The sequence below is a fragment of the Xiphophorus maculatus genome, chromosome 13, assembly GCF_002775205.1.
Source record: "Xiphophorus maculatus strain JP 163 A chromosome 13, X_maculatus-5.0-male, whole genome shotgun sequence".
NCBI classification, from domain to species: Eukaryota; Metazoa; Chordata; class Actinopteri; order Cyprinodontiformes; family Poeciliidae; genus Xiphophorus; species Xiphophorus maculatus.
Genome location: NC_036455.1, coordinates 162,501 through 277,078, shown reverse-complemented (window position 1 = coordinate 277,078; position 114,578 = coordinate 162,501). Strand labels below are relative to the sequence as shown.

General features: G+C 37.5%; 11 protein-coding genes across 14 annotated transcripts in view; 6 read left to right on the top strand and 5 right to left on the bottom strand.

Moving 5' to 3' along the window:
* Nucleotides 1-6,535, bottom strand: part of tmem64 (transmembrane protein 64) — a 15,690-nt gene extending 9,155 nt beyond the window's left edge. The window contains exon 1 of the mRNA XM_014476105.2: nucleotides 5,153-6,535. Within this exon, the coding sequence (XP_014331591.1) occupies nucleotides 5,153-5,860 (708 nt within the window). The 5' untranslated portion in view covers nucleotides 5,861-6,535. The remainder of the gene's footprint in view (nucleotides 1-5,152) is intronic.
* A 2,416-nt stretch (nucleotides 6,536-8,951) lies between these two features.
* necab1 (N-terminal EF-hand calcium binding protein 1) lies at nucleotides 8,952-42,007 on the top strand. The gene is made up of 13 exons (XM_005797365.2): nucleotides 8,952-9,124; nucleotides 11,829-11,853; nucleotides 15,671-15,779; nucleotides 18,789-18,814; nucleotides 18,958-19,055; nucleotides 24,980-25,116; nucleotides 30,817-30,938; nucleotides 32,243-32,319; nucleotides 33,384-33,431; nucleotides 35,510-35,622; nucleotides 38,143-38,220; nucleotides 39,887-39,978; nucleotides 41,397-42,007. The coding sequence occupies exons 1-13, from the start codon at nucleotides 9,038-9,040 to the stop codon at nucleotides 41,423-41,425; spliced, it is 1,041 nt and encodes a 346-aa protein (XP_005797422.1). The 5' UTR covers nucleotides 8,952-9,037; the 3' UTR covers nucleotides 41,426-42,007.
* A 1,087-nt stretch (nucleotides 42,008-43,094) lies between these two features.
* Nucleotides 43,095-59,387, bottom strand: pip4p2 (phosphatidylinositol-4,5-bisphosphate 4-phosphatase 2). 2 transcript variants are annotated; one of them, XM_023344907.1, is made up of 8 exons: nucleotides 59,116-59,387; nucleotides 53,137-53,285; nucleotides 51,388-51,494; nucleotides 50,622-50,745; nucleotides 48,718-48,792; nucleotides 48,062-48,114; nucleotides 45,523-45,613; nucleotides 43,095-44,376 (listed from the first exon to the last, which is right to left on the bottom strand). In XM_023344907.1, the coding sequence occupies exons 1-8, from the start codon at nucleotides 59,219-59,221 to the stop codon at nucleotides 44,233-44,235; spliced, it is 849 nt and encodes a 282-aa protein (XP_023200675.1). In that variant the 5' UTR covers nucleotides 59,222-59,387; the 3' UTR covers nucleotides 43,095-44,232. The 2 variants fall into 2 exon arrangements, with proteins under 2 accessions (XP_023200675.1, XP_005797421.1); XM_005797364.3 differs by lacking the exon at nucleotides 48,718-48,792 and having other exon boundaries at nucleotides 59,116-59,384.
* A 3,286-nt stretch (nucleotides 59,388-62,673) lies between these two features.
* On the top strand, nucleotides 62,674-67,064 carry LOC102226988. Its single transcript, XM_005797363.2, has 4 exons — nucleotides 62,674-62,730; nucleotides 62,847-62,903; nucleotides 64,167-64,706; nucleotides 66,897-67,064. The coding sequence occupies exons 3-4, from the start codon at nucleotides 64,174-64,176 to the stop codon at nucleotides 67,036-67,038; spliced, it is 675 nt and encodes a 224-aa protein (XP_005797420.1). The 5' UTR covers nucleotides 62,674-62,730; nucleotides 62,847-62,903; nucleotides 64,167-64,173; the 3' UTR covers nucleotides 67,039-67,064.
* A 242-nt stretch (nucleotides 67,065-67,306) lies between these two features.
* chrac1 (chromatin accessibility complex 1) lies at nucleotides 67,307-70,334 on the bottom strand. Its single transcript, XM_005797362.3, has 3 exons — nucleotides 70,090-70,334; nucleotides 69,803-69,929; nucleotides 67,307-69,448 (listed from the first exon to the last, which is right to left on the bottom strand). Exons 1-3 carry the CDS (start codon nucleotides 70,240-70,242, stop codon nucleotides 69,369-69,371), a joined length of 360 nt encoding a protein of 119 aa, XP_005797419.1. The 5' UTR covers nucleotides 70,243-70,334; the 3' UTR covers nucleotides 67,307-69,368.
* A 1,260-nt stretch (nucleotides 70,335-71,594) lies between these two features.
* Nucleotides 71,595-73,718, top strand: gatad1 (GATA zinc finger domain containing 1). The gene is made up of 5 exons (XM_005797361.3): nucleotides 71,595-72,012; nucleotides 72,707-72,829; nucleotides 72,916-72,975; nucleotides 73,061-73,244; nucleotides 73,315-73,718. Exons 1-5 carry the CDS (start codon nucleotides 71,830-71,832, stop codon nucleotides 73,503-73,505), a joined length of 741 nt encoding a protein of 246 aa, XP_005797418.1. The 5' UTR covers nucleotides 71,595-71,829; the 3' UTR covers nucleotides 73,506-73,718.
* Nucleotides 73,719-74,801: 1,083 nt separating this feature from the next.
* lrrc14b (leucine rich repeat containing 14B) lies at nucleotides 74,802-77,994 on the top strand. The gene is made up of 3 exons (XM_005797444.2): nucleotides 74,802-75,191; nucleotides 75,271-75,899; nucleotides 76,821-77,994. The coding sequence occupies exons 1-3, from the start codon at nucleotides 74,916-74,918 to the stop codon at nucleotides 77,509-77,511; spliced, it is 1,596 nt and encodes a 531-aa protein (XP_005797501.1). The 5' UTR covers nucleotides 74,802-74,915; the 3' UTR covers nucleotides 77,512-77,994.
* An 873-nt stretch (nucleotides 77,995-78,867) lies between these two features.
* LOC102226217 (cytochrome b-c1 complex subunit 7) lies at nucleotides 78,868-80,960 on the bottom strand. The gene is made up of 4 exons (XM_005797360.2): nucleotides 80,898-80,960; nucleotides 80,074-80,142; nucleotides 79,247-79,413; nucleotides 78,868-79,075 (listed from the first exon to the last, which is right to left on the bottom strand). The coding sequence occupies exons 1-4, from the start codon at nucleotides 80,914-80,916 to the stop codon at nucleotides 78,998-79,000; spliced, it is 333 nt and encodes a 110-aa protein (XP_005797417.1). The 5' UTR covers nucleotides 80,917-80,960; the 3' UTR covers nucleotides 78,868-78,997.
* A 925-nt stretch (nucleotides 80,961-81,885) lies between these two features.
* Nucleotides 81,886-86,028, bottom strand: mterf3 (mitochondrial transcription termination factor 3). The gene is made up of 8 exons (XM_014476102.2): nucleotides 85,912-86,028; nucleotides 84,363-84,718; nucleotides 84,102-84,257; nucleotides 83,816-84,005; nucleotides 83,004-83,151; nucleotides 82,819-82,890; nucleotides 82,567-82,728; nucleotides 81,886-82,463 (listed from the first exon to the last, which is right to left on the bottom strand). The coding sequence occupies exons 2-8, from the start codon at nucleotides 84,715-84,717 to the stop codon at nucleotides 82,269-82,271; spliced, it is 1,278 nt and encodes a 425-aa protein (XP_014331588.1). The 5' UTR covers nucleotide 84,718; nucleotides 85,912-86,028; the 3' UTR covers nucleotides 81,886-82,268.
* Nucleotides 86,029-86,266: 238 nt separating this feature from the next.
* Nucleotides 86,267-95,078, top strand: LOC102225171 (phosphatidylserine synthase 1). Of its 2 annotated transcripts, XM_023344901.1 has the most exons (13): nucleotides 86,267-86,549; nucleotides 86,627-86,718; nucleotides 87,739-87,783; nucleotides 87,860-87,984; nucleotides 88,476-88,634; nucleotides 89,195-89,346; nucleotides 90,521-90,662; nucleotides 90,807-90,919; nucleotides 91,179-91,244; nucleotides 92,346-92,445; nucleotides 92,896-92,955; nucleotides 93,324-93,393; nucleotides 94,070-95,078. In XM_023344901.1, the coding sequence occupies exons 1-13, from the start codon at nucleotides 86,377-86,379 to the stop codon at nucleotides 94,165-94,167; spliced, it is 1,395 nt and encodes a 464-aa protein (XP_023200669.1). In that variant the 5' UTR covers nucleotides 86,267-86,376; the 3' UTR covers nucleotides 94,168-95,078. The 2 variants fall into 2 exon arrangements, 1 of the variants encoding a protein (XP_023200669.1); XR_002753679.1 differs by lacking the exon at nucleotides 94,070-95,078 and having other exon boundaries at nucleotides 91,973-92,445; nucleotides 93,324-93,386.
* Nucleotides 95,079-96,913: 1,835 nt separating this feature from the next.
* Nucleotides 96,914-114,578, top strand: part of nup153 (nucleoporin 153) — a 20,240-nt gene continuing 2,575 nt past the window's right edge. The window contains exons 1-21 of one of the 2 annotated variants that reach the window (XM_023344890.1): nucleotides 96,914-97,029; nucleotides 101,636-101,858; nucleotides 101,964-102,239; nucleotides 102,322-102,461; nucleotides 103,180-103,308; nucleotides 103,478-103,594; nucleotides 103,724-103,774; nucleotides 103,849-103,902; nucleotides 106,019-106,162; nucleotides 107,185-107,237; nucleotides 107,385-107,520; nucleotides 107,613-107,771; nucleotides 107,859-107,957; nucleotides 108,054-108,138; nucleotides 108,258-108,359; nucleotides 108,836-109,486; nucleotides 109,588-109,767; nucleotides 112,277-112,441; nucleotides 112,517-113,206; nucleotides 113,802-114,215; nucleotides 114,317-114,529. In XM_023344890.1, coding sequence (XP_023200658.1) covers nucleotides 96,952-97,029; nucleotides 101,636-101,858; nucleotides 101,964-102,239; nucleotides 102,322-102,461; nucleotides 103,180-103,308; nucleotides 103,478-103,594; nucleotides 103,724-103,774; nucleotides 103,849-103,902; nucleotides 106,019-106,162; nucleotides 107,185-107,237; nucleotides 107,385-107,520; nucleotides 107,613-107,771; nucleotides 107,859-107,957; nucleotides 108,054-108,138; nucleotides 108,258-108,359; nucleotides 108,836-109,486; nucleotides 109,588-109,767; nucleotides 112,277-112,441; nucleotides 112,517-113,206; nucleotides 113,802-114,215; nucleotides 114,317-114,529 — 4,159 coding nt within the window. In that variant the 5' untranslated portion in view covers nucleotides 96,914-96,951. Of the gene's footprint in view, nucleotides 97,030-101,635; nucleotides 101,859-101,963; nucleotides 102,240-102,321; nucleotides 102,462-103,179; nucleotides 103,309-103,477; nucleotides 103,595-103,723; nucleotides 103,775-103,848; nucleotides 103,903-106,018; nucleotides 106,163-107,184; nucleotides 107,238-107,384; nucleotides 107,521-107,612; nucleotides 107,772-107,858; nucleotides 107,958-108,053; nucleotides 108,139-108,257; nucleotides 108,360-108,835; nucleotides 109,487-109,587; nucleotides 109,768-112,276; nucleotides 113,207-113,801; nucleotides 114,216-114,316; nucleotides 114,530-114,578 lie in introns of both variants that reach the window. The other variant, XM_023344889.1, reaches the window with a different exon arrangement.

The following is a 114,578-nucleotide window of genomic DNA, read 5'->3' as shown; positions in this document are numbered from 1 at the left end:
TTTGTTTTTTCACGAGGCAATAAGTCTGGTCCATTCCTCAACACAGTCCTCGCTAAAAAGTCCAATCTAAAGCAGACACAGGCGGTATATTGGGACAAATGCAGAACTGTTTGACTCTTTTGCAGTCACTGTATGTTGTAAACATCTTAAAAATGTGTGAAGTAGGTGCACAAATGTGGAGAAACAATTACATTTCCTCTTGACTTTCCTTTTTGTTGATAAATGCATTATCTGGTTTTTGGGTTCGTTTTTAGCTTTCTGCGAGTGAATGCATGCATACCGAAACAACCCAGTTTCTGTCCTTCTGGATACATTGATATTAAACTGGATCTGAACCTGAGTAAATGACTGAACTTCAGGGGGATAAACTGTGTCAATTTGAAGATAGTTTGGACGAAGCAAAAAAAGGGGGAATTTTTGGTCCCACATTTTGCAAACCAGCGCCAAATATGGAGGTAAATGTGGTAACCTATAAAGCAAGAGAGTCAAACCCATTTTAGTTTTGGGCCAAATCAAGATCATAAATGCTCTTAACGAGTCGGTTGTGTCAGAATGTACTGATAAGACCCATTCACAAACTGTTAAAATATTCAATAAATTCTTAAAATTAAATCATATTTAATATTTTTTCAGTCCCCCGAGGATTTCACCATTGTTTTCTGATTTTTTGCAATAGAAATCAAAGGGTTTGTGGTCAGTTAAGGCTGAGGCAGTTGTTTAGGACAAGTAAGAAAGTTTTTGACAATTTTTGAGGATCATCTGCTATAAACTACCAATTACGTACTGGTGCAAAAAAGTGTGGGGATTTGTTGATTTTGCATGAATTTCCGTAATAATCCGTAAGAAACTGGAGGGACTGATTGATATAATTTGGCAGTAAACAGAAAAACTGCACAGATTTGACTAATAAAATAATATTTAAGCACATTTAGTGTTCAGTCAGAACTTAAGAGGGCCACATAAAAAGCTGTGGTGGGCTGGACTTAGCCCACAGGCCTCAAGTTTGACACCTGCTATAAAAGTACAATCTGAAAATGTCATGACAAAGGCTGATGCACAAAGGCATTTTTAAAGGCACAAAGCTGCGACAACGTAACTAAACAAAGGGGCAATTAAAAATGCAAAGTGGCAACCAACAAATTACCACAACGAGCATTCCAGGAAGCTCTTCTCCTCTATTTTCCAAAACAAACCAACTTGAAGGAAATTAATAATGCAAACCAGAGTGACAGGAGCAAAGCAACACGGTGCATAACGTCTGTCTCTTTAACACCTCATCATCACCTCTGCAGAGCCAAACCCAGGAGTTAATGCAGCGTCCAAGGTTAAAGCGTTGTGCGGGTTACTCTGAGATGACAGGGCCAAATCATCCTATGGATACAGAGAGTATCGCAACCGCTCAGCCTTCACATTAAGAAAACACATAAATCACATGGCATTTTGGCCACTTATGCAAAAGAAAGCCATCTGCTTGATTTCTGTGATACAATTGCAGCAACGTTACAGACAAAATCTTAAATGTGTTCGCTCTTTAAAATAAATAATTTAGATTTTTTTTTTGTTTGCCAATATATCTGTAGGCTCACTTGTCATCTCTAATGTCAGTGTAATCAGTGAAATGTAAGATATAGAATCTTATCTTCTATAAGATTCCCCGAAGCACAAGGTTTAACAGCTTACTATATCTGCAGGTTGCAATGATCTCGTGTCAAACTGAAACTGGAAATATCTGAAGTACAAATCCATAACAATAAAGCAGAAACATTGTTTTATTTAAAGTGCATAAGGGTAGAAAAGACATCAATAGTTATTTAATGGTGCTGTGGTATTATGTTTTCCAAACGCTGTATTCTAATTCCCATCACTGCCAATCTGAGAGAAATGTGGAAATTTGGAAATCAGCAACTTCCAAGTTGGTTTAGAGTGTGTATCTTGGAGCAAAAGCCAAGAGCAAAAAATAAGTCAAATTAAATACAAAAATATTTCTAAGAAATCAATCATCCAGAAAGCTGAACTGGTTTTGCATCCCACAATTACAGCTCTTGTGGAAAAAGACGTAATCTTTCTTTTTCTTTTCCCCCTGCTGCTTCCTTTATGCTGTGAGCTATAAATGACTTTCAAGCTCACCAATTTGCATCCACTTTTAAATGTTGTGTGCCCCGGTGGTTGACTGCAAGAGTTTTACTATTTCATATAACCAGTAACAGAGGCTTTATACAGTGTTTAGACACACACCAGCATTCATGTGGATTCTGCTTTAAAAGTTGACGTTTAAGGAACACTTTTTGTAACAGGTTAACACCGTCAAAAAAGCGTAAACATCCATAGAGCTGTTTCACTGATAACTATCTGCTCTTATTTGACTCAGCTGAAATGTGAGATAAACATGTCATTCAGTTAAAGTGACATTTCTTGGAAAGACACCCCATCTAAAAGCACGCTGCTGATAATGTGATACTAGCTTCCCAGAAAAGAGGGTCACAATTCTAACAAGTGGGGAATGATTCTTTCTTGAAAACTCCGACTTTAAAATACCTTTCAATAGTCTTCATACCCCTCAAATTACCACATTTTGTTACTTTACAGCCTCAACTTTAATGTATTTTATCAGGATCTTATATGACCGTCCAACAGAAAGTTGAAGATAATTACAAAGTGAAAGAAAATTATATGTTACATACATATAACACGTAGACTCTGATGCCTCTAATAAAATCAAGTACAACCGATTGCTTTCAGCGAGGAGTCTGAATATTGTTGCAAGTCATTGTTCATATTAAAGATCTCACATTGCAACATTATATAACATCACATATACTTTGATAAAACTGAAAATAAAAACAGTAATATTCTTCAATGTACCAACAGATTTTATAAGGCTTTTACTCTTTAGAAGGTAATCAGTGATCATAAATTATTCATTTAATGTATGAAGGTCAAGGTCTCAGGTTGAGTGTAGAAGGGCCGAGGAAAGCAATATCCTGACGCTGTTTAGTTTTATCATTTAGCTTGATCAGATGTCTTTGTCAGGATCAAGTTTACATGTTCAGGGAAAGGTGGTTTGCATACGTTGTATCGGAGCACCGCTGAAATAAGGCAAAACGTTCCTGTTCTCTGGGGGACGGCCTTATATTTCCAGCTAATAGCCTCTTGTCTGCCTTGAGCATGAAAGTTACATGAAAACGCCTGAGTTCAGTGTCCACTGTTCGCAGTTAAAATAGTAGTAGCTGTTCCTGACTCTGTTCTGGCAAGATATAATTTCCCCTGAGTGTCAGCTGGCCCAGCAAGAAAGCATTTCCTTTCTCTTCTCTGCTAAATGAGGAAGGTCACCAATTTAACAGAGAACCAGAGATGGGCCGGTTTCTAGAACTGAGGTGTACCAAGGTCATCAAACATTGTGTAACGCTGTTTCTATGGTTAAAAGCAGTGATCAGAATTCTGTGGTGAATTATGATCTCCGGTTCTTGTACAGTCCCGACCTGTTGATGCCACAGATTTTCAATTCAGGTATTTTTTCTTTAAGAACTGTTATATAAGACGATATAAAAACAGCACTGAAACTGTAAGCCTTCTTGCTGTAAGTGGTCAATTATTTACGTTAGAAGCAGAGGCCAAGTTACACTGTGAGTGAGAGAGAGGAGTCACTGTAAAATAGTTTTATCAGTACTATAAAACAAACACGATTATGGAGGTGGCATTTCAAACTGACTTTAGCATCATACAATAGGTGACAAATGTAGTTAGCATTAGAAATACAGCAGGCTTCATGTGTATTTTCCAGAAATTACTTGTTCAAAATGCTAATTCCAGCATTTTCCATGACTGACAGGTTGAAAGCTCAAACAAATTACCTTTCTTCTTATTTCAGCTTTCTGATATATACTAAACCTTTTGCTCTCACCCTTGAGCAGCCTAAGTGTGTAGTATGCAAACATGTCTTGTCAAGGTGTAAAAAAATACGATAATCTTTTAATCAGCTTCTTACCGTTCTTGTGACCTCATTTTAAACACCTCACTACATGGAAAACAGTAAAATTTGAAAGTTCTTTCCCCAATCACAACATCCACACCAAAGAGTTTTGTTGTCAGTACAACTGATAGCGCTTAGATATGAGGCATTCACTGAAAGGAAAAAGATCAGATTTTTGGGTTTCTGATAAAGAGCTGATAACGCTGAAAAATTGAGTTATTCAAGTCACAAGTTTTTCTTTAGTGCATCTCTAGTTTATAGTCCATTTAATGAAAACACCATTTAATCTGTAAATACTAGGGTAAGTGTCAGTGCACCCATAGTCTTCTTTAATGATACATAACAGAGCAACACCGCTTTAGCCTTCTCCACATCTCAGCTGGATGAGAAAATACTCCTACACATTGCTCTTAGTTACAGGAAGGAAATTCAACCTTATTTTTGCAGTACTGACATTATGTTTAGCACTTTATTTATGAAAGTATTGTGTACTACAGAGAATGAACGCTGTAGACTTGAAGCATTTAAATGCAGATTCAGTGAATAGTTTCCCTACAAAACTGCAAATCCTCCAACTCAAAGTAAGGAGAATAAAAGCATCTGAAATCTACGTAATGTGGTTAAATACACAAAGGAGCATAAAATTTTAACAGTCGGATTAAAAGCTGGTAATGATGACATTATACCAAATTACATTAATGTAATTAGTGTAATTACATTAATTACACTAATGTAATTAGCACATTTTTGAAAGTGCATTTCAAAAATGAAATGCACTTTCTGTTTGATATTAGCAGGTTCTGAACTACGTCTACTAGTTTTCTTTAGCGATAAATGCACATTTCTGTTTTAGTGACTAAATAACAGTTTTAGGATTTTGTAGGCTTACAGTTGATATACAATAACCTTTTAACTCAATGAAGAGTAGAGCCACAAAAATAAGCAAAACTGTACACAAAAATCACTTAAAAACTACAACTAAAACTTGTTTTGATTTCATGTCTTTGCTTAAGTCTTATATTTGCTAAGAAATATAAGTATCAACAAATATAAGTAATTCAAAATCAATTCAGGTTCCCTCTCCAAACGTTTCTGTGACGCCCACTAAAAGGTTGGCACCCTGGATGGTCAGCCACTGGAAACATGAGGAGAAAAAACTGATTAATGGTGTTTTATACTCACCGAAAAAACTGCATTTTGGAGTCCAAATGGTATGGGGGTGAGTCTTGCTAAGGCAACAATTTTGAGTCCGCTCCCTCCTTCCACTACTCGTATAACAGCACTGAGCTGGTCGCTGTTCCCAACTTTATTCAGGACCCAGTCAGACAATAACCGCTTACACACTAGGTGTGCCACAAAGGTCCCTATTAAAACTCCCACCATAACCAGTCCCATGCCCAGTACGAATCCATAAAGGTAGCCTGCTGCCACATTCAGAACAATGTATCCCCATCCACATGGAAAGGAAACAATGATCAAACCAACTATGAAGAGCAAGGCTCCAACAAAACTGTCCAGGCTCTCCACCCAGAGCAGGAGGTCCTTGAGGTACTGCCGCACCAGCGCGACTGAAGAGAAGCACACGGCGGTCAGGATGCAGGCCAGCAGGGCGCTCTTGAAGCAGAAGGTGGTGATGCAGCACGGGTGTCTGAACTCTCCGCTGCTGCTGCTGAAGGATGTCCCCCCCGTGTCGCTGATAATATCGGGGTCTCCATCTGTCTTCCCAGCCCCGACCCCTCTCTCATCAAACGCGCTGCATATTAGGATGTCTATCTTATCACAATCCTCCGCGGCAGTCCTCTGCAGCCAGCGGTTCAGCTGTATCTGCGTCTTGCCCAGTGCGTGCTTCACAAACTTGGTGAACAGCTGCACGGTCGTGACCCCTGACATGTTGTGCCACCCCAGCCTCCCTCAAATCACCTGTGGGGACCAGCAGCAGTGGGGCTCAGGTGACAGCTGGGATTGTACCCGGTTTGTTATTAAATCCAGCCTAAAAGGGTTTTCTGACGAAGAGTTCAGCAGTAGTACCGCACAGCTGTGCTGCTCTCACACCAACTGCCATTACAGGGTCGGGCTTTCGTCAGTCAGTGTTTATCTTGGGTAAACTAGCTGGGTGATATGCCAGTCCAGTGACTCTAAAAAGCAAGTTTTACTGCGTCTGTGTCCGACACTCGCCATGTTCAGAGTCGCCATCCCTCAGCTCCGGGTAAAATCGAGTTGAAATGGGGAGAATGAACGAAGCTGGACGAACTTTTAATACTTCACCAGCTTTCCCATTGAGCCAGCCAGCCAGCCAGCCAACACAGAGACAGGCGCAAATCACTGCGGGGCTAACTTACTGCCACCGTTAGCTAACCAAAACGGTTAGTGGATAAAGTCCAACCTTTGCATTTCAGAGATAAAACCACAGGATCCTCAGTCTGAACGAAAAATCGAAACCTCTTCAAGAGACATAAAAAGACTGTTTGTCCTTTCCGCTGCCTGCTGATCAGCCGTTTGTTTGTCTCGTCTCCTTCCCTATACGATGGATGCTGCTGTCGCTGTTACAGCTATTCATACCGACCACTGTTTGTGTCCCAGAATGCCAAGTAACCTCAGCCCATTCTGAACCAATCACAGAGCTGCAACCGGTATCGCGATATTCCGTGGAGTTTCAGCACAACTCTAGCGTTTGTTCAGAGCGTAGACATGAATACGGTTCAGAGTAGATTGGACTCGTTTCGTAAAAAGGATACGCCAGCGCGTCCGCCATATTGCGAAAGGCAAGTTTATTTTAGAGATAATTTTAACATGGAAATTGAAGTTCTCTGAAAATCAGAAGGACTCAGGTTTACTTAAAATTGCGTGACAAAACATTATGACTTATAGCAGATTTTAATTAAAATGGTTGCTTTTAATATAATATAAAATACTTTGCATCTAAACCTTGTGTAATTTACCTCTAAAATATACCAATCCACCACGTTTAGTCTATGTTGCATAAATTAGGAGTTACTTAGTTCAGCAGATAATTTGTTTAATTTAAAAAAAAATCACAATTTAAGGGGTAAATGTGAAAACCTTAATTCTATTTTGAGATGTAAAAACAAAGAAAATGACAAGATTCGTCACAAATATTATTATTATTATTATTAGTATTAGTATTATTATTGTTGTTGTTGTTGTTGTTATTAAGTTAAATCTGCTTATAGGAACACAGAATATGCTTTTCAGTTATCTAATTACTAATCAAACTGATCAAAATTTTAGTTCAATAGTTATTTAATTTACTGTACACATTGAAATAAAAAAATGCGTGCTCTGCCAATGCATTCCAATATTATATCTATACACTACTTAGTTAGCTTGACCTAAAACTAATGTGCGTGTTATTCACAAAAATGCCACTCACAAAATGGTGACAGGACTAACGCGTAATACGCGTATCTGTTAAATAAATACATATAACTCCTCCATGTACCAAGTTATTTAAGAGTTGTCATGTGGCCTCACCAAACCAGTCATGACTTTCAAATTAAATGTTGTATTTTGACCTTAACAGGGCTCTTCAAAGAAAAACACACCCCTGCAAACCTAAATGAACTGAAGAAGAAAAAAAGTTGTTGCAAGAAGAAAAAAATGTTTACATGAGGAACAAGTAAGCATCTAGAAAAATTTGTTTTAGTTGATGATTTGATGTTTAAAACGTATGTTGACCACTGTATTTACAAAATTTGCTAGTTAGAGCATATGATATTAAGTTTATCAATGAGTTTTACAAGAAATGATATTTGCCTATACCCGGGTTTTTAAAGCAGTGCGGACTATTTAGTATGCAACACAATTTGAAAACATATTTCTGGGAATCCTGTTGTATATTGCACACAGTGAGAATGGAGTTTTTGCTTTGCATAAACATAGAAATAGTGAAGATCTGAATATCTTGAACCTTACAAATTGCTTATTTTTCCTGAACTATTGGTAATATTTCAATATTCTAAGTTGTTTTTATAAAATATTGTCGCTCCTGTGTTTTAAAAAGGTTTTAATCCATTTAGGTAGGCTTTTTAGTCTTTCCAGAACTCTCCACTAGATGGAAGTGCTGCTTTGTTTTTCCCCAATCAGCTGCTACTTCGTTGAAAAGCAAATGAAAATAAAAACCAATACTCAAAATACTACTTAATTATTTTCTTGTACATCCTTCCACACTTATCTTCAAAATTACTTTGGTTTTTCTTTAAGCATTGCTAATACCTAGAAAACGACTTTGACTCAAAGTTTGCAAACTCAGGAATATGAAATGTAAATACAGTAAAAAGAAAAAGAAAAAATGCAACTCAGATAATATTTAAATAAAAATATCTGATCTTCAGAAAGTAAATGAATAATGCATTTTCAGTCCTAAGCCACATCTCACACTTTCACACAAAAAAGAAATTTAAACCTCAAAGTTGTAGATGTCTATAAGATCACTTTAATATCAAAGCTAAGTTGACCTTTTGAGGTATTTGTACCCTCCACAAAAAGCTTGCTGTAAATTTCTCTCTTGTCTTGTCAAATTTGTGATGCTCATTGGACTGCGTGTCCCACATATCTTCTTTATGTTATTATTTAATGTTTCAACCAGTGAAATAATGTGGTTTTATTTCATGTGTTTGCTAGTGAAAGTTTATGAGAATGTGTGCACATATTTAAAGTTTAAAACAGTCAAAAAGGTTCTCACTTTCCTTCAGCTTAGAATCAAGTCTGGGAAATAAGACAGCGATATGCAGCAGGAAACATTTCAAAGTAAAAGCATCACCCATGACAAACGTGTTGATGCTTGAAGGCATATACCTAGGAGAAAATAATGTACTAACTTCCAATACAAAATCGTGGCTTAGGATGGAGTCAAAACAAGCAAACACAGACGTTTTTGTTCTAAAACAGCATGAATTAAATATTAAACTGACACACTTTTATCAGGAAACTGTGGCTGCTTCTCTCTGACTTCGCTGCAGCTTTCTTCAGCTGTGGCAGTAATCAGTGGAAAGAGGCACAGGCAGACACATTCCTCTGCAGTTTACATCTGAAGCAGCACTGAGGAGGATGGATTGTTCAGAGGAGCTTCAGTCTGTGTCCGAGGAGCCCTGCACTCAGCTGGAGCTGAAAAAGGGAATGTCCATTTTTATTGACGTAAGTGTCCATTTCATTCATTTTGTACAAAATAAACTCACACTCGTGGGATCAACGCTGCTTTTAATCTTTAACTTAAGTGTGAAACTTCAAAAAGGTGCACCCCAGTTTTTTTTTTCTTCTTGCTTGATGCATAAAGAAATGAGTTTTACTTACTGTTTGGACACACTTTACAATTGTTTATGATCTTTTAATGAATGCTTTCTGCTCAATCAAATCAACGGATTTGACTGGACTTACTCTTATTAGGCAACTGATTGAATGACTTCAAAAGGTTTAATTCCACCCACACATCAGGGTTCATAAATAAAAACATGGTGTAGATTGATATTTCCTCCTGCCATGGACTTATTGCTTTTTATTTGTTTTGTATTTTCAATTTGAACTTTGGAAAAAAAAATCATTAGCATTTTCAAACTGAGATGGTCAGATTTCACTTTGTTTTTATTCATATTTTTAGTGATTTTAAATATTTCAACATAATATTGTCTTTAGTATTTTTATGTATGCTTCTAAAATTATAATTATTATTGTTATTATTATTACGTAATTGCTATTATTTTTCTAAATAATAATAGCAATACAAATGATAAAATAGCACAATTAATCATAATAGCTGCATATTGTTCTAATAATATTTTTAAATATCTAATAACATTGAAAAATAATGTCCAAAGATATATTTCTTACTTTATAACTGTAGTAATAATAAGAAGAATGAAAACAAGTTTAATAATAATTAAATTTAATATGCTGATTAAGTCATGTAATTATTGAATTTTAAATCAAACCACTCAATACCTATCTAACTTTTAAACAGAAAAATATTTGCAGATTATTGTTATTGAATATACAGAGCACAGCCTCAAGATGAGGAATTAAATATTAAAAACGCATATGTATGCAGACAAGAGTGGGAAATCATCTCTTAGGAGCTTCCACGTCTTCGCCTCGTTCCTCCTGCCCTTCATCCACCACCTCATTATTCAGAACTCCTTCCTCTCATTCCTCCATGCTTTGATTCACCTGCAGTGTCTCCTGCAGAAACTTGTCGGCTTCCCTTGGTCTTATGAAGGAAAGTTGGATGCCGATGCAAATAGCTACAAGTTATTTTGGGTGCAAAGCAGCATTTCAGATGTGTCATGTAGAGTCAAACAGTGAAGAGGCTGGGAAAGAAACCAGGGCTTGCTTTCGGAGGGAATCTGGCAGGCAGATTTCAAACCTCAGCTTGAGCTGATCAGTTTGGCACAAACTCCGACAACAGCAGTCGTTTAATCCTGGAAGACAGGTTTTTGAAATGTTTTTACTTCTCTGCCGGTGTGTTTGTGGAGACGACCCACATATTGGAAAATAAAGTTTTTTTTCAGAGGAATTAAATGACTTGTACTTCCATTTATGGCTTCTTTTATTAAAAACATATTGAATGAAATCCAGCTACATCTAGATTTCATGTTTGAAATAAAACATGTTCAACATAACATAAGGTGAAGCAAACAGTGTCCCATATTATTCTTGATGACTTGTTTTTTCCATACAGATCAATACTTGGAGTCCTTGACTTTGTTAATATTTACTATAACTCTAAAAATATTCACACACTTTGAACTTTTTCTAAAATCTTTTTAGCATTGCATCCCCAAACTTCTGTGGGTCTTACTTGAATGTTACGTAGTAGACCGACCCAGGCTAGTGCATAACTAGGAAATATCCATGATTTATTTTCAAATGATAAATTGGAACAAAGTGCCGTGAGTTGTCCAAAGCTTGGGATGTTTTGTAACATAATCCTGCTTGAAATCTGTCCTCACTTTTATCCAGTCCTGTCCACTGGGCAGGACTTGTCTTCATCCTGCAATTTGTTCACCGATGTTCTCTAGTAAGCCTACAAGACTAGCACTGAATAGCTGGCTTAATTCAACTTATTATACCAATTAGGTGACTTCTCAGCTGCAAAAGATGCAATATTGGGCATTTTAGAAAGCATATGATGTAGTAAAATGCAAATTATTTTCATTCTTTTGATAAAAAAAAAGTTTCAGATATTCATAGCAGAAACTCTTGGCAAGATGTGTGCTTTTTCCCTTTTATTGAAAAACAACAAAATACAGATTTATGACTGCGGAAGCATCTAATTGAGTCTTTTTAGCTGAAAAATAGGTACAAGTGTTAAGCAACTGATCATATTTTTGCAGTGATTTTGATCATTATGCTAACTTCCAAACAGAACTCTGGTGGTATCTGACTGAGACACAGCCGCTGGGTTTTGATGAGAGAAAAGGAAATCAAAACACAACACATGTAGAGGCAGAAGACACACAGAATCAATCAATCAATCAATCAATCAATCAATCAATCAATCAATCAATCAATCAATCAACCAATCTGAAGTGTTTGTGTTGCAAGTAAAAATTCCTTTCACTACTGTCTAATAGCTTCAAGTTAAATTAGATGTGAATTAAAGGCGGGTACAGCTATTTTCAGCATGTGATTTGAGCAGTTTGAAGCTGATGTGGTCACTGCCAGCCTCTCTTTCATCTCCAGTGGACTCTGGGACAGCGCGATCAATAATTCAATGACATGCCACTTTTGCAAGTGTGATCAATGATCTCCACTCTCATGCACCCCAGCACACACATCCACTCTTAACTTTGATGAAGTGTCACCTTTTTTGACGTCCCACTTTTCCCCTCTCTCTGGCTTGCAGATTTTGCGAAGGGCCGATAAAAACGGTACGTATCCCGACAGCAAGCGCATGCATGCGGCTATACATCAAGTATTAATCCAATGCATTATTCTGATGTGCGAAGGAACAGACGCACTTTCTGAATGAAATTCCAATCATGACTGTCTGCTGATGCTGTTTCCATGGAAACAGGAAACTGACCCCGTCGCTGTTACGGTTCTGCTTTAGAGCACCAACAAAGAGAAAAAGCAGAAATTTTCCCAATTTGCAGAGACTTTTATCATGGTGGCCCTTAAGGCTAGCTGCCTGATTGTTAAAGGAAGAATTTCATTTAATTTGATCTGATATTTTATGTTTTACATGAATCATTAATGTAAGATACATAGCCTATCTAAAGGTACACATGGCTTCGTATGAAAATCATAAGGAGCAGAAAATAGATTCCTTATAAATGTTGGTAAATACCCCATTAAAATCCAAAAGATTTATAGCCTTGTTAAATGTCAATAAGATCTTCTGAAGGTTAGTAAATAAGAAGGGGTGTGTGTGTGTGTTAGTTCTAGTGCTAAAAAGGGAATCAACCTTTGATATGTTAATGTTGTTTCCTTTGTTAAAATAAATGTGACTCCCAAACTTAATGCTAGAACAAGTTTAAAAGATGTGGGACAGTCACATTTACCCCTGTGTTGCATCACCTCATCTTTTAACCATCAGTGGGACCAATTGCTGTTTTTCTTCTCTGTGTTTTGTTTCATCAACTGGATGAATATGTTGCTACAGGAGCTGTCTCTATAATTCTGCATTGATGGAGCCTTTTATAGATGTGCAAATGTTGCCCATGCTGTGTGGACTAATGCAGCCTGGTATCACTGGAGAGGCTGGCTTTTAGATGGCACATTGAAAATAAGTCAGATGCTCTCTCTTTCTTCGGCCTGCAGGCGCAGTATTCATCATTTCCAAAGAGAACTGAAGATTTTTATTTGTAAGACGAGAGGCCGAGTTTTTGCACTTCACCTCCATTAACCGCAAAGAGGCCCCATAGAGTTTGGATGAGCTCCTGGATCTTGTTTGAGCATTTGTTGCTTTTTCTTTCTAATTATTTGTCCTAAATCTTGTATGCATGAATAGATACCATTTTTAAACATTATGTGTGTGCGGTCATTGGAAAAATTAGAGTACTCTATGACAATCTGTGTGTTCCTCCAAAACATTTTTATATATGTACATTCATTGAATTAAAAAATACTTCATTAATCCCAACTGGAAGTTAAATATCAAATTATTTAAGGTTTTTCAGAGAAGATGGTGATGGCTGAGGGCAGGAAATATACATTTAAACAGCACTGGCAGATTCAAGTAAGATAAATAACCAATAATAATTGGTTATTTAAGGTCTTTTACGATTTTCTGCAAAATGATAAACACAAATATTATTACTGGTGAGGAATACATTGCGAGTCCTGAAGATTTTTGCAGCTTATGGGTCTTCTAAGAGATTTAAAGTGGTCTAAAAAGTGAATGTATTTAAATGTAAACTGCCAATATGGCCTTTGGGGTAAGTGTCATGGTTTGGGGAGGATTTGCTGCAGTAGGACAGGGTTGCTCAACATCTTAAAATCCACCATTAGTGTGTGTTTGAATAATATATGGGATGCTGTGCAAAACAAAAACCCACCAAGGGCTGGTAGAGAAATAAGACAAGGACAGTTCCAGGCAGAATAAAACTCTTGATGTCATTGAGATGCTTTGTCGTAACCGTAACCCAACATTTGTTGATAAATCACTTTCTTCTTCAAAGAAGAAATTCAAAGATAAGACATGTGAACATTTCTGTTGGGAGAATTGACTATTTTATGGGACATCCTGTTTTTTTCTTGTGACTATTGATTTTGCTCAGTTTTCAACTTTTGTCACAGAATCTGATTCTCTTACCAATCATGTTGGAAAACTGTAGTGTTGAAATATTCCACTTTTTTGTGTCCCTCTGGCTCATCTTTTAAACGTGTTGCTCATTTCAAAGTAAAAAGGATTCTTTGAGCATGTGTGAGTTGACTCTTTCCAGTGATTTTTCTTTTTGTTTTCAGCTTAAATTAATTTTCACATTAGCAAAAATAACTGTCAGGTCAAGCATTTCTTTTAGAAATGATTTGATTTCTCTTTTACGTTGATGGGCCACAGGTATGTCATAAAAAGCAACCCAGCTGGCATAGACTGTATGAATTTGATTAAATATTTATAAGGTTTTGTTTTGTTTTATCCTCAAGGACCATGTTTTATGTTGACAGTAATGTGCACATAAACAAGAAAGATAGATAGAGCGAAAGGTTGTTAAAGATCATTGAAAGGGAGGCATTTGTGGTTGAAAGATGAAAATCTGTCCACATGACGACATTTATTGAAATACAAATGTGCTTGAAAGGTTTTCAGGGTGGTTTAAAATAATTCATTTGAACTGAACATGTTATTTAAAAAAACCTAAAATTATTAACATATTTTTTCTGAGTTAAATACGAGCAGGAAACCTGGTCTGAGGGTGTGTTCAGGTAATTATAGGATAATTCTGGAAAAAAAAAAACTTTCAGAGATTTTAAAACAATTGAGAACTACTCAGAGCTTAGACGTGCTCTAACGCTATTTGTGTGTTTAGAATGGCCTAGTCAAAGATCAGACCTAAATCTGTTCAAGGATCTGTGACACATCTTGAAAAAATAATGTTATTTTAAATATTCTTTTCCAATGAGAGTAATAGGTATTTAGGAACGCAGAAAAATGTCTGTCTCCAATCGTTCAAAGAATAAAGTTTGGCCTTAATTTGACCCTAATTGCGGTGGAGGTTGGTTCTACAGAGTATTCAGGTCAGAATACTTCTGCCAGGAACTGTACTCCATAGACCATGCAAGGCTTTGAAACACTTTGTACAAAAGGGAAAAGAAATATCTACAATGGTCTGGGAATTTGTTTGAACCTCAGGGCCTCTGAAGCCATTCAAAAAGCAACTCTTTCTTTCAATTTCACATCCTAAGAAGGCAAAAAAAAAAAAAAGCCCAGCAATTGTTCACAGGGCATGACATATTCCCGTATCCATTAAATATCCATCCCACGCTGTAAAAGCTTTGAGGCCGTCCTGCATGTTTGTTTTTAGCGTTGCACAAAAAAAAACGGCACATGTGCCAAGACTTCCAAGCTTCGCTGTCTGAGCTCATCGACAGTGAGTCACTTTACGTTACATTTCTGTGCAAGTGGCTTTTCCTTGTGGTATCTATGGCAACGCAACACTCGTACTTAACGTCAGATCTGTGGCAGATCAGCAGTGAACAGTTAAAGATCACCCACCTTCGGTCCACACAGACGGGCAGACAGAGCCGGAGGCGAAATGTCTGCATTTTGATATTCAGGTTGTTCTCTGCGAACTTCTGTTTATCCTTTGCTCATAAATCTTTCATATTGCTTTATTCTTTTTCATAATTGCAGAGCCTCAGCGCATAAAAGTGACTGATTGTTGTGAGATTGCTATCACATTAGTTTAATGGAAAAAAATCATGACGACCCCACATAGACAAAATGTTATTTGTTGGAATAATAAAAACAAGAGCATCAATTTCTGTTCGGTTTGATTGCTCCTAAAGTGTCACAAAGGGGGATGGGGGGCTTGATGCATTTACTGCAACTCCTCGGCGTTATTTCATAGTTTGGCAAATCTCAACAAAGTCTGCAGGTGTTTTTTCAGAATTAAGCTAAAATTAGCTATTAAGATGTTTTTATGTGAAAGGAGAACATTGCTCCTGTTAATTATTATGACCACTACAAAAACCTTACCTAAATAAGATTTGTTCATGAATCCTAATTTTCATTTCCCCCCTCAGACGATGGGAAGCTGTCCTTCGATGAATTCAAATCCTACTTCTCTGATGGAGTCCTGACAGCCGAGGAACTGAAGGAGCTTTTCCACACGATTGATACTCATAACACAGAGTGAGTCGAGTAATTGCTTCATTTTGTTTTCAATTTGTCTAAGCACACAGGACAGATTTCAGATGTGAACAGACTGGGAAAATATGATATTTATGCAAAGAGACACGGACATGATCAAACTCTTATTTCTCTGATAACAGCGTTCTCAGAGTTCCTGGAACATTGACTCATTTCATAAGTTTATAGAAAACTGTGGCTTTGCTTAAACTTTATTCACACAGTTTTATTCTAAATCACCCAATTGGAAATGGGTTAACTGTCCTGACTCGATGTCCAAGTTCTTTTGCTTTTGCAAATTCACAAGAGAGAGATAGAAGTAAATCTGTGTGACCTTTCATTTTGTATTGATTTTCCATTTAAAGGCTTTAAGCACATGAAAGACTTCTCAACATGAAATGTTCTTTTTCCTGATCAATAGATTAAAAGGCAGGCGTTGTTAATGTGTGTTTGTAAGAAACTATGCTTATGAAATTGAAGCTAGGAAATACTAAAAACCTTCTGCTTTGTGATATTTTTGTAGATACAGTACATGGCTTTTCACTCCTTATAGAGCACACTAGAAAAGTAGCGAACAAGCTGTGAATTTTTAGAAATTATGCATAAAATACAAATATATTTTCTGTCAAGTAGCAGCTCTTCTAATATCATAGTGTGTAATTTTTATCTTACAGAGAGGTGAACAGTTTAGTTACAGCCCTGTAACAGTAAAGAAAACATCAGATGTTATTAGAAAATCTGTAAAGACTTTTGATTCTCCTTTATTGTGAGGACATACACAGTAAAGAAAATTTGTTCTGCTTGGGATTATAATCGCTGTCTGAACAGATTTTCTGCAGTAAGTTTTTATTGAACACAAAATGAGCAACTAGGTTAATAACGTTCAAAACCATAATTTATAAAGCAATATCCAAATGCATGGTCTGTATCTGTTGAGGTGCATTACGTAATTACTGAACTCTTTTAACAACAGCTGACTACGCATAGAAAGAAATGAACTTTTATCACATTTTATTTATAAAACCACCACAGCTGTGATTGCAGAGAAAAGTAATGCGGGTTTCTGGAATATGTGCATACTGGGTGATCAAATTCCACACGTATTTTAATTCATTTATTCTTTTTTTTAAGAGTAGATTTAAAATCATATGAAAAATTAGGAGTACTATTGAAATATTAAATAGCCTAATCACTCATTTGTTATCTTGTTGATCACTCTTTATCCAATTCCCCTTAGAAAAATAAATTAAAAACTGTGAATTTAAAAAAAAAGCTTTAGGTTCATCAGAGAGTGCAATGTTTTGAGACACAAGATGACCATAAAAAATCAGTGTAGTTATTTGGCAGTTTAACAAAATCAATAACTATTAAATATAAAATATATTTATGACCCAATTTCTTGCCCTTATTTCTGGATTTCATTTAAGACATATATTGTTATACATTATCTTCATTTTAGGTTGATGCAAAAGGAGATTCCAGTGATTTGTCCTCTTTTTGTGACACATTTATTTCCTACCGAGCAAAAAGCTTTATGTAGATTTCTCTGTGAGAATGTTAAAGCTAATTTTGGCCTCGTGTTGTTGGCTTGAATTTACTTGGATAGCTTTTGGGTTCATTTTCTATTTAGCTTAGACGGAAAATGACTCTGGGACAAAAACAAACATGGTGAAGAAATAAAAAGATGACCAAAACGACTGAAGACAAACACAAAAACAGACAATAATAAGATCTATCCCTTATCTACCACATGCCTAAGATTTTCCACATAGATAGATAAAGAATGTAAAAAAACTATCCTTCCAGATAAAATTTTACAAGTCAAAACTTTCAAGCTTGTAATCATTCCTTTAATTGAATAGAGAAGTTAACGATCTGAGTTTAGCACAATATTCTCAGTTTGAAGTTTTCTAACTGATTACCTTTAAAACCTTTTATGAATTTCTAAATTTGTTGGATAAAATAGTTCTTACATATAGTGACAGATATTCAGACACACCTTTGAATATCACACCTTAGTGTCACGAAAACATTAATATTTTGAGAATTTATCATTTTGGAGGAAAAGAAGGTCAGATTGATGTTTTTGTTCTAACTACAATTGATATCATTCACCTTCCAGACATCCTCTTTGTCACAGCTGAGTCTTTTTTTAAAATCCATGTTAAACTCAAGGTGAATGTGTCCCAATGTCTCTCAGTCAAAAGGCAGTGAAGTTGTTAGGAACCCATTTAGAGCTCTCGGATTGAGTCCTGTATTGATCTGAGAATGAGTCAGTGAGCTTTAGGTCCCCCTGACCAGGATCCTCGGTTTGGTGTGCAACACTCAAACATTACTCTATACGTCTGTTTTTAAATATATGCTAGGTTTCTTAGAAAACTGCCAATGAACATCTTGATATTTACTTTTTTATCTGCTGTTTTTGTCACTATGTTAGCGTTATATCATCCTTTAGTTTATTTAAAATGAAAAAAGGCCACATCAGAAAGAGCTTAATGGTCTGTTACGCAGTTTATTTTCTAACTCCCTCTGTTCTCAGCCAGCCTCCATGTCTCTAAGTGTTTTCTCTTGTTCAGACCAGCTCATCTCTGCAGCTTTTTCCCAGGTGAAAAACAGCTGAAGCTTCTGTTGAGCAGCGTTTAAGGCAACCTACATCTTCAGTTTTTGTCACTATAAGAAGGAAATGTTTTATAAATCTCAAAAGTATCTGAAAGGCTTATTCAATGACTAAAAGACAGATCGTGTCATTTTGCACTCGCCTATGGTTTTAGCTTCCTTTCTTTTTGGACTGTTGCTTTCAGATCTCGTAAAATTGAGAATTTATGCAAAAATATATTAAATATAATCTTGAAAGAGTTTCTTCCCTTCATGTTGTCTGCACATCATTTCTCATCATATCAGTTCGTCTAAAAAAAAGTTTATTAGATGGGAAATAATTGCCTTTGTTCCCCCTGTCATTGTGAAATCCTGCAGATTTTCATGGCATTTAAATCTTTTGTCGTCTTTTTACAGCAATGTGGACACGGATGAACTCTGTGGTAAGCTGAAGCTCTACTGTCACTTGACTCTCAGAGAAACATTCAAATGCTTTCCGACATTTTGGTCGCTGTGACCAAATCCCACTGGGCATCTGAATAAAACCCTTCCTGTCTGTATTTTCTGTTTTTCTCTTGGTCTGTAGAGTATTTCTCCCAGCACCTTGGTGAATATGAGAATGTTCTTGCAGCTTTGGAAGAACTGAATATGTCCATACTAAAAGCAATGGACAAAACAAAGAAGGTAGGCTAAAGGAAATAGTTCTAATTTCACAATTACACACACACCCAATAAAAATTGTTGCATCAGTTTTCAATATTCATTTATTTCTCTCCTGAATTTCTGGACATTTGATTTGTGTGGTTTTTAAAAAATATATATTTAATTTTTGTCAAGCTTTTGCTTTGTTTTGCATATGGCAAAACATTTGGTCATATGCAAATTGTATACCATAAAATTTGGTATAAAATTTTATACCAAAAAAATGGCATATGCATATACAGTTTTTAAGCAAATTTTATGGTGTAAAATTTGCTTATGACCAAACCGCAAAACCCCCAACTGCAAGGTTTTGCATTGAAAATTAATTTTTTAAAACACCACTACCGTATGTTTTATTTCCCTAGTGTTATAACATGTTTCCTCCATCTTTCCAAATATGTTTTATTAACGATTTTGCACAATAAGCGAGAAGCTATTCGATTAAATTTTTCATTTAATTGAATTGCTGTCAAATGTCTGATACTCCCGGTGACTTTAAGCGCTTACACTGTCTTTTGAAGGGTTTAAATTGATAATAATTATTGCATATTGTAGGCTGAAGTAAATACTGGCTTTCATTAAAAAAAAAACACTTTTAGGGCGTGCCGTGGTGGCGTAGTGGTTAGCGTGACCCATATTTGGAGGCCTTGAGCCCTTGACGCGGCCGTCGCGGGTTCGACTCCCGGACCCGACGATATTTGCCGCATGTCTTCCCCCCTCTCTCCTTCCCCGTTTCCTGTCAGCTCACTGTCATATAAAGGACACTAGAGCCCACAAAAGACCCCCTGGAGGGATAAAAAAAAAAAACACTTTTAAAAATATGCTGAATCTGTGCCTTGAGGAAGTCTTTGCACTCCTACAGATTTCTTCTGTTTTTGCTTGTTTTCCACCCTTAAAATTTTCTGATCATCAGACAAAGATGACCTGGAAAAATATAAGAAGTTCACACAACCTGACCTGATCAATAAAAAATAAAGAGATTAATTAAATACAAATGGGTTCTCAACAAGCAGCACATTATACCCTGATGTACTGAAATTCAAGCTTAGAAGAGAAAAACAGTTGCTGGTATCTATTCGTATCTTTTATGTCGCTTGTGGGGGTATTTTGGCCCACTCTTCTTTGCAAAATCATTTTTAATTCAGTGGCATTGGAGAGGTTTTAGGTAAAGATAGCCTGTTTAGGACCATGTCAGCACATCTCAATCCAGACTTTGACTAGGTCAATCTAAAACTTTCCAGCAGGTCTCAACATGCCTTTGTGTTACCCAACACTTCATTACCATCCTCTTCCCCGCTATTAGACAATCCAAAATTTTCTTTCTAATGATTTAAATTACCCTAAATAGACCAAAATGATTAAATTTTACTTTTAGATTTAGAAATCCTAAGGGTGTCTGTGTCTTTCAAGCAATGATTCATGTGGTGTGACAGAAAAACAAATGCTAAAAAGTCAAGCTAAATTTGAGTCATTTAGTAAAAAAGCAAAGAGATGCTTGATTTCTCTTACAGTGTCTTTTAGCTGCAAGTCAAGTCTATCTCAGCGTGTCGCCTAACTGACTCCCTCTGATCTCCCATTAGTCAAATTTCCATTACAGAGCCTAAAAAGACGCGGTATGGCTTTCTCATACTCATTAAACACCAGAACAAAATATTATGTACTAAACTTGCGGAGTAAATAAACATGAAATTTAATAGACTGCAACAGTGCTGGACAATAGATGTTGATCCTCTGGTGAAAAAACTGAGAAGAAAGATTGTAGATGGAAAAAGAGAGCAAGGAGATGAGTGAAAAGGTAGTGATGAGGGTGACACAGATTAAATATATGACAGATGAAGGGAGAAGAAGAAGGTAGAGCCTTGCGGCATTCCTTCTCAGATCTTTACCACCCCCGAAACTGAAAGATGTTAGATAAAAGATCTGGTTGGGAAAAAAAGGCTGGAAACACTTTATTTGAAGGGATGTGCATAAGACTGACATGTCACAGTCATAAACATGACATAACACGTGTCATAAACATGAAGAAGTCCTTGTGAATGTTCATGATTGTTGTCATGAAGTGTCATTCTGTAAATAATGACAGTTTTTCACAGAAACGTGCATTAAAAGTCCATTAAAAGTGTCAATTTTGCATTAAAATTGTAATTATTTACCAAAATAATGCAAAGTTGACCTTTTTATTGGACTTTTAATGCAACTTTTAGTACAACTTTGCATTAAAAGTGCCATTATTTACCGAATGACACTTCAAGACAACAGTCAAACATTCTTAAAGACTCCTTCTTGTTTATGACTGCTGTTATGTCAGTCTTATGCAAACACCTTCAAAGTGTTACCGATAGGCATTAAACAGATTATTTCCAAGGAAAACGCAGAAAAAATCCCAACATTAAACCTGGAGTGAAGAGGAAGGAGGTGAATGTGGAACATTTAAAAGCAGAAGAGAAGCAAATACAAATATTAGTGATTTTGAATACTTGTATTACCACCACAAACTTTTCTGTATTTAGTTTGAATTTATGTGACGGAACAACACAAATTACCGCACAATGTAGATGCATGAGTTTTATTGTTTTTACAAATAACCGTGTGAAGGGTGCCATTTGTGCTACGCTCCTCCTCAAGTTTTTACCACCAGTTTTACACATTCAGAAACTGAACCTTTTGCCAGCCAACTATGATACTACTTTGAATATCAACTCAAGCTCAGGTAGCTAATGAAAGGTGGGAAGGACTGAAGACAAATGTGAAACAGCAACAATTGAGACTTGAAACTATGATATTTCACATAAGCCTAATATAAAAATCTGTAGAGAATGACAATGAACACAAAGAAGAAATGGCAGAGGGATTTAACATGATTACAATAGAATCAGAATTGAAAAAGAACAAAAACACCAGAAAGTAGAAAAAAAGGTACAAAGTTATTGCATTTTTATTTGTATAAAGTTGGAACATAACTGACAAGTCACAGGAAGAAACGAAAAATAATTTGGTGTAACGTAAATGCACCACAACAAAAGAAGAAATGTGTAATAAAAGAAAAATGCTTGAAGAATAAGAAAAAAGGAAAAGAAAGGGGACAAATAGAGCCTCACCCAAAAACAAGAATCAATGAAAAAAAGAACAAGAACAAACTCACTTCTAATGTATTTTATTTTTTGTTGGGCATTTCTTCATCCAAACAAACCAAAACTCACAACAATGAGTCTCTGAGATGTGATTTATAAAACAGGTTTCAAAACAGGAGAGAGATAACAGTCATTAAAGTTTAGATTTTTTTTGAAGCAATTTCTTTGCCTCACTCTGATCTGTTAAAAGAAATCTCCCTCAGGAAGAACAGGACTCGTTCTTCACAAACTTCTTCACAGTTTGTTCACTGACTCAGAATGGAAATTTGACCTCACTTGAAAACAAATTACCCTGCACAGTCTGGACAGAACCGGCAGTGGCAAAAATCTAAATTGCAACACGGGGTTTCAACTGGCTGATGTCTTCACATGCCTTTAGACTTCCAGAAACATCTTCATTAGAAAAATATGATGCCAATGTAGAAGGAAAATGATAAAAAAATAAATAAAAAAAAATGCTTGATCTGTTAAATTTCCCTGAGTATGCTTGAGTAACAGATGAGCCAGGAGGAGAACAGATGCCGTGTTAGTCACTGACTGAATCTCGGTCATCTCTGTTAAGCCGTATATGTGTTTGAGTGGGCGGTCTCTGGCTGTGGATGTGTGTGAGGGGGCCGCTTGCATGTGAGTCGCTTCATAACGCATCTTGGGTCTTTTTGTGCGCTGATAATGTGCATGCACATGCCATTGTATTTGCATGTGTGATGCATTTACATACACACACACACACACTCTACTGCTGAAACATGAATGTGGATCTAATAAATACGACACGTATCTCATCAGAGATGCCATATGGATTTTACTTGGGCCAAATATCAGTTCCAAAACAATAATTTCACCATAATGTGAAAAAGTGTGTGGAGGCAGCTAATGCAGTAATTTATTTGTAAAATACATGCAGTTATGGGTAGTTAAACTGATATTACTAACATTGTATATATAGAGGGGTTAATAAATGAATACTGTATTGACAGAATCTTTTTATATTTATGCAGGGTTATTTGTGCATTTCCACAACTCCGACCTTTATGGAAGAGTGGAAAGGAATAAAACCTTGAGAGGTGGAGACACAGCAAACATGTGGAGTGAAAATGTGTTGGACTAGCCAATGTCAATATCAATTATAATTTGACGGGCAAAAATAGAATAGGACAGATTTTTTTTGACACTGTCAATGAAAATAATGGACAAGACAAAAAGTTGGGAAGCTTACATCAGTATAATTATGAGTTAGGATGGTCCAGTCAAAGTCCAGATCTATAGATCAAATTAAGTTTAAGAATTGTGGCGATCCAGTTTGACTGAGCTTGAGCTATTTTGCTAAAAATAGGTAAAGGAAAGTATTTACAAATGAATATCACTTTTTAAAAACATTTACGAATGAAGAAAAGATGTGAAGATTTGAGTTGATGCTCTAAAAGTTTTTAACAAAGATTTGTATTTTATTTTTTACTATTTTACTAAGGAGGATAAAAGATGTTGTACACACGTTCTGGCATTTTTGGCTCTGTGGGGTACTTGGAGGAAAGTACAACAATATGCAGAGAGCTAAAAGTCATTGCCTTCACCAAAGCTCTCGTTTGACCTTTTGTGCAGCAGTCAATTAAGCATGGAGGGGAGGCAAAAAGGAATAAAAATCAGGCAGACGAGAAGCTGCTAAATGACTGTGGATCTGTGGAACGTACACACATTGCTAAGACTGCAAGAGGCTGACCTTTACCAATCTGTCAGAACTTATTCTCACCATCTCAAAGCGCATTTATGTCCAAATGTGTATTGCTTAAAAAATATTCCCCATAAACAAAAAGAAATATTAAAGATGTGACCGACTATGTCTTACAACCAGCAGACTCTTGTTTTGTACACTCATGTATGAGCTATTTGATTTAAAATGCACATTTTGTTCGTCAAGAGTACAAACAGCCGCTGAGCTCAAAACTGAGGGAGCAGCTGCAGAATGTGCGCCGCAAACTCGACAGAGCCAAGCATCTCTCACTCCTCTTTGATTAGAGTCTGAACAACAGACAGCCCTCCTGCTTTGTTCCTGCCACAGCTGATGACATGTCCACAATGTCAGAGGTATATTTTCCCCTCTCAATCAGTTTATCCAACAAACACAACCTGGCATAAATAAAATCTCTCACAGAAAACGACAAGATGCCAGTAACTCCATCCTACATGCAACGTGACTATCAAGCGTAACAGAAATATGGACGTGTCATCTTTGTTTTGCTTTGCAAACTCGTCTTGGGCAAATTAGAAAAATATGACGCGTTTGAAGGAGTCATCAAGTCACGATCTTTGCCGGACTATTATGACAGCATCTGTTATTAAAATCACCCGCAGATCCTTCACTCTTAATCTGACGGCCACAAGATTATAGTCCAGTTTGGATTCCCGTTGAGTCCCAAATAAACACTCCTTCTGTACTTTATTGTACGGATTTGGTAAGTAAATGTGGGCTAAGTGACAGAGGGGAGCAGAAACTAACAAAAGTCAGGTACCAGATTAAAGGGAACACTAACAAAAATCATGAAACAATTACCCATAAAACCTGACATTTCCTAGTCATCCTCCTTTTCATATTTTCTCCTCTCAAGCAGCACTGTTGCATAATCTCTCCTGAGCAATCTTCTAGGCACATTTTAATTAGCAGAGGAGGTTTGAACGTTTCGTGACTCTGGAGTGGCATGTGAAACCTGTCACAGCTCCCCCTTTGTTGTTCCACCCACTCAAACTTGTCCTCCCCCTTTTCCTCACCTTGATTGACAGGATTATCAGGAGTCCACCCACCTGGAGCAGTTTGTGACCCGCTTCTTGCTGAAGGAGACGACCAATCAGCTTCACTCGCTTCAAAGCTCGCTTGAGTGCGCCATGGAAACAACAGCCGAGCAGACCCGCCAGGAGAAGTGAGTGCGAATCCCTCTGGTCCTCCACACCAACAAACACACGCCGTCTCAGAAGCGTGAGCGAAATGCACACCGAAACCCATAATTACACGCTCCTGCTTGTCTGCATGTTCTGTTTGTCCTAATTTACATCCTTCATATTAGACACAAAAGATGCATTTGCACAGAATGCCTGTGCCGAGTTCCCAATCAGAACACCTGCTCTTCCTTGTACAACTCATGTGACTCATCGTTCGTTTAATAAGTAAATCTTCTTCTTCTGGGGACAGACGAATTTCAACTAATTAAAGAGAGCTTGTTAAGATCTAAGGAAAGGGACTCAGGAAGAACGTGATGACATGAAGATGATTATCATAATGACAGGGGAAGGTAGATCAAAGTGACAGAGGAGCACAGAGCCTATTTTATGTTATTGCATTTTTCAAAATTGACCATATAAATTTAAGATAAAGTATCATGTTTTGGACAATTTACATACAATTTAAATTTAATTTAATCACATGCAGTGTATGACTGTTCACAATAATTTAATATAACATAAATTCTTTTGAATTAACAGACAGCAGGATTTTTCTGCTCAGGACAAGTGAGAACAGTAGACCCGGTCTTTTCTGTCCACTTTCCCATAAAAGATAAACTTGAACTAGTTCAAATGACTTGCGTTATTTGGACAGGATCAGATAACACTGGGTCACAAAAGTATACTCGTTGGAAGTTGTCTGTGTTTTTCAACTGAATTAGGACTATTTTGCACCGCTGAATAAAAAATGACATGCATTTTTCTCAACAAGGTCAAGTTCTTATTTAGAGAAATCTAATCTGCGGACTAAATTGCTGACATTTTTGTGACGTTATCAGTTCATTTCCGATAATATTTCTCCTCCAAGAAATGGCTTTAGGAGAAAAAAAATTGTTTTCCAACAGAGCGTCTTAAACAAATGATACAAACTTGGATTTCTGTAAATTGAGTAAAAACACTGATAAGGGTAAGTACATGTAAATTGAACGTTACGTCTTCAGGGCATGAACTTCCGTTTCTTTGAATGCCTTGTATGGTCAGCAGCAGCAGCAGGGGTATCTCCATCATGACTGCATCCCAAACTAATATGTAGCTTAGGTCAGAAAGTTGACCTGATTGAGCAAAACCAATGTGATTCAGCACATCGAAATTACCCTGAACAGCTGAAAAAAAATGTTTGGCTGTTGACCAGTGTGATTATAATCTTCATAAAATCATAAAAGCGTCAGACTGCTGGGTGTTAATTATCTCCCAGTGGTTGTATGAGTTCAGCCCTGGTCAGGCGGTGTTCCTCAGACCGTTCTGCTGCTCGTTCTTGATCAGTCTGGGTCTGAATTCAGAGCTCCAACATGCCTCCGGTGTGCTCAGGTCATTAGCGCTGGCGATGACTCACCCAGAGCACACATGCACAGATTGCTCGCATGGATTGCATGTGTGCAGACGGACATGCAGGTGAGTCCTCCCTGCAGGTATTGTCTGTGTTTATTTGAGGCTCGGTACATTTATATGACAGCTAATGACGCACATTTTTCACCTGTCAGTGTCTTGCCCGCCAACGTGGACTGGGGAAAAACTTTATATAACTACTGCTAATAGGTTACTAAGCTTGTTATGAAGTGTTTTCTGAAATTCTGTTAAGCAAGAGAGTCCAGTTCATTATCTCTTTATTTGTGAATGAGGTTGCTGAGATGGAATAGCTATTTATTTTAAAAAATAGATTCAACATAACATTTTGTTTCTTCTAAACCGGAGCACTTTGATGGGAAAATATGATAATCATTTCTAATAAAATGAATTGCATTTCCAGGTGTTCATCTGTAAGAATAGTAGCAACAATTAAAGCTGTAACAAAGATGTTTTGGATATAATAAAACTGGAAACTTTTTAAACGATAAAAATCAGACACATTTGGATTTCTCTGAAACTATCTTGCGGTTTTGGAAAGACGACATAAATTTGCCGTCATTGCTTCTTTCTTGTCCTGTTCATCATTATCACCATGTTTACAGCCAAGGATGCAGATAAACATGTTCCTACTTAGCTGATAGACATTTTCAGTGTCCTTTCTTCTCTCCTCCCTTCTTATAAATCTTTCCATTTCTATTTTATGTCATTTCAAAGTGGCTGTCCCTCACTCCCTGAGCTGCCTCTTCTCTGTCAGTGTTCTTGCTGCTTGAGAAATCCCCCTGAGTCTGAATGTAATCACTGCGCTCCTGCAAACATCAGGAGTTGTTACTGCGATGGCTTTTAAAGTTCCTTTGTGCTTGTGAAAAGGCTGTGTTATTTGCACAGATCGTCTTTTTAGTCTCATGCATACTTATAATGGTTTTTCAAAGAATGCTGCATGTAATTAGAAACTCACTTCTCTAAATAATGTGCCACCTTAAACACAGGTGGTCATCTTTACCTTGTCTCTTATTTTTCTGACCTCACGCTTTGCTCTCCAGCTTTAAAACTCCTCTTTTATTCCTTAAAGTTGACAGTTTTGCCAATTAAAGTTGATATGTAGCTGAGGATATGACTCACCAGCTTATTGGTCCATACCAGATGTCAGCTTGTGGATATTTCACACTAAGTTTTTACCAGGTTTGGATGGGGACTAAGTGGTGTCATCTGCCCCTGCAGCTTCCTTTTAACAGAAATAGATCAACATGAATAAGCTTCTTTCTATCCTAGAGTAGAAAAACAAGGGCCTCACATAAGTTATCACTTCATTAGTTGTGAAATTTACAATAGTTTGTATGAAGGGTTCACAATACATCACTGTTTTAAAAAATGACAGTAAAATTCTGTTGTTTTTTTTTACGCTTATGTGCTGTTTTACCAAGAAAACAAACAAATGAAATATTCAAAAAAGAAAATAGGACTTGGAAGTTAGAAATAAATCAGAATTTGGCAAACATGAAGCCAACAGTCCCCACATTAGCTACAAATACAATGTTTGCTAACGCACACGTCTCTGGTTGAGTGCAGAGGATTTCGTTTTTAACAGCTTTAATCATGATGCAAACACTTCCAGTATATGAGTCACTGCTGGGGGAACCATTACTACTGTGACTATTACTACTGAGCTGATATTAGACTAAAAAGCTCTGCTGAACACACTGACTGCAACAATAGGAGCCAGGTAGAAATACGCAGAAGTCAAGGTTTGGTGTGTGTGTTTCCATTTGGAGGGTTTGGTTTGTTTCTTTTTACCAGAAACAGAAAAACAAACCACCTTTTGATGTTAAGCTTTGCAAATTTTGAAAAAATATTGAGTGTTTTTTAAAAAAGAGAATACATAAAAAGCAAATGTGACACTCTTTGAAGGCAAGGTGGTTTTTATTAAGCTCATTCTCCTGGAACTATGATGTCTTATTTAGAATTTCCAATCTGTACTTTTGAAAATTAATTCATGTTTTGGCATTTTATTACACATTTTGTTTTAATGTTAGTATTTTTTGTTGTTGTCGTTCACGTCAAATTCAAGAAGATATATAATCATTGCCATGCACTTGTTCAGAAGCTACACTGATAAATTAATTAACCTTGAGATTACAAAAAACACAACAACCGACAGAAATGTGCAGAGATTTGAAAAGGGCTTTGCGAAAAGACCTAGAAATAAAATTGCATAAAACAATCAGTGTGAACTCAGAATCCCTAGAGTCTTTTCATAGTATGGGCCCAAACAAGTTGACGGCAGTATGATAAATCGTAGGTGATGTCACCCTCTGGGAGCATGCACCTTGTCACTGAGGTTAATGTCAATGTCAGCCCAACACGACATAGGAATAAAGCAGCACAACTCTGGACTTGCTGAATTTATTCCCAGCTTGATCTAATCACCTGAGTGCTGTCCCAATTTATATCCATGCCCCTTGCGAAAATGATTTATATGTCGATCCATCGCTCACTGTGCTGTGTAACTTTCTCTAAAAGTGTCAAAGTAATACCATGACTGTCTCTCTTTTAGATTTAGTATTGAATTTAAAATTCTCTTTCTTACTTATTAATGAAGATCCTTCATATATCAGTGATCTAATTCTTCCAGATGTTCCCAACAGAGACAGACATCCTGTCTACTTTTAGAGCTGAGCTTAAAACTTAACAAAGCTTAGAGTCAATATCACTCAGGCTATTCTGAGTTATCTCTGTTGTTATGCTGCTATAGGCTGTTGAAGAACATAATTATCACTTTCTACTACTGCTACTCTGCAATTACTCACTATCTGCAGTTATTGCTGTCATTAACTGTTTTCTCTTCATAAAAGTTGCATCTGGCCTGATGTTATGTTATGTTGCTGAAAGAACAACTTAATATTCAGATCAGTAATTAAGCCGAATTACTTATATTTTGTGTTTAACATGCAAAATGTTTGTAAATACGTTCTACCCAGAACTCCTCAAGTGGCTTCACCTGGTTAATATCCTGCAAAAAAAAAAGTATTACGTGTCTTTTGTTGTCCATTTATTAATTGGTTAATCCAAAAGTTAGTCAACAGGTTAGACCTACTCACTCTATTGATGTTAAGTCAGAAAGCTCCACTTTACATGTTGATATTAAAAGTATTTTTTCCTATCTTTTCTTTTGCTACAAATGATCAAGCGCTCAAGAATGGAAAGATACGGTATTACCCTTTAGGCCACATGGGTCAAATTCAAGGCCCGTGGGCCAAATCTGGCCCGCCATAGATTTCTATGTGGCCCTCTAGATTCTAGACTAAACACTAAGTTTGCCTAAATATTATGTTATCAGTGAAATCAATGCAGTTTTTATCTGTTTACTGCCAAATTATATCACAGTCCCTCCTTTCTTGAGAATTATTGTGGAAATTCACACATAAATTAACAAATCCTTGCACTTTTTTGGGGATCTGCAATAATTGGGAGTGTATTGCAGATTTTTCTCCCAAAATTGTCAAAAACTTTCTTTCTTGTACTAAACAGCTGCCTCAGCCTTAATTGTTGTCAGATTATAGACCATGATCTGTACAGTGAGTAAGAAAATGTCGCATTTACTGACATAAATAAGCGGAAATGGCACAAATATTTCCAAATTAGTACCACAAACACTTTGATTTTTGTTGTAAAAAAAATCACAAAAAGTATCACAAAATCCTGGAGGGACTGAAAAGATGTTCAATAATATTTAATTTTAAGAATTTATTAACATTTTAACAGTTTGTGAACAGGTTTTATCAATACATCCTAGAACAACCGGCCCTTTAAGAGCATTCATGTTCTTGATTTGGCCCAAAGCGAAAATGAGTTTGACACGCCTAGTTTAGGCAAAATTAGCAAAATGTGTGTATTTTTTATCTGATTAATAGAGACAGAAGAATTGATTACTAAAATAAAGTTAGTTAGAGCGTTAGACAAAACACTGGAAGGAGATATTTCTGTTTCTAATCTTTAGGATTTACAGATGGTACAGAGCTTATAGCTTTGGTTCTGTTTGGCTCCAAAATTTCCTTAGAAAGAAAACTTTAACCTAAACTCGACTGCATTGTTTAATAGCTGGACCAAATTGGAATGTATATAAATAACTTCCCCCTATAATTGTATATTTTACATTTTGGTGCATACTTCGGATGTTTTATTTATTTATTTGTTTTGTAAAGTGCCTTAAGATGACATTTGTTTTGAACTAGATTAGACGTTTGAACCGAGAGCAATAATCTCGGTTCTGTCTCCAGACAGGGCCCCGTGAAGCCAGAGGTTCTGTCCATCCAGCTTTCGGGTCGTCGCTCCAATCGGAGGCTCCAGAGAAACAACAGCCTCTCCCCCAACAACCCTCTCCTCAGTCTTGTCAATTCAGGTGGGTTCATGCGTTTGCATGTACTGCTCACTTTAAATAGCTCAACGTGGCATTGCTGTATGCAAAGAAACAGCTGCGGGGTCAGAGAGAGCACGTCTCTGCAGATCAGAAAGCACGACACAGAGGTGGGAGGGAGGAGAGCGAGGTGAGGCAGAGAAAAGGCCGGGGACAGCCTGGAGGAGGCCGGACCGCTGTGCTCAGATGGAGCTCTGGGGTTCTGGATGCCTGTGTGTAAAAGACTAAATTTACAGATCAGGGTTTTTTTTTTCTTTGACATCTAACTTGCTGGCGACGACTTATTTTTCAGAGTACTGCAACAGAAAGATGAGGACAAAAGGTGTGTGGGCTAGAAATAGTAGTTTTAAATCTGATAAAAATGGAAAGAAATAACAAGATTGGGCATTTTTGAACACCAAAGCGCATGGCTTTAACATTCATCTGGTGATCTCATCAGAAAACACTCTATTGCATTATGTGTTACTGGGTCAACAGTGGCGCATGTTCATAGTTTAGATGTGTTCAATAACAGGAAAAATAAAAGTCTGATGATTCAGCCTTCGACCTGTTGACCATAAATCAGAGCTGATCAAGTGAGAAATTGGCTAATCTGAAACTTTGATCCGTAGATGATTGATTTGTGCTTCTGTAGTAAAGCAAATTACTAAGCCATAAAAAGTGAATGATTGATGTGTGTTAAATTGGCTTTTTGATTCTGGAGAAAAATAAGTTTTTACTTGTTCCAGAATGCTTTGAACTCTAAAGTTTGCGAAAAGTAAAGTCAAGATGAAGACCATTATCAACGTTTCTTTGAGAAGCATGATATATTTGGCAGAGCCAGATGCCATTTGTACTAAATCTTTACCAAAATGCATATTTAAAACAAAGATAAAATATTCCCCACATTTTCAAACATACAAAATATTCTCCAGCTGATTGCCTCCATTTACGTCCTCGTTGTTTTTTTAACCATTGATTGCACACAGTCGCCTCTTCGTCGCCTCTCCTGCGCAACACCTGCTGTTATTGCCAGAAACAAACACAAAACCCAAACAAAGCGATTACAGGTCTCAAAGCTTTTCCATTGATCTCTGTGGTTGTTTGCCGCCCCGACATGAAAGGAAACCCTGAAATGACCCCCTGGCACACTGCAGTCATTCATACCTGCATTCGCTTCCAGGGATCGATGGATGAAAATATTTTAAACAGACATGATGTATGAAGCAGCTTTCATCTGTGCACCTTTGTTGTTTAAAATCCAGCTTCCTTTGTGGTTTTTTTAAAATATATTTTTCTGTCTCCCCCAGGTGCTTACGATGAAGACGGTCAGTGGACGGTTCAGGTCAACAGGCTGCAGAAGCTGATCGACCGTCTAGAACAAAAGGTTGCTTCACCTTTTTCTTAAGTATAATTTTTTATACTTGCCTTCTTATGCCTCATTTTGTGTCTAGTTTCTGCTGTTTGCCTTCAGCAATTCATCCATCTGGTCTTTACGTTATCCCCTAAAATTGTGACGAGTAGGATCACAGCAATATCAGAGTGGCAAACCACACCTGCCCACGTTATAAACACATACACATATGCTCGTACAGGAGAGAAAATCTGGACCTGAAAATGAAGCAATGTGTCGTAAACTGACATGTGAGGGAGGCATTTGATGAGACTTTTAAGCCAAGAAAACGGGGCAGTAAATATCGTATCAGACGTAAAAAGAGAGTCAATCAGACAGTAACAACGATTCTGACAACAACAAAAAATATTACACATGAAATCAGTTGCCCATAGACTGTTTCAGAGGGTTCTGTACTATCCTGCAGGTCTCCATAATTCCCTTTTTCAAAGCTCTTGATTGAAATAAATGGGTCATTATCAGGTTTCTGAAGAACATGCAGAGGAGGTAATTGAATCATTTGAATCTAGTTTGCTGGAGCAGGAAAACATCTAAAACATGCAGGACAGCAGGGGGGCAGGACAAGGAGCTCATCACATAAAGTCTGAATAAATTAAAAAAAGGTTTAGTATGGACATTTTCTAACTGTAAAATCATCCATTACATTGGGTTTGTGTACACTCTTTAATTGGACTTTTATGAGTTTTGAAGTATTTTTAAAACATTTAAAAGAGAAAGGTGACCTAATTTTTCCACATATAGAAGGTGTCCCTTTCTCTATGTATAGCATATTATGTAAATATGTTGCAATAATTGTCCACAGTGCGATCTATAGCAGCTTTTAATTATTATTTTATTTTTCTGTTTGCGATCCACGTTGACTTGTTTCACTTTTAACTTCCTCCTTAGATGCTGTTTTTACACCTATGTTGTCTTTTTAGCTTGTGGTTTAAGATGTCCCCCAAAACCTGTCATAACAGCTATGTAAATATCGAGGAAATGTAAACGCTTGTGCAGTTTAAACTAGAGCTAATATCCGTGTACTTCCTCCTCCGCAGGAGATTCGCATGGAGCCCGTTGAAGAGGAGGTCTTGGAGAGCAAATCGGTTGGTTTATTGATTTTTATCCTCCTTTCACTATGCAGTGACCATGCTGTGTTTATTACTCTGCTGTCACATGGAGGGCTTGTACAGACCCAGAGGCCACGCTGATAATGAAGACAGCAGTTGCCATAGAAACAGCAGCGCTTCCCCTCTTTTATGTTTAGTCTGTCTTCATTCTTAATCTGTGTGTCTAAGGCTTATTTGGACGTGACAGTTTGACGATGGACCGACCAAGACTTTCTATGTCTTCAGGAATTATCAACCAGTCAAAGCAATAGTTATTTTTCTTATATGTAAAAAGGAGTGTAAACGGAAAACTACAAAATATCCACGACTAAAAGTTCGGCAGTTTGCACAATTTAACTGAATTAACGTGAAATGTTATTAATGGCAGATAACCAGATCTGAACACATAGCATGAAGCTATAGTGAAACACGGTAGCAGCAGCATCAGGCTGTGGGGAGGCATTTCCTCAGCAGGGACAGGAGAGCTGTTTAGAGTATAAGGGAAGATGGATGGAGATAAATAAAGTACAATACTGGAAAATTACAGGCATTCAGTCAGAGCTGCAATTGAGGGATTTAGATCAGAACAGACCTAAATCCAATCGAGAATCTACAGAAAGGCTTGTGCATTGATGTTAACGTAAACTCTACATCCAATCTGTCTGACTCTGAGCAATTTACAAAGAAGAATTGGACAAAATCTCAGTGTTTAGCTGTTAGACACAAAGACCTGCAGCTGTAATTGCAGCAAAATGTGCTTCTGAAAAGTACTGACTCAGATAGTCTGAATGCAAACGCATGGCACTGATTTTAGATTTTTATCTATAATAATAAAAAGTATTGTTCTCCTTCCACTTCACAATTTTCCACTACTTTGTGTAAGTCTATCAAATAAAATCCTTATAAAATCCACTGAAGATTGTGGTTGCATGTTGGAAAAGTTAAATGAAAGTGAATATTTTTTTGATAAGGAACAACAAGTAAGAATTTATTTACCCTAGCAATAATTGTGCAGTAAGAGTATTTGATTTATTTATCTCAAACAGGTTTTTTAAAACAGGAGGGGGAAAAAACAACCAGTAGGGCAGAGAAAACATGTGCACACATAATCAAGAACAAAATAATTACTTTATCACTACTTTTTTGTTTGAAAAGGAGTAGAAAGAAGTGAACGCTTACTTAATCCCACCCCTTATCTATATTTAATTACATATATTACTTACTGACTCAATAATTATCCAAAATTTAATAGTAATAAAAACCATGTTATAAAAAAGCCAACAAATAAATGATACTATATAGACAAAATGATTACAAACTAACTCATAACAGACAAGAAAATCAACGGGTAATAACAATAGTAATGATGACAACTGTAAATAACTACTGGCATTTACATTATTATACTGCAAAATATTCTTGCAGTATAATAATCTATCTTAACCCATGGATATGAATATAACATTTCTCATTACTGCTTCAGTGCAGATGTCTGCATGAATGAATCAACATGTAATTGGCTTATCGGTTTGTGTCACTTGGGATAAATCGGCTGTAGAAACCAATAATGACCAGCCTGATGTGTGACTGTTTTCTGTTTGACAACTTCAGATTCTGTATGTGTGTGTGTGTGTGTGCGTGTGTGTGTGTGTGTGTGTGTGTGCGTGTGTGTGTGTGTGTGTTTTTCTTCCAAATTAGCAAGTAAATAGTAAAGATCCTAAAGGTTCAGTCCTGGTCACACACAGAAAAGTCCTCCTCATTAAAGCACACAGTGTATCTTACAGCCACCATTCACTCCCTGTTCTCTTCTGCCGCTGTGCCTGTCAAATCATCAGCCTCAGGAAATTATCAGCAAGCTCTCTGTTGTCACGATTAAACCAAGTTTTTCCCCTTCTTCACACCTCTCAACCAGAGGATGAGCTCCAACACCCCTCTCTTTCTTATTGTCTGAAGAAAGAAAGTCAAAACCCACCTCTGTCTATGCTTTAGAGCTGTGATTCATCATCTGAACAGGCTGATGGTTTAACCATACCAGAAGCAAGCTGACATTTTGAATGTGTGTGTTGTCTTCACAGCACATCCTAATAGTCCAGAGGCAGCTGTCAGTGCTGGAGGAGGAGCTGGAGGAGTTTCGATTGGCTCTCAGGCAGTACATGGATTGTGCCTGCGCCCAGACAGGATGCTTACAGTCAGTTCTTTTTCCTCTGTTACCCGTTCTCCTTTGTTCCATTGAGCTTGTATGTCATGCTTCATGTGTGTTACAAATACAAGCTGTATTTTATTTGGATTTTATGTAGGGGTGCTGTTTGCTGATTACTGATCTTTTTAAAAAGCCTAGCTTACCAATTCCAATTTTGGCCGATACCAAATGAAATGTTGCTCAATATATCAAAAACGTTGCTGAATTGGCAACAATGGGGTGACAGTTGTTAACTGTAAATGCGCAGACATGATCTGGTTGGACGGTTTGTCAGTCAAAACTCTCTCACAGCAGAAAAGAAAAGCACAGTGGTTGATTTTTAGACCTTTGCCAAGGTTGATGGCACGGTGGACAAGATCGGCTTTACATGTAAAAATCAGCCATTCACCCAAAATTAAGGAAATCGGCACCGATAAATCGGCTGGTCCATAAATCGATGCACCCCTAATTTTAGGTGCTAGATCGGTGTAGTGAAAAATGATGGAGTTTTACAAATCCCTCTACCGTGGTTGAACATGTCAAAACTGAAGTTTTTACTGCAGTATAATTGGATGGAGGGTCTTGCCACAGATTTTCAATTATATTTGGATCACATTTTAACACACGAATATGATTTAGTCTCAACCTTCTTATTGTAGCTCTTGCTGTGTTTTTATGGAGTTGTGCTGCTAAAAGGTGACCTCACTTTTTTAGTGTATTTGCTGCTTGTTTTCTTCCGAGATTAGCTTGTATTTTACTCCATCTACCTCCCCCTCTACTATTTCTTGGTCAGCATTGGGAATGCAGCATCATGCATTCCCATAGCATGATGCTGCCACAATCATAGTTCACAGTGGGCATTGTATGTTCAGGGTCATATGAAGAGTTAAGCTTTTTATAGTACTCTTTAAAAAATTTCATGTTTCTGGCGACATTAGCTGAAGCGAAGCAAATTTGGCTCAAGCAACTTTAATTTTTAAATTAGCAAAGAAAAGGTTTGATATCCGCCAGCTATAAATCCGCAAATAATTATATTATCAAAATTGTGTTTGGTGAACAATTATTTTTTTTAATGGAAATCCAAGGAATGCCATCTGGTCAAAAAAAAGGTGACTTCTTTATAGCATCCAACTAGATGCACAACGTAGATGAATATTGGAGCAAGCCAGACTTTTGCCTTTGCTAAACAGACAGGGGAGAAGTAGGGAGGATATAATTATATTAGACATTAGACTGGTTTCGAATTCATAATGAATTTGAAAATGAGAACAGAAAATTTGGGAAGCAGATTAACTATAGAAAAGAGGGGGCCTGAGAAATGTGCCCTGGGGAACATCACAAGTGACTGGAATCTGCTCTGCCTGAAGAGTTCTCTGGAAATTTCAAAGTTGTATGGAACGTTTTACTTTTGACGCATCAGGTGAAGAAGAATAAGAAAAGATGAGCCTCTAGCAAACAGCAGCAGGCCTTTCCTGTTACAAGAAGAGAGTGAAAAAATAAATTAAAAGAAACCAATTACCAAGATAATGACGAACCTGTAAAACCTTAATCTTTTCTACACAAGCACAGTGGTGACTAATTTAGAAATTAAGTTGATGCTTTCCTCATTATTTTGTCACTTTAACACCATTTAACATGAAAATTCTGCACATCTTACTCAAAATAGTCTGACTTTAGAATATCATACCTGATTTTGACACTTAAATATTATTTTCTGAGCTGCTGCATCCTCCACCTAAAATAAAAGAAAGCATCCCCATCTAATGCCATATCGGTCGGGGAAAATGTTTTAAGTAAGTGAATATCTGGCCTGCATCCTTCATCCATACTAATGACTAAATATATATTGTCATTAAAATGCCACTGCAGTAAAATTAAAACGAAATCCTCCTTTCGAAGCAGTTTGAAGTGGTATCGTTCTTGACACGATTGCAGGAGTACTATGTAGTTCACATCCAAGTAGAGTTTTTTATGAGATAATAAACTTAAGCTGAAATTCTGCCACATTAGGGAGAGAAAACGTGTTGCAGTGTTAGAATATTTGTCTCGCCTGTCATGTTTTGTTCTTGTTCTTCAGCAGAGCTTACACACAACATGCTTCAGAGGATTAGAGAGAATGAATGTTTCCTTCTCCTTATCACTAAGAACTAAAATGTTTATCTTTTTTGCTTTGTGACTAAACATTTCTTCAACCTGAGTCAGTCCTAAGCTAACTGTCAGTTTGGTTTTAGTCTCATACCAGCAGCCTGAAGCAGAGTGTGACGTTTTACATGCTTTATCACGTTGCTTCCTTTAAATAGTATATTTTTCAACTTGTTTCTTTGATTAAATGAAAATACTGCACAAATGTTGCCAGATTATGATTGCATTTTACAATTTAATTGTGGTTATGATTGCACCTCGTTGCTCGCACACAGCGAGGATGCAGAAAACAATTTAGAAACACGGGCTCTGTTGGGGGACATGATGCAGCAACACTAATTAGCAACTGCATGACTCGTGTCCCCTCTTTTGTCTTTAACTCGGCAGCATCGCAGTTCAGCGGCTGGCAAATGAATCACGCTTCATTCTCTACGAGTTCTGGGAACACAACAACGTGTGGAAGAAGTGAGTATCCGCATGTGTGTGACCCATGTGCGTCAGCGTTAACGCATCGTGGATCGATTCACATTAACTCTACATTACGCTCTTTTTTTACTGCTTGGACTCATCAGTGAAGGTTCAGTTGATGCTTGAACTTTAAAGAAACTGATGGGGAAAAACACAGCAACAAGAAAAAGACTTTTTAACCCCCTCTGTTCTCGTTTATCACTCTATTTTTCATATTTATTGGATAAATAGGATTAACAATTAATTATGAAATACAACTTTATTCATCTTGTGCTGCACATTAATATTCTCTGTACGTTGTAAAGCAATCATACCTTTTTTGTGTTTTTAGGTTGAGTCTTTAATTTGAGTTCACAATCATGAAGTAAAAATAAATCAATTATAGATAAATTATTAAAGGTTCAGATGACGAGTTTAGACATATTCTCATAGTATTTATTGGCAACTCTTGTAAAGATAAATAAGAAACATTTCAAACGAATTCCTGTGGATTCTTGAATGTGATAGATGTTCCCAAAGCCTTTGCAATCATATATTTGCAAAAACCAGAGGCTCGAGGTTTCATGGATGTGTTATTATTTTTAAAGAACTTAAAAGATTGTGGGGTGATAAATTTGGTCTTTTTCAGACTATGTTGTTCAGAATACTGGATTCTGGCAGAAAATGTACGACTGAAGCATTGAATATAATGTGATTGCTTCTTTAATAGCATGCTGGAGAATATTTTTGTTGCTGATAAATAAATTATCTCTGAACCTCCTCTTCATGGTCAAAAACTGAAAACAAAAAAACAACTTTCCACTGGAGTATCAAAATAATACATTTTATAATGTCTGTAAACTAAAAGATGTACTTTAATGTAAAGGATTTGCCTATTTTTCTTGTCATTTTTATTTTTGAGAAGAATATTTCTCTTGCCTTTCTCTTTTTATTGCATTGTATTTATTTATTTATTTTTTTTACCAGTTTTAGGCTGTAGATGCAAATATCAGTCAACAACAATGTAGTAAAGCGCAAAATTACTCATCCCCCTGGGAAATTCAGTTTTAAAGTAATCTTTTAATTTTAATAACCCTTCTGACTGCAAGTAATATTTCACCGGCCAAGTCAGAGTCAATCCCTCAGTTGGTAAAAATTAGTGTGATGGCGCAGAGGCATTCTTAAAGGTTTGGAGCACATAGCTGTAGATTATTGGTCAAATTCCCAGTGGAAAAATGCAAAGAGTTTATTAGCAACTGTAAGGTCACTGTAATGCCACGAAACACTTTTTTTCACTCATTATTCAGAAGGCTGTCAACATTTTTAAAAAAACAACTAAAAACAGATAAATCACTTTTTCCTAACAGCGTGAGTTGAGAGGCATCTCTCTGATTTCCTAGCAGAAACAAACTTCTTGGTTGAATGAAAAATGAAGATACATCTAAATCTTCCAGGGTTTGCTTGATTTCAGTCGACTCCTTTGAATTACATTACTGAGGGGTGGAGTCACTGTCTCTCTTTTGAAACCTGCTTGTTTCCACCTTTGATTGGTTCGTCCTTCCATCCAACAACACTGAAGCCCTACTTACCGAAGCTTTAACTGATAAACCTGGATGACTTTGAATCGCTGCACACAGACAGTGATCAGTTCCTCACGTCCTATGTTGTCTCCTCTGCTTTCCAGCCACCTGCAGACTAACTACAGTAAAACCTTCCAGAGGGGGAACGTAGACTTCCTGGAAACTCCCGAGAGCATCACTACCATGCTTGTTCCTGGTAAGGAAACACATCCCACATCCACAAAGGTTTTCACAATTAATATGCTTTGCAGTGAATATAAAAATAAGTCAGGTTTTCCATCAGTTTTTGATAACATACACAAAATTAGAATATTGTCAGATTAGAAGTACCTTTTTTTTAAATAACAACCTTTAAGCAGGTAATAAACAATCTTTTCAATAAACTCATATTTCTGTTTTAACAGTTTTTTTTATTTGTCTAATGTAATCTTCTAATCTTAAATGTTGTTTTCTTTAGCTGCCATCGAATAAAGTCTTGAACACGTCAATCTGTGTGTAACTAATCTGTATGATGTGTTTACAATATTATCACTCAATCAATCAAGTTTATTTGTGCAGCACATTTCAGCAACCAGGCAGTTCAAAGTGCTTCACATCATAAAAACAAAAATATAGTCAAAGACAGTCAACAATTGAAACATAACATTTTGTCTGATGGCATTATAACACATCTGAATCTTTATCAATGTTTAATTTATAATGTTTCGAAAGCAACTCTAAACAGTGGAGTGTTTTTAGTCTGGATTTAAAGGAACTCAGTGTTTCGGCTGTTTTGCAGTTTTCTTTAAGTCTGTTCCAAATTTGTGGTGCACAGCAGCTGAATGCTGCTTCTCCATGTTTGGTTTTGTTTCTGAGAGCAGACCAGAACCAGAGAACCTGGTGGATCTGGAAGGTTGATACAACACCAGCAGATCTTTAATGTATTGTGGTGCTAAACCGTTCAGTGATTTATAAACTAACAGTATTTCAAACTCTATTCTCTGAGCTACAGGGAGCCAGTGTAGGGAAAATAAATGAATGTTTTAACAACATTCTAATTTATTGAAAATAATGATATGTGGGTAGGTGAAACTTTCTAAGGCACATGTGTCAAACTCAAGGCCCGGGGGCCAAATCTGGTCCACCATAACTTTTTATGAGGCCCTTTAAACTCCAAATTACATCAATAAGTTCTTCCAGTTTTTTTACAAATCTGCAAAATTTACACACATCTTGACATTTTTTTATGATCTTACAGCAAATTTTCTCAAATTTGGTCAAAAACATTGAATTTAAGTGGCTGCTGCTGCGTCAGCCTTGCTTGATGTCAAGTTATACTCCGTAATAAAAAGTCACATTTAACATCATACATTAGCGCAAATACGAAAATTCCTTACATACATTTCTAAATCGGCATCACAAAATCTGTCATTTTGATTGCAAAAAAACACTAACTTACAAAATCCTGGAGGAACAGCTATTTCTTGGTATTTTATCAATTTAATTGGTTTTAACAATATATTGTGGCCCTTTCGGAAAATTCTGATTTTTGATATGACCCAAAATGAAAATGAGTTTGGCAGCCCTGTTCTAAGCGGTTTAATAGATTGTATATCATCTGTATCTCACCTGCAGCTTCTTGGTGGGTCCTCAACAACAACTGAAGATTTCCCGCCAACATCCACTGATCATCACCAGACGGTGTGAGGAGCAAACAGACACCTGTCAACACATCACCAGTCCACAGAAACACCTCACTCTCCTTGAAGCAACATTACTTGTGAAGCCATGGTGATTAGTGTTTATGACTTTCCATGTTCTTTCATAGTTCAGTGGTAGCTCCAGTAGCTCATGTGTGTCTGTTTGCACTTATTCACAAATGAGCTGTGAGCTCATCAGTGACCCATCTGATGGTCCGACATCATCGCCGTGACGTCGCCCAGCGTAGAGCTGAAATGTTTGTGTTTTTGTCTCGATAGATATCTCTTTGAGGACATTGGGCTTAATCACGTTCTGGTTTTAGGAATATATTCATAAATAGGTTTAGTTTGAATTTAGACTTTTGTTATTATTATTATTATTGTTGTTGTTTGCATTAAATGAGTGTGTGAAAGAGACAGGAAATGAATCGCTTAGAAAGACATTGTATCAATTGTAGCAGCTCCAGGGAGCTCATTAAACCATATTTCTGTCTTTAATGTATTGAACTGAGACAAAGTCTCTAATAAAGATAATATTGTTGTGTATGCTGTGTGTATTTCTTGGGTTTTTTGTTCTGCAAGTGTGTCACCACATGGTTATTGTAACAGAGTAGTTAGCTGAAACAATTAAATAAATGCCTATTACAGGGATAGTTCATGGTTGGTCAACATATTAGTAAAACATGCATAAAGTATTAGTATAAAAAAACTAATATCATGAATAAACCGTGCATACATTTTTCCTGCTTGATCGTTTCGAAGAGTCTAACAGAGAATTTCACATACATGTCATGTTCAAACGTCCTAATACAGAGTGTTGCATATTCCACAGACGTTTCACTGTTTTTGTCCAATGTGTCCAGTGTGTTTGTTCTCAGCCCCCCTGAGTAAATCAACTTGCCGTTTAAATGCGTAGTTAAAAGTAACATTTTTGTCTCTCCAGACCAAAGCACCTTGTTCCGCTTCCTAATTAGTGGGACAGCTATTATCTTTTAGTAGGTTTGAAGTTGTGCCATGCTCTTTACATTTCCAGATGACTGAACGGTGCTCTGTTACTTGTTCATAATTTGGGATTCTATATTTTATAATCTAACCTTAAACTTTAGACAGTTTCTCCCTAAACTGTTTTTTCTTGGCTTTCATGATGCTATTTGTCCTCTAATGTTCTCTAACAAACCTCCACGGCCATCGCAGAACACCTGGATTTAGTATTGAATACTAATACTCTTAATACTCTTTTTTTTTTTTTTTATTAGGTAACTTCTAAAAGGAAATTTGTTGCACAGGATTTAATTGGGGAGAAGCCATACTTTCGAGATTCACCGTGAATCATAACTTAAACAGAGTCAAGGCATAATTTTTGCAAGGCGTTCGCCGCATTTCAGGATATGTTTGTGATGATCGACTTAAAACTGGAAGCGTAGCTCTGTTAATATTTGCAGACAGCGCCACCGTGTGGAAATTTAGCAATACTGCAGCCTCAATAAAGAGGAACGGCATATCATTGGCATATGTGGCTTCCTAGCAGCTTGTTGCACATCACACAGGCAACTCAGCCTGATAAAATGTCTGAAAAGTTGTAGTTCATATTTCAGACTTCTAACCTCTTTCAAGAAAAACACAGACAAGTAGATGCTTTTAACATTTTATTGATAAATTATTTGTTTTTAAAAAGACTCATGAAGCATCTTTTCCTTCCGCCCGACTTTGCTCACCTTTACTGAAATCAAACTATGTACAGGGTATTTTCTAAATTTTACCTACTTCATCGTCATCGTCACATTCAAAACAAGGTTCAAACTGTGCCCTCCGCTGGAGATAAAGAGATGGGACGTAGCACAGAGTTCACAGGAGGTCGGAGAGCAGCGATCTAAGTGGAGGAAGGAAGGTTTACATTCGAACGCACAGGCAGTGGAGCAAAACCAGGAACCTCACAGCCATGATCTACCTCTGAAATGGAGCAAGACGCCACCTCAGCGACAGGAAGGAGGCAACATGCATGTTTTTTGGGATTACTTTGAGAATAGTAGAGCAGATTACAAGACTGTTTCAGAAAATGACCAGGAGAGGATATTGCTTTAACATGGTTTTAACAGCTGCAGGCACAGAACAAAAATGACATTTTAATAAAAACGTATCTATCTGAAACTTTTCAAGACTAAAACTGGGCAGCAAAGTTGGCACGCGTGGGTAAATAATGACAATCATGTTTAAAAGTCAATCCTTTTCTGAATTAAAATAACATAATACTATGTCAGAGTGGTTGCAACAGAGTATGAGTGTGCAACTATCAGTAGCTGGATTTTACTAGCAGCAAAACAATTTTATTTGCATAAAATATGAAGTGCAAATGGGAGGGGGTTGTCTCATTTGGATCTGGCTATAAAAATGAAGGCAGAGACTGCTTGTTGCTGACAAAGAAAGGTCCAAAACTGTTCAATTTAACCAGAGTTTTGAACCAAATATTCTTTCAAACATCTGGTAAAATCCAGATTTAAAGTTTTCTCACTCTTGGTTATCCGCAGGTCTTGGTCAGGGTTTGAACACGGACCAGCTTTGGTCAGACAGCAGGATCAAAAACCTTCCAACCATAAACGATGAGACATATCCCCCGAATATGTTTCTCCAAGAAAACATTCCTCCACACTTTGCTTCCGCACTCAAACACCTGGCTGCTCTATAATCTGAAGAATATGGAGAGAAAGAAATAATAAAATAAAAGAGGAATTTGCACTTTTGTCCACGCCTGGCTTCGCTGAGCTGGTCCAGGTCTAGGCGAAGCTGTTTTCTGGGTAGCTGACTTTGATGGCCCCCCAGTAGCAGGCTCGTATCAGACATATGAGACCCAGCAGGTAAGCAAACGCCCAGGACACGTAGGTGGCGTTGTAACGTCTGGCAAAGTCCCGAGTACCGACCTGTTGGAAAACAACATATCACATGGCATACACTGCCTTGAAAACATATAAAACATTTTTTATTATAAACAAACAAAATGTGTACATTATTGTAAAGTGCATGAATCAAGATAACCACCTTAGCTAGAGTTACAGCTGAAAACTCACTCTCTCTATTACCTAAATATTTCCCCATCCTTCATTGCAAACTATTTCAAGCTCAGTCAGATACACCGGAAAAACACAAAATCCTAACAAGCATTTTTGGTCTAGATGCCAATGCAAATATCTTAGTACACTTGAAATAAGGCAAAACTAACTTACAAGTAACTTTTAGGCAAGATATACGAGTTTGTTTAAACTAATTTCTTAATACTGATATAATAAATTAGTAGTTCTACTGGCAGATTATTTCATTTGGAACAAAACATTTTTCCTTTGTTATAAGTGAAATAATCTGCTAGTGGAAGTAGGACATTTTCAGCAATATTAAATAATTAATTATTTAAAACAAGTTTGTTTAAAAGTTACTTCTAAGTTAGTTCTGACTTATTTCCAGTGGACTAAGATATTTGCACTAGAAACTAGACCAAAAGCACTTGGTAAGATTTTGTGTTTTTGCAGTGTAGGATATGTGAACATTAATGTTAAAGGTCATTTTTCCTCTCAAAACACTGATATCTGTCCTTCTATGGCAACCGACATAAAGCTCTGGAAAAAATAAGAGACCTCTGCACTGAACCCCATTGAAAACCTCCTGGTTATTCCACCAGATATTGATTTCTGAACTCTTCCTGAGTTAAAACATTAGTATTATTGTTTCTAAATGAATATGAACTTGTTTTCTTTGGATTATTTGAGGTCTGAAAGCTGTGCATCTTTTTTGTTATTTTGACCATTATTTTCTGCTAATAAATACTAGACTTTTGCTTGGAATTTCAGAGACATGTTGTCAGTAGTTTATAGAATAAAAGAACAATGTTAAATTTACTCAAAAATTTTCCTATAGAGAGTAAAATCAGAGAAACTGATCATTTTAAGTGGTCTCTTAAATTTTTCCAGAGTTGTATACAGAGTGCTTCTAATTATTTTCTGCTACAAAAATTGCATTTTTATCACTGCATATTACAAGAATAAACAACAATAAAAAGAGCAGGACATACTTACTGTTAAACCCACTCCAATGAAAATGCAGATCATTCCTATAGTTATATAAGCACAACAGCGCCTCCTAGGGAGAGCACTGCCAACAGACGAGCTGCAGGAAGCAAAGTAGAGAACAGTCAGTATGAATAAAGGCTGATTAAAAATAAAGAGGTTCATTTTATGTATGAGAAAACTCTTATGAATAAAAGATTAGAAGAAAAAACTGAAAAATATTCATATTATTATGTGACTGAACCAAACATCAGCATCCCAATGATCATGTGAGAAAGAGAAAATCCTTTTTACGCATGAGGACTGTCACATGAGCAGCATAAACGAGCATATATCATCCAGACCCAATGCAAACACAAATAAGAGGAGCCAACTGGCATCTTGTTCTTTCCTTGCGTCATTATAACTTTGCTTTCCTCCCCTTCTCAGCGCTCACATGCCCCTCATGTGACTGGACTTGAGCATTCTTGAAGGATCGCTGAAATTCAGATCGCTGAGGGGGGCTGATCACCTGACATTTAGCCTTCAACCTGCTTTTAAAACCTCGCCACATTACGTCTCCGTCTCCAGTTCCCTGTTCATCGTTCAGCATTCTGCTTTCTTTCTAGACGCGCTAAATAAAAGAGCGACTGGAATCCCCCCCACCATTTCCAGCCAAACAATCTGAAAGTAAAATGTGGGAACAGACAGTAAATGACTTAATGACGATGAGTGTAACTAGGGAACTTCAACTTTAAAATGCTGCAGCATCTTAACTTCCACCTTCCTTTCACCATGTTGATTCTTGTAACCGTTTTAATTTTTATCATTTTTTGCTCAAACATCTTGCATTTGAGAATATTATTTGTAGACTACATTAAAAAGCCTCATTTAGATCAGATTTCCTGCCAGTTTCTGAAAATGTTGCAAAACCAACAATATGTTGCAATGAAGTCTGGACTGTAGCTTGTTTCCTTTGGGGGGGTTGTTGCCTCTACTGGCTCACTTCTTCTTTTAGCAACATTTAGCCGACTGCTGCAGAAATGAGACCAACATGCTTTCTCATTTTTAATTCTCATTTTTAATTATTCATTCTGAATAATTGTTCAGCATCTAGACAATTATTAACATCTGTTAAACATTGAGTGGCATCTCAGCCAATAAGAAAGTCTTTGAAAAGCATATTTCTGTAAGTGACTACATTCAAATCAAACTAGACTAAAGATTCCTTAAGAGTGGATTTCCTTAATCGTTTTATTACTAGTCCCAGCTACCTCTCTAGAAACCTGACATTATGTACAAAAAAAAAAAAAAAAACAGAAAAAATAACCCCTCCCCCCCAGAAAAGATGCAGTGTTTTGTTTTTCACAAACAATCAAACTGCATAGGAGGAGCTCCAAAGCAGTTCCTTATCATTTCTCTCAACAAACACCACTGATTGCTCAAACACCACTTATTCATCTTGTGACCAGCCAACCTTACTACCACCACATGTGAGACCGCCCTTTATAATTCCTGTCACACGTCTAGATTAGCTTCCCCTCCTCTGCAAATCCAGACCTCTAAAGAATCCGACTGCAGCAGGTTTACCCTTTAAGAAAGCGTTTGATTACAGCACCAAAGAAATGTGGCGCTTAGATTTATGTCTGGGGATTTTATATCTACACAAGGTTTTTCTAACAAAACCAATTCTGTGCAAGCAATGAATTGCTAATAATATTCCTCAACAATTTGGAGCTAAAGAAATATGTTGTTATGTTTGTATTTGTTCTTTAAAAGTTATCATTCAAGTTGAGAGTGAACTAAATGAATCCAACGTGGCTGGCTTAAATGCAAAGTGTGACAGCTGAGACAAAAAAAAAAATATTTTTTAGCTTGTTGTCTGTTTAAATCTTATTTACATCACATGTACACCCTTTAGGAGCTACTATTAAAATGCATTAAACATAAAAAACTAGTTTCAGACGTGCTAGTGACAACAGCATGCATGTTAGCAAACATGCTAATGTCCAAGCATGTTTGCTAACACGTCTGGGAATTGGGAAATGTGTTGGGACATATGCTGTTGCTCCAACATGTTGGCAAACAATCAACAGGGTAAAAATAGCAATTGCGACATTTTTAACACATACATTTGTTTATGTGCTAAGAACTTTGATCATTTTCAATCATTTCAAGAAATATCTGCGAACATGTTAGCATAATTACTTTCGCAACATTTACTAATGTTGGAACCAATCAGATTATTTGGCCATTTTCAAACTGATTTTTTAAGAGATTAAAATATTTGCAAAACTAATGTTTGGCTATGAGCAAACATATTGGTATTTTTCAGCTTATTAGAAAAATTGTTCAAACATCTTGTCAAAGAATAATTAAGTTAGCAATGTTTGCTATTGTTCCCTAATATGTCTGCTAATGTTCAAACATTCACAAGCATGTTAGCAAATACATTAGCATATTTTCCAACATCTTGAGACATTAAACATTTGCAAAACATGCGAGCAATAGAAAACATGAATTGTAAAGAAATGTGACCTGATCGTTTTACAACTTCCAGCATACTCACATTTTTTTGCAGTGCGGACACTTGGCTAGCGTGTTAAACCGAAGCTCCATCCACTGTGGAGACAAGATAAAAGCAATTGTTTAATTTGAGCTTTAAAGAATATGTACTCACGTCAACACAGACATGTAAACACACTACAATGCTACTCTTGTTTTAGACACAAATCAGCACAAATCTTCCTGGGACTGATTTCAAATGATCCATTTTGAAGGTTTTATTGTTATGCTATTTATTGTTAAAGTTAGCACCTCAGATAATTCAGATTTGATTTATGTAGCTTTGTATTAGTTGAGATTTTATCTGGGGCTTTTAAAAGTAGAAATAAAATCATTGATACAGCCTGGAGCATAATAATGGAACATAATTAACCTGTTAACAGTTGTGCAACGTTTACCTCTAGACATGCGGCCTCAGTGAAAGAATAACATTTATTTTTTTTAAAAAATATTTTCAGTATTGTAAGCACCAATTTTCAATGGAGGTTGAGAAATTTTTGCATTTACACATCAATCTTATTTCTTTTCTAAATGAATAATTTCTCTGGAAGCCACATGTGCACAGAATGGTCAGCGTATCAGCGTAAAGAAAGCCACAGACTGAAACAGATGTTAGGCTGTTGTTAATAAGTCCAATGGTAAGATCAGGTCTTTTTCAACCTCTTCCTGTGCTGGAGGAGAGCCGTCGCTGGGGAGACCAGACATCGGCTGAGATGACCTGGCGTCCTCGCTGCCCTACAGGCCGCAGGTGACAATGTGCAGACGTTAAGAGAGTAACAGCTCTTAGCTTGAAATATGCATCTATGAAATGGTGGCCTTGTATCTGCACATTTTTGTGACATCAAGTTAATGAAAGTGAGCATAGACTACGTAAATAAAGTTGCATGGCAGTGAGAACTAATCTACAAAAATAAAGTTTTGTGTGGCTTCTAGTCAGAGACGTAGAGGATAAGTAAAACATTGAGATCACTTGAAATACTAAAGCACCCCAAGCTTGCTTTCATAACTATTTTAAAAGTCAGAGGTTTTCCACTGATAAATAAATTGGTTCTACTGTAGACATAAAAAAGCAGAAGCTTTACATGACAAACATTTTCCATATTTAAAAGTGACATTTATCCTGTATGAAAAACAAATGCACAATTTGAGAGGAAAATATAAAACATAAAAATAGTAAAAGCTTTTAAAGCTAGAATTTTGAGAGAGTCCTCCTGGTTTAGTTTCAGTATTCAGGAGTTCACACCAGCCAGTCACTTAATGATTAACTGTAAATAAAGGTCAGTTGTCCAAGTTGGATTTTCCTGACATTTGCAGCTTTTAGATAAAACTGTAGTTTGCTGTACTAGATTACAAGGGAATCAAAATGATTTCATTTTACAAACTTATTAGAATAGAGAAGGAAACAATAAATACATAGAATTATATATTGTTTATATCATGGATTATTAAGAAAAGCCACCATAAATAAAATAAACAGACGAGGGCTGGCAGCTAAACGAGAAAGGATATATGTATATAATAATCATTTTCTGATGAAAAACACATGGATCTGTTCTATTTCACATATACACATATCTATAATGAAGATTTCTGAATTTTCTGGCACTTTGAATAGCCTACTCAATATTAAAGTATAATGATTGGGTTTTATTATCTGCATGTTTTAGAAATTATGGAATAACGTGAGTGTTGGTGTCTGGAAAGCTGTAAAATTGCCCATTTCTAAGGTTGCATTTACCTCTGGAAATCTCTCAAACATCAAAGCTGACAGTGAGTTTAAGAAAAAGTTTAAATATGATGAAGCAAAGGCCAAAGTAAAAGGCATCATCATCTTAATATGAATCAATGTAAAAAAAAAAAAAGAAAATCTCAACTTTTTCAGAAATTCTTAAATACTCAATATTAAAAAGGCATTGGAAAAGTTAATAAAGTTCAGAAACTTTGACATTTCTCTATACTGAAATTGAAAAATGAAGTATGATACCTGAGTGGACTACACTTTGAAAACCTGGTGGGGAAATGTTTTCTGTTTTCTACCTTCTGACCTCAGAGGTCACCAGAAAGAATCCAGCATCCACAGTGAAACAAAGTGGTGGTAGCATCATGATGTGGGTATTCTCTGTTTTAAATGGAGCTAAGGTTTTTGTCAAGTGTAAAGAAAATCTGAAGATTTAGTCCGATTCTATACATCATCTTCATGTGGAGTGAAATCATCTGGATTTAAACAGAGCCCAAACTTAATTCTCAATAGATGACACAATATGCTTTTACAATGTGACAGATTTTCAAGATAAAATTTTGTGAGAAATACTAAAAATCTCTTACCAGAGAAGACTGAATGGGATAATTATTCAAAACGTGCTGCAATAAAAATTTATGACTTTTTTTATGCTGTTTATTTTCCTCCAAGCAGATTTATTTTTCAGACAGATTGTTCAGGATATAATCAAAAGTATAAGCCAGTGTGCAAAATGACTTCTATGCACATGCCAACAACAGCAGAACAACTTTAACATATCTGCACCCGACTGGGAGTGTTTGTCCGTGTCTGTGGGTTTTCGTACCAGGAAGGTGTTTCCACAGTGACCACACACCACTCTCATCCCCTCGGGTTGGATGGGCAGCGCCGGCTGGGCGGGCTGCTCTTCGGGGATCACCATCACCGGGCTCAGGTTGATGATGCGTCTGCTGCAAAAAGAAGGAGCAGTCGCAAAAGTTCAGGATTCGAGAATGTTAATAAATAGAGAAACACCTAAACAAACAAACAAACTCGTAATTGAACACTATTATGTATTTGTACATAATACTTTTGTTTCTTGCTCAAGTAAAAGTAAACACTTTTACTCATCAAAATTGTTATAAATGAAATAAATATTGATATTTTGATTAAATACATCACATTATTAAGAACTTATTAATATATTGAATTGTGGGTAAATTCCTGTTACTATCTGCTGCTGCAGATCTTTGCAACAATCACCAGCAGTTTAAACAAACTATTAGAATATAAAAATGCAGATAGCAGCATAGTCTCCTTACTCTGTACAAGGTTTACTTTCTAAATAACGATATGGTTTCATAGTACATCAGTTCAAACATATTTTCTTGCAGGAAAATAAAAATTATGCTAACCCTGCTTTTCTTTTTTTTTTAAAAAAAACAATGCCTGTTCCTTAAAATCTTTGTAGTTATAGAAACAATAAATATAATTTCTCACACATCTACTTTACTACCAGAAAGTTATTTATTACCAATTTTTTTTTTCTGTCTGTATTAGACAGTAACAAATAGCAAATTGGGGGAAATTAAATGAATGAATCTGTTACTAACCAGTTTGGTCGAGGACATCCTATCCTCCTGGATGTGTCTTTACAGATAAGCAGGCAGTTGCAGGGACACCTCACATATTTCTTCCCTGTAGGGGGGTTCTTGATGGGCTTAGTGAGAACAAACACACAGAAAAAGCTTAGAAACACACAGATACGGATTATTTTTTCAGATATGAAGGCTGAATTTATCCTGAAGTTCGTTTAAGAAAAACATGATTATTTTCCACATGTCAAATCAAACCATCATGTTTGATTTACTGTTTCTTATTTGCTCAGTAACAGACAGTAAAGGAACAGTTTCACTTCATATCAGCATTGTGTTGTGATGGTTTTAATTAAACTTTAGAGTGACAAATTTACTTTTGCTTCTTCATTTGAGAGTGTACTCCAGAACGAGCTCTGCTTCCTTATAAGCTTTTATTATTAGTCAGTTTTCAGCAGACTGAAGTAATGTGGAATAAGTGTTGATGCAAGTTTGCTCTTTAATCCCTACAGAAGAAGTAAAATTAATGCAGTTCATACCCATTTTATTACATCACAACCACAGACTCAGACATACCATATATATTTGAACCTCCTTTATCCAACACACTTAAATAAAAATCACTTTATTAGTAAAACCAGTCCACATAAATCATGTGATTTATTGCCAGTATGAGTACAGATGTTTTGTGAAGGGTTCAGATGTTTTTTAGAGAACATAAAGACCAAGGAATGTTCCTGACATGTCAGAGAGAAAGTTGTGCAGAAATTCAAAAAGGTAAAAAATAAAATTACACGCCTTCAGCATTTCCGAGAGTTCTGTTCAGTTCATCATCTAAAAATGGAAAGACTACTGCACAACTTTGAACGTACCAGGACACGGCTGTCTACCTAAGCCGACACGCTGGGCAAGGAGAGCAACAGAGAAGCAGCCAAGAGGCCCGTGGTGGCTGGGCAGAAGATGCAGAGATCCCCAGCTCAGGCAGAAGAAACTGTTGTCATGACAACTGCTAGTTATAAATCTGGACTTTATGTAAAAAAGCAAAGAAAATGACATAGGGGCAGCATCATTCAGTGGGGTCGGCTTTCTTCAGCAGACAGTCCTGGAAGAAAACCAGTTAGAGGAAACAAAAGACTTGAGGCTGTGGTGGCGTTTCCCTTTACAGCCTCACAGCAACTCTTAACATGCAGTCAGAGATGGCTTACCTCGGTGTGAACATTTATCGTATCGCTTATCGTTTATCATGATAAGAATTTTGATTGATCATTGTTGTGATAAACCTCAAGTAATGATGTTTAAAACCATCCCAAAACTGTCCCTATACCTAGGATTGTTATTTTACTATTTACCGGTTTCTCCTCTGTTTTTGTTTTTCATTGAGAGTATCAATAAGTTTGAAAATGTGATTAAATGTAGTTATTGTGTTCAGTTTAGTGATACAAATAACACTAACACTTTATGTGACTGGTGTCCTAAAGAGGCATGTTACTTTTTTTCCCCAAGAGCTATGACTGGTGTGTGATGCAGCCATACAGCTACCTAAAAAGAAGCAATAAATAGTTTTAATTGTCACTTTTTTCATTATCACAATAGTAGCACAAAATATTATGATTATCGCTTTCGGTCACAATTTCAGCCGCTGGATTTGCACAGCTGTCAGCGTAACTGCACCAAAATCTCTCTTTTATAAAGAGTCAACTTTGAGAGGTAAATAAATATCCCTGCCACACTTTTCAGATTTTCACTCCATCTCTTCCCTCAGCTTACCGTTGCTTCGTTGCAGACCGTGCACTTCACGACGTGCTGGTGCAGCTTCCCGTCCAGGTTGATGATGGACTGGCAGACGCGGCAGTTGATGACGGGCACACCGCCAGCGTCGGGGCTGGCGATGGCTGTGTAAGGAGGAGGTAGTTCGGCTTTCAGAGGAAGAGGAAGACAAGGAGAACACACACATCCCAGCTGTTAATGGCATGCATCTGACACACACAGCAGCAACATCAACCATCTGACTCCCTCCGTCTGGTGAAGGACGAACTCAGGTTTTAGAGAAGTTTAATAAAAGTTTGTGGGTTTTGAGGAGAACTGAATAGAGGATTGTGGTTTTTGAGGTGTATTGTAGAAGTTTATGAAGTATTTTTTTATCTGCTGTTTGAATTCAACTGTTTGAGAAAATGGCCCTTTAATTTTAGGATAGACATCTGATCTGATCACCTCGGTTATCAGTTCATTTTAGCTTAGAAAGCTTTTCATGTAAACAATTTTATCAATATTAGTCCTGCACTAAGTAATGCCGTTAATATTAAATTGTGAAATTTATCCAATTAAAAGAGCAGAAGCCTTTCTAGAATAAGCCACCAATTTATTTGAAATTTTGTTGAAATGTCAAAAATGCATTTTTGATTGTTCAAACTTCTGAAATGAAAGGTGAGAGTCTGCTTTTTTTGTGATTGTATTTTTAACAATATTATTTTAAAATAAAGATTTTCACTGGTGGTGGTTATAGGAATAAGAAAACCAGAGAGTTACAGATGAAGTCCTTACAGTTCTGATTCCTGTTTGCAGTTTCCTTTTGGAGTCTGAAATCCGACTCAGATTTTTGATCGATTCCCTTTTTTGAGGACTAAAACACATTTGTACTTTTCTATTTACATCCTTATTTTTAACAGGTTTTTAATTTAACAGAAAATGGAGGGATCGCAAGATGAATACAATTTATCCACATAAGTGTTTAACTTTTATCTAATGTTTTAATTTAACTAAAGAACAATCATCTAAGTACACGATGCTGGTTGATGCATTTATAGTCAAAAATAGCAGTAACTCTTCTTTTTAATCCAAATAATGGACACGATCAAATCAAAATTAAATTGGCTATATTCATCTTCACTCAAAAGTATATATTTGTTTTTGTCTTAATATTCATAAAACAAAATACAGCAGAAACAAATTACAAGTGCAACACCCCAAACCTCTCTTTTCACCATCTATATATTACTTGTGTCTTTATGCAACACTGTAATTGTGTCCATTTATTGTCCATAAGAAAAAAACGAATTAAAATAAAATAGCATATGCTCATATTTCCTGAGAAGCGTCCCCTGCGTGTTTCGTCCTCGTCTTCAGCAGGTAAATGTGTTTGGTTCTGACACTTGGCTCCCAGCCAGTTACAACCACAGGGACAGGTGGGTCTCCCTGCCAACATTTAAATAATCCTGGCTAGAATTACAACTAGAGCAGGCCACAGACGAGACACTAGTTAGTGCAGACACTATCATTTGTAAAATCCCTGCAAAATACTCCAACTGGACCTGCTGTGCAATAATACAGATTTAAAAACTGACTAAGATACAAGATCCTTCCTTCTCTTTCTGTGTGGTGTGTCTCAGTTCGGGCCTGATTTTACTTCCATCTCTCCCTCTTGGTATTTTGCACAGATATGGTGCTAATGCATGTCTGAAAGTGAATCCACCCATTATAGATTTCCTCTCTGTGTCCTCTGAGCCAGAAGTAAGACAAGAAGACAACCCACTAGAACCACAGGCAGCATTACCACAACATGTATCCCACATCACCCCGTTTAAAGGCCCCAGCCTTTATTATAGTAAGACTTAAAGTTTGAGACAAAACAATATAGATAAAACACCTGGCATCCACCAAAGCTAAGGCTGTAAAAAGATTTTTTTAAATAAAATATATATATATAGTATTGCAAAAATAAGTAGTATATTATGGTCTCAAGTTGCTACAAAAGGTATAATTGTGGTTATGCTAATTATTTTAACCTAATTAGCATTTCCAGGTTTCTCTTAAATGGAAGCAATAAAGTGAGGACAGAGTGTGGCTAAAAATAATTTGCAGCATTTTACAGACTGTCTGACTAGAAGACTGATTTTTCCTGGTCAGTGAACACATCACACCCATACACTAACAGGCTCTGCCAGCTGCATCACTCTTCAGTATGGAAGTTTTAAATGAGGACAGATAAGTCAAAATAACCAGTATTTAGTATCACTGAGGCAAAAGAGGCCCAGAGATTGTAACAAGCTACAGAAAAATGTGTTTCTTTGGTGGCATGTGAGATGTTTTTTCTAATAGCTACAAGAGAGAGCAAGGCTTCAGTGAGTGTTGGTTATTTTATTCATTTGCCATTTCGTACTCAAACGTTTTGAGTACAAAATTACTCCATTTACTAAATAACGTCAATTCATTCCTGCCTAAAGAACATTTAGTTGAACTAGTAAAGGAGCAACCAGACTTCAGCTGGTAACAAGAAGGTTAAACGTGTGACATCAAAGCTGGAAATAAGTCAAATTAAACCCAAAAATGATTCATACACAGCAAGTTTTTTTATTTAGAGCAATCTCCTAGTTTGGTTAACATGTTTCTTCAGATTGGAAGTAATATTACCATTTTGGAGTGGCTCCAACTTAAATCTAACTGAGAAGAGCTAAAGATTAGAGTGATTACAAAAAGATCTAACAACCACAAAGACCAAGAGCTCGTCGTCAAAATACTGATGGAAACATCAAAAGCTGTCCAGAAACGATAGAAAAGCTTACTGCTGTAATCACAGCTTTTCAATTGATTATTAAGAAATTTATAAATGATGTTTAATGTTTATTTTTAAGCAAAATAACTGTAAAAGAAATCCCAAACTTTTTTTTTCCTTTGACTTTCTTTTTGGTCAAATGATAATTATTTTTCAAACCTATCAGGAGTAATTTAGTGTTCAGTAGTATGTACTGCACAAATTATGAAGCAACACTAAAGTCTGATTGTCTTTCCATTCAGTGGAGAAATAACAAGCTAATTTTTTTTAGGTTTTTTTGGCATCTGAACCCACTCATATCAGCTCTATTTCGAAATCTAAAACAATGTCAGATCAGGACTGGATTATCCTTCACTAAACCCGGATTATTAAAGACTCCTTGTGACCTTTGTTTTGTTCAAATATCATTTATAAGGGTATAGGTCAATAATAAAATGTTATTTCGTAAGAAATGTTTTTTTTTCTTGAAGTCTTAGATTTATTATATTGTGAATAACAAACTGAGAAAATTAAATTGAACAATAATCTATGTATCTGCTTAGAGTTACCCAGAAGTAAAAAATAATAAAACAAAATTGCATTTATTTCTCCCCCTTGTTTGTGCTTTATGGAAAGTCATGGGTTGGATACTTTTGAGCGCCATTATAGAAATGCAAATTAGCATGTACAATGTCTCCATCAATGAGAGAACAGTATGCAAACCTGTACTCAAACAGGTCTGTCTTTTTTTTATTTTACATTTCAGTTAAACTCATCAGCCAAACCCAAAGCCTAAACGGTCAACTCCAGTAGCAGCAGAGTGCTTGTATCTAGACTTTAGACCAACTCTGAGGTGTCTGCATGGGAACTGACTGTCGAAAATTATCTGTGTAATTTAAGTTGCTGCATTCAGTTCATTAAGTGTATAAAAGAAGCAGATTATCAAAACTCAAACAGGTAGACTTCCTTCCGTCCCCTTAAACCAGTTTAAACAAACACAACAAATCTCTACTCGATTTCAGTTTGAGCACAAAGAAAAAGAAAACAAATTCTGTTTTTTTCACACAATCTCTTAAATGCAGCTGGTTTTTGGTCATCACAGTCCGTCAAATGCCATCACGGTTTAGACGAAAGTAATCCGCCTAAGCAATTGGCTGATTATCGGCCAACAAATTTTAGAGTGGAATTACCAGATAATCCGAGCAGCAAAGAGGGCAGAGAAAACAGGCCAAGAAATAATAATACAAAAAAAGCCAACATTCATTTAGGGGTTTACCCAGCCACTCTTGCACAAACAGACTGTCGCGTCATAGATCCTTAAAGTCTCTATGATTAATCCAATGGTTTAGTATGAATATGGCAGGATTAGACGACGTTTTCCCTGAACTCCTGAAATTCATCCGGTCACAGATTTCATCCATTTACTTTCTGTACAGCAAGCTGCATTGTTGCAGGGCACAAAAACAACAGCGTGTGAACCCTCGGGCCGAGGAAACCAGACAAACACTAAATGGACTTCTCTGTTATAAAGAAAGCAATCACTGAGACTCTGATCTGAACAGGGGGGATTTTATTTTACGGTTTAAATAAAGCCTCAAGGTAAATCCAACGCCAACAATGTGGAAAAGAATGTGCACATGTACAATCACATTTTACTCAAGTTTTAAAGCTGCTAGCTAAACGTCTCTTTAAGATCCTTCGTTCACACTACAGATATATTTTGTATCCAATAAAACTCATTTTTGCGATTCATTTTTGGATGTTTTAGTTAATTGTTGTTCGATCAAATTCACAATCAAAATAATTACAAGGTTAGACATTAAAGCGCCCCTAATGATATCACATAAGGCATAAGTCAACTGAATGAGTTCTTGAGTGATATTCTCGTTGCCTTTTTTGTCTTAAATCATGTTTTTAATCATATTCCGACTTCAAAAAGTGTTTATTTGTGTTCCACAAGTCTGCGGGAAAATGTTTGGTAGCATTTCTGCACGCTGCCTGGATTTCATGAAAAATGGCGCGCACACAAAAAGACCCCCTTCTGAAACACATGGCAACAAGATGCCATCAAGATGAAAATAAATACAAGACCAATACCGATACGTTAAAAAATGACTAACAGAACTTCATCTCTGAAAATTATTAGATTGATTTCAATTTAAAGATCAATCCCTGTCACAAAGGAGAGAACTATCTTTGTTGATGGCTCCTGAGTTTATAGAGCAAAAAATAGTCTTGAGTTCTTATTTTTGATGCATTCATTGAAGACATTTAAGTGCTTGAACTGATCATCACCTATCGGAGCCGAATGAGGGGAAATTGGCAGACTGATTGGTGAATCTCTAGCAATCACAAATTGTCTAGTAATCATGAATGATTAGAGTGATCATTTCTAGACTGAGAGGACAGAGGACTCTACGCTGGAACGCCATTAATCAATAGGAAATGTGGGTTTTGTAATCTAGATACATGTAATGAAAAGGGGGGTTAAAAAATCTGACTTTTCAGTATTTGATCTGCTGATCACTGTTAAGAGCTGACCAGGAAAAATGGTTTGACTCCACTCTTTGGTCAATATATTATACATCTCTATTTCACATCTTCAAGTGATCTACTGTATCAAACAGTAGATGAAACTATCTGTTGAATACTGAAACCGATTATCTTGCTATTTGCATGTTTTCTTTTCGTGCACACAAGCAAAAAAAAACTGCTTTCTTCAAGATAGTAACTCACTCATTTCTTCTCATTTTTAAAGGACACATCTGGGACAAAAGGCTGCTGGCCTGGCTTCATCTGCAGTGCCTCAACTCTCTCCCCGTAAACACACAACATAGACGCCTACATTCAAAGCTGGATTCACACATTTTCTTCCTATTAGTACCACTGCTGTCATCCTGAAAACACCCCAATGCTCGGGGAGTCGTGATGCAAGCATTTCTGCTCTAAAAAAAAAGCCCCGGTCGGTGTTACTGTAGGCCCCTCTCGTCTCTAACCCACTGCTCCAGTTCTCACAGTCCGAGCTCCACCTTTGTGTCAGCTGCCGTCAGATTTCCAGCCGATGCCCTTGCCTCGCTGCGCCCGGCTCTGATTTATTTACGCACAAACCCGATACGCCCTGAAAATGATTCAGCATGCAAGCAGGCAGAAAATGCAGGGAGCAGAGGGAGAGTGTGGAGGGCCGGGGGGGAGGTGGAGGATCCGCAGACTGTGTTTACCTCGGGGACTTGAATCCTGCAGGTACGGGGGAGCCGTGGGGGTCACGTTCTCGGAGTTGGGGGCCGACAGCAGCGGAGAGCGCTCGTCCATGCCGTCGGAGGCCATGTCTGTCGCCGTGACGAATGACGGGAAGCTCCTGGCTGCTGCAACGAGTCTTCCCACGGCACGGACAGGAGGTGGCGGGGATTGCAGCCCAGCTGCTGTGGCTCTTGGTGCCGAGTTGCTCCGGTCCTGCAGCCGTGGTGACGTCAGCCGGCTGGAGGAGGAGCTCCGCGGTGATCCCCTCCCTATCGCCTCTCTCAGCTGTCGCCGGGTCACAGCGCTGGAATGTGGCCTAAAATATGTCCCCGAAACATGAGTGTTAAAGTTTCCACAAATGCTTCAATATAATTTACTAATTTTAAGCAAAAACAAATATCAATATGGGCCGTAAATGCCCTGATATCGCTCCGATCGTGAAGATAAAGTTTCATTATTTAGTCAAAGGAGCGACTTGAAGGTTTCAAGTGAAGCAGTTTCCAGTTGTCACCGCTAGATGTCCCTGTTGGACTATCGATTCCTTTACAGTGCGTTGAAAAACTATTCTTTTTCAACGAAGATTAATGTATTTCATTGAGATTAAGTGTGATACTCCAACACAAGTTAGCGCATACCTGTGAAATGGAGGGAGAAATAGTACAAGGTTTGTTTTCAAACTTTTGCATGGTTTGCATTTGCATGAATGAACCCCCAGATACCCCTAAATAAAACCCACTGCCACTCCTAGAATTAGAAAATCACTTAATTAGTATGGCAATAGCAGAGCTCAGGTGGGAGAAAGTACAACTATTAGACATGTACTGCAGATCAGACCTTAGTTTTCTGTTTCTTTTACAAAAACAGAGAGAAGCAGAGAAGTGTGATGTGCATTATTTTTGTTGCAATCACTGCCGTGTGTCTGTTGGGGTGTTTCTTTACCAGCATCCAGAGGTTGAATTTCCTCACATTCTTTACAAAATAAATACAAGCTCAGTCAGTTTGGACAGATCTAATGCAACCTCTAACAGGTTTTATGATGGGTTTTCCCTTTCTTTAGCTCCTTCTATCTTCCCACCAGCTCTGATTAGTCCCTAATGAAGAAACGTATTCCTGTAATATGATGTTATCACAATGATTTTCTTCCATACATGCAGTGTGTTGCGATCTTTGTTCCTTTTTGACCACAGTACCTTCTGCTATGTTTACTATGTCCAATGAATGTCTTATGGCAGACTGATTGATTGTGTGTAACTGTTCAATTGATCACAATACAGAAAAACTTTCAAACCACACCAAAGAGATGAAAGTTTAGTTTGTATCCATGTTCTCAGCTTGTTTCACATCTTCTTGCAGCTCGTAGCATAACCACTGGCAGTAGTATTTTTGGTTTTGCTTGTGGAGCGATCGACAGAGTGGAACCAGAGGATGTGATGAGCTGCCCAGGTTTCACAGACCAGCAACACCTCAGAGAGCTACTCCAGTCACTAAATGTCCTATAAACCACCGGGATATGTCATCTGATACAAAAAGCAGTGAGGAGTCGGGGGCAGAGAGCTGAGGATAGCTCTACTGTTTTCTCTTGGATCTGATCCTCGATGAGCTGAGGTCGACCAGAAATGGGAGCATCCAGATGGTTGAATGAGCAAAATTTGATCATATAAACCAAAAAGAATTGAGGCTTTTCTTTACTTATTTTACACCAAATGACCTTAAATGTTTATACCTGTTTTAAAGTACTGTTATTTATAGGCCCTCAAAAAAGTATTGCGACTTGTTGAACTTTTACACTTTTTATTACATTACGACTGCCAATTTAAAGTATTTTATTGAGTTATATGAAACTTCAACACAGAGAGGAGTGACTGATTGCAAAGTTGTAGGAAAATGACTCGTGTTTTAAAGTTTTTTATTCTTTTAATTTGCATTCAGCTCGCTTAACTCTGATAGTAAATATGATGACTTCATGGGTGAATTTCCTACATCACCATCTGTGAGAGGGTAATTTTAACATTCATGTAGAGAATGTTAGAGATAAAAGTGCAAAAGAGCATGTAACTGAGCCAAGTCATAACAAAGTGCTTATTCTGCACCACTGAAGCTCCTTTGCAGTATTTTTTACCTGTTCATTTGTTTTTGCTGTTAATACCCTTTCTTTTACCCTATGAGTGGTGCTACACAAACAAATATCCCTTGCCTTCAGAAATAAATGAGTAAGTAAATAAAGGCCAATAAGAAAAAAAAGAGGTGGAGAGATACATAATAACCCCTATAGAGCAAATATTTAGATCTGACGTGATCTAAATCACCTCAGAGTCATACAGCGGACTCAGCAAACGAGTGGGAAAAAGATGCTGTGGTCAGAATAGGCCAAAATGTCACACAGTCAATCTGTGGAGGAAAAGTAGCAAAACGCATAGCCCTGAACACACCTTCATAAGGTAAAGTATGACGGTGGCAACATCATGCTATAAAAGCTCACTGTATGTATTTACAGTAAAATAAGGAGTATACATAGAAGCACACCACACTTTTAAGATTTTTTGTTTCGTTTTGACAACCATAAATCCTTCTCCTTCCACTGAATTATTGTGCATGACTTTGTGCAGGTCTATGACATAAATTCCAAGGAAGAAGTACTGAAGCTTGTGCTTCATGAATCCGTTTGCCAGACCGAGTACGTCTGGTACCCGGTGAACATTTGTGATTGTCAAGAATTGTTTTGTCTCGACAGGTTTAGAAATACATTACATTTCTGAAAGCTCAATAGAAAGGGTAAGTTTGGATTGACTTGCAAAATCACTATTAAGGTGGTTGTGTTTAGTTTGTTTGGGCTTGGAGCTATGCTATTCCTCTGCCATGCACAGAGACAGAGAGCCAGAAATGTAATCCCTACATCCTTGTCTGATTAAGACCCAGTACAGTTATTTTTTTTCAACTGGCAATGTTTCTTTTTTAGCTACAGGAGAACTACGAAGGGTGTATGATTCAGTGCATATCAGGTTTGACAGATTAAAGTAGATAAGCCATGCCTAAAGTTACTCCTATTCAACCTAAGATAGTGTTTTCTGCTTCCTGTTATGTTACCCTGAAACGTTTCCAACAATCTTAGTTGTTTTTGCCAAAATGTGTCTCATTCCTCGTTGCTTATGTCAGAGTGTAAATACTGGACAACATCATTCCCTGCTCAAGTAAAACTGCTTCATAAAGTTTGTCAGCTTTTTCTGGAGATTTTTTATTGTTATTACAGTCTCAAAATGTTTGACTTCCTTCTAAAACTGTAGGTGTGAACAGATTCCTTGTCCTCAGAAACTGGGCCAAACTGTTCCTGTTCGGGACGTATAAAAAGGGCTAATAAATACCAGGAGCATCTCTGCCCCTACCCCCCTCATGCCCAAAGAAAAACAGTCAGAAAGAGAGAAAAGACAAAGAACAAAATAAAGATTTGCCTTCTATACAAGATCTAATTTACGTAGAAAGAAATAAGAGACGCAAATGAACAATTATCAGTACCAGTATCAGAAAAAGACTTGTCACACGTTTCCTCCAGACAGACTTTTGTAGCTGTGACCAAGAAATCACTCAGCCTCTAATTTGAGGTAAGTTTTTCATCATTTCCTCCACAGCGTTTGGCTCTAGACTGCTGTAATCGAGCCAATGGAAAGCCCTTCAGACTGCACAGTAGAGGCTGAAGTCGACTCATTTTTTCCAACAGCTTCAGGCTCCAAAGGAACGCCGCTGCAAACACACTCACGCTGCTGTTTCCTACAAGGTAAGATCTTTTAAGATCAATACAAATGTTAGCTCTTCTTGTAGTAGTTGAAATATGTTTTTATTTGCTTGAGTTGTCTGAAGTGGACGGGTTTTTTTTTTTTCATAAGTTTCTCTACCGTTTTTCTGGCCACCACTAAGCTGCTAAAGGAAAACGATTTTGACACAACCAGACAGTAATAAAACATGAGAGGAATTGCTAAAGAGTTTTTGTAGATGTATTACAGGTGTGTCTCAATAAATCGGAATATTGTTTTTTTATTCTAGTAAATTGATTAAATAACAAAATGTTTAAGAGCTAATGAAACCCAAAACATTTTCTGTTGATGTGCAAGATCAGTTAAAAAATGGATTTTAGATGTAGAAATGTGAACTGAAATGCATGTGCTGGCACAGTGCAGTTAGAATTTAAATTGCTTTTCTGTTTTTGCTTTTCTGATGCAACTAAATGTTTCAGATCAACAACCAAACTTTAATATCAGTCGAAAATAACCAGAGTAAACAAAAGAATCGCCTTTCAAATGATACAAACCAACCAAAAATGTGAAATCATGAATTACTGATTAGCCACATTTTGGAACAACTGAGTTCCACCTCATTAGCCACATCTGGGTCTTTTTTTCCCTCCTTATAAAGGACTAAACTGGCTTTGGACTTGATAAATCACAGTGAGCCAACATCAGCAGGTGATATGGCCCCTAAAATCATCACTGACTGTGAAGACGATACACTGGGCTTCAAGCAATAATGATTCTCTGCCTTTCCACTCTTCCTCCAGACTCTGTGACTTTTATTTTCAGTGAAATGTGCAGAGGACTTTTAACCACTGAGAAACGGTCAAGTCTTTTTTCTTCCTTTCCTATTCAATTTCTTAGTAAATAGTAGTAATAATAACAAAATTATCATCATTATATCATATTAAAATTTTCAGAGAAACCAAATGTTTCAAAATATAAAATATATCAGTCTCTATATAATATATCATATTCACGTTTCATATTAAAACACTGAAGTAAATTAGCTTTTTGTTTTTTATTTATAGAGATATTCCTGTATATCAGTTGGTTGTGTATTCATATTTCTGTTGCTAATATGTTTTATTTTGTGGAAACAACTTGCAAATAAATTCTAACTAACCTACCTGTTAAGCAAAGGGAAAAGAAATCTGAATAAAATCCAATCTTTCTTCAAAATCATAAACAATGTCATAAATATTAAAAGATCCCCACAGAAATGATACAGTTTAATTTGTTTTTTCATCCAGTTTGGAGATGATCTGGTGGACAGCCAGCAGGGCCTGGCTCTACTTCTCCTGCTTCCTCCTGCTGGGTGTCTGCTCCCAACCAGAGGCTGGAGGACCAGAAGTGGTACTGGACCAAGTATCAGGAGAACCTGACTTCGGGGATTGGGAAATGGGTTCTGGATCTTCTCTGCTGCATCTCTTCAACAACTTCCCTGCTGACAGTTCCTTTGTTAATGAGTCCCCAAAAGAACCAGTCAATTGCACGCAGCGCTTCTGGTTGCCACCTCCCTCTCCAGTCTGCTGGGAAACTGTAGCAGAACCGGAGGAGTTTGCCAGGTCCCGTCTGCTTGTTCTGCAGAACAGGGCCGCGCTGCAGGCGGTGTCTGACCTGAGCGGGGTGGAGGAAGCAGGGGTTTCCTACAACCACCAAGCCAGAGAGGAGGTCCAGGGCGTCCAGTCAGACCACCAGAAGGTGACCGAGATAATGCAAACCATGGAGAATGTGTTTGTCTCACTGGTGGAGAAAAGGAAAGAGGGGAAGGAGCAGGGCATTCTTACTAGGTGAGAACCAGAAAATTTTCTGATTATGAGATATGTAACTTTTAATATATATATATATATTTAAGTTTGGTGCATGTTTTTGAATATATTGTGGATATTCTATAAATAAAACAATATCAAAACTATACTTAGGGCTAGACAACATGGCTGATAGAGCCCTAGTATGTATCACCATACTAGAGCTGTTGTAAACAAATATTTTAGTAATCGAGTAATCTATCAATTATTCTTATGATTAATCGAGTAATTGGATAAAAAGAAAGATAAAGTAAAACATTGGTAAATCTAACATAACAACAGTTTTACTATCGCATATCAACATCAGTCCAATTTTTCACAATTGAGCTTCCCTAACAATAAACTTTTCTGTAGTTCAGAAAATTAACTCGTAACAATAATAGCTCACTTTCCAAGTTAACCTGAAGAAAAGTTATACAAGAATCTGAAATTATATTAAATTTAATAAAGAGGCAGGCTCACAAATACGCTTATAAAAAATGTCTGTACTCCAGCTTTTCATTTATGCATTCATATTCAGTCAATTTAACTCTCACCTTGCCCAGACGTTTACAGCTTTTGTTTTGGTGTATGTTAGCGAACCGGCCACCAGGCAGCAGCTTCGAGGAGAAAAAAGCTGCCGTACTCCAGGCATCGCGCCAGTCATTTTAAAGATGCTTATTAGTCCCCCGAAAACCGACAAAAACCCAATCAATAAAATCCTCCCAGGCCGAACTTGAAAACTGGACGTTATGCTGCTAACACTTAGCTTTCGTCAACAACTCAGGCGTAAGTGAGAGCTCCGCGCAACGCAAGTAATAACCCGGCCGGAACGCGGTGGGCACTAAATAATAAAATATAATTTAACGAAGCTTCAAGGCAAATAAATTTTCCTCGAGGAATTTTAATAATCGAGGTACTCGAATCACTCGAGGAATCTTTTCAGCCCTACACCATACAAGAGTTTCACATCAGTTTTTATCAATAATTATTGTCTTGTTTTTTTTTTTGTTTAAAATATCTAATATACTGCCAAAGTGGTGCTATGACCTTTTCTGTTTTATCCAGTTTTCACTCCAGCACATTGTTCTTTATTTTTAAGCATTATGAGGCATGGTGGAAAAAATTGAAATTGCCACACTTACCCAACAAGTTGTTGCTAGGTAACCAGAGAGTGAGTGAGTTGCTAGGTAACCAAAGAACGAGTGAGTTAGTTGATGCCTCCCACCTTGTGGTTGAGCAACTAAAGCTTTTCCCCTGCCTACATCTCCCAGATTGCAGTGCGGTTCTGGACCAGGAAGTAACAAAATGTTGCATGTACTCCAGGTGCGAAGACACAAATGCCTGTTTTGCAGTTGCATTCTAAGATGCTTAATTTTTATAATAACATTTTTAACTAAACAAGATAATTAAGAATAGGGAAAAATCAAGGAAGGCTATCCACGTTGTCCACAGGCTATAGCGATAACGTGTACCATTCTTCATCATGTCATTCCTCTAGTCCACTCAATTTAACTTAAGTTATTTTATGCAGCTCTGAAGTCCAAGCTAAAGCATTTTAGTTAGGCTTAGGTATGAACTTCATATTACCAAAACATGCAATATATTGTTTTTTCTGTTTTCAGAATCACTGTAATGCAAAAAGATCCCATTTTCAGCAAATACTGGCTTTATCATTAGTAGCACGCATCTGTTCAATCCAGAGCAATAAGTGTATGCTAAGTTTTTCCACATACAAATTACATTTCCCAGCTTGATTTTTGCTAAATGAGCGGCGCTGGGTAGTTTGTAATGTGTTTTCATCTGTCTACATTCTCTATGTCCTGCTCGCTGAAATCTAACAATTGAAACAGGTTGAGCTTTCTTCATCCAACAACTGAGACTACAGGATTATTAAGGCAACATTTAACATATTCTAGTAGGCCGCAGACCTGGAAGCTGGTCCACAACCAGATGTTGAGGCTAGACCTTAATTAACAAGGTTTTCAGAAGGTCTGCATCACGTCTTACAAGGAAAATTTGAGTCATTTCATTGCATTTTCCAAATGACAAACTGAATAAAATGAAGCTCTGGCTAAAAAGAAGGAGAAAAAAAGCAGAGAATGGAGAAAAGAGAAATTCTCTTGAATTTGTATGAACTTAGGAATACAAAAGTCTAATCTTTACATTTTATTTTCTTCCCCCTCCTGACAGCATAAGAGAGCATCTTACCAACACAAGGGAGGCTATGGAAGGAAAAGAGCTCCTGGCAAACAACCTGGAGAGCCGCTTTTCTACTTTAGAGAAGACTCTGCTCAACATACACCTTCGACTCAACAAACTCATTCGACAATGACAGCAATCAAAGCCTCCTCAAAGAGCATCTGGTACAAGAGTTTAAATTGTACATGCATAATAAATTCCGATGCCTACAAAGGAAATCTAAATTGTTAGCAAAAGAACAGAAAAAAGTACAAACCCATAACCTGAACACATGTGGCCGTTCCAGTTTACGACTCCGAATGATCCATATAGACATTTTACAGTCGTATAAAACACCTTGTAAAACTCTAATATACTGAGGTTGGCATCAGAATAAGTGACTTGTCAGACTTGAGAGATTATGGTTTTTGTCTGTTTATATAGACATAAAGGTTACCCAGTACAGCATTGACATGTATTTTAATCTAAACAATAAGTCCATTACTAAATAAATCGTAAGCATTCTGATGTGTAAACATTTAAGAAATATTGAATTATTTAAACAAACAGATGTTCCAGGTTCTTGCTGGCAAATAGAGGTACATCTGATACATTTCAAAGATATTGGAAATGTCCAGTATCAGTAATCAGACGTGTGAAGCTGAGATAGCCGTCCTTCATATGCAGTTAATCTGTGCATGACTGGAGGTGGCCGGAAAAACGTTAACCACCTTCAACCTGTGCAAAAAGTTGAACAAATTTAAGACTCTAAACCTGCAAAACTCTTTGACACTCCACAGTGCTGTGAAAGTTTTAACACCTCTTGAAGCTTTTCACATTTTTTCAGATTACAAAATCCAAGCTTCAAAGTGTTTTATTTGGATTGCATGAGGCAGACAGACCGACATGAATTGGTGCATAATTTAGATATTTCTTTGCTTTTTTTTTTTTTTTTTTTTTTTTTACAAAAATTAGAAAAGTGTGTCTTGCATTTGTATTTAGCTGCCTTTACTAAATGCAATCTGCAGCAAACTGCAGTCAGTAAAGAGAGTACAGTTTAATCTTAAGATAAAACCCAGTCTTCTGAGATTTAGGAAAAACATTAGACACAAAACAACATCATGTAAACAGAGCAGCTCACTCGAATGAGAGATTCACAGCTGACATGGGATAACTTTCATCACACTAGTGCTGAAAGGAAACAATAAAAAGTTGTTTACTTATTCCATACATGGTGCGACAATCACCAACATCTATGGAATAAGATGTTGTTCTGGTCAGTTGAGACCAAAATGTAACTTTTTGACACATATGCCAAATGCCTTATGTATGGGGAGACCCTGAACACATCACCCAACTGCTTCACAGCTGCATAATATTAGTGAAATATGAGACATGAGCTAACATTGGAACAGCATGCCCAGATTGCATGAACTAATATACAATCAATACTTTCAAAAAGTGTTGAAAGTATTGGTGTCTTTTCTGCTTTAGGTTCATAGCAAAACTAGATCTTAGATAATGAGAACTTTATTTAGTTGGCAGGGGGAGGGGAGAATACATTTATTTTAATGTCAGTTACATAAAAAGTTGCTTTTCTATTTTTGCTTTCTAAAACTTTTTATGATGCATTAAAAATAAGTTTGCCAAAAATTTATCACAGGAGTCTGAGTGCATGGTACTTTAATAATTAGCTTAAACTTACAGCGGTGCAGGTAGTGCTAGTGCATCATATCTTGTGAAAACAATAAATTTGACGGAAACTATACCACCGTGGGGTGTCAGCATCATGCCGAGGGCATGCTCTTCTTCAGTGGACACAGAAAAGTTGGTTTGCGTTGACGGGGAGATGGACGGATGCCAATTACAGGGCAATCCCTGAAGAAAACCTGCTGGAGGCTGCTTAAGATGCACTGATGTTCAATGATGCTCTCCATCCAATCTGACTGAGCCTGAGCTGTTTACAAAGAAGAAAATGGGCAAATTTCAGCATCTATTTTACAAAAACCCTTTAAAAAACTCATGTCATATTTGCCCTTCACAATTATCTACTTCTTTCTGTTGGTCTAGCATAAAATCCCAATAAGCCACCTTGGAGTTTAAAGTTTTAACATAGCAATTTGGGAAGTAGTTCAAGATTTGTAGAAATCTTTGCATAACACTAGGTATTGGGGGTTAAAAAAAACTCATTTAACAGCCTTTATCTTTGGAGCAATGTTAAAACATTTTATTTGGTTGTAGTTATTTATCACCTACATCCTCCTGGGACTGCGTGAGTTAAAGTTGATCCGAGGGACATCATTTCATATTTTTGGTGTACTTAGTTTCCCATTCTCAAACCTTTTTTTTTTCCTAAATCCTCTACATGAACCAAGTGAGTAAGCTGAAAAGTAATGAAGTCCATGTGCCGCCTCACTTTTCCTCCCAATAACAGCAGAGTACATGTGATAAAATGTCCACATTGGAAAAGACGTTCTCTCCTCATCAGAAATCACTGTCTTCATCTTGCATTTGTTCCAAAGTCTTCAGATAATCTTGAGCAAGGATTTTTTTGGGCAAAATATCTGTTAAGTAAAAAAAAACAAGAGCGAGAGACAAAAAAGTTACACGACATAAATTCACTGCTTGTCCAGCTTCAATGTTACTTCATATATTTCAGTAATAAGACCAGATAAAGTACTAATGTACAAACACAGCCATTTAACCCTTTAAATGTAGATTATGCAAATAATCCATATTCTTATTAATGTAATTTTAAATGTCTTGTGATGAAAAAATGGTAGAATATTTCACAAAGCCGTAAACGCATTTTATGTCTGCAGTTTTCCTTGAAGTATCAGTAACATCCTTGAAGCTTATTTACACACTAATTATGAGCAGCTGAAGGTTGACAGTTTCAGGTGAGTCAGGTTTCTCACCTGTGAGGAAGTGGAAAGTGTCGCTCTCCTCTGCGGTTTTAGCCAGGTCGCTGTAGTTCAGGGTGTTGGCTTCCGTCTGGGAGCGGTTGTTAAAGGAGGTCAGAGCCAGATGCTGCACAAACAGCTCCTTTATCATCATCAGCAGCAGCAGCAGCAGCATCAACAACAACAACAACGCCCGGGTTAGTCAATTAGAAATCTCCAGTTAAAACTGTAAAACAAACATCTTCACAACAATAAACCGCTGATATTCCAGCTCTGCTAATAAGCTCGTAACAACAGCTTACAGTAGCCTTGGTGGTGAGGAAGAGAGCGTCCTGGTTGATGCTGGAGACGTCCGGGGAGCTCTTCATGATCAGCCGCACTCTGGAGATCGGTAGTGAGATTGCCTTTTTAGCTTCTGACGCTTGGCTGTCTTTTCCTGAATTAGTTTGAGACATTCTTTAAAATGGAATAGACACACTCTGCTGTTAACTTCCAGTACTGTTTTGAATTGTGACGCATTACGTTCCTTCTTCTTCGTCGTCTTCCTTCTTCTTTGGCGGTCTTTACGAAGGATGAGCGCCACCTACTGGAAGGTTCAAATTACAACTGAATGTGACGTGTAACTTTTCCAAGTATCCAAACGTACGTATATCTTTGTGACTGTAAAATCAAAAGTCCTCCTGTTGGTCTTAGCAGAAAAATAATATTTACTACTACATACTAGTTAAAAATGTTTTTCTCAGACTGAAAAAGTGTTATAGACAGCTTTGGTAATCTGTTTCTAGTTTGGGATATTCTTATCATTTTTATTTGATTTTTTTACTGTGATGAGGAACTAATATCTAAAAGAATGTGTTTTATTTTTCATCTTTAGATTGGTGCATCTACTAGTTTTCTCTTACTTAACATAAGAGGAAAGAGCCTTACTTGATGTAAGACTCTGTAAAACAATAATGTATACATCACCTAAAATAAATTACGTCGCTTCTCATTGGCCCCAAAACAAACGTCAGTGACCTCCCATAAATACTTTAAATGTAACACAGCCCATAGATATAAAAACTTTACCTTTGTTTATTGACAGTGACAATAATATCAAGGTTATTTTTTTAAAGACTTTAGGTTGTTTAAGTTTCAAGGTATTGGGAAATTTAGTTTCTGATAGTGCATAGAATAATCCAATTTTTTACAGTTACTGATGTTATGAGTTCATGTTTGATTTCATCCGTGCTTCAACTAGGTTTGTTTAAAAAATATGCCTCAGCAAATAACAATTCAATTCGTGACTGATTTTCAAGTCAACACGTTAAACATGATGGGCCCCTCTCCCAGATTCCAACAAACCTGTGTTGTAAGGCAATTTTGAGCACTTAGAAAAACACTATGCAGATAAAATTTATTACTATTATTATTATTATTATAAAAATGTTGTTAGTAGAAGGGATGTTCTTATCAGGAAGAGGGGGCCAAATCAATTTCTGATTAAGCCCTCAAACAATATTGGACCAGCCCTGTTTTATAGTGAAAGAACTACAATAACTATTTTACCCACAGAAAGTTGTTTGGATTCGGGTTACTGTTTGCTAGATAATAATATTTTTTATTTATTGTTTCCAATAAATATTTTTTAGAGAAAGAGACAGTTGGGCTTTTCATGCTTAATGAAAAATACTAAAAATTGTATTTATTTTTTTTTATTTTTATTTTGTGTGTGTGGGGGTATTAAACTAAGACTGATCTATGGTCTCAGTCCTGTTGGTGGCGCTGTACCCAACCTCATGCTTAACATCAGAGGAAGAAGCGCAGAACAAGAGCAGGACCGCTGCTAAGGATAATAGGGACACACATAAACAGACCGAACTGGTTTGTTCGTTGGTTATTTTAAGATGTTAAACGTCTTTTATTTGAATTAATAAATGTCGCTGTAGTTTGCGGCAGCTACACAGGTGAGCGCTTTGATAGTAAACTGTTGTCGGGCACCAGATCGAGGAGCTCCATCTAATTTTTTTTTTTGTTGAGCACTGTTGTGTGAGCGGTAAAAAATGCCTCTGGGTTTGAAACCGTGCTGCTCCGTCTGTAAGACGAACTCTTCCTCGATGTGGAAGAAAGGAAACCAGGGCGAAATACTGTGCAATAACTGCACAGGAAAGACCAGCAGCGGCGGTGGAGCTTCTGGACCCTCCGTCTCCACCAGCACTCAGCCCAGCAACGGCGGCGGAAAACAGGTCAGTCACACCCAAGAGATGCTTTGAGCGTGGCTTGAATAATTATGGTGCATTGATATATTTATAGCTTATTTTCTCATGTCTTTTTGAAACCAGAGAGATGACGGTAGATGGATTATTATTAGACTTGTGTGGTGCATCAACAAAACCGCTCAATAGCACCCCCTGGCGGCAGTTAAGCATATGAAGAGCAGAGATCGCTTTGGCTTCCGTTTTATTTTCACTGTAATAAGATTATTGATAGAAATAAACAATATATGCTTTGTTACTCAGCAAAAGTAAATGTGAAACGTATTATTTAGGATAATGGGCTAGAACCTGCAGTCTCATATTTTACGTAATTTATGTATTCTAATATTAAGGGTTTGGGGAAGTTTTATGGGAATAATAGCTTGCAAGCAAATATGTATGGTTACAGAATGCCACTCCCAACGTGACGGTGGTGTTGTATCAGCTTGTACTACTCGTATATGAAACAAAAAATAAAATACATTTAGCCAAAACATAAACCACAACAGGTTCCATTATAATACACTATTATAGTCATTCCAGAGTTTTTTGGGGTTTTTTATCCATTGGAAGAAAGGATGATTCCCTAATGTTTTATAAATTAAACAATGTAAGGTTAGTACAACTGTTTTGAGAGTAAGATTCCATATTTAAAATTTGTTGGGCCGGGGCTGGGGGTTTCTAGTCCAAGCAGGAAATCCACAGGAGGTCTGCACGGCTGAGAAGCACCAAGTACAAAGCTCCTGCCTCTGAGAAAAAGGTTTCAACAAAAGGCAAAGGAAGGAGACACATTTTCAAACTCAAAAATGTACGCTGCTCTTTTTTTTTTTTTTACTTTTTTCATATATTTACTGCTCTACAAAGTATTTGACACTTGACTATTCTCCTTTACAGCCAATCAAAGCGCCAGAATCAGTGTCAACAATCATTACATCAGAATCTTTATTCTACAAGGTATGGGGTGGTCACTGTTTTTTTTTCAGTGTTTATATTTAAAAGTGATCATATAAAAACCCAGAACCTCCGTTTGTGTTCACAGGGTGTGTATTACCAGATCGGTGATGTGATCAGGGTCATAGATGAAGACGATGGGAAGCCGTACTACGCTCAGATCAGAGGATTTGTGCAGGACCAGTACTGTGAGAAGAGTGCGGCTCTGACATGGCTAATCCCCACTCAGGCCAGTCCAAGCGACCACTTCGATCCAGGGACGTACATTATTGGTAAGCGATCTGTTAACACATTTTACTCTGATTTGTTTGACATAGTTTTAAGCTCTGTGCTTTTTATTAGGACCAGAGGAGGATTTGCCCAGGAAGATGGACTATTTGGAGTTTGTGTGCCACGCTCCCTCTGAATATTTCAAGTCACGCAGCTCTCCGTTCCCCACCATCCCTCTATGTCCCGAAAAAGGCTTCATCTGGACGCACATAGGACCTACATCTACACTGGCTGCTAAAGAGTCTGCCAGCATCGCCAGTTAATAGGACTTATATGGACTTATGCTGTTTCTTTGAAGCAGTTGAATGTATATATGTGTATTATAGAGAAAACAAACTTATTTCAGTTTAAAGGCAAGTTGCAATCTGATTTTGAGACAAACCATTTGTAACTACATTTTAAGGAACCTGTTTACACAGCTGAAACATTGGATTAATACTTTTGTATATGACAATTAAAAAAACTTCTTGAAAGTGTCAGTGTTTCTTTTTATTTTTATAGAATAGAAAACAAACTGGTATGAATTTTTTTTTTTTTTTATCTCTGTACAGATGGGATGAGGCCTGCTATCTGATGAGCAGAGCTGCTGCTTCTCTGTATTAAAGGGAGCAAATGAATCTACATTTAGTCAAAAATGCCTCCTTGATTTTCATATTTTAATTGCAGAAACATTAGCTTCTATTAATAATACAGCACAGATAAAATACTGCACAATTTCAGTTAAATAAAAAAAACTTAATGCGACCTGGGTATCCCTGGAGTAGCTTACTACGATCGGGAGAATTTATTTAATTTAAAAAAAGTTTTTCTAATAAGACCACAAAAAAGGGATGTACTAGATAGTGCTGTATAAATTTAAAAATGCAAATATCTTTTTGTGGCATTAAATTATTTCTTTCAACATTGTGACATTTCTTTCCAAGACAGTCTTTTGCATCATGTCATGAATATGTAATCATTAAAATAGTTTATGGTTTAAATTTAGGTCAGAGATGTTTTCTTTCTTCATCATGTATATTTCCCCTTTGGTGACATTATTTTATATTGTGCACTTATTTTTCACAGTAAAAACACAGAAGAATCAAAAAGTAAAAGGAAAGAATATAGCATAATGGTGAGATAAATTTAACAGATGGAGTTAGAAATAAAGACATCATAATTTCACACTCCACTTTGTACAAAAGAAGTGTGAACTTGGAACAAGTTAAAATACAATGTATATAATGAAGAGTTAATACACTGAATTATGGACATAATATTGACTACAAACAAAGTTGACAATAAAAACTCAAGCTTTGAATCATACAGGTTTCACTCAAGTTTCTGAGATGGGCCAAAATGAAATTGTGCTGATTATGTTAAATATTTTTTATTCACTAAACAATGAAGCTTAATTTACAATTTAGTTATTAGTGGAAATTTTCCCAGCAGCATTCGAATGTTGTTTCCACTTCTCTCTGTTGAAACTCAGACAGTGTACCCTGACGAAGGACATGAGACAGCTGTTTCTATTAATAGCCCCAACGCTCTTACCAATCACAAGACCCCCCTAACCCACACATTGCTGCTGCTGAACCACAGCAAGCCCATTCTGGACAAATACCAAAGTAAAAACCCAGGAAAATCAGGAAAATCTTTCTTCTTCTACTTTCCGCCACCAACACCTGGAGAACATGAAGTCCCTGCGCTTCCTTGCAGCTGAGGGCTTCATCCAGACAGGCTCAGCAGCTTTAGGGAACCTAAGCTGCGTGTCTTTCAACCTCTATCCGCTTCTCTTCAAGGCCTGCTACCTCCATGAGCAGGCCGAGCTGCTGCATGCTTTGGTCCAAACATGGCCTCTGCCAGAGCTCAACATGCAGAGACTCCTGGGGAAATCCTCTGACTGTGAGCTGGACCTCACCTCCTGCACCTGCCGGGCCTGCCTACAAGCAGTTCTGATCGGCCTAAAGGTAAACCCTACATTGGTTTGGATGTTTATGCTGAATTATGTTTTTGCCTCTATAACTTTGTGATGATATTCCCATACAGGACTATGCGCTGTCTCCTCCAAGAACATATGCAAAGAGTTTGCATGTGGTGGACCTAACTGCCCTCAAAGACATTGAGCACCAAGCCTGTCCATGCAAGTCCACCATGGGTCGGTGGGCTCGGACCCAGCTCCTGACCCAAATGTGCTATGAGACCATGGTGGCCATGCAGGCAAGTGACGTGAGCCCATCTGCGTTTGAAACATCAATCGACGTCCTTCTGAAAGGATTCGTGACAGGCCGAAGCTATGAGATGGTGACTCAGGCCTTCCTGCTTCTCCGCTACTGTCCTCTCAAGGTTCGCTTTGTTAGCTTTAGAGCCGACTCCCTCTCTCTCAAGCAGCTCTTCTACGTCCTTCGTCTGGCTGAGCCTGAGTCCATAACGAAGCTGGAGGTGGTCCACAATGTTCCACTGGAGGCCACACACCTGGAAGTGTTGCTGTCCAGGGTGGAGTTTCCCAAGCTGCAGTCTCTGGCGCTACCAGCGGGGGCGCTGGATGTTAGGAGGCTGGGTGCTGATGATGACAATCTCCTAGCAACCATTGGGCATCTGCTGGCACAACTTGGCAACCTTACTGAGCTTTATGTTGGGTTCTCGACTCTAACTGGACATCTTCGCCGATTGCTGTGGTGAGTACATCAACTATCTATGCTGGTGGACATTTATCGTATCGTTTACCATTTATTGATACGTTTCTTGTAAGAATTTTGATTTATCGTTGTCACAATAAATCCCAATTGATGTTTAAAAATACCCCAAAATGTTTGTAGTCTCAGAATTTTTATTTTTACTATTTTCTCCACCGTTTGTTCAATGAAAGTATCAATAAATATTCATTTGAAAATATGACTAAATGCAGTTATGTGCAGTTCAGTGATACAAATTGTGATTTGCATGTGAATGCACTTGCATATCACACAAGTGCATGACTTGCAAGACCAGTATTTGTGTGGTTATGATTACTGTTTCATGCAGCCACAGTTACCTAAAACAGTAGAAATAAATAGTTCTTATTGTCTTATGCTTAGATTATCAAAACAGTACCACAAAATACTGTGATAAAACTTTAAATCCATATCGCCCACCACTGCAACCATCAAACAAGGTCACCTGAGGTTTGTTTTTTCTATAAATAAGGTATGCACTTCTTGTAATAGCTCTCCTATTCTTTGGCAGCTTTAAATGTTCTTGTTTAACAATGGATGGTATTTTGTTGTTAAAGTTGCTGATACGATGCCAGTGAGGACAGACAGCACCAAGTCAGTCAGGGACAGAGCCATGCAAAAGTATTAACACCACTTCAATGATTGAAGATCAATGTTTTGACATTTTTTACCTTACTTGATTATCTATTTTATTTTAAAATTAGGATTTTATGTAATAGCCCAACACAAAGTAGTCGATATTTGCCTCTAGAAGAGTGATGATATAAATTTGATTTGTTTATCCAAACAAATCTACTGAGTGTTCTCTAATAACTATATAAAACTATGTCAGATAGGCTAGAACTCTATTTTCCCAACCCTGAATTATGTCTTTACCTTCCCCAGCCCTCTTAATACGCCACTGAAGTGTCTGGAGCTGGCTAACTGCTGCCTGAACCGCGTGGACATGACCTACCTGGCTAACAGTCTGCACAGTGAATCCCTGGTCTACCTCGACCTCAGCGGACATGACATCTTCAGCTCTTTTTCCACCGCATTCCACAAACTCCTGGGTCGCTGCTCTGCAACATTGACGACCCTCGTCCTCGAGGAATGCGACATTAAGGACGACCACCTAACCACCTTCACCAATGCCCTGTCTCCCTGCCAGGCGCTACAGGAGCTAAAGCTTCTGGGAAATCCTCTCAGCTCTGTCACTTTGAGGAGGTTGTTCTCCACGCTGACAACAGGGTTTCCTAAACTGAGGTACATAGAGGTACCTGCACCCAGAGATTGCTACTCTGAGGGTGTCGCTTATCCTCTTGAAGATGCGGTCTTGTTGGACTACAACAGAGATTTGTTTCAGCAGACCAGGGGTCAGCTTTTGGGTATCTTGGAGCGAGCTGGCAGAGGAGAAGTGGAGGTGTGCACCCCTCTCATGGGCGCCTATGATCCAGACATTAATGAAACCAGCAATGAACTCGGGTTGTCAATGCTAAAATCTTTCAACAGTGTGATTGGAAATTTTATAGGTACAATAACAGATGTGGACACCAGGAGATCACAGGCCCAGAGAGGAAATGAGAACGCCTGGTGAGCAGCAAATGGACATGAAGGATTTTATCAGAGGCTTTGAACAAATCTAAATGAAGCACATCTTTAAAATTAGGTGAATTTTTAAGGAATGTACATGAATCCTTGTTTTTAAATTCAGGCATATTTATTTTAAAATTAATATTAACCTTGTCTCTATTTTGTCTAAGATAAATTTAGTGATGTAGCATCTGATGACTACAGTACCTTAAGAAGTATTCATACTCTCTTTAAATTATTGCACATCATGTTAAAACTGCAGGTTTCAATAAGTTGTACTGGGATTTTATGATCGACCAACACACTGCAAAATTAAGAAAATTGGTTTTCTTTGATAGTCCTAATAAATGTAACCAATTTCTTTCAGAAGTCTCCCAATTAATAAACAGAACCACTGCAAGGCAGATGTAATGGCAGATGAGATGATTTAAAAGATTTATCTAAAGGAAATTTCAGATCCATCCATCCATCCATCCATCTTCTTCCGCTTATCCGAGGTCGGGTCGCGGGGGTAGCAGCTTCAGAAGGGAGGCCCAGACTTCCCTCTCCCCAGCCACTTCTTCTAGCTCCTCCGGGGGAATCCCGAGGCGTTCCCAGGCCAGCCGAGAGACATAGTCCCTCCAGCGTGTCCTGGGTCTTCCCCGGGGCCTCCTCCCGGTGGGACGTGCCCGGAACGCCTCACCAGGGAGGCGTCCAGGAGGCATCCTGACCAGATGCCCGAGCCACCTCAACTGGCTCCTCTCGATGTGAAGGAGCAGCGGCTCTACTCTGAGTCCCTCCCGGATGACTGAGCTTCTCACCCTATCTCTAAGGGAGAGCCCAGCCACCCTACGGAGAAAACCCATTTCGGCCGCTTGTATCCGCGATCTCGTTCTTTCGGTCATGACCCAAAGCTCATGACCATAGATGAGGGTGGGAACGTAGATCGACCGGTAAATCGAGAGCTTCGCTTTTTGGCTCAGCTCTCTCTTCACCACGACGGACCGGTACAGCGCCCGCTTGACAGCAGACGCTGCGCCAATCCGCCTGTCGATCTCCCGCTCCCTTCTTCCCCCATTCGTGAACAAGATCCCGAGATACTTAAACTCCTCCACTTGGGGCAGGACACCCCCCCTGACCCGGAGGAGGCACACTACCCTTTTCCGGCTCAAGACCATGGCCTCGGATTTGTCTGAAATTTCAGATATCTTGTAAAATATTTGAAAAACACATTTCATCCATTGTGTTGGTCTATCACTAAAAATCATAGAAATTATTGTATTTGAGATGGAAGAACTGTAATGTAATACTGAGCGCAGAAATGTGTTTTATAGTGTCATGTCAATAAACCATAAAAGAAAAAACAAATCAGATACTTCGGTCCCTTAAAATGTGCATTTTTTTTACTGTTTTTTTTCTCCATACATGTTACATTTCATTTTAAAACTTTACATAGTACACCAGGGAACAATTATACACCAACCATATAAGATTTAACAACCCTGAAAGTGTTATTTCTTCATCCATTCCTCCCTTTCTTTCCTCTCACGGATCACCTCCTCCAGGTATGGTGTCAGATAGTTGACATCCTGACAAAAACATAATAGGCTATGAGAATATATGAAACCCCAAACAAATCTGGTAGCAGTTGACAAAATGATATCAACGTGAAAAGTTTATTTTGTGATTCAGTACTTTAGTAGTGCCTTCATAAATGCAAGACATGGCACATAAAGAGTCTTATTCCCTTTTGAACTTACCTCCTCGTATTTTGTCCACTGGTCTTTTGGGAGAATCTGCTGCTTCATGGAGAGATCTAGGGCTCTCTTGATCCTGAACACCCTGTCGTTACCAACGTTCTCTGGGAGCCTCCGCAGGGCCTCCTTCACATCTGAGTCCTCATATATTGTGTCATCACGCATTAAACCTGCAACAAAAAAACAAAAACAAACACACGTTCAAATCCTGAAAATTCAAGAGAAGCATCGTCATTACGGTATACGGTAGTTGATTTCTCACGACTAATATATAATATTGGTAAATACAGTAAATACAACTGCAATATTACCATATTTTTCCCCTTTAGTTATCATCAAAATTGACAAAGTAATGACTTAATTATAGTTTTCTTTCATTGGTAAACTGTTAAATCAAGACAAAAAATTATTTTTCTTTCTCTACAATTGAAGCATAGGGAAAGTTTTAGGTTAAAAAAGTGTTGGGGCAAAGGGAAAAATCCCAACACTATTTTTGTGTTATTGAAAACAGATCAGTTTTCAATGGCAAGTCTAACATGAAGCAGCAGGAGTTTTAAAAACTTCAACAAAAGTTAAGTTTGTTGACTTTGATTATTTCGCATCTCAAAGTCAGAAAAAGGAAATTAATTATGGAGCTCAGGGTTTCAATCTTAGAAACAAAATCATATACTTTTATTTCCCTCTCCCTGCCACTTATCTTATAGCAAAATAAGATAGAGTCCCAGTTTATTCTTGCTTAAGCTTTACAAGAGTCTCATTTTCATCATAAACTTCAACCTTCTCTTGGTGTTTTGAAAATCTACTTTATAACAAACTTTTAATTGACTTACCAAGCTTGTTGAAGCCACACATATTGTAATACCACTTGCGGACGCCAAGCATGAGCCTGCCCGTCGCCACTGTAACATGAAGGAAGAACACAAAACTCATTTAATGGCACTGAGAAAATGAAAAAATAAACGCCTACAAACTCAAAAGCTATGTAAAATAATGCTGTGTTAGCTAAAACTATTGTTAATGTCCCTAAAGGTGAGTAAAATGTTTTGTATACACTACATAGCATGTTAGATAATGAATGTCTTGATTTACATTTTTATTGTTATTGTTAAAATAACTTGCTTTGTCAAGTCTTTACTGAAAGTCCCTTGCTAATACAATGTAGAGAAGCTAGAGAAACGAACAATTAAAATATACAGCAAAGCAATGTCAAGAGTTTCCTCTGGAGACCGAGTTTTATCTGACATTAGCTATGTAATGAAATAGGACACAGCACAATGTAGGTTAGCCGGCTGTAAGTATTTACATAATAAAAGGTTGTGCGCGGGAAATGAAGTTAATCAAGGTTCCAATGCACTAATTTCTTGAGCAACATGTACAAAAAAATTCTAAAAATGTATTACATATGCACGTTTTTCAAATAGTTTTCCATAACGGTGAATGCTAAGGTGGCGCTAGCCGATCTGTTAGCATCAGTTAGCAAGGGGACATTAAGGACACACATATATTAGAGGCGCAATAAAGTCATTTTGAGGCAGAGGATATACAGTTTCACAACGCCGTGTTTGACAATGTAATGCGGTTCATTCGATATGAACATGACAAGATATTTAAAGGTATGGAAACGTCTTAAAAATCAGAAGCGATGCTAGCTTACCTGGTGCCCTGGACGCCATGTTTACCAGTAAGAGTGAGTGACCGCGGTGTATTGTGGGTAAAAGGCGGCTCAGCGAATGATTTAATAAAACCTGTCCGGAAAAACCTGGAAGTGTTGACCTCTTCTAATGGTTTTTTTGTTTGTTTTGGGGTTTTTTTTAATTAAAAAAAATAACATATCTTCGGAGACTTAAAGGAAACGTTTTTTGACTGGTAATTTTAAAAATCCTTTCTATAAATATAAAAAAGATATACAGCAAAGTTCTTTCTTTATTCATTTCTTTTTTTATTTCCCTCTGAAGGACAGTAAAGGTAATTTCAGTTATATTTTCAAACAAAGTGGATTTTTCGATATTAGTTCCTTCTTGCTGATCTGATCAGCGAGTGACGTTAACAAGTGGAATTTTACATTTTATTCCTGAAATGTATAAAACATATAATTTACATTTTATCTGAAACTTTAATATGGCAAACTAAAGTATTTATTTTTTGAATAATCACATACAGTTTAGTTTAGATGTTAATTGTTGCAACCCCACATTTAATTTGGTAGATCCCACATAATTTCCCAACTTGGTCTTCCAAAATTGGACCAAAAACAGAAAGAAAAATTTCCACCAGAATTACAGTGTAGACAGCTAACAGAGACTTTTTTGAAGCAGTAGTGACTACAGTGAAACTGTCCAGTTTTTAGAAATTTTTTTAAGATAAGGGTCTTTGCATTTTGGTGAAGTCATTCATTAAATCCACCAGAAAACTTTTGGGGGTTTTTTAACCAAGACTCTTCTGTTCCTAAAGAGTTTTTTGGAACAAATAAAAACCTTCCAATTATAGATTAGAGAATCTATAATTATAATACCCAACAATAAAAGTATTACATTTTAAGGTATCCAAAAGATTTAAAATGATATGTGTTTAAAGTAAATGTAAAGCAGGTTTTTATGGCACCACTCATATTCAGGAGAAAAGAACTGAACTCTGAGGCAAGGCAGCGTTTATATAGTTTACTTTTACTGTTTTAGAGAAATTTCAAGTTTTACAGTTGATATATGCAGTAAACCAGGACAACATGATGCATAAAATTGAATTAAACAAGGAAGAAACCGAACTAGTTCAACTATATAAATGTTACATTTTAATATTTTAGAACAAATCCTGTTTTATGTACATAAATGTATACATTTACACCACAGGAAAAAAAATTAAATTAAACTGAACATATATCACTTATATTCTTTGCAAAGAATAGTTTTCACATACAAGTTGCCTTGGATAATTTTTGGTAACATGTTTAAAAACATCTTATGGATGTGAATCCACTGCAAGTATCCAGTGTGGTTTTGTAACACTTTTAACTTTGCATCATGAAGAATCAAAGAGTCTTTTGAAACAAATAAAAATCTTCCAATGTGGCCATTGCAAGATCTGTGCAAAAGTTCTCATCTGGCAGGGACGCCAAGCGGTCGAGTGGGATGTAGCTGGGCAGATCTGGGTCATACTGAGCTTTCCCAAGATACTCGAGAAACAAGTGGCGCTCTCTGAGACGCAAGAACTTTGAGTTGAGAACCTGAAAGACAATAAAAAAATAGAGTTGTAACATTGTAGATCAGGCCAAATATTAAGCAAAATTTAGTAAGAGAAAGACAGAACAAATGGCCATGGTCACCTACCTGTGGAAACTTTGTTATCAGGTGATGGGGAACTTTCATGGTGTTGTGGACAAAGTCAAATATCTGGGTCAGCTTCCTTCTATTGGCTGTCAAAACCTTTGGGACGGCAATAACAATGTGCTGGATCTCATTTTGCTTAAAGCCAAACTCTATTTCGCACACCTGCAGAACACATTAAAAAAAAAGGATTTTGTTTATCATCTAAATAAACTCAAGCTATGATTTTTCCAATATCAAGCTTTGACTCGATACCTTTAAGTTTTCTTTAACAGACTCCAAGCTGCCACACAGTAATCTGGGGAGACGAGCAACAACACTCCGCGTCTGCAGACATATGTGAAATTATTAGTGTTTACCTTATCACTAAAAGAAAAAGAAAAATCCCTGCCCATTTACAAATATTTTCATATGATCTTTTATGATTTCCGACAACCTACGTTGGAAGCACTGAGTTTGAGCTGCTGCTGAAAAAAACCCAGCCTGTTGTCCAGCCTCTTCACGCTGAAGTTAAGAAGATATGGTGCTCTGGAGACCATAGATGCAACCGTTTCTGAACTGAACGTCCTCGACTTCAGATAGTTCACTCTTGATACAATAGAGAAAACACGATCAATACAGACAATCTGGAGGAGGAAATGTCAACATGCGTCTAATATTTATATTCATTTCTCTGTTCTCCATATTATGCGACGTTACAACAACCAACATTAATGCATTTTATTGGGACTTTATGTGATAGAGCAACGTGGAAAAAAAAAACATAGATGGCTTTCAGATCTCTTGCAAAATAGAATCAGAAAAGTGTGATATGTGTCTTTAACAGAGCCCACATTTCTCTGATAAGCCTAAAGAAGATCCACTGCAACCAGAAGTAACCAAACTGGAAAATAACTGACTACCTGTGAGTTATTTTTTCAATGGGGGTTAAGTTATAAAATAGCATGCCGATGCTTGAAGATCTCATGGAGCATCAATTTTATCTGAAAAATGGAACAAGCATTGAACAGCTGGAAAGCAGACCTGGAAAGGAGAGCATTATCAGAGGAGCAGCCAAAAGCGCCATGTTAACTCTGCAACTTTTCATATTTAAGATTTAAGAAAATTGAAAACATTACTTTCTTTCAACCTCACAACTATGCACATAAAATCCCTATAAAATACATTGAAGTTTGTGACTGTATTGTGAAAAAAGGTGAAAAGATGAAGGAATGCGAATAATTTTGCATTGCACTCTATATTTTCATGTTACCTGGCCTGCAAGTTTTCCAAGTTCTCGGAGAGGATAAATGGGTTGTGCGAGATGATGTAGCCCAATCGTGAGTCATCCACTCCAATCTCTTTCAGAAACAATAGGCAAGGTGCTACATCTCTGTTGAAGTCAAGTCTAAGCAACATGGAGCCAACGTTGGGCCTTCGCTCCAGCCTCCACAAGCTGACCCCTGCAATGAGAGGAGACTGTAAGAGATAATAAGATGCTATTTACCTGGTTCTACCTCTGTACTAAAGGGGGGTAAAAATCTTTATGGTGAGTTTACCCAGCTGCACCAGCTTTGTAAGTGTCTCCGACTTGTCAACATAGTCTTGAAGAGAGACAGAGGCTGGAGGAATAAAAGAAGGAATAGAAATGCCAACAGCTTCCTCGTCACTGATTTCCTCCAACGCTGAAAGTTTGTCATCAGCATCCAAGTCTTCTTCATGAAGAAAACAAAAAGAGTCAGAGGCAATTCAGTTCTCCCAGGATGAACACTTTGTCTCCAAGTCAACTACAAATTCTGCTTAATATGTTACATACATACCAACAGAAATCTGATTTTGGGGGAGTGGTAAAGCGTCTACTGTTGGCACCAGAGCAGGCTTGTATTCAGGGACGTCTGTTCTGGGCACGTCTTCTGTGTGCTTGCTTTCCTTCGCTTCAGTTGTCAGATATCTTGCTGTATAATCATAATAGCAGGATGTTTGCCGTTTCCAATTCAGTCTTGACTGAGCTGCTGTGTGATTTCTTCTGGATAAAATTGCGTTACTGATTCTGGTTGGTTTGCCCACAGTCGTACTCTGTTGAACGTGAACATAGTGCAGATGAGTGCTGTTCTTCAGCGAAAGAAGACCTCTGCATCGCAGGCACAGCTTGGCACAGGCAGAAAACATGCTCATTCTGAAAGACATCAAAACACAGTGTGGGAAAAGAAAGTTTGGAGCTCAGAACATTCTATATAAAGCCAAGGAAAACAATATCAGCAAACAAAAGCAGTCAAGACCAGCCTTATTTTTAAGCTATTTTAGCATGCACAAATCTTGTTTTATCGTCGTGATTGGTTAATCCTCTCTTGCAGAAGTACAAGTAGAGTTTTCAAGTTTTTAAAAAAAAAAACATTTTAAGATGCATATAGACGGCGACCTTAATAATAGGCTTTCAGGTGGTTGGAAACACATCTGCTGACTGGTTCTCCAAAGATATATTTACATCTATTGTGTAGACCTTCCTATACCTGCAACCTGGAATTTTTTAAAAATTACATTCAAAATCCTGATTACACTGATCTAACCCACAACGGTTCACCACTGACTTACATTAAAAATTAAAATACTCCCCATCACTAATTTTGTCATCCCAGGACAAAAGTTTCCTTACTATTACAAATCTAGATTTGGAGGCAGTGTAAATATCCTTTCCCATAAAATAATGGACAAACATTATCTGATGACTGAATGTCTGATGAGTTAGAGATTAATTAATTATTAGTAATTAGTTGCTAATAATTATTTTTTAAAATAAAAAAATATTAATTCCAGCCATAAAAGTAACAAATATGAACTGAACAATTTGAGGGATACACAAATTGTCTTGCAGCAAGAAGGTCCTGGGTGTGAATTCCACCCTGGATTTATTTTTCCAAGACGTTTTCATAATATTCTCATTTATGTGGTGAGATTTCTCAGGGTTTTTCAGCTACCTCTCACAGTCCAAAGACATGACTGTTAAGTTAATTTGTCCTTATCATTAACTGTGTATGGTTGTTTTGTACGTGGGGCCCCAAAACATGTTTTGCCTGAGACCCCAAATAAGTTTTAGCCTGCTCTGTTCGACTAACATAGTTGCACGTAATTATAAGTTTAATAATGCTTAAATATTAAAATACCACAGATTTACAGAAGGACGCAACGACTTAATGCTAACTTATCAGCCACCTATATGGAGGGAATGAACCTTTCAGGCGTCTTGTTGATGTCCTCTAAGCCAGGAGTTGGCTTGATTCATCGATGCTAACATGCTAGGTCAACAGCGACCCTCAAAACCGAGATCTAACCGAGGTTGCGATACAATAACTGGGCATTCACAGTACTCACGTTTGCCTATTCAAACCATCTTCTCCTACACTTAAATGTAAAGAAGATGTAGAAATGTTGAGAAATCTGAAGTGTTTCACGTGGACCTCGGCGGAAGAGCTACATTCAAACGTCACATTCCGGAATGTTCCACAACGGTGTTTTCCGACGACTGATCGATAAAGTTTTATTTTATTTTATTTTTTTAATAAAATGTGGTTAGAAATGTTGTCACGTAAGACTTTACAAGTCGATTAAGGTAAAATTCCTAATCCTAATATGTTTTGTTCTTATTAGTAGTTGGCATAACAATATTGACGTCACCGTCTGCACACCCCCCTATTTTACAGAAGTGTTTTAGTCCGTCCACATGGTTCCTGACCGGGTGCTGAGGAGTTTCGTTCCTGAATTCAGTTCTTCAGCTTTCGGTTTTATATTCTTAAAATTACATCGATATAAATAGCTGGGAAGGTTAAGGACAGCAACATGGCAACCGCAGCAGCTCGCCCTCCGTCGAATAGTGAAGAATCTAAGCTACATTTCCGAATGATAAATGAGCAACAAGTGGATGATATCTGCATTCACTTCTTCTACAAGCCACACACCATCACCCTTCTGACAGCTACTTTACTCAGTCTGATGTACTTTGCCTTCACCAGGTAAACGGCATTTATTGTTGCTGTTAAAAGTTGTTTGTCAACCTGTTTTGTTAATGGGCGAAACTTGATTTTGGCAGGGAAGATGAAAATCAAGACAGCAACATCCGTGTGGGTGTGCTAGTGGTTGTTTCGTTCTTCATGGTCGTCAGCGTACTGGCTTTTCCAAATGGTAAGCTACATTACAGCTTTGACAATAGTGTTTCAAGAGGCATTAAATGTAAGTCAACTATTTGGCGCTTTAGTCGTAAACTTTGACGCTTAAACCATCCAGAATTTCCTGTTATTTTGCTTCCAAGGAGCCAGACTTTCTTGAAGCCTATTAAAGTGGCATCAACAGAAACCTACTATCTGGTGTGTGTCTAAAGCTGAGAAAGACCCAGGACAGCAGGAGTGATGCATCTGCCTGAGATTTTGTTGCACTTTTCAGATTAATTAGTTTTTGTAAATCGATCTGTCATTACCATCTTATGTCAGATTTATATTTATCTTTAGTAACTGTGAATGAAACTTAATTCTGAATAATTATTGTTAAATAAAGCAATAATTTAATATACATTAAAAATAACAGGGTCAGGTAACAGACACTGTTCTTCAATGAAGACTCAAGACCTTCCACATTCTTACACCTACTGCCCAGAGCAACACTGGACTTTCAAACTTTACATTGTTTAAATTCCTGACTTGTATCTGATGTTTCTGTATGTCGATACTATGGTTACTAATGACTCAAGACTTTCACAGAGTACTGGTATTTTTTTTTTTGTCAATAACTTCTTTTGAATCTGTCATGTAATACTTATTTCCTTTGTTTTACAGTTTAGACAATTATATCTTATTGAGACTTTTTAAAATACGTTTAGAATATAATAGACATTTTTTTTGTTTGTTTAGCTGTCTGCTATAGACAAAGTGTCAGAAATGTCAGTAATGGAGGGGAAAACGATTCCCCCATTACCTTTTAAAATTATATTTATATTATATTTTAAAATATAGCAGATTTTAGTTTTTAATTTACTACTGTTTGATCAAGAAGGGGATTTTTTAACATTTATGGCCAAAAAGACTATAATTTTCACAATTTAGGGCCTGATTTGTGCATTTTTTGTTAAACCACTATTATTTACAGCACCTATGATATCTGTCTCATAAAAAGCACACTTAATGAAGTAACTGATGCTCTTGTTGCTAGGGCCCTTTATAAGACCTCACCCTGCAATATGGAGAATGGTGTTTGGTGAGTTAGAATATTTTCTTCAGATGCAAATAATTTTTAATTCTTAATTCTCACCAGATTCTCTTGTCTTTCATAGGTCTCAGTGTGCTCTACTTCCTGTTTCTTGTATTTCTCATCTTCCTCAGTTGGGAACAAGTGAAGACTCTGATGTATTGGCTGGATCCAAATCTGCGTTTTGCCAAACGGGAAGTTGACATAATGGTAAGGATAGCTTACAACATCAACTTTCATTTACATATGAACAACCGGAGCAAAGAGAAGAATTATACCTCTTCCTGTTAGCTCTTTTCCAGGGAATTTACTTTGCCCATTCTTTAGACGTCTGTCTAAATAAAAGTGCACCCAATCTGCCATACCTAACATTATGATTTAGGGCGATAAAGTAAAAGCCTTTTCAATTGGATATAGAACTACAGGACACTTTTGCACAATAAAGTTGCTTTTAAGTTTAATAAAAATGTGTTCAGATTAGTTCTGTCATGTTATAACCACACGAGGAGGCACTTCTGATCAACAAGAATCAGTATAACCCTTAAAAAAAAAAGAATACATGTAAAAGATTCTGATAAAATTTCCGAACGACAAATCAGATAGATATATCAGGATAATTAAATGAAATATTTCTTGATGAAGGGTGTAGGAAAGGGATTTGGTAAGTACCTATTTACTACATTCTGTTTGTTGTTCTTTAGGAATATGCTACAAACTGTACTGACATATCATGGAAGCGCATCATGAGCCACTTGGACTTCTTTGCATTCGCCCACTTCGCAGGATGGGCCTTGAAGGCTCTGCTGATCCGCAGCTACGGCCTCTGCTGGACAATCAGCATCACCTGGGAACTCACTGAGGTGACCTACATGAGATGGCAACAACTGGCTTAATCTTACTGTTGTAATCTTGAGTTATTTGGCCATGAATGTGCTTTGTATCCACATAGATGTTAAGTGCCATTACTGGCACAATTTCTCTAGATTGTCCAAAGTCCTGCATCCCTTCTCCTTTTCAGCTTAATGTAATTTTTCTTTGTTCTGTTGGTATTTAACTGAAATAAAGTTTGCAGAGAAAGAGAGCCACAGCATTACAGGTCCTCTGTCTTACTTAAGAATGTGCATAATTAGCTTTTTAATTCATCCTTTGTCTAACTTGGACTTTTTTCAGTTAAATTCCCAGTAGAGTTTTACTCCACATGTTTACTTTCCATCTTCATCATTATTAATGGCTTCAACATGATTCTGCAACCATATTCACAGTTGTTTTAAACTTTCAAATAACTAAGATAGATAGATAGATAGATAGATAGATAGATAGATAGATAGATAGATAGATAGATAGATAGATAGATAGATAGAGTTTTAACAATTTCTTGAAGCTTTTGTATACTCACTCTGCTCTCTGTCACTTTTCACAGCTCTTCTTCATGCACCTTCTGCCAAACTTTGCAGAGTGCTGGTGGGATCAGTTGATTCTGGATATCTTGTTGTGTAATGGAGGAGGAATCTGGCTGGGGATGACAGCCTGTCGTTTCCTGGAGATGAGGATCTATCGCTGGGGCAGCATCAAGTCAGTATTCTTTTTATTTTTTCATGTCATACAGTGTAGTAAGAGTACATACTGAGTAGCTTAAACCATTTATGTCCAAAGGGTGGCCTGGGGGCCAGTTGCAACCCTTGCCATGATTGTGGGTGGCCTTATGCTGCAATTAAAGGATGGTACCAAGTTGGCTCGCTGTTACTGGTGGTTTCAGCTAAAATTGACAGAAAAATTAAAAACTTCAGTTCCTACTACACAAAGTATTTAATAACCTTCCTCTCTCTTTCATACTACTTATTATAGTAAGAAGGACCACAAATACCCAGGCACTTTTACTCGAAAGTAGACTTTGAGACATGCATTCAGTAAACCTTGAAGTGTTTTCAATGTAAGAGGGACACATATCCCTGTCTTGTTATTAATGCTGGTTATTAAGCCACAAAATGACCAAACCAACAAAAAATAAATAAAACAGACAACCTTTGACCCCCCAAAATGACAAAATGATATGCCTTTCTTTTAATGAGGTGTTCAAATCTGTGTCTCTTCAAGAACTATACAAGTACAAAGCCATTTACAATGATTTTCAGATACCTTTTATACAGGGATCTACTTGGTTTTATCATTTTTAGTACATCTTTTTTTTTTATCGCCCCGCAAGGGGTCTTTTTGTGGGCTCTAGTGTCCCTTTTTTCAAAGTAGGCTGACAGGAAAGGGGGAAGGAGAGGGGCGAAGACATGCGGTAAACGTCGTCGGGTCCTGGAGTCGAACCCGCGACAGCCGCGTCGAGGCTACGTTGCCTCTGAATGTGGGTTGCGCTAACCCCTCCGCCACCACGGCACGCCCCATTTTTAGTACATCTTTGAGGGGGTACAAACAAAATCACAGTAAAATTATTTTTGCACTCTTATTAAAAACAATTATATTTTATGTCCTGCAAGCACTTTTATGTCGACCTGCATAGCAAAAAAGTTCGGACTCTATTGGCTTAAAGAATCTTAATGTAACTGTTGATGCATGAAAAGTTCCTAAGCCCTTGGAAATGTAGTAATATTTTTCAATATCATTTATATTTTTGACTAAAGACATCTGCTAGTATCTGCAGTCTTCCTGAAGTACATTTTTGGATATTTTAAATTAATGGGAGTTGTTTAAGCACCTTCAAGATGTGAGTTATTATTACTATTGTCTTGTTTTTGTTCAGAAAAATCCACTCGACCACGGGGAAGATAAAGCGAGCTGTGCTTCAGTTTACACCGGCCAGCTGGACCTATGTGCGTTGGTTTGATCCAAATTCCTCCTTCCAGAGACTGGCAGGAATCTACCTCTTTATGATCTTATGGCAGGTTTGTCTCTCTTCAGTTTTCTGACAAAATCACCTGTAATGCAGTTAAAGTCTTTGATATCTGAGCTAATAGTACATTTCCTCACCTAAATGCATTCCTGAGAACTCTATTAACAATAATTCTTTCTTTTATTTCTGTTTGCAGCTGACAGAGTTGAACACGTTTTTCCTGAAGCACATCTTCGTCTTCCAGGTCTCTCACCCTTTCAGCTGGTGTCGTATCCTGCTAATTGCAGTTATCACTGCACCCACCGTGCGGTATGTTTAAGTTTCATTATAATATTAGTACTGTCTGTAAAGGAGTGATTAATGATTAAAGATAATTCATTTTGTGGTTAATCAAAAAAGTGTAAAGCTTGTTTTGGTGTGGAATAAATCTACACTGCAGAAATAGCTTATGGATGTACATTATTGTGTTTTTAAAAATTTTCTTCTTGTTTTGTATTTATTACGACTGTCTATATTAATATAAGTCATGCTTTTGTTATTTACAAATGTCCTCCTCATCATTTTATAGGCAGTACTATGCCTACCTGACAGACACTCGGTGTAAGCGGGTTGGTACGCAGTGCTGGATGTTTGGGTAAGTTTCTTTTTCATGTCAGCTTTTCATTAATTTCCCTTGTGATCAAGTTATTTTTTTCTCCAATTAAATTATTTTTTGATGCTGACCGTCCCTCGCTTATTGGGATCAACTCCGCCCTTAAGTATAAGGCAGAAATTAACTTATGTTGTTGTTAATTTGAATTTATGTTAAGGGATATTTTTTGTTGTTGTTCTAAACAAAAGCACAATTATTTAAAATGAATATAAAATAATGGCAACTGAAACATGTTTTTAATTCAGTCCTTTTTTTTATAGTTGATCAAAACATTTTAAAATGAGCTATTCAAGACTTCCTGATTTCCTGTCATGATACAAAGGCCTCTTATCCACTCCTCAAAATGGGAAAAACAAGGGATCATCCTATTAAAGTTAGTCAGATGTGTGATCTTTACAAGTCAGGGAATGACTGTGAGAAAATTACTACTGGCTACTACTGGTAATTTAGTTTAATTTGGCACAATTAAGTAATGATATGGTAATTATTTTAAGACTTGTGTGCAGATTTTATTTTATTTTTTACCTTGGATCTGTTAATAGGGGAATGTGCTTATATCAAGCTTTGGTTTTGGTAATAGTCATAAAGTAATTAAAAAATACAGAAACAGTCACTTATTACGAAAAAATTCAGAAATGTAGTTGGCATATTTTACTGTTCAAAACGATCTCACAAGTCTTCTTTAGGTTTCTTTTTTTTTTATTTTGCAGATGTAGAACAGCTTTGACGCAACACAGGCTGTTCTCTGCTCAATTAAAATTCACGACATTATGCCGTTATTGACCTCACCTTAAACACAAAGAAGCTTTTGCCCTCAGTCTGAGCCAGTTGCTACAGCAACAGGAGGAGGTCTCACCGTCAGCAGGAAATGCTTAGCAGTGCATTCCAGCTCAGAGCTGGAGGGGGTGGGAGAGTAACACAACAAACTGGTCTGTGGACTTTTACGACCAGGGTGAAGCGCTGTTGCAGTTGGAATGTGTTGCCAAAAGAGGGAGTAATTGTTTCATACAGTATAATGTTTATTAATGTTTATATTCAAGAACACTATTTGTCTGATTGTATGTTGTTGTTTTTTTTATGCAGGGCCATCGCATTCCTGGAAGCTCTCATTTGTGTGAAATTTGGTATTGATTTGTTTTCCCAGACTGAAATTTTGTATGTGGTTTTCTGGTTGCTTTGCCTGGTAAGAATATATATTTATCTATGTTTGTATATTTATGTTTAGTAAATCAGTAGATCCAATCGTTAGAAATCTCTTTATTTTGAGCAGATCAGATTGAGATAAGGTCAAATGGGATGTAGTTAATTTGTAGAAGTTTAGAAATGTGTCCCAGTGGAAACCACTGATGTCTGAAGATAAGACTTTTCTTTGTTGTTGCTTTTGATGTTTTATGTTGAGTGATTTGCAGAAATATTCCCCCTTAAAGTTTTTTCACATTTTGTCACAGTACAACCAAAAAGTTCAATATGTTTTAATAGGATTTTACATGACGGATCAACACAGTGTAGTTTTCAGCAGGAATGAAAAACGGATGCCTATGTTGTTTTTTTTTTTTTTACAAATTAAACGCTGAACACCTCGTACTTTAATAAAATTTATTCCGACTTGCCTTTTTATTCTCATTTTCTTCAGGCACTCATCACACTCCTGTGTCTGTATGGCATGGTTTGGTTTGAACAAAATAAGCTAAAGGTAAGATGTTGCTTTTTACAACTTTGCCTGTTTACAACTCTCTACACACACTGCAGTAGCTTTAATATGATGATTATGTTATATTATTACAATTTTTAGCTTGCTTGTTTATGGTGATTATTTTTAGATGTCTTAATGACCTGTGAGATTGTGGTTTTGTTTTTCAATATGTAAAGATATTGGTTAAGGTTTTTGTGTTTTTATAGACATTTCTTTTTACTGTTTAATTTGTGTGTTTAATGTTGCAAAGTGTCCTTGGGTGTTATGAAAGATGCTGACAAATAAAATGCATTATTATTACTATTATTAAGTTTTTATTCATTTGAATTAAAAAGCCACCATGTCACCGAATGTGTTTTTGTTAACAGAGCACTTTTTTACAAGATGAGGACAGAGGTGTCTCTAACTCGGGTTCCTTGTGCCATGATGAAACCACAGGTCAGCAGGGGCGCCGTATAGGGGGAAAAGTTAGAACAACTCCAATGGCCCTTGACCAACAGGAGGGCCTCCACAATTAATTTTTTTTTTTCATAGAAATTAAATAAAATGGGGCCCTGTCAATTACAAAATTAATCACATTGTGTTTTCTAAAATTGTTTTTATCAGTAAAAATGAAAAGTTACCACTCCCAGACCAAAAAGCACACATCCATATTTGCACTGAACTAGCACTTGGAGACGGTGTTCAGCAGCAGTCGGTAGAAGACAAGAACGACTGTGGCGGTTACTGTTGCTTTATGTGTATTTTGCACACTGCCTATGACTGTTGCTGGTAGAGAGAGTCATTTCAGTAATAGAAAAAATGTAAGCAACCTACTTGCATACTGTATGTGAACTGTTGTATGTAAAATTCATGAACAGTAAATATTGTCCTAGTATCAGTATTGGGCCAAAGAAAGCAAGGCAGTTGCAAACCTTTAAAATTATGATGCTTTTTGTGGGCCAAATAGACTCAAAAAATTGTAACAGCATCTGTGCCAGGGGGCCCAATCTAATTTTTTGTCATGGGGCCCAAGATTCCTGGCAGCACCCCCTGCAGGTCAGTCCCATAACGCTGCTTTTTACAGAATTTGTCTGTAAAATATTTATTATTGCTATGTTTTTTTTCTCTGCAGACCAGAAAGATTCATTGGGACTTTCACAGGTAACAAGACAGAGGAAGTGTCTTGCTAAGAACAGAGTTGTGACCAGCGAAGAGGAAAAGAAACAATGAGCAACAAGCATTAAGATATTCTCTCTTTTTATTTTTTATTGGATGCCAAATTGAATTGATATTTACTCTTGTATCACTGGTTTTATAAGTTGCTGAAAACCAAAAAGCTGTAGTAAAGATGGCATTAAAAGACTCAGTTAAAAATTCTGATATGTTTGAGAGCCAGAAACAAAATGCTTGTGGACCTGCATGATTATAGTTCTGGATGTTAATATATGAACAAACAAAAAACAGGCTCCACTGGACTGTTCTACCATCAGCACTCTTTTAAGACTGTCTCACAGCAGCATGCATCTTAAATTTTGCACTCCTGTCCAATTTGCATTGTATATATTTAACATTTTGTAAGATATTAAAATTAGTCAAGTAGATTATTCTAGTGAAATGTTTTTTCTTTGCCAAACTGAATTTTGCACTTGTATTTGAGACAGTTAATCAGGGTTTTAAGCGATTTTCTTCAATGAAAGCTGCACTTCTAAGTTTTTGTTTACTCACTACAGGTCAGACTAAGCTACTTTTACTAAACCAATAAGCTCAGTGTGTGTTACTGTGACTAATGTTGTACAGTTTGTCAAAATGTGGCATCTTTGATATCTAAAAGAGCATCAGAAGGTAACAGCTTGAATGGAAAAATATATGTTGTTTATAACAAAAGTTAGGACTTGAGTTGTTAACATTGTTAGTTTTTCATGTTGTAAATTGCATTTACTGCACAAAATGTCCAAAGCACTGACATACTTGAGTCCCTTAAACACTTATGTTTTCTTACAGTGAAATAACACTTTATGTAATAAAAAAATATATTGATGGTTGCAATGTAAACATGATGCACCATGAGGTGATGTGAATATTTCTATTCTGCTTTTTCTACAGTTTAATGATCACGTGGAATAAATTTCTGTTTTTGTGAATCATGAAAATATGAATCATGTATTGTACTTTTTTTTTTTTACATTAAAGAATGTTCAGTTCATGTTTAGCTCTGTAGCATGAAATATCTGGCATTATCTACAGTCAGATTCATATGAACTGCTGGCTTTATTATTTTAAAATTGAGACTAGACTGCAGTACACTTGCACATTTGCATATTTACCATACATGCATGTATAAATGTAGCACCAATTGCAGCAGTTGTTTGGTCAAGCCATATTCATGCTTTGGCAGTGAATAGACAAAATAGACAGAAAATTGTCGTGCACATAAAACTGCACAACAGCCAGCCAGAACCAAGCATTTAGTCATTTTTGGATTTTGAGGTTCACAATTGGTCTATCAAGCAAAAAAAACAAAAAAAAAACTACAGCTGTAACCACATAGTTACATGCACTGTATAAAAAGAAATGTTAAAATGTACTAAGCTTAATGATTACTAACATGATTTTTTTTAACTAAGCGCATAAAACTAACTGTAGTCCATAAGATTTTGATTTAATTTACAGTTAGAGTAAGAAAAACCTGCTCCATTTTTGGAACATCACATTGCAAATTCTGCATTTAATTTAGGCCTGGACTTTTACCGGGCTGTTTTTAAGTATTGAACATTGTAGGTCTCGCTGTAAGTTTAGTTTCATTTGCCTTGGAAGGTTGAAGCTCTTCTCCAATCTCAAGTCTACTGTAAACTTTAACAAGTTTTCTTCCAGGTTTGTCCAATGTTTAACTCCATCACTAGACTGCTGGAGATAAGCACCAGCCAACCGGTGACTCTGCAAGGATGAGCGGGTTTGGATAACGGATGGGTGGGTGGATTCTTCCCATAATTCTAACATGCTTATCTGCTGAATAAATAACAGAGAAGTTGTTAAGCTATTAATTTTTTTATGATTTCATTTTTTATTCATTCATCTGTTTGTAGCTGTAATCAAAAACTGTATCGAAGTGAACACTGACTGACATTTAAAAATTTTTTTAATTTTGTTAAATGAGCTCATTCTATTTATTCACTTAATGATTTGTGGATGTGCTTCTGATTTTTTAAAAATGTTTTTGTCATTTTGAGATGTGGCTAATGGCTAGATACATTAACTGAGTTGCATTTACTTGAGTAAATTTTTGAGAAAAATACTTTTAGGAGTGCTTTTACCACACCAAACTATTTACTTTATTTGAATTGTATTAATATGAAGTATTGCTACTGGGGTAAAATTTCTGGATTTTCTACCCACTGAGAGCAACTTTACTCAATTAAGGACAAACATTTTAACCAAAAATGCTTGAGACACACGCACCAATATCTTGTTTGTACACACAGATTGTTGTTCAAATATTTTCTTTGCAGAGCCTGTTGTTCAAGTTGGAGGTCAAGTAAAACATGCAGAAAAAAGTATCTGTAATCACTGGACGTATCTTACACGGTTCTACCAACTCTAACATAAATGTTATACTGGAAACAAAAGTAGCAAAAATATTTTATTTTTATCAGGTTTAATTGTTTTTCGTTCTAGTATTTAAAACACCAAAACTTGCAAATAAGTATATTTTTTGTCTGTCTGATGAAATCATTATAAAATATCAAATGAGCTGTATCGATCATCTCAGAAAGCCTTTTAGAGAATACTTTTTTACTCCTACTTGAATAAAAATATGTTGCAGTGCTACTCTTACTGGAGTACATTTTTTTATGTACTCTACTCACCTCTGGTTAACCCAGTTGTGGAGTCGCAAATATGGAAACCCTTTGTTAGGTTAAGGCACTTCATTTCCCACAATTCCCCTGCAGGTGGCCGCTGTCCTGGATGACAGCTATCCGGCGCCGAAACATCGATAGACAGTCAGACGAAAGAGCCATGGCGGCCACGGGTGGAGGGAAAATCAGAAGCAGGAGATATCACATCGCTTCTAAACCTTACGCCAAGAGTAAACAGGTAAATTAAATAAAAGTTCTCAAGTAAGAAGCCCATGTGAAGTACATCTCAGTGATCGCGTTGCCACCGTTCTTCGGGTTGTGTTATTGTTTTCTTGGAGACATTTTATGGCCTGCTGTTAGCGCTCATGGCCTCCACGCGCTGCTAGCACGCTTACGAAATGCTAACGAACTAGCTTGAGGTTAGCAGCAGCAGGCGCTGACAGGTCAAACCACGGGACTGTGTCGCTTAGACAAGTTAAACATTACATTTGTTAGTTTTACTAATAAACGTAACGCATGACAAGTTGAGCGAAAATACCCCAAGTCGGTGTTTAAGTTCACAATTGTTTAAGAGGTTTGGATAAAGCCAGGAAGTGGAATTTAAAGTATTAGCCTGTACAGCTAGCTTGAGTTAGCACCTATGAACGCCGCATTGTTGTATTTGGTTCTTCTTAATGTAGCAGGAACAACTGGTAAAACTGTAGCTGGCCATAATACCTACATGAAACCAGGGGCAATGATTTTCAATACGTATGCTGTGTACGAAGAGTGCAAAAAAAATATATTTCGGACATTAGCATCTGTTAGCCGAACCTCAGCCTGTTTAATTGCGCAGAGAACGCTCTGGCTGATTGGGGACCCACATGTTTGTCTCCCGGATCAATTGGCGCCCAGACACCGCAGTCATTTCGTGCGTACTTCATGAAATATACCTATTTCATAAAGGCAGAAAATTTCCAAATGATTTGCTGGGTGTCGGTTCGAAAACCCTGCGCTGTCTCACGAATATTGGACAACGTACTTTGATTTATCAAGCTCTATGCGATGTTATAATAGTCCACTAAATATGTGCTATTGTAACTCGTTAAAGAATGTGCACATAAGCCAGTAGTCAGCTTTTCATTAGGTGTTAACAATCTAAACATATTTCAGAGTTGTCAAAACATTTGACATCACTTGAAATTTGATTCAAAGAGTGTTATTGGCATCTGTAATAGCATTTTAGCAGATTAAATTCTGGATAATTTGAAAGATTGACATGAATGAAAAGATGTGACCAAAATACTTAATTAAAAATAAAATGTATATGCCAGTAAAACCCAAAGAAACATTCATAAATGACGTTTGATTTGTTGTAGAAATTACTGTCATCAAAAGATTCTGCTTTAAAACAAAAACACATCACACACTTCACATCACATGAAATCTGGTATGCAGGCACTTTAAAGCAGAAACTAAATCATTCGGATGATTAAAAAATCTTTTCATCTTTTGGTGACTCAGGCATTTTTTTGTCCCATTAAAACTTCAACAATAAATTCTTGATTCTTTCATTACCAGGAATGGAAAAAAACAAAGACAAATTAAATTTTGAGCATTTACAAAGTGATCAAATAACCTGTAATTGCACATCCGCATACATTTTCATAAATAAAATTTTATGAGGAGATTATGCAGCCAGTAGCGTAATCATAAATTACATTTGAGACACAAACGGAAGCTGCGGCTCACAGATAGTAACATACCTGCTATTTGTTAAAACTGCACTCATTACCCTTCATTCATCTTTATCTTAACATCCTGTTTATAATAGTCTTGTCAGTCTCAAGTTATAAAACAGTGATTTTAATGATAGTTGGCAATAAACAGATGTGGAAATCTTCAAAGATAGTAAAATCTTCCAGATTAAGAGAAAAAGTCACTTATAGACATTAAATTTAAAACAATTGTGCTTGACTGTAAAAAATAGAAATCTGAACCTTCTTCACTCTGTAACGACATAAGAGTGTTGATGCTATTGCGTGTGTGCTCACCCTTCAGGGTTTTTTCCCTTCTTCTTTTTTTGTATTTTCTGATCAGAAATTACCAGTCAGAGCTGATCAGACTGAAACTCAACAGCTGATATCTTTGGAAATTGAAATGTGTGAAAAGCTTAGTTTGCGTCGTCAGGAGTTTTCAGTTCTGTCTGTTGGATCATATTCCTGTATTAACAAACTTCTCTCACTGTTCTGCTTTTCATTCATCACTGTTTTTTTTCTTATTACTTATTCTGTTACCAGATAGTGAAAGACATTACCTGCTCTTATTTACTCTTCCTTTTGCTCACTATGTTTAACACAGGTTTTTGGTTTCCCTAATAAAGTTTGCATGTATTAACTGTGTCTAAAATTAAGCTTGAGGTATTGAACTTGAAAATGTACTTAAGTGCATGAAATATTTGCATCAAGAGAAAGCTGTCATTGAGACGTAGGCCTGTCGCGATAACACATTTTGCTGGACGATAAATTGTCCCAAAACTTATTGCGATAAACAATAACATAAACATAGAAAATAAACTTTAATTTCTAATGAACATTTAAACACTGGAACTGGAAGACATCTGGAATATCCAAAATAAATAAAGAAAACAACAAGTAAAATGAATTATGAAGTCTCTGTAAACAAAATTATTTTTCAAAAAAGGGACAGTTGAGACTAAAACACCAGATTGAAGACTTTTATCATTTTGTTTTTGGTTTAAAAAAAAAAGAGAGAAATAAGAGAAAAATGATAAATCAAGTAAATGAAGATTATTGAGTTTCTTTTCATTTGTCATGCGATTAATTTATTTATTTTTTTATTGTGACAGGCCTGTTGAGACATCCTAAATTGTTGTTCCAATTTCCGAATGGCATCATCTTTGGTTGAATCATTACATTTTTGTTTGAACATATTATGTGGCTGCATGAAGGATAATCCACAAAACATTTATTAAAAAATGGGGATGCACCAATATCAAAATCCAACATTAACATTGTTGCTATGGCCGCAAACCGATATTTACCAATAGTACACATATTTATCCCTGCCCAATGTGAAAAGCATCCCATAATCCTGGGTTGCATCACTATCACATGTCCAAGTAAATGTCACATGACCAACCCCACTCCTAAAACACAAAAACGGCAACAAGATAGAAATAAATATCGGACAGTAGCGATATTAATATGGTGCGTCCTTATATAAAACCCTTATCTTTAGTGTTCATTTTCAGGAATGTACAGGATGTTTATAACAATCATTTTAAGTATTTTGAGACTTAAGTGATTGCCGTATTTCAAACTAGTTGCACTTGTCTTGTTAAAGATGTGTGATTTTCATCATGTGGAAAGTTCAGAGCCCACAGGTGAACATCATAGATAAGCCTGGAGGAAGAGGCTCATGTGGCTCTTATCAAGTGCTAAAACCTTCTGTGTGTGTAATAACCGCATAACGAGATGCGCTGGCCATCTATGACAGCTCATTAAACTTTTCCCTTAAAGAAAAGTGAAGGGTCCTGCACACGACCAGCAGCTAGTTATGATCTGCTTACTACAGGTTTATATGAAGGTTTTACTAAGTTTCCATTTCAGAGCTATTTCCGTCGTGTCGGTCATGTAGTTTAAAATCTTTTAAATGTGATGCTGGAAAACTACCGGACACCAGAGTTTTCTCTGAATGTTTGAAGCATAGAGTAACGCTGCACTGCCCCTCCCTCACATGCTGCTGATTCCACCTGCGTTTTCCACTGTAATGCAACTGTAATAAAAATAAAATAAATGTGTTGTATACTTTCTGCAGCAGTTTTGTATAATTTTTGCTTTTCTGTTTTAAATAAGTGATCACCACGTTATATTTCTCTTAGCTCTTTAATACAGTTGTGCATATTAGGCATGGATGTTTTTTCCATCCATGGCATTCTCACAGCGGCTCATCGCTAATATCAGCTGAAGAAAGAAGCGAAAGTATTTCTGCAGTTTGGGCTTCAGTCTGAGTGACTAGACAAAGCTGCTGAATATTTTACAAAGCTCAACTCTCAGATACATAATTAGTATTCTTCTGATGGGATATACTTTGTTTCTGGTTGTATTTGTCCTTTTGTGTTGCCTTCACTGCTCCAAATCTGTTTCATCCAGTGGAAAAAAATATTTCTCAACATTGTCTTGTGTGTTTTGTTTACCAGCCCAGTGCCTGAACGTCTTAATGTTGGAAATGCTGCTGTTAGATTTGCACCAAATTGAAGGGTTTTGACTAATGATCAGAATTAATCCAGAAGTGTTTCTCGGTGTTGTGCAGATCAGTCTCAATACTTCAGGTTTTTTGGGAACAGGGGAACTGACACATAGCCTGACCCAGTTTTAGTCTTACTGAGATTTTTTGGTTTGTTTTGCACAATGCTTGTTAAATGGGGCCTCTTTCCAAAAGGGGAACTTCAGATAAATAATAAAAATCACAGTTTTTTGCAAATCAAAATTATAAAGAGGAACATTATTTAGAATGATTAATCTATACATTTATTGCAGACCTAAGATCTAACTTGCAGGCATCATTATTTTTGCCTTTTCTAAATGTTAGAAGCTGAAAGTCAAATTTATAAGATTGGAGTTTTCATTGTGAATTTATGAAAGCATCACATATTAAGTGGTTATTTTATTAAAGGCATGAGAAATATACCAAAGGTTTTTTCCTTTGTGCCTTTAAAAAAACATCTAATTAATCCATAAACCTTAAAACTTACTTTTGATTTAGCCTTTTTTTCTTTTCTTTTCAATAATTAAATCAGTTTTTAAGAGTATTTTTCTCTGTCATTTTTCTTCATTTTGTAGCAGTCAGGCCTCATCAGTCGAGTGACGGACACAGTGAGGAGCATCGTTCCTTCCTGGCTGCAGAAATACTTCAAGAATGGAGACACTCCTGCAGGACAGACAGGACAAGGAACAGAGCAGAACTGCCAACCAACACCTCCTCCTGCTCCTCCTAATGGTAATGAAGAGGGACCTCCTCCCATTGATGGACGCGACTCCCCAGAGCCAAGCACCAGTAATACAGGCAAGGGGCTGTTCTAGTCTCCTATGTTACATTTTTCTGAAAAGTGCTATTTTTACAGGGGTTATTTATTTTAAAGCTCATTTATGGTTTCTGCTTCATTTGCAGAACCCTCGACCAGCCGAGCATCCCTGAACTTTCAGGAGTATGTGCTTTCTCGACCACCTCTGAGTCGTTCTCACCTCCATTTTACCCCGCTGGATGCTTCCTCCCCTACAATGGGGGCCTCCAGCAGCCTCTTCTCTCCGCCCTCCACTTCTTCAGCCCCTGGCCCCTTCTCCACAGGCTTCTCATTGGTCAAAGAAATTAAGGACAACCTCTCGCAACACGAAGACGATAACATCTCCACCACGAGTGGGTTCTCCTCCCGTGCATCTGACAAGGGTAGGACTCGAATATATAGGGACTTTTTAAAAACATCTCTGCGAATCTCAAGATAATCCTCAGGCTATGTTTCTTTTTTCAGATGTCCCAACTTCAAAAACCGCATCACTTCCTCAGCTTTGGTCTCCAGAGATGGACAGGACAAACTCTGGACCTCAGCAGTCTCAGTCCAGTCTCAAAAAGCCTTCTTTCAACCTGTCTGTGTTTGGAAACTCCTCCAATGTAAGTATTAGATGGCGATCTACATCCTGGGTTTGGATCAAGGATGTTGACCTAAAAGCATTTTATATATTATATAAAATATCAATGTAAATATAAGGATAATCTGAAGTCATTGTCAATGTCTCATCCTTATATGTTACTGAAAAAGCATTGATATATACTGTTTTAATTATAGTTACTGGAGGCCGGGTAAACCCTGGACAGGTTGCTAGTCCAGGACTAGCCAACACAAACAACCAACCACACACACACCTAAGGATATTTAGAAATTTCAACACCAGTTCATTAGAATTCAAGGTTTATTGATCGTATCACCTTTATAATACTTGTAAATGATCTCAAAAACATTTAAAATATTTTTAAAAATAAGCAATGCTTAGCCTGGTGGGGGCACAAGTAAAGCCTGGTGGCCCGCCAGGCTTATAATACACTGCTGGTAATGAATTTGTGACATTTTAACAAAATGCAATGAAGTTCATGGTATAATAAAAGCTTTTGAATGTTTATATGACAAGGTTGCTCTTTATTGATGATTTGTAATCCTGTTATAGTTGTTTATACATCATTAATAAAGGTCAGTTTTATAGTCAACCATATCTAAAACCAATTTTTTTATACTTTGTTGGATTTGTTTGCAGTTAAATGATTCCAGATAAAAAATAAAACATTTAACCGTTTCCACCACAACTCTTATGTTTTATTCAATCTTTTCTTTTAGTCAACGTTAAACAGCACACTGCTGAACTCTAGCCAGCTTGGAGATTCACCTTTCTACCCTGGGAAAACCACGTATGGAGGAGCAGCTGCAGTCAGGAGCTCCCGCGGTCGTCCTGGCACTCCATATCAGGTGATCTTTTAAAGTTGGAACCAATGTTTACTTTTAAAAACAGATGAGTGGCATCTCATCAGAGCTCAATCATATTCACCCTCCGTATGCGTTTCGCGTTCTGACTGTTCAGGATTAACTTGTGATTGAACTTGGATTAGAGATTTAAAGCAGTCCATTTGATTTGCAGGCGCCGGTGAGAAGACAGATCAAGGCCAAGCCTGCCGGCGCTCAGCCCTGCGGCGTGACCAGCGCCACCGCCAGGCGCATCCTGCAGTCTTTAGAGCGCATGTCGAGCCCACTGGCTGTGAGTACACACAGATGCTTCGAGGCCAAATTTAGATTTGTAAATATCTATTTTTGTAGCAGTTGTACTTGATGACAGACTTTAATCATCTGAAGTAATAAAAATATGTTTATTTTCCCCTATCAACAGGATGCAAAGAGAATCCCAGCAGCCACAGCAGGCTCGCCCAGTCGTTCTCCAGTAAGTCTTCAGCTCATTATATCAGGAACATTTGTTCAGAGTCACTTTTTGACGTAATTTAACTCTCATTACAGTCGATGGACATCTTAAACCAAGATGGTCCCCGTCACCAGGCGAAGAAGAAACGGGTTAGTAGAAATTATTTATTTTAATTTGTGATCCATTAATATGAAAAAATTATGTTTAGGCCTGTCACGATAGCAAATTTTGCTGAGCAATTAATTGTCTCAAAAATTATTGCGATAAACGATAATATTGTTTGAAGACCTTTTTACACTGAATGGCGTAATAATGCATGCGATTTCTTGCCAAAGATAGATACACTTTATTTTCAAAAGAATATTTAACACTGGAACTGATAAACAAAATAAACAAAACAACCAAAAACAAAAATACAATGGATTCTCAGTCTCCATTAACAAAAAATGTACTGGAAAAAAAACTAAACAACATAAAACCAAACTGGAAATAAATACTGCATTCAACCAAAAGATTATGAAGTCTGTATATTATGTTGCCCTTCAGTAATAATTAGATTTAAATAGAGAAAATGGGCACATCGACTACCTGATGCAATAATTCACACTACAGATTTTTTGCTCCTATTTTTCCCCTTATGACAATCTTAAAACGTTGGTCTTTCTAAGATTGTGTGGTGTGTTACTGTAGATCATCGTTGCCGCTCCGATCTAAATCAGGGTTTTTCCCCGACTGGGAGCTTAACGCAACCTGTTGAATGTAACAGGTAGCCAATCAGAAAGCATGGATTCCCTCCGTGTTTTCTGATGGGAAATTACGTTGGGGAATCCCAAACAGCTGACAGTCCAGCAGACATTGGAGATATGTGGAAACAACATTAATGTTTATTTAACATGCAAAGAATATAGAAATGACAAGAGGAGGAGTTGGAGCGAAATTGCTACCGCAGTTGATAAACCCGGTAACTTTTCAGCTGTTCTTCGTTAATGTGACGTAAATAGGTTCTAATGATTTTCATTCAGTCAGGACTTTACACTGACACTAGCCACATGCACTGCAGGTAGATTGTAGTAATGCATTGATTAATGCCTGGTTTTAAAATTAGTTCACTGGACTTGTAGCCATTATTCTGTGCCCATTGTTGGACACCACACGGCAGGACCGAACCCAATCGAACAGTTATATCTAGGATTTCTGTCGGCTAATGTGTGATCTGTTAGGTTTTGAAAATGGGCCGACAATCGGCTGACAGCTCTAAGATCGTGTCGTGTGCGCTGGGCTTTACTCTAAGGAAATGAGGAAGGGAGGAGTAGGTGGAGAGCACCGGAGTTGAGCCTTTTTTCATTCAGTCTCATTAGCTGAAAGAGAAAAAGGTCAGAAGAGACGATAATGCCGATAATTAAAATGATGTCGATAGTTTTAATTTATCGTACAATTAATTGATTTATCGTTTATCGCGACAGGCCTAGTTATGTTGCAATGTTGAACGGGATAAATAAATGACAGAGTACTACAAATGAATTAATGGAGACTTTTATCAAGTTAATTGATTGTTGTCTGACTAGAAAAACTGTGTGTCCACAAGTGGTTTAATCCAGTGGGTATCAGTTAGCTATTTAGCTAACGCATATAAACAGACGATTATTGTCTGCCGCTGCCTGTTGGAGCCCCAAGCAGCCATGAGCACGCCTCCATCCAGCTGTTCTTCACCAAGTGTAGTCCACTGTGTGTGTAGACATTTGTAATCTGGTCTAATGCGTTGGTGCCTGGTTCAGTTTGCTTTCCGTCCAGCATTCCCAGCTGTCACAGCTGTTATTTTATTTGAAGGATGAAACAATGTTTTACTTAAGCTCTCAAGGCTCATCCCAACCATAGGTTGGTAGTCTTCACCTCTTTTGTAAATTATGGCAACAATGACACCTTTTCTGAATTAATCAAGGTTATATTAAGTAAACTTGACACTTGCTCCTTAATTAGCTCAAAGGTAAACTCATTTGCTCTGTAATAGCTTCTTTAAATTACATCCTGATCGTCGTAAATCTGAGTGAAACGTCTTGCTCATGAATTAAATAATGTATGCTGAGGTAAATTGACCTTGCCAGATGGGATTATGCTAAAGCAGAGCTGAACTGTTTCATTGCAGTGCTATAAAGTGTTTTTATTAAACTTTTAGATCAGTGCCATATTGAATACAGATCAGAGAAGGCCCATCTGGCTCATTGTTTGGTTATTTATTTCCTCTCTGTTCTGCTGCCTTTTCCCCAGATGGACTCAAACCTCCCTCCAGTGCAGAAACTCGTGGTTCCAGCTGCAGCTTCTGTTTCAGGAAATCGATCCGTGTCTTTCAGGCCGACTTTGACGCCTGGAGGACTCACCCGAGCCCTGGACAGGACGCCAAGGGAAAAGACGGTAAGTGGCTCAGAGCCCTGCTGTTGAACTTCAACAAAACGTAATGCTGTCACAATAAAACAACAGGCAGGGAAAATAGGAAATTTGATCTGTGTTTTCATGATCTGTATAAGTATTGAAAAAAGACATGGAGAAATATTTATATTCCCAGATTTTATCCCCCATCCCATTTTCTAAATGTGTCTTTCCTTCCTTCTCTGCTTCCTTTTTAAATTGTGTAGATTCTACCCTCCTTGTTTTGTCATTCACTTCTTCCTTTATTGAGTAGATCCAATCCTCGTTTTTGTCCTTCCTTTTTCCATGTGTCCTTTTTTTGCTCGTCTTTCTCTCGTGTGTTCTGTCCTTTCATTTGCCTTTTTTTCCCTCATCTCCTATTTTTTGTCCTTATTTCATACCTTACCTATCTTACAGCTTTCTGACTGGAAGCTATAAGAAATAAATGAAATAAATTTTATTTATTTCATTTAAATAAATGAAATGATTAATTTATTATGAAGTTGTTATTCAGTTGTTACATGAACTGTTCATAAATATGAACAGTTCATGTAACAATTAAAAGAAACCAAGGAGCAGAAAGAAGTGTAATCTATCTTTTCACATAAAAAAATGTATTCAACTCAGAAGATTATTACAGACATATTTCAAATACATAACAAAACATCGGCTTATTCAATACCATAATGCTTCGTCATAATCCTTTTCTAATTTCTTTTAAATACAGAAAGAGATTTAGATTGTTTTATCTTGCTGTCAAGATTGTTCCACAAACTCACACCTTTCGTTTAAATGTATTTGTCCATCGTCTTCCTTCCTACCTGAAGTTTTTCTACTTTTTCTCTCTTTTTATTCTCTCCTCGTTTCAATTTATCCTCCTTTCTTGCATGTTCCTTATTTACTTTGGTCTTCCCTTTCTTGCGTCCTTCTTTGTACCTCTTCTTTCCTTCATGTAACAAATCTTTTGAAACCCTGGAAATGACATGCAGTCTTTTGAAACAGTCTTTGCTCATTTTTTTCCCCTTTAGCCCACAAGACAATCACCACAACTACCTGAAGCAACCCCAGGTCCATCTCAAAGGTAAACAGAATGATAAAAACACATTTAGGTCAATAAATATCAAGCTGTCATTATGTAGGTTTTCTCATACAAAATATATTACAGTATGTACAGTATGTATGTTACTGTGTGTTTAACTAACAGAATTATGTTTTATCTGCCATCAAGCACAAGGAGTTTCAGTGACCCGGTCTACCCTCTGTCCAGCACCCCTGCAGCCAGCAGCCTGAGCTCCGGAGGGGGCAAGATCAGGAGAGAAAGGACCACAGCACGGCCTTCCTCCAAACACACTGAAGAAGATGAGGTTAATTAGTAATAAAAATACTATTTTATTATCCTGGGCTATGAATTCAGGTTCTATTTACACACTAATGACTGTTTGCTTTCTGTCTGCAGGTGGCCGAAGCACCGGTCCTTCCAAGCATTTCACTACCAATCAACAAATCATCTTTGCCTACGTTCAGCTTCTCTCCATCTTTACCACCTGCCATCTCTGTTAGCTCCTCCCCTAGCTTCACATCCACTACTCCTGCGAAGGAGACACTCGCAAACAAGGTTGGTTTTGCGTCCGCCGCCTCCTTGTACTGTGCTGATCCTCGGAAGTGTTGCAGAAAACAGTCATGTTGTGTTTTCTGCCCTCAGGATCCACCAAAGGCCTCCACACCACCCTGTGCACCTTTCACATTTTCCTCTCCTATTGTCAAGGCAACTGCAGCCAGCCCACCTTCTTACTCCCCTGCTGTGAGTTATTTCATCTCTTTAGATGCCGTTTCATACATTTCTACTCTTGCCTGTGTAGGGGTGATGTAAACATATATATTTTCTCTTTCTTTCTAGGTTGGCTTCACCTTCAGTGCACCTGTAGCAAAGCTGGCTCCCTCCATGTCAAACGGAAACCTGACAGCACCCACAGCAACAGCTGGTAAGGAGCTTTTCCTCATCTTTTTGAAACATTTTTAAAGGAACATTTCTATAAGTTGGAGTGTCATTAAAAAATCATAAAACGGAGTGAGCCTTCTGGTGTGTTTTCATGTTTTACAGTGAAACCTATAGCAAGCAAGAGCACAGAGGAATTTGTAGGACCTTTCAAACCGGCCAAGACCTTGAAGCAGGGCAGCGTACTAGATCTTCTTAAGTCACCTGGTGGGAATTTGTTCACTGATTTATAAAATACGATGATAATTCAATCTTATTGATTATTCGAATTTTCTGTTTTTGAAGATGAATTTTTGGAAAATCTGGATTTTCTTTCTCTAATGCGCTTCTTGGCTTTCCATAGTTCAGAGTGATGTTAGCTCACCCAAGCACTACCATCGTATCTGACAACAAATTCAATGTCGAATTCAGGATGTTTTCTAGTGTCTAGAAAACAATCAGATCTTACCAGACTAAAATCTCATTATCTAAGATTGATTTTTGTGCAAAAATAAATTAAAGAAAGGATTGAAATAAAAGCTTTTTGGAGATGTTTTTTCCATCATTTGAAACATCTGTTTTTGTAGAAGAAATAAGTGAGGGAAAAAATCAATTAATTACTTATTTAGTTTAAATAGATACATGCTTTTATGAGAAACTCACCTGGTGGTTAGTTTTTAAAGTTTTATTAATATTCCTTCCAGGTTTTGCTTCTCCTGTTGTTCAAAATTCCCCTGGCACCAACACCGCTTCCCAGCAGACACCCACCCAACCCAGAACCACTCCTTCACCTGGCACAAGCTTCTCCTCTTCGCTACCTTCGCCATCAGGGTTTGGTGGTTTGCCCGGTGCCTCGGCGGGCTGGAGCTGTGACGTGTGTTTGGTTCAGAACAAGCAATCGGAAATAAAGTGCGTTTGCTGTCAGGCCCCAAAGCCGAACTCCTCACCAAAATCAGCGGAGAGCAAAAAAACTCCTGCCCATTCAGCAGGGCTACAGAGCAGTAGCACAAGCACCGCCTCCGCCTCCACAACAACAGGATTTGGCCCGATCTTCTCCAAACCTGCAGGAACCTGGGAGTGTGACACGTGTCTGGTCTCGAACAAATCTGACGCAGTGAAGTGCGTGGCCTGTGAAACGGCCAAACCCGGGACGGGACTCAAACCGTCGCTCACTTTCCCCCCCAACTTCTCAGCTGCTAAGACTGCATCTACACCCTCAGACCCAGTTTCCACTGGGATCAGTGGGTTTGGAGATAAGTTCAAAAAACCAGAGGGTGCGTGGGAATGTGAAACATGTTTGGTACAAAACAAGGCCGAGGACACAAAGTGTGTGGCCTGCACGGCTTCTAAACCAGGTACTAGTCACAGCATAACCGTTGTGCTTCTCGTGCATTTCTCTTTGTCTTGGCATTGGGTAGTTTTGATAAGCAATGTTTCTATTTAAACCAACCAACAGGAGCTTCGGCAGCCGTCAGTTCAGCAGCCAGCAGTGCCCCAACATTTGCTCTTTTAGAGCAGTTCAAGAAACCAGAAGGATCATGGGAATGTGACACCTGCATGGTTCAGAACAAAGCTGCTGATGTTAAATGTGTTGCTTGTCAGACAACCAAACCAGGAGCTACAGTGGAACCCAAAGGTAAAGGCAGACGTTTTATAGTTAAATGTTTAATATCTAAAAAGTCACACAAAGCTAATGCTGCACACAATGTACAGTCAGCCCCTCTCATTTATTTGGCTCATACACGTAGAAATAAAAACATGTAGAAATTGGTTATTTACTGAATAGAGCAATCTGCAGACATCTACAGAGGTTTTGTTCTGACAGGATATGTAATCAGTGACGTGTTTTCTTACTTGAGAACCGTGTTCACAAACACCATCAGTACCCTTAGTGCAGCGTTGGTTTTGGTAATGATGACAAAAACAAAATTATTTTGTTGACGCCCCTTTTTTCATTATAATAAAAAAAAGCACGAGGACAAAGTATGACAAGGTATCCGAGAGTTGTTACTGACAAGGCGACAATAGGCGAAAATGTTAGCGAGTGATTTGCCAGAAATCCAAAATGTATGACATTTCTGCCTATTGTGTTTGTAATCTCTGAGTGAAAAGCTAAAGCATATCAGTAATGCGGTTCGTCTGTGAAATTCCACATAATTTCTGACACACATGGGCACTAACTTCAGGCTAAATGTTTTATGGTGTCCAGAAAACAATCAGATCTGACCAGGCTGAAACCTCATTATCTAAAATTGATTTTGTGCAAAAAGGAATTAAGGAACTTGTTTTGTGCAGCCCGTAGATCTATCCTAACCTGTTCAAAGAAGTGTAAAAGGTCATCTTGAAATGTAGCTCAGGGTTTCCCCCAAAAAACCTAAGCCTGGTGGTAGCGGTTGTAGGACAGTCATCCAACGGCCTATTGTGTTTTTGAGTAAAACAATATTTAGAGTTGACAGGGAATTTGAAAATATGACTATATGTCATTGGAAAATATGAATCAAACCCAACCAGCAACTATAAAGTCTTAGAAAAGGCAAACATAAAAATAAATAAACACTTAGACTGGTGGGGTTGCAAGTAAAGCCTGGAGGCCCTGCCAGGCTTAAAATACACAGGGGGAAACCCTGTAGCTGGAACATGGGAAATGTTAATGCCAGTAGGACTCGCTACAGACAGTTGCTCACTGCAGTTGTTGCTGTCACGGTTGCCTAGAAACAGGCGACCCACATGGCGCTCCTCCTGTTGGTTGCACCTTTTTTTAAACGTCCAGCCGGAATCTCACCACATCCTGGAAGCGAAAACTGTAGCAAAAATACAGACACGAGTAGGAAGATGCACATCTCTGGCTGCACAGCATCGGTGAGGATGAATACAAGGAAAGTTTGAAAATGAGTGAAATCAGACAGGAAAGCAACACTGCAGACACACAGAGCTCAGAAGCCCTGAACATCAGAATCACTGATGTTCCAAAATCTTCTCCTGGTTCTGATATGGTGGAATATTATGTTGTGATTGATTCTGTTTCCTGTTGTGCTTTTAGTGGGATATTGTGTTTTGTCTTGCATGTTGATACATCAGTATTAGTCAATCTCATTTTTAATAGGTTAACTGTTACATGTTTGGCGTTTATTTTTGATTTACAGCAAAAAAGAAATATGAAGAAGCAAAAAAAAACATGATTATTAATTCAAATGAGTTGATTAAAAATTATTTACAATTTACATATATTTTGTTGACTAAATGGATTGTATATTCAGTCAACTAAAAGTTCATTATAATTAGTCAAAAGGCTAAAAATGAATTAAATTTTGCTGTCAAAATTTATTCCACTTCCACAAAAAATATTTTCAAAATCTATCTTTTATTAAAGTCATCCCCGAGTTGTATGACAGATTATTAGTAATTATTAGGATTATTATTGGGCATCTAGAATGCTTCAGTTACAAGAATATTAGCAGAATAAAGCACAAGTTTACCAGATTGTCCTAAAACTGCGAAAAAGTCATCTTAATGAGATAAAATCTCTGATTCTTTCTTCCAAATAGACTGCTGTTTGTACAATTGCTTCAAAGTCCTGCTACTGATAATAATTTGATGGTGATTGGTTAAGAGATTAAGTATTTAAATATGCCAAAATATAACTTCACAAGATGATCAACATTCCTCATTTTAATTTTTTATTTGTTGTACGTCATTCTCCTGATATTACAACTTTATTCTGGTAATATTAGAGCTTGACTCTTGCATTATTTTGACTTTATTGTTGTATTGCTACAACTGTGTTCTTGTTATACTATGACTTTTATTCTCATAAGTAAAAAGGAAATGTAAAAATCCGTCTTAGAATTGATCTGAATTCAAAGTCCAAATCAATTGAGCTGCAAAGCACGCTTGTCCAACAAGCTGTCTGTCTTTGACGCGCTGATATCACTCTGAAATATGAAAACCCAAGGAGTGCATTGATGGGAAAAAATCCAGATTTTCTGAAAATTAAACCTTCGACATCAAAAAATTAAATTAATCGCTAAAATGAATCTGTTGTAATAGCTAATATTAGCTGTTCACTTTGAGGTTTCTTGAATTTTCAAGACGCTTTGTGGATGTAGAATATCGTAAACGTGACATTATTCTCTGTTTCTCCTCAGCCTTTGGGTCTTTTGGCTCCTCAGCTGCTGGAGCTTCTGGGACCTCCACTTTTGGCTCTTCTACCTCTAATCCTGGGGGTTTTAAGTTCGGCACGTCGGACAGCACAGCCGGATCTGGCAGTTTCAAGTTTGGAACTACAGACTCATCGTTATCTTCATCGTCAGGTGAATTCAAATTTGGAGCCTCGTTCGGAAGCTCCTCCTCGGAGTCGTCCTCTAAAGACACTGCTGCGTCTTCAGGGTTTAAATTCGGTGGATCCTCTGAGGGCTTCAAATTCGGAGCGGCGTCCAACGAAGACAAGAAGTCGGACCAGCCGGCGGCGGGTGCTGGGTTGAAGTTTGGAAGCAGCAGCGAAGTAGCTTTTGGAAATGGGTCATCCAGCACAGAACGTAACTCTTCTTCTAAAAGTGGCTTCACATTTGGACTGACAAAATCGGCAGATAAAACGCCAGAAACCACCACCACGTCTTCATCCTCTATTACCTTGACTCCTCTTACTTCTTCACGAGGAAATAGTGACAAAGCAGGATCATCAAATGACACCACATCAACTAACACCACCACAGCCACCGCTAAGGGGTCTGTTTTTGGGAGACTAGGCGATCCAAATGTGGCATCCGGCACACCACAGGTGAGCTCTACATTTGGATCTTTACAGGCAGGGAAGGAGCCGGCGGCTCCAACGTTTGCCTTCGGAAAGCCAGAGGAGAAGAAGGAGGCGGCTCCGTCGACCTTCGTCTTTGGTGCTGTGAAAAAGGAACCAGAGGCTGCTGCTGCTCCCTCGGGAGGCGGCTTCTCCTTCAGCAAGCCGAGTGCGCCAGCAGATCAGCCGCCGCCGGCTTTCACATTTGGCAAACAGGCAGAAAAGAGTGAAACGTCGACTTCAGAAGCCTCAAAGCCGTCTTTCAGCTTTGGACAAACTGCTGCAGGTATTAATGTTTAGCTTTTTTATATCAAATTGTCAGAATGGTTGGGTCATCTCAAGCTGTATATTGTATGTTACTGAAAAAAAACTTGTAGTTCTGTGATTATAAGTCATTATGTTTTTGATTTTGTGGTTGAGACTCACTTGGAACTATTTTAGGAAAGTTAAAAGGTATAATGGTGAAATTTAACAGTTTGGAAACCTTCATTCTGAGATTAACCTACATTTGAATCTTCCTTTAATTTTTTTTCTTTATCACATTGTCCCCATTTAACTCTGAGTTTCATTCATCAGTCCTACTTGAGGTTTGTTCATCTGGCCAGTGAAATCTGTGGATAAAACAGGAAACTGTCACACCACCAGTCTGATAGGATTCCATATATCAAAAACAAAAAACTAATCAATAACTATTGATATTGACTGACACATTGTGATACGTTTCTTAGCCATATTGTCCAGTTTATTACACAGAACACCTACGTTTCTGTCAGTCTGTTCTGGTTTATTAATATTGTTCCTCTTTAGAAAGTGATACCAACTCAAGAGTTTATGAAACCAGAAGACATTGTTGCTGACGGTATCAGTGTCTCCCTGCACAGATTCCACTGCTGCTCCAAAACCAGCCTTTTCTTTCCTGGCTAATAACCCACCCAGCGCCACCACCTCGTCATCCGCCACCCCGACTCCCGCCATGTTTGGCGCCGCCAGCAGCGGCCCCACACCAGCACCGGACGCAACTTCGTCTTCATCCTCCTCAGCTCCCAGCACGTTTGTGTTCGGCCAGCCTTCCTCCACCACCGGTGACGCTCCGCCTGCTAAGAACTTCATGTTTGGACAGAATCATGACAACCAGTCAGCGGCGCCGTCGAGTGCTCCGCTGAACCCGGCTCCGGCGCCGGCTCAGCCCTTTATCTTTGGCGCTTCTGCCAACGCTGCTTCTGCTCCCGCTCCTGCTGCTCCCTCTTTTACCTTTGGAGCCCCAGCAGCAGCGCCCCCTGCTGCTTCCTCATCAGGTCTGTGTTTATTATTAAAGCTTCTAAAATCGCTGTTGAATATTAGTGTTAGCGGTTGTAAATATTCACCTTTCCTTTCATTTTTTTGTCATTATTTCCAGCTCCATCTGCAGCCCCGTCACCGTTTGTGTTCAGTTCACCTCCTTCAGGAGGTTTTGGTGCCAACCAGAATCCTCCTTTCGCATCAGGTTTTGGATCCCCCTTCCCAGCCACCCCTACCCAAACCTTTGGAACCAAACCCAACGCTGCCCCCACGTTTGGACAGCAGAACAACGCCACACCTGTGTTTGGTTCCAGCACCAACTCTGCACCTAGTGAGTCGTCCTGTGGGTTTTCGTTCACATCAACCTGCAGACCGACTCT

What these genes read in the sequence shown, in the direction of transcription:
- necab1 (XM_005797365.2), top strand. Translation starts at nt 9,038, where the DNA reads ATGGATTGTTCAGAGGAGCTTCAGTCTGTGTCCGAGGAGCCCTGCACT. An exon ending in AGGTCTTGGAGAGCAAATCG is followed by an intron (nt 33,432 to 35,509) that starts GTTGGTTTATTG and finishes TTGTCTTCACAG; the next exon opens with CACATCCTAATAGTCCAGAG. An exon ending in GCCCAGACAGGATGCTTACA is followed by an intron (nt 35,623 to 38,142) that starts GTCAGTTCTTTT and finishes TTAACTCGGCAG; the next exon opens with CATCGCAGTTCAGCGGCTGG.
- pip4p2 (XM_023344907.1), bottom strand. Translation starts at nt 59,221, where the DNA reads ATGGCCTCCGACGGCATGGACGAGCGCTCTCCGCTGCTGTCGGCCCCC. An exon ending in GCAGGATTCAAGTCCCCGAG is followed by an intron (nt 53,286 to 59,115) that starts GTAAACACAGTC and finishes TTCCTCTGAAAG; the next exon opens with CCGAACTACCTCCTCCTTAC. An exon ending in GGATGTCCTCGACCAAACTG is followed by an intron (nt 50,746 to 51,387) that starts GTTAGTAACAGA and finishes TTCTTTTTGCAG; the next exon opens with CAGACGCATCATCAACCTGA.
- LOC102226988 (XM_005797363.2), top strand. Translation starts at nt 64,174, where the DNA reads ATGATCTGGTGGACAGCCAGCAGGGCCTGGCTCTACTTCTCCTGCTTC. An exon ending in GAGCAGGGCATTCTTACTAG is followed by an intron (nt 64,707 to 66,896) that starts GTGAGAACCAGA and finishes CCCTCCTGACAG; the next exon opens with CATAAGAGAGCATCTTACCA.
- chrac1 (XM_005797362.3), bottom strand. Translation starts at nt 70,242, where the DNA reads ATGTCTCAAACTAATTCAGGAAAAGACAGCCAAGCGTCAGAAGCTAAA. An exon ending in TCCTCACCACCAAGGCTACT is followed by an intron (nt 69,930 to 70,089) that starts GTAAGCTGTTGT and finishes ATGATGATAAAG; the next exon opens with GAGCTGTTTGTGCAGCATCT. An exon ending in CACTTTCCACTTCCTCACAG is followed by an intron (nt 69,449 to 69,802) that starts GTGAGAAACCTG and finishes TTTACTTAACAG; the next exon opens with ATATTTTGCCCAAAAAAATC.
- gatad1 (XM_005797361.3), top strand. Translation starts at nt 71,830, where the DNA reads ATGCCTCTGGGTTTGAAACCGTGCTGCTCCGTCTGTAAGACGAACTCT. An exon ending in ACATTTTCAAACTCAAAAAT is followed by an intron (nt 72,830 to 72,915) that starts GTACGCTGCTCT and finishes TCTCCTTTACAG; the next exon opens with CCAATCAAAGCGCCAGAATC. An exon ending in TCCAGGGACGTACATTATTG is followed by an intron (nt 73,245 to 73,314) that starts GTAAGCGATCTG and finishes GCTTTTTATTAG; the next exon opens with GACCAGAGGAGGATTTGCCC.
- lrrc14b (XM_005797444.2), top strand. Translation starts at nt 74,916, where the DNA reads ATGAAGTCCCTGCGCTTCCTTGCAGCTGAGGGCTTCATCCAGACAGGC. An exon ending in CAGTTCTGATCGGCCTAAAG is followed by an intron (nt 75,192 to 75,270) that starts GTAAACCCTACA and finishes ATTCCCATACAG; the next exon opens with GACTATGCGCTGTCTCCTCC. An exon ending in CATCTTCGCCGATTGCTGTG is followed by an intron (nt 75,900 to 76,820) that starts GTGAGTACATCA and finishes TACCTTCCCCAG; the next exon opens with CCCTCTTAATACGCCACTGA.
- LOC102226217 (XM_005797360.2), bottom strand. An exon ending in GTGTGGCTTCAACAAGCTTG is followed by an intron (nt 79,414 to 80,073) that starts GTAAGTCAATTA and finishes TTTTTGTTGCAG; the next exon opens with GTTTAATGCGTGATGACACA. An exon ending in AGTGGACAAAATACGAGGAG is followed by an intron (nt 79,076 to 79,246) that starts GTAAGTTCAAAA and finishes TGTTTTTGTCAG; the next exon opens with GATGTCAACTATCTGACACC.
- mterf3 (XM_014476102.2), bottom strand. Translation starts at nt 84,717, where the DNA reads ATGAGCATGTTTTCTGCCTGTGCCAAGCTGTGCCTGCGATGCAGAGGT. An exon ending in CCAAAATCAGATTTCTGTTG is followed by an intron (nt 84,258 to 84,362) that starts GTATGTATGTAA and finishes TTCTTCATGAAG; the next exon opens with AAGACTTGGATGCTGATGAC. An exon ending in TACAAAGCTGGTGCAGCTGG is followed by an intron (nt 84,006 to 84,101) that starts GTAAACTCACCA and finishes CTCTCATTGCAG; the next exon opens with GGGTCAGCTTGTGGAGGCTG.
- LOC102225171 (XM_023344901.1), top strand. Translation starts at nt 86,377, where the DNA reads ATGGCAACCGCAGCAGCTCGCCCTCCGTCGAATAGTGAAGAATCTAAG. An exon ending in ATCACTGCACCCACCGTGCG is followed by an intron (nt 90,920 to 91,178) that starts GTATGTTTAAGT and finishes ATCATTTTATAG; the next exon opens with GCAGTACTATGCCTACCTGA. An exon ending in TTGAACAAAATAAGCTAAAG is followed by an intron (nt 92,956 to 93,323) that starts GTAAGATGTTGC and finishes TTTTGTTAACAG; the next exon opens with AGCACTTTTTTACAAGATGA.